We start from the raw sequence: 144,179 nt of genomic DNA on the forward strand, positions 1-144,179 counted from the left end.
GTGACAAGTAGGCTTACGTTAACACTGCAACAAAGTTACTATGAAAATTCCCTAGTCGCCACACTCCGGTGCCTGGAGGGAGAATTTAGCATGGCCAATGCATCTACCAGCATGTCTTTCGGACTGTGGGAGGAAACCCATGCAGACACGGGGAGAACTGCAGATTCCGCAGCGACCCAAGCCAGTAACTGAACCCGGGTCCCTGGTGCTGTGAGGCAGCAGTGCTAATCACTGTGCCACTGTGATTTATTACATCACAACACACAAGTACAACATTAGTTTCTAAACTAGGGAAAAGCTCTTCATTATCTACTCTTCATGAAGAAGACTGCAGCAATACAGTTCAGAATTTTGTCAAAAACTGTTACTTAAATGCATCTATTATAGAATACCGAATGAAAATAAATTCAGTAATGAGAGCGTAGAGTAATTTGCAGTACAGAAGGCTATTTGGTCTTTCATATCCACGCAGGCTCTCTGCATAGCAATCTAGTCAGTCTCACTACCCCACTCGATCCCCAGAGTCCTGCAGGGTCACTTCTGACAACAGCCCTGAGATCACTGATTGTTTCTGCTTCCCACCACCTCCATGGACAGCACATTACTGGTTGCTACCACTTGCTCCAAGTAGTTCTTCCTCAAATTCCCTCTGCATCCCTTACCCAAAACCATAAACCCGTGTCCCCGATCAGCTTTACCCGTTTACCTGATTCAATATGATTTATTCTGTACACTTCCATCAAATCTTCCCTCAGTCTCCGTTGCCCCAAGGAGAATAACACCAGCTTTTCCAACCTAACCTTGTGACTAAATTTCTCAATCCAGGGAACCATTCCAGTGAATCTCTTCTGAACCCTCTGAAGGGCTCTCACATCCTTGCTAAGCATGATGATTAGAACTGGATGCAATACTCTAGTTGTGGCCTGACCAGAACTCAGCAGGCAGCGTGAGACATGCGATGACAGATATTGATGATATGCATGATATCTCAGCACTTCATTCACATTCCAATGTATTTCTTCTTACCCTGAAGAACTAGTAGCAGTAGGGCCTCCACTGCCAAGTAAGCCAGCAAGTCCAGCTGGCCCTGCGAGAGCACCCAGACTTCCTGGAAAGAAAAATTATATCAAGAGGTTGTAGCACTATAGCTATTAGCATTTAGATTCATTAAAAGGGGCAGTGTGCATGCCAAAATGCATACAAAGGAAATTTTGTGAAATTCCCCCCAAGTTTCCTTGGTACACACAACTTTCATAACTTACCAAATAAAACAACATTTGATTGAATGTCAGCTAAAGATCAATAATCTGCAATGTACCCAACTCAGAAGAACTTAATTTGGGAGCAAGGGTGTAATTTTTTTCATAAATAAAGCAAAAGCAAGACTATTCTCTGATAATTGTACGCTGGATTTTGTGACGCAAACTGGGCCTTGCCCAATGGTCTGTGAGCCAGCCAGGTATCCCCCACTCAGTTCTGTGGGGAGGCCTGACGTAAATGGCCCCACAGTCAGGCCTCCAGTGTGATTCAGGTTCCGCCAACTGAGCTGCCAGACAATCAGAGGCCAGCAACTACTCATCGATGCCAGCAAGAGTGGTGGCAGCTGATAGCTGCACCCCCAGAGACCCAGGAATCTTATGGGGCTCCAAACCAAAGGTGAACAAGGACAAGATGGATCGGGTGTGGAGGGGAGGGGGTGTGCACGTGTATTGGACAAGAGCAGGGAATGGCTTTCCATGTCCCCTCCCTGCAGATGGTATAGGAGAGACACAAGGCTCCCATTAAATCCCTGAGACAGGACATGCTACTACCGAAAGCCGTGAATCCCGTGTGTCAACCCCTTACATCCTGCAAACTGATCAGGGAGGATCGCCTCCCACCGGGAGCCTCTCCTGCAATTAAGTAGGGCCATCCACAATAGTTCTCATTGCCACAGGCTACACTAAATCCATAGACATCACTGAACATTATATTGTACTGGGAAAAACAATATTTTTACTGGACCATGTGTAAAATTAAGAAATTATAAAAGAACAGCACCTCTCCCTTATATTGCGTACAAGGTAGATGGGGTCTAAACATTTGCGCATACAGCATTTAAAAAATTCTCGTGTTACTGAAAATATTGGCACCACCAAAACTCTTAAGAGCATATTTCTTTTTTTTTTCTGCGCTCATTTGTAAATACTTATCAAGGCAAAAATTACCTGGAGATCTCAAATTGACTGTGGAGCAAAAGTTGCTTGTGCAAAGTTAGAAATAAAACCCAGCAACCAGGTGGCTAAACAAATTAAGAAAAAAAAATCTGAAAAATAGATTTGCACCCTTAAGATGTTTCCTGCTTTAAGTTCCCATGTCCCCTTTTCTTGTTTTCCATGTGCAGTAGAGCTCAGGCTCCAATATCCACTCCTTGTGCCTTCTCCATTTGTGTGGAATTCGACCAGCCCCTATGAAAATACATTTTTTTCCATCCAGAAAGGATAGAAGAAATTTTTATAGGTTGCTATTTGCTACAACTTAATTAATTTATAAAATGTGGTTAATATTTACCAAGTCCACCTAAACCGGTTGCTCCCATCAGCTGCATAAGCTGGTTATGACTCATGTTACCCAAAAGACTTTGCAATCCACTTTCTCCTGGAATAAAGAGATGAATGACAATCAGAGGAGTCTGTGTTCAGCTCCTCTTATTTACTTTACATATGACCTACATATTATGATCTAGAAAATATCAAAATTTGCTGATGACACTAAACTGTTATGAAGAATGCAAGAGATTACAGAAGACAGAGCTAGGCTAGAAGGGTGGGCAGATGGATGACAAACACAGTTCAAATAAATGTAAAGTAATACATTTGGGATGTTTTTTCATGCAGCACAGAAGCAGGAGAGTCCTAATGTGTCAATACATTGTTAATCAAAAAGGTGGCAGGGCAACTACGTAGCCATGAAAAAAAGCAAACAAACTACTTAGTTTTGGGTTTAGAAGCACATCACACAAAAGCAGAGGTAATAGTGATCGAGGCCTTAGTTAAGCATAAAGCCTGAACTCAGATTTCAAACTTGACAAATTCCTTCAGTTTTGAAGGGGTTAGGACTTTCTTCAGCAGAACTGAAAATGTTACCAGGGACCTTTAGAGAGAGATCGTCAAGGTTTATAAAGTAAATAATGATAGATTATTTCCACTGGTCTGTAAGAATACAACAAGGTGGCTCATAATTTTAAATGACCCCAAACAATTAAGGTGGAGGTTGGAAGATAAATTAGCCTAAAAGATGTGACAAATGTAGAATGCTCTATCGCAAACTAACGCTGAATTAATTGTTTTTGTTTGGAAATGAAAAAAAAGTGTGGAGAATGAAACTAACAAGGTGCCACATGGGGAGAAAAATGGGCCAAAAAAAATGTTAAAGCACGGAAATAGATTAATGATTAGAGAAAACAAACTACCCGTTTCTGTGCAAGCACAGGCATACTTGCAGTTTTCTACACATTTTAAATGTTGCCCAAAGGTTCATGAGATCTTTTAACAGTCCCAAAGTTTGAAGAACCCATCCAAAAAAATTCTAAATATGAAAGCTACATCAACTCAATTTATAACCTGATACAAGCAGCACAACTGTTCTTTTAATTAATAAAATCAATAAAACAAAAAAAGAAATGCATATGGATGCAAGTAAACTACAGGAACTGACTATGACTCCCAACTTTTCTGAATATTGCTTTTCATATGCAAACAATTCACATTACACAAAAATAGATGACTAATGGCATGAAAAGAAAAACATTAGTGTATGAAATATCATGTTCTGAAAAATATAAGAAAACATTCATTTTGGGTTCCTTATTGACTCAAGATTATGGAGCAGCTAATTGAGGCAGATAGCCAAGAAGTTCTGTGGTGATCTCAGCAACAGCGTTGGAATAGATAATAAAATTCACCGCAGTCGGTGCCCATGGGTAAGAGAAGGGAAAATTTAGTTAGGTTCCCCAATCTGACTGCAATACGCAACTCATGCTAGACATATGCTGGCCAAAGAAGCAAGTGGATCAGCAGGAAAGCCTACCCAACTGAACTGTGAAATAACTTGCTAATGTTTACTGCCAAGGCACAACTTAAATCTCTGCTACTCTGGCATGATACTGAAGGTAATGTGTAGAACAAATCCCAGGGAAAAGTCAAGACCTTCAAACGAGATGACAAATGGGGAAGAAAAACTGGCAAGGAAGGAAAACCAATTTCTTCCACATAGCAGTGATCAAGAATAAAAATACGTTTGTTAGAAGTTATCTTCATACGTTAATGCAATGTTGTAATGGTTACACTGCATTCAAATTCTAATGAACTAATAGGATACCTCCAAGTGCAGCTAGCTCATGACCCCCACTGCTGCCACTACCACCCAAAGCACCAGGCATTGGTGGGTTGTTCAGATATTCATTCACTTTACGGCAGAACTCTTCATCTTTATCAGATTTGGGCTCCTGAAGATTTAAACACAGCAGTTAATGATCACAAATGAGTCTCAAATAATCACCCACAGTGCATGCTGTCTTAGGAGGCCTGCAAGAGGAAAAGATAAAGATTTACAAAAAAAATGAATTTCAATTAATATTTTCCATCAAAACTGTGCTAATGTATGGGAAAGCACTAGTTCAAAATTTCAATTGATGGTATTTTAGTCTTAAAACTACACATTAAAATGATCAAATCATTTACTTTTCTAATGTAGATGCACTTCAAATAATATCTAGGTTTGTTCAACTACAATCAATGTCTTACCAAATATTTTAATTCTATTATTAAAGGGGAAAGATTGAATAATTAACACTTTGGTACCCAATGTCAGCACTGACCTTATATAGGACTAGCAGGAATCAAATTGCAGTTAACAGGTCACATGCAGTCCAAACCTCTAATCTAACCCCACAACACCTGACTCCTCAATCCTAATTTCATTCAACAGTTCGCCCTATTTGAATTTTGAATGCAGACACTTAGAAAGGACTGTTATTAAGCATCATTCCTTTGTTGGTGGATAAATCCTACATCAGATTAGCAGTGCAAAAGAATATGCACATTGGTCAAATTAAAAATGGGAAAAGTTGGAACTGATATTATCTGACATGGAATATTTCCCATTCTTATTTCTGATTTCTAGCAATATTTTGCTTTTACAAATCAATTGTACATGGATTTAAACTTCACAAGTGGCCTGAAGTTTTATGTACCTATGTGACTCATGAAGACGAACATAACAGACACCTCGAAGATGAAAGGACTGCTCTAACCATGCTCCCCAGAACATGGCTTCCTCCAATAACACAAGAGTTGCACATTTCTCATACTAGTAGCATTTCTGAATAATACTGACAATTTATGGACAACAAACATGCACATGCCAGGAACTAGGCTGAAACTGAAGACCCTTACAATAAGCAGAGAAAATTTTGATCCCACTGCTCTGGGATGGATTTAAACATTTACACAAGATGAAGAACAGTCGAGTGCTTGTTTTTTTCATAACAAAATACTATCTGTGCTGGACAGACCCTTTTTACTTTGTTCAATGATTTGGGTAAACTAAAACAGAAGCAATTTCAAACTACCCAGTTGATCTTCCATGCAGGGGTGATTGTGATGTTTAGATACCAAGACAGAATGTATTTAACTTGGCCGTACCTCTAGGGCCACTGAAAACTGGGATTAGTAAACTGATTTATACAATCCAATAGTCTAAACAATCAGACCACGTGCTGCTTAGGCATGTTTCAAACCAGTGATGGGCAACCTAGGCTAGTGAGTGGGCTGCACGAGTGGCCTTTCTTCATCTTAGCGGGCCGCAAGACTTGACATCAGGCTTGCTCCCTAACCATAACCCCATGAATAAGATTAAATACATTGAATACACGCCATATATTTTGTAATCAGCAAAAGAAAATGTTTATATCATTTATATATTAATAGAACTATCAACTTCAAATGGTAAAAGCAAAATGAATATTTAGCTTTGGATACAGAGGGCCGCTCGGCTCTCACAGTCAATGTTGCGGGCAATTGGCACACACCTCAATTCACTTGCCCTTGCTTTATGTGGGTAGCACTTCAGTCATACCAGTATGAAAAAAAAAACTACACGGATGAAAATCAGCGGAATGTTGCGACCCTGCGGGTGAACAACAGTCAACAAATTGTCTTGTGGGTCACACTCAGAACCCCGATGGGTCGCCCGGGCCCACCACTGTTCTAAACATTGGCTTTAAAATCTCCAACCATGTATTTGGGAAAAATAAAATAGCTGAGGTGAGAAGAATCAACATGAAATGACTAGTCTTCTTTCTTCATTTACAGTTGTAGCTGCATAATTACATTCATAATAAGCATTTACAAGAATTAAGAGCACAGTGAAGTGAAATTTTTAAATTTTACCTGCATCCAAAAGAAAAGGCGTTTTGATCCTGCCTTGAATTTCAGCACAAACACTCTTCCAGTAGTACATTGGGCCACTCGCTTAAACTCACAATCATCAGGAAAAATTATCAGGTCCTGTAGAAATAGCACACCAAGTCCATCATAAAGTCAAAGAAAATCTTCAGTTCCTTTATTTTTACATCCTAGACCATGTCTTTGCTTTTTCCTAAGTATTTTTTCACGAGATTCATTCCAGTAAATTTAGAACCACTTTAAACTCAGAATAACCAGAGCACCACAGACTTTAATCAAGTCTACAAAATCTTTTAACCTTGTATTCACAAACGACTTACATTCATATAATGCCTCTACCTACACCAGCTCACCTATCACAAAAAAGGACTTTAAGACAAGGGAGTTATTAGAATGGATTGTCAAGAGGGCTTTGAAGGGGCACAAGAAGTTGGATGGAGGGATTTATGAAATGGACAGTCCAGACAATTCAAATGTAAAGTTATAATTTCTTCATCACCCAAATTTCAGACATGTAAATCATACAGCGGGTGGGAGTATCAGGGTAGGAGGTTCCATCCCGAGATCCGGATGTCAATCCAAAGTGGGTATTGGAGATGGTTTTTCCCTTTAACTCGGAATGCTGAAGCTATTGTAGTAACTCACTTAACTCAGCTAATAACAGTTCAAAAAGCAGATGCTGGGAATCTAAAACAAAGCAGAAAGTGCTGGAAATGCGCAGCTGCTCAGGCAGCAGTCAATGTTTCAGCTCTTTCAACACAATATCATTGACCTGAAACATACTCTCTCCCCCACAGACACTACCTGACATGCTGAGAATTTCAAACAACTAATTCAACCCAGATCCCAAGGCTTTCTGGCCTCCATGTCTGCATTACATGGTGTATTTAAACTCCAACCCACTGATCAACTAAGTTTTTCAGTGAATTTATCGGCTACAGAACAAGTATCAAAATTAACACTCAGAGCGGACACCCTGTACCAAGATTATTTTTTTTGTACTTGGCAAATAGACAACCTTCCCCTAGTAGCAAAAACAAGGACAATAACCATAAAGCAATGCAATTTTCCCATTTTTAATTGTTACAACCAATGCACCCATTAATTTATTTGGTAGCATACATGCACTTTTAATGTTCCACGTGAGGCAATTTAAGGAGATCGATCTGTACATGGGCACTTTCATACTGCTGCATGGATCCATAGCTTAAAGGGAACTTTGGTCCCAAACCCACCTGATACAATCACAAACCTCCATTCCCATCCCATGAAATCCCCATGCCCACCCTATAATCCCTCTTTCAACTACCCTATACAACCATCATCCCCTTCAGCCCCTACGCTCTGCTACTCCTTTTACACGTGTCAACATCACAGATTACAATTCTACAAACATTCACATGGATAGAGCCAGCTAAAACCTGCAGAATTGAGTGTGCTGATGATGGAAACTGTTAAATGGGAATAATCTAAAAATGGGCCTTGAAGATTCCAATGATGGGGCTCTGACTATTTCCACTGGCAGCTCGTTGCTCAATTGTGGGACTGTTCGGAAAGGAAGACAGACTTGACCTGGAAACAAATAATCTTTGAAATTTATGTGGTTGCCTACCTCATGTTTTGTCATTGCCACAGGGCAATGGCACTTCTTTCAGTCACTTCCTGCCAATATAACATATATATTGCATCTACTCCAGTCAATTCCCAACAGTCCATTCCATATTCTATTTTTTCTTGGGTGTCATTGGCAAGCCCAGTTTTTTTATCCCGTCCTTCATTGCACTTGGAGTGAGTGGATTGCTTGGCCATTTCAGAGGGCGGTTAAGAGCCAAGCCACATTATTGTGGGTCTGGACTCACGTGTAGGCCAGACCAGGTAAGGATGGCATATTTTTTTCCCCAAAAGCAACTGGCCACCTCACAGGTTTTACATTGACACAAGGTCAAAAGTACAACCAGATGTGTTTTTCATGACATGATAGTTTTGTGGCCACCATTACAGATTGTTGAACCAAATCTAAATTCCACCGGCTGCCATGGTGGGATTCAAACCTATGTGTCCCAGAGCATTAGCCTGGGCCTCTGGTTGACTAGCCTGGTGACATTACCACCAGGCTATCATTTCCCCTTATTAAAAACTGTGTATAAAACATGGTCAGCCCACACAAAGCCTATTGCCAGCCCCACTCCCAAACCTACACCCCATAACTCCAGGTATTGTCCCTGGACTAGTAACCCAGCATAATGCCCTGGGGACCCAGGTTCAAATCCCACCATGGTGGGATGGTAAAATTTGAATTCAATAAAAATCTGGAATTAAAACTCCAATGAGGACCATTGTCGATTATGGTAAAACCTCATCTGGTTCACTAATGCCCTTGAGGGAAGGAAATCTGCCACCCTTACCTGGGTCCGGCCTACATATGACTCAGCAACACAGTTGACTCTTTAAATCCCCCCTCCCCCCACATTTCATGTCTCACCCTCTCCTTCTCCCCTACGTACTCTATGAACAGTATGCTTCATCTGTATAGTGCACAAGGAACAATACTTTTCACTGTATCCCAACACCTGGTGCAGCAGAATGGTTAGCAGTTTCCCCAGGCCCCGGGGACCAGGCCAGTTTCCCCAGGCCCCGGGGACCAGGCCAGTTTCCCCAGGCCCCGGGGACCAGGCCAGTTTCCCCAGGCCCCGGGGACCAGGCCAGTTTCCCCAGGCCCCGGGGATCAGGCCAGTTTCCCCAGGCCCCGGGGACCAGGCCAGTTTCCCCGGGCCCCGGGGACCAGGCCAGTTTCCCCGGGCCCCGGGGACCAGGCCAGTTTCCCTAGGCCCCAGGGACCAGGCCAGTTTCCCCAGGCCCCGGGGACCAGGCCAGTTTCCCCAGGCCCCGGGGACCAGGCCAGTTTCCCCAGGCCCCGGGGACCAGGCCAGTTTCCCCAGGCCCCGGGGACCAGGCCAGTTTCCCCAGGCCCCGGGGATCAGGCCAGTTTCCCCAGGCCCCGGGGACCAGGCCAGTTTCCCCAGGCCCCGGGGACCAGGCCAGTTTCCCCAGGCCCCGGGGACCAGGCCAGTTTCCCCAGGCCCCGGGGACCAGGCCAGTTTCCCCAGGCCCCGGGGACCAGGCCAGTTTCCCCAGGCCCCGGGGACCAGGCCAGTTTCCCCAGGCCCCGGGGACCAGGCCAGTTTCCCCAGGCCCCGGGGACCAGGCCAGTTTCCCCAGGCCCCGGGGACCAGGCCAGTTTCCCCAGGCCCCGGGGCCAGGCCAGTTTCCCCAGGCCCCGGGGATCAGGCCAGTTTCCCCAGGCCCCGGGGACCAGGCCAGTTTCCCCAGGCCCCGGGGACCAGGCCAGTTTCCCCAGGCCCCGGGGACCAGGCCAGTTTCCCCAGGCCCCGGGGACCAGGCCAGTTTCCCCAGGCCCCGGGGACCAGGCCAGTTTCCCCAGGCCCCGGGGATCAGGCCAGTTTCCCCAGGCCCCGGGGATCAGGCCAGTTTCCCCAGGCCCCGGGGACCAGGCCAGTTTCCCCAGGCCCCGGGTATCAGGCCAGTTTCCCCAGGCCCCGGGGACCAGGCCAGTTTCCCCAGGCCCCGGGGATCAGGCCAGTTTCCCCAGGCCCCGGGGACCAGGCCAGTTTCCCCAGGCCAGCTCCTTACATCATCCACAGTGCCGGCGGTGCGGTCCTTCCAGCAGAAGTGAATGAGGGAGTCGTCAGTCTGCTGGATGTAGACCTGCCCCTTGCGCTTGTCCGGAGTCACCGTCGAGCCTTTCAGGGACATCTTGCCGGCCCGGAACTCCACCAGGTATTTACTGGAGGAGCCTCGGCTACCGGCCACCAGGCTGGGGAACAGCGCTCCCGAGGCCGACATGATGCTCGATTAATCAGGCTGCTTTCTCAAAGAGGTCGAGGCCGTCCAACTGCCACCGCCGCTTGTCCTCGCAACCTAACTTGATGTCTGATTTCCTCTCCCTCCCCGCACCCATACGTCATCACGTCTGGCGCATTCCGCTTCCTGAATGGCTCAGGCGGCTGTCAATCATCACGCCTCAGCACTTCCATTGTCAGGTTTGGTTGAGCGGCAGGCTGAGCGGAAGTGCTGTGTCATTGGCCGCCCGGCAGTCTGCTGCCTCCCCTGGCAGCAATGCGGTACTGCACCTGTCTACATGTCAACAAAGCGCTGAAGGAGATAACTCTTGTGCTCTTCTTCCATTGTTTATTGCACCTCTCTACATGTCAACAAGCCCCCCCCTCTACCCCAGCTGAAATAAATGCTCTTCTTCCATTGCTTAGCATATGATTTGAAATTATTTTTCCTCAGTGACACTGTCACAGTGGTTAGTACTGCTGCTTCACAGTGCCCTCCCGGACCCTGGTTCAATTTCAGATTTGGGCGACTGTGCGGAGTTTGCACATTCTCCCTGTGTCTACATGGTTCTCTGGTTTCCTCCCGCAGTCCGAAAGATGTGCTGGTTAGGTGCATTGGTCATGCTAAATTCTCCCTCAGTGTACCCAAACAGGGGCCAAAGTGTGGCGACTCGGGGATTTTCGTGGTAATTTCATTGCAGTGTTAATATAAGTCTACTTCTGACTTTAATAAATAGATAGCTTTTTTAAAGCCAGATATTTGTTACAAGCAGGCTGTTCCAATGTCAAGCACTTTCGAACCTTGCGCGTGGTCACAAAACGTGTTTTGATTTGATCTGATTTGGTGTACAGCAGGAAGTATTGTTTCTTTGCTGTACATAGGGGAGTAGGAAAGGAGAGGGTGCAGAATATAGTGTGAAGTGTCATTTGTCAAATCAAAACATTTGATGGGGCAGTACAGTGACTATCACTGCTCCCTCACAGCACCAGGGACCCAGGTTTGATTCCTGGCTTGGGTGACTGCCTGTGTCGAGTTTGCAAGTTCTCCCCATGTCTTCACAGGTTTCCTCCGGGTGCTCTAGTTTCCTCCCACAGTCCGAAAGACGTGCTGGTTAGGTGCATTGGTTATGCTAAATTCTCCCTCGGTGTACCAAACAGGGGCCAAAGTGTGGCGACTCGGGGATTTTCGTGGTAATTTCATTGCAGTGTTAATATAAGTCTACTTCTGACTTTAATAAATAGATAGCTTTTTTAAAGCCAGATATTTGTTACAAGCAGGCTGTTCCAATGTCAAGCACTTTCGAACCTTGCGCGTGGTCACAAAACGTGTTTTGATTTGATCTGATTTGGTATACAGTAGGAATTATTTTGCTGTACTTAGGGGAGTAGGAAAGGAGAGGGTGCAGAATATAGTGTGAAGTGTCATTTGCCAAATTGAAACATTTGATGGGGCAGTACGGTGACTGTCACTGCTGCCTCACAGCACCAGGACCCAGGTTTGATTCCTGGCTTGGGTGACTGCCTGTGTCGAGTTTGCAAGTTCTCCCCATGTCTTCACAGGTTTCCTCCGGGTGCTCTAGTTTCCTCCCACAGTCCAAAGATGTGCAGGTTAGGTGGATTGGCTATGCTAAATTGTCCCTTAGTCTCCCAAGATATGTAGGTTAGATGGGTTAGCCATGGTAAATGTGTGGAGTTGTGGGATAGTTTAGTTTTAGTTTATTTATTCGTGTCACAGTAGGCTTACATTAACACTCAATGAAGTTATTGTGAAAATCCCCCAGTCGCCACACTCCAGCGCCTGTTCGGGTACACTGAGGGAGAATTTAGCATGGCCAATGCACCTAATCAGCACATCTTTCAGACTGTGGGAGGAAACCGGAGCACCCGGCGGAATCCCACGCAGACACGGGGAGAACGTGCAAACGCCACACAGTGACCCAAAGCCGGAATTGAACGCTGTGAAGCAGCAGCTAACCACTGTGCCACTGGATAGGACAGGGAAAGGGCCTGGGTAAGATACTCTGTCAGAGAGTCGGTGCAGACTCGATGGGCCAAATGGCCTCCTTCTGCACTGTAGGGATTCTGAGGTATTGGACCAGTTGCTTCAGTTTCACCAACAGCAAAATATAGAGTTACAATCTTACAACCCAAAACAGACACATCAGAAAAAAACAAGTTAATGCCAATTTCTATAGGCACAACAGTGCCTGGTTACGGTCTGAATTGCACTGCCTGAGTGTGTGGTAGTAGTAGATTCAATTGAGACATTCAAAAGAGAATTGGCTAATTAATTGAAGCAAAAAAAAAATTGCAGGGCTACAAGGAAAAGGCAGGAGTGTGTGATTAGGAGTTTCTCTCCCGAGTGCCAGCATAGGCACGACGACCAAATGGCCTATGCCTGGGCTGTAACCATTCTATGGTTCAATTGCAGCGACCTCTTCCCACCCTGCTTGTCTCAAAATGCTATTATTTCCACTATTCTTAGTCACATACCAATCTCTCACTGAAATGCATCAATGCCCATGAACCATTCCGTGTAGCAGTGTGTTTCATTTTCACACCATGCTTTGTGTAAAATAATTCATCTCAACACCTCACGTGATCTATGAATAAAGGTAATTATAAAGGTATGAAGACAGAGCTAGCTAAAGTGAACTAGGAAACCAGGTTAAAGATTAAACATTAGATTTTTAAGAAATATTTAAGAACTCTCAGCAAAGATTTATCCCAGTGAGAAAGAAAGACTCTTTGAGAAGGATGAATCTCCATGGCTGAATAAGGAAGTGAAGGATAGTATCAAATTGACAAAAACACTGCATAATTTTGCAAAGATTAGTGGTAGGTCGTAACATTGGTCTGGTTTTAAGAAGCAGCATAAAATGACTAATAAAGAAGAGGAAGTAAATTATGAAAGAAAGCTAGCTAGTAATATAAAAGCAGATAGTAAGAGTTTCTCCAGATATTTAAATAGAAAATGAGTAATTAAAGCTAATATTGGTTCTCTAGAGAGTCTGGGGAACAAGAAAATGGCAAGAGACATTGAACATACGGACATACAAATTAGGAGCAGAAGTAGACCACTCAGCCCCTCGAGCCTGCTCCACCATTGAATAAGATCATGGCTGATCTGATTGTAACTTCAATACCACATTCCCACCTGCCCCTGATAACCCTAATTAAAACCCTATCCAGCTCTGCCTTAAAAATATTCAAAGATTCTTCTTCCACCACCTTTTGAGGAAGAGAGTTCCAGAGACTCATGATCTTCAGAGAAAAAAAATCTTCTAACCTCTGACTTAAATGAGTGAAACTCATTTTTTTTTAAATTACCGCTAGCTCTAGATTCTTCGACAAGAGGAAACATCCTCTCCACATCCACCGTGTTAATATGCCTCAGGGTCTTCAATGTTTAGATCAAGTCGCCTCTTACTCTTATAAACTCTCGTGGATACAACCATAACTTCTACAATTTTTCCTCATAAGACAACCTGCCCATTCTGGTTTTAGTGTAGCAAACCTTCTCTGAACTGTTTCTAATGCATTTACATCTTTCCTTAACTAAGAAGACCAATACTCCAGATGTGGTCTTACCAATGCTCTGTACAATTGAAATATAATCTCCCTACCTTTGTAAACAATTTCACTTACAATAAATAACAATAGATAACATTCCACTAGCTTTCCTAATTTCTTGCTGTAACTATATACCAGCCTTTTGTGATTACTGCACTAGAACACCCAGATCCATCTGCACCTCTGAGCTCTTCAATCACTCACCTTTTAGATAATAAGCCTTATTCTTCCTGCTAAAATGGACAGTTTCACATTTGCCCACATTGTATTCCATTTGCCAGATTTCTGCCCACTCACTTAACCTATGTCATTTTGTAGCCTCCTTATTCCATTGTATCTGTCTTCACTGTGGAAGACTTAGACTTAGAAAACTTCCCAAAGATCCTTGAAAATCAAGAGGTGAACTGGGGAGAAGGAACTTAAAACAATCATCATCATTAGAGAAAAGATACTGGAAGAACTATTAGACCTAAAGGCTGACAAATCCCTAGGACAAGATGGCCTGCATAATAGAGTCTTAAAAGAAGTGGCTGCTGGGAAAATAGATGCATTGGCTAAAATCTTCCAAAATTTCTTAGATTCTGGAAGAGTCTCAGTGGATTGGAAAATGACAAAAGTAACATCTTTATTCAAGAAAGGAGGGAGACAGAAAACATGGAACTACAGCCCAGTTAGCCTAACATCTAACATAGAAAAATTGCTACGATCAATTATTAAAGAGGTAGAAGCAGGTTCGATTGAGGCATTAACATGTGGGATATTAGCAGTAAAGATGAAATAATTCACCATTATTATTAGAAGCATCAGGAATAAGCTATGCTTTCCAGTAAAATATTTTATTTGTATAAATAACTTGAAACAATCCATCATAATGACAAGTTAGATGAAAGCTTGAAGGAGGAAGTATTAAAGCTTACAGGAAAAGAGTTCAAGATAGATTTGCAGTGGACAGCCTGAATTTGTAACTACTCCCAACACATGTACAATCGACTGAATGTCTTCCTGCATGTTTTTTTAAATTCGTTCTTTGGGTGTGACATTGCTGTTTGTGCCCATCCCTGTTTTCCTTTCAGTAGGTGTTGGTGAGTGGCTTGCTAGACCATTTCAGAGGGGCAGTTAAGAGTCAACCAAATTAATGTGCATCTGGAATCACATGTAAGCCAGACTGGGTAAGAACAGCAGATTTCATCCCCTGAAGGGCAACAGTGAAACAGCTGAGTCTTTACAATGATCTAGTAGCATCGTGATCATTACTAATGAGACTAGTATTTTATTTCAAATTTATTGGTTAACTGAATTTAAAGCCCCCCAGTTGCCACGGTGGGATTTGAATGCATGTTTTCAAAGCATTAGTCTAAGCCTCTGGCTTACTAGTCCAATAACATTACCAATATGCTACCATCCCTTCATAAGGTCAATTTTACAAGAACATACATTGAAGTTAATGTCTGTAAAATTAATGTGCAAAAGTATAGAATTGGCACAGCTTAGCCTCTCCCAAAAACTTAGTACTTCTCAATTGCCTACTCTGTTGAAACAGGAGGCACTGAATTTTAGAATATCTTGCAAGACATTTTGGGGCCCAAAAGTCTTCTCTCTTTAGGCCTAACATTTGAGGTTCACTTCAATTTCAGTGCAAGAAATTTCACATAGTACTTAAGTTCTGGCTCTCTTTGACAACTTTGTATTAGAAGGATAAAGGTATCATTAGAGTTATGTTTTTCACCTGTCTCCTCTGGGAAAATACCCAGAGTATAATCAGGTGAATTATTTGTTATGAGGCAAAATGGCAGTGGGAGTTCCTCAATTTCACCTCCTTAACCATTACCCAAAATTCAAGTGTTTGGGAAGAGGGTCGTTTAGGGTCACTGGCTTGCAGTGAAGGTAGAGAGAGAATCCAGAATCATTGAGGTTAAGCTTGGCCATCATGGCTAGAAGCAATCAAATCTCAAACATGGTGGGTAACTGGCAGAACTAATAGAAACCTAAGTGGGAAAAGTTTTGATGCAGAACTGTGAATCAAATGTCTAAATTAAAAGGGAAAACATTTTATATCATTACATGATAGAATCGTAGAATCCTACAGTGCAGAAGGAGGCCATTCAGCCCATTGAGTCTGCACTGACCACAATGCCATCCAGGTCCTAACCCCATAACCCCATGCATTTATCCTAGCTTGTCCCCCTGACACTAAGGAGCAATTTAGCACGGCCAATCCGCCTAACTCTCACATCTTTGTGACTATGGGAAGAAACCGGAGCTTCTGGAGGAAACCCATGCAGACACGGGGAGACTGTGCAAACTCCACACAGAGTGACCCAAGCCAGGAATCGAACCTGAGTCCCTGGTGCTGTGAGGCAGCAGTGCTAACCACTGTGCCACCCCAACAGATAAAAAGATTTTAAACTAAAGTGAGAGCCGTGCTGTAAAAGATAAAATGCAAATCATTGTAAATAAAATCCTGAGAAACCATGGGGTATAAATACACCTCAGGTGATACAAAATGGGTTGTACTGGATCACACAACCATTCAACACCATAGCCAACATTTAGTTATATTACTGCATTAAGTGGCAATGAATTCACGACTGCCTATTTTGTGCCATTGCCTGAGAGAAATTTTTACCTCTCCCCCCCACTCTTCCCACCAATTTTCCTCATCGGTAACTTGTAATTTTTTTTAACCTTAATTGTGACACATTTATTGCCTTGTGGCATTTATTGTATTACTACGATCGGAGGAGAACTGCTGTCATGTTCAAATTGAAGCAGGGTTCTGGTCAGTATCTGAAACTGTATTTTACAGTTAAAGTCATCCATCAGCAGTTCCATGAAAATTCTACTAGATTAAAGAAGCGGAATTGCTCTCACGTGCCCAATGGATGAATCCTGTTAGGAAAAATAACTGAAATTATTAACTTATTCCTCACATTGTAGGTGAGAGAAATAGTGTGAATTAACTGTGAAGATGTTGCACTTATTCACTAAATATGCTAGAAAAAGCTACAGCCTGTCCAAGTGTGCGTGATAGCATGACATTGTCCGCATTAGTGCCAAACAATCTCTGTGACACCAAAAGAAACCTTTACAAAATGTGTTCATAGACTCCATAGATGTGGATTCTCATTACGTCAGATTTTAATCATCATTGAGATTTAAGAATTATTTTAAAACTTTTTCTGCCTTTTATCTCTTGCTCCATCCCGTTTTCCTTGATTTTACGTTAAGTATTCTTAACGTAAGCTCCTGGTTTAGACTTTGCATGCTTCAGTAAGGATTTGTCAGTCGGACTGGTTAAGAAGCACACTATCGATTGTCCTGCCACACGGTTTTCTTCTTAAATTCTAGGCTGCACCCTCTCCAGATCCATTTTAATTTTGCCTTTAAACTGGGCACATCCTCCTGTCATCATTTTCAAACAAGGGCACTTACTTCTAGACCCAGCCTCGCCACTTGTTCCACACCAAGTCTATCTATACTTTTAGAATGTTTACAGCACAGAATGATGCCATTTGGTCCATTGAGTCTATGCCAGCAAGACCAACTCAACTTGTCCCACTCTCATCTTTTTCCCATAGTCCTGCAAATACATTTCTTCATTGTTCACTTTCACTGGGATTTTTTTTGCTCCAGGAAAAATCTTGGCCCTTGTTCCCAAGAGCCAAATGTACCATCCAAGTTCCAACTATGCCATGAACCTGGTCTGCTTTACATCTTAATTCTCCTGACAGCCCTCGAGATAAAACAATTTTCTGTTTTGCCATCTCATTTCTCCTCCAAATATTTAATGAAGATATATGTAGATATATCTTCAGCACATCTGCCACATAATTCATTTGATGTCACCCACTAACAAGTTCACTGTTGCAGCTTTTCATCTCCATTGTAAGAGAATTTTTCGAAGTCTAACTTTTCCTAGATTGTTATTTTTGTTACATTGTTACATTGTCACCATCTTACTCCTTCACACTATTCACTTCTTTTGAATCCTTCTTTGTAGCAACAATGGTAATAAAATGGTTTAAGTTTGTTGCCCACATTTATCATCGCAAAAAAAACTTTATATCAATGTATGCGTATAATCAGTGATCAAAGAACTGTCATATAATATCCCTTCAACATGGTGGCGTATTGCGACACTATGGACTTCTTACAGAAACTCAGCACACGTGGAGCAGTTGAACCAGGAACACTTCTCGTCACAATGGATGGCTCGGCACTCTACACCAGCTTCCCCCACAACGACAGCATTGCTGCAACTGCCTCAGTGCTCAATGCCGACAACTGCCAATCTCCAGATGCAATTCTTCAACTCATCCACTTCATTCTGGACCACAATGTCTTCACCTTCAACAACCAGTTCTTCATCCAGACACAAGGAACCCCAGCCATGGGGACCAAATTCGCACCTCAATGTGCCAACATCTTCATGCACCAGTTCGAACAAGACTTCTTCACCACACAGGACCTTCAACCGATGCTATACACTAGATACATCGATGATATTTTCTTCCTTTGGACTCACGGCGAAGAATCACTGAGATAACTACATGATAACATCAATAAGTTCCATCCCACCATCAGACTCACCATGGACTACTCTCCAGAATCAGTTGTATTCTTGGGCACACGCATCTCCATCAAGGATGGTCACCTTAGCACTTCACTGTACCGCAAGCCCACGGATAACCTCATGATGCTCCACTTCTCCAGCTTCCACCCTAAACACGTTAAAGAAGCCATCCCTTACGGACAAGCCCTCCGTATACACAGGATCTGCTCGGATGAGGAGGAACGTAACAGGCACCTACAGACGCTGAAAGACGCCCTTGTAAGAACAGGATATGGCACTCGACTCATCGATCGGCAGTTCTGACTCGCCACAGCGAAAAACCACACTGACCTCCTCAGAAGGCAAATACGGGACACAGCCAACAGAGTACCCTTCGTTGTCCAGCGGAGAAGCTATGAAATCTTCTTCGGAGCCTTCAACATGTCATCGATGAAGTCGAACATCTCACCAAGGCCATCCACACACACCCACTACTTGCCTTCAAACAACCACGCAACCTCAAGCAGACCATTGTTCGCAGCAAACCACCCAGCCTTCAGGAGAACAGTGACCCCGACACCACACAACCCTGCCACAGCAACCTCTGCAAGACCTGCCGGATCATCGACATGGATGCCATCATCTCACGTGATAACACCATCCACCAGGTACACAGTACATACTCATGTGACTTGGCCAACGTTGTCTACCTGATACGTTGCAGGAAAGGATGTCCGGAGGCACGGTACATCGGCGAGACTGTGCAGATGCTACGACAACGGATGAATGGACACCACTCGACAATCGCCAGGTAGGAGTGTTCCCTTCCTGTCGGGGAACAATTCAGCAGTCGAGGGCATTCAGCCTCTGATCTTCGGGTAAACATTCTCCAAGGCGGCCTTCAAGACACACACCGCAGAATCGCCGAGCAGAAACTGATAACCAAGTTCCACACACGAGGACGGCCTCAACCGGGATCTTGGGTTCATGTCACACTACCTGTGACCCCCACAACTTGCCTGGATTTGCAAAATCTTACTGTCCTGGCTTCAGACCATTCACACCTCTTTAACCTGAGCTTAACCCTCTCTCCACTCGCATTGTCTGTACTTGTAAAAACTTGATTACCTGTTAAGACTCGCATTCCATTATCTTTCAATTGAATCTGTGTCTATATATGCCCAACCCACCACTCACCTGATGAAGGAGCAACGCTCCGAAAGCTCGTGCTACCAAATTAACCTGTGTTCTTGACAGTTGTGTGTAATGGTAAAGGGGATAAGTAATTATGCAACAAATTGATCAAGTATTTTTGAAGTCCATGTTCCCACTGTATTCCAGCATGTCTACCTAAGACTCTGCAGAGTATGAATGCACCGACCTCTACCAGACACTCCCAGATGCTATCTTGTGCTTTCAGAAGAGTCCTCACTGCATTGCATCATCCTCGTGAAATATTGCAGCTAATAGGGCCTCATGAGCACACCTCCCTTGTTTGGCCAGCGCAATGGCCTCATCACCTGCAGCCGGAGCTTTCCTGATGTCATAACCCTCCTCCCCATCTACTCCCCCCCCCCTTACCAGAGCAGATGTGCAGCTCCTCCATCTCCTCATCATCCAGGATCTCCCCCCTCTGCAGTGTCAGGTTGTGCAGCGTGCAACAAGCCATGATGATGTATGAGACTCTTGGTTAAATGCCCAGCTCCAGCTGCATCTCAAGGTCCTTCACGCATGCCTGAGAGTCCTAGGCACCACCACGACAAACATTTAGTTTCCTTGATGGCTAAAAGCCCACCCACCTCCACTCCACACCACGTGGCCAAGTGGCAACAGCTTCAGCCATTCAACTGCATCCTGGCAGGTGCAGGTACCATTCTAAAATGCACTCCTAAGTGGCACGGTTTGATAAGACCCATAAGGGTTGCTGCACATCAATGGAGTGCCATCGTTCGCAAGCACCTTACTAGACCTTAATATCTACAATCGAAGGGGTTCTGAGCTCCTCACCCCGTGACTGTTGTCCAATTGTTTCACAGCTCCATAAAAGTCAACTTAATTTCCAGTCTGTGCCCGAGGGGTTGAGTTCAAGAACAATTGGTGGCATTGTCAGAAATTTGTGTTGCTCGAGTTGGGTAGCTCTTCAGAAACCAAACTCCAAGTATGTCAGTGGAGCAGATGCTGAACAGTCGGAGCTGCAGAAGAATGTGCAAACTCCAAATGTGTGGTCAATTTCTTCACACCACAACTCCCATCCCCCCCCCACCCTTCATGTGCTTACGCACTTCCTTCAGTCTGTGCTGCCTTCCCCCCCCCTCCCCCTCTGCAGCCCTTGCTCCCAAGGCTCCCCATGGTGTTGCCTCCCCTCCCAGCCAGGGGATTTAAATTTGAGGTGGGATTCCAGCGTGTGGCCACAATAAAAAGATGCTAATTTATTAAGTCCCTCACATTCAACGGCAGGTTACATGGCCCACCATTGTCAGGGGAGGGGACAATCACACCTATTTACGCCATCAGGAAAGATAACTCGGGCCTTCCACTGAGGTTCTTCAATTGCGCCGCCAAACATGCTAGTCACCATCAGAGGGAGACAATCCTAGCCCTTTTCTTGACTTTCCCGTCACTTTGTCCACAAAGTCTTTAGTAATAAACTAAATTTCTTACATCTGTGCACTGCTTGCCTACAAAGTCTAACTTCTTGTTCTTATGTTTTTGTCAATTTTCCATATCAAAGTTTCTAGGCCCATGTTTACAATAGAAATTGCTTATAACAACTTTTGACACTGTGACAATCCTATATTGTAGTGGCACTCTAGTACCTCAGATCTGTCTCTTAATGCTTAAACTTGTACTGTTAAGAAACCCCTCTGTTCCAACCAACTCTACTTCTTTACTTTCCAAACTGTCCTAAGTTTTTCTATTTACTTCCGCATAATAGCCAAAGAATGAAATTAAAGTATGGCAAGAATTAACAACTTTAAAATGGGAACTGAATTACATCTGCATACTCTGGTCTAATTATCTCTGATCCTCTTAACCCTACTTCACCTGAACACCAAGTATGCACTCACTGGGCTAAATTTACATCTTCTCAACTTCAGAAAGTCAGTCCACTTAGCTGAAAGTTTGGTCTCCCAAGAATCAGGTATAGGCACTGTATTCCAACACAGGTCCAAGATGGGCACTGGGACATTAGCCCAGTTATCCACACGATTGGGAGCCCTGCTAGCCCTTGTATTGGGAGGAGCCATTTTAAATGGCAATTCCAATGTTATTTTTGATTGCAAGTCACAACTTGCCACTTTTTCAACTCCGGGGAAAACTTGGCAAGTTTAAAATCCCAAGGCTGCGATGTGCTACACTGCTGCGTGTCTTTCTTTATCTCATCACCACAAAAGATCTATTAGTCAACACACAAATACACACTTCAAAAAAAGTTTTATTTTTAAGTAAATATTTATACATTTTGACTTAACATACATTAATTTAGAATTATGCGGACTCTTCTGAAAAAAATATTACAACTGATTTGAAGCTTCATTAATGGGCCTTGACATTTAAATATTATAAAAATAAGTCAATTTTACATAAGTGTTTGTGTTTTATGAACTGAACTCTTCATGCAACATGTAGTAAGGCAAAGAAACAACTCTTAACAATTCAACCGAGAAGCAGCTATCCAGGAAGGCAAAAATCAGTTGACTTTTCGTAGCTCAATATTGAATATAAATCATAGTGTATGAGATTATTTGGTTGTAAACTAGATGGCAAAAAAGAATTTCATTTTTTTGTCACAGTTCAAATTATCCCTAGTCAAATGAGTTAAAATGACATTATTTTGTTTCAAGTTATACTATAGAGACTACAATAATTTATATTTATAAATTTGGAAGTATATCAATTTTATGGAGCACAGGACATGGATCAGATTGTTTAACTTGAAATAGTGCTTTATTAAACATCATTGCTCCATACAAAAAAAAATTGTCATGAACATAATTCAGGTTGTGACAGTTCTGGAGTAAGTCACAGCAAATTGGATAAAAAGTAAAAACTGGACAAGTTTACAAGTTTAATTTGAAAAGAGACAGTATCTTAAGAAACATTTGTACTTAGACTGTAGTTAATAACTACCAAAAATCAAATTTCCTCTACCACCTTATATCTTTTAAGCCTTTAGTACATCTAATCAGGTTAATATATATTTTTTTACATCTGTACCATAAATACAGAAGACCACTTTCTGTAATATTTAAAAATGCTTAGCCAAAATTATTAGAAGTATTTAAGGGAACATAAAACATTGTCGATATTATACATTTGGTAGTTTTAAACTTCAGCCCGTATAATAGCAAAAATAAATATGGTCTCTTTAAATATATCACTGTTGTCTTTCCAATTTAACAGACAGCCATCTCTGTATTCTCATTTCTCACTTGCTTACTGTCATATAATGACACATTTCACTTCACCACCGAAATTCTAATGTCTCTGTGTTTCATGCATTACAAATTAGCACTGGAGGAAAAAGAATACAAGTTAAGAAAATCATGGGGACACAAAGTGATGTGTTAATAATATGTACTGCTGTGATTTGTTCTGGAAGCAGTATGCATCTGACATTTGCATAGTTTTTGATAATGGTGCTGTGAAAGTAAAAACTGCAATGCTAGCTATTAAAAATATTACCAGTTAAACATGTAGAATGTAAATTTAGTTGTTATCCAGCACAATACAAGTGAATACAGAAGACTGCTGAAAATTCACCAGCAGCTGGACCAATTTACTTGAGTACACCTCAATCCCAGAAAACAGAACAATAGAGTACAACAGCAAATTAATTGGCTAGAAATTTCCTATACAATTTGGAGAACACAAATAGCATCAAGAACAGATTAGGTAATACCCATGATATCTTAGGTTGATGCATATATCTATCTGCGCATGTTTCTATATGTACAGTATCCCCAGACACTTGTTTCCACAAAGTTGCACTTTACCATGTCTCGAATCCCTGCAACTGCTTCAGTATTCCTTTTGGGAAGTTGAAACATTAGCACTTCCCAGTTCTCAAAATATTTTATAAATGTTCTGATCATACTTGACAACATGTAATGCTTCAGATTCTCCACCCACCAAAAATGTCAATTTTTTTTTAAAAAGGGGCTGAACAAGAGAAAGTTGAAAAGTGATCTATACAACTCAAAAAAATGGCAATTCAGTGTTATTTATAGGGACAGACAACAGTTTCCTCTCATCTATGGGGGTTGGTACTGCTGTTCTTTAGTTTCCAGCTTGTTTATTGATCCACAACCATCAATAGTAAATACAAGTCACTAATTTATTAGCAAAAGTTCCCATAATTTCAAGCCCAGTGAAAGTATATTTTATCTTTGTACAATCTGATTCTCTATTCCACAAAATTGTATCTCTGAATTCAAGTTGAAATAACATTTTACCATCATGGCTTCAGGACATCTACACACAAGCACACAAATAAAATAAAGATCACTTTGGCAATAAAATATACAGTTACATTTTTTTTTGTTTTTTGATTTGTAAATCTTCACGTAAACAATGATGCAAGCAGCTCCTGGCATTGTTACATTTTCTTAACAGCACATATCTAGGGACATTCAAAACATGCATTAGAGTGTATTATTGCAAAACAACTATCGGTAAAACAAATGGTCACTCTCACAGAGAGGGAGGATATTGTCGGGGAGTGAAATAAAAGGGAATGGATCAAGATTCTGGGCTACTGACATTTGTACTCTTATAACTCAAATGTTTTAAGACTTGTAAAAAAAAACACCTTTCCCCCACTGATGTGCTGATAGATTACTAAAGATATCTATTACCATTAACAGAAGTCCATTACATAAAGTTCTGTTCTAGGCAGCCAAGAAAAAAAGCATTAATCCCGAGAGCAATACTTCAGGTAAGGGACACATGGAAGATTAAAATCTAAATTCCAAAGAAGCAACACCAAATCTGAAGTGAGAAAATTTATTCATTTTCACAGCAATAATGAAATCAACAAAATACCTCTTTCATGAAAAAGTTTTTTGACATTAAGGTGTGCAACACCACTGAATTATTTAGATTGTAGGGCTGTTTAACAGCTGTATGTATTTCAATTACCTTCACCGATTTATAGGTTCATTGAAAAGCATCTAGCAAGCTTCAGTACAATAGATTGGTTATTGGGGACCCATTTATGGAGCTCAAACTATTTGGAGTCAATTACTTTCCCCACTCCCAACACATTTATTAAAATCTTTATTAAATTGCAACCGTTTCATGTACAGATCAACACTTCTGCACTGATGTGAAATTCCATTTCTTGGGAAACAAAAAAGGGAAAAGCAATGCAAAGTTTATCTTTGTACACCATTCTAGTGGAATTGCAACCTTTATTCAGACCTAAGTATATTAGTTTTATTTTGATTAACCATTGAAAACACAAGTACCTAGTTTTCAAGTCATAACCACCAGTAAAGCCATCTTCTTAAAAAAAAAACTATTTCTCCTTTATCTTGACGAGTTTCCTCCATTTCTCTCTCGAAGACAGCCTTCTATGTAATTCCACGCATACCAGGTGGTTTCTGGTACTTCATCCAAGTCACCTTTATTTGCTGTGAGCTTTTGTAATGACTGTCTGCAGGATATTTCACCATAAGCGGCTTCACATTTGCATCCAATTTCGTCCTCATCCATCGTTTGCACATGCACATCTCAACGAATCAGGGCCACTGGATAATATCAGGGGTGTGATCCCCTCAGCCACACTATCCGTACCACCTCTTGGCAGCTTATCCCTACTTAACTCAGGGATGAAACAACCCTTTAAAGTGTCCACACCCTGGCTGAAATTAGCTAGCTCAGGGATCAAATCTGGACTCCGCCCCCCCCCCCCCCCCCCGCCCCCCCCGCCCGATCTGCATGGCTCAGTTACACACCGATCAATTGGGTTAGCCATCTGGGAAGTGGGAGGCATGGTGGGGGGGGAAAATGAGACTCCACTAAACATTTCTACTGTAATCCTTGAATCTCAGAAGTAGCACCCAATTATGTCAGATTAGAAATGCTAGCAAAACAATTCAAGCATTGTATTATTTATATATGAACAGCCAGGAGAAACTTTCCAAAATCTCTTTTCAGTTATTGCACATAAACATTATAGTTAGAGATTCTGGGATTGACATCAGTGTAAGTTAAACAAAAGTAAAACAGACAAAACCAGGGTAGAAGATTTAGAAGTTGTAGAAATGTTAAAGTCACTTGATCGACATTCAACGATACTGTTGAGAATAAAAATCCTCAGTAAATATCAGGGCAATCTTCGTAATTTCTTTCCCAGTACTTCCCTGTATAAATCCAGTCTGTTGTTCGTGTGTGCTGATTGACATCCTGTCGGAACCACCTGTAGAAATAAAATTAATCAGAACTTTGTTATTAACAAACATTTTAGAAAACATTTCTAAGCAAATCAAATCAATGTTTTGGTGCATTTCTATTCTTTTTGACTCATTATGATGCAAGTCCTGCAGTAAATTCAATTTACCCATGTATTAGTCACTGTTTCATCCCAATCAAGTCAGAGTTCAGGAAATAGAGCTTTACGGTAAGACATAGGAGTAGAATTAGACCTCTCAGCCCATCGAGTTTGCTCTGCCATTCAATCATGGCTGATATTTTTCTCATCCCCATTCTCCTGCCTTTTCCCCATAACCCCTGATCCCCTTATTAATCAAGAACCTATCTATCTCTGTCTTAAAGACACTCAATGACCTGGCCTCCACAGTCTTCTGCAACAAAGAGTTCCACAGATTCACCACTCTCTGGCTGCAGAAATTCCTCCTCATCTCTGTTTTAAAGAATCATCCGTTTCGAGGTTGTGCTCTCTAGTTCTAGTTTTTCCTACTAGTGGAAACATCCTCTCTACGTCCACTCTATCCAGGCCTCGCAGTATCCTGTAAGTTTCAGTAAGATCCCCCCTCATCCTTCTAAACTCCAACGAGTACAGACCCAGAGTCCTCAACCATTCCTCATACGGCAAGCTCTTCATTCCAGGGATCATTCTTGTGAACCTCCTCTGGACCCTTTCCAAGGCCTGCACATCCTTCCTTAGATACGGGGCCCAGAACTGCTCACAATACTCCAATGGGGTCTGATCAGAGCCTTTTACAGCCTCAGAAGTACATCCCTGCTCTTGAATTCTAGCCCTCTCGACACGAATGCTAATATTGCATTTACCTTCCTAACTGCTGACTGAACCTGCACATTAACCTTCAGAGAATCTTGAACAAGGACTCCCAAGTCCCTTCGAGCTTCTGATTTCCTAAGCATTTTCCCATTTAGAAAATAGTCTATGTTTCCATAGTGCATAACATCACACTTTTCCACATGTATTCCATCTGCCACTTCTTTGCCCACTCTCCTAGCCTGTCCAAGTCCATCTGCAGCCCCCCTGCTTCCTCAATACTACCTGTCCCTCTACATATCTTTGTATCATCTGCAAACTTAGCAACAGTGCCTTCAGTTCCTTCTTCCAAATAGTTAATGTACATTGTGAAGAGTTGTGGTCCCAGCACCGACCCCTGAGGCACACCACTAGTCACCGGCTGCCATTCTGAAAAAGACCCAATTAGATCTACAGCTGGTATTTAGAATATTTACTACTTATCCTTTATTTTGGTTACAAGTGCAACCTTGATGTACTTAAAGCCTCTTTCCATGTTGACCAATATATTTCAAATTATATTTATTTCTTGTTAAATAATAAATGTACATGAGGATATACTTTAATTATTTTAATACATAAAAGTATAAAGAACAGACTTCATAATGCAAGGCTTTAACATTCATTCATTGCAAAGAACTGAAACACTCATTTCAATGTCTGCAGGTTTAAGCTATTTTTAGGCTTATCTGCAAATTTTCAAGATTGTGTTGATTCGACAGAAGGGTTCAAATGCTTTACAGCACAAAAATCAGAAAGTTAGGAACAAAAAAGGAAGTTGCACAGAAATTCTAATACTGAAGGCGATTGATTTGTAGAAACAATCAGTACAGGCTGCTGGAAAAGGCTGAAAAAATGGATTCAGGAGAAACGTGGCAGTCTGGCGAGAGTCAGTATTGAAAGTTTTAATAAAAAGACAGGCAAAATGGTTAGGAACACAAGAATGTGTTCGATCTTGTGATTCCTAGGATATATCTCAGATCCTACATTAAGACTTATTGAGCAAAAGAAAAAGCTATTAAGCCCAAAGATTCTTAAGCGCACGCTTCTTCTGGGGCCAGTAAATTGGGAACGTATTAACCTGGCTTTCCATTCCTCTTCATTTTTGGATCTGTCTTTACGAGCAGCTCGTTGTTTCTCCTCTAACCTTTCTTTCTCTGCACCTGCAAAATCTGTCAAATACATAATTACACATTTAGTTTAAAAAAAAAAGACTGGCGTGAAGCTGTAGTAATTTGCTCTTGTTCGAGATTTATCTTTTCATTAGCATGTTGGCATTAGCATCAAAAGCATTAATTAAATTTACAACTCAAAGCAGGATTACCACACACACTTACCCCTGAAGTTTTTGCTGGGTCTAATTACAAAATGTGTTTGATTATGATCAAGGTGCTTGATCTTTTTTAATCTTAGATCATGCAGTAAAATGGATAATCTAAACTAGTTTAATACTTTCTATAATATTTAGATTATTTGATCTGATTTACTATACATTAAAACAGTTTGTCTAAACAAATTAGCATGAATCCGCAAAACAAGGTAGTTGAACAAAATAAATTCTATCCCTGGTAGGCACCAATTTATGCACATACCCATGTTGCCATTTTCCATAGCTCGGATATCTGGTCGAAAACGACAATCAGTTGGAGCTAAAGCACTCTCCATTTCTTCATCCAGTTCATTCAGCATCATTGCAAAGTTAGTGAAATTATACATCTAGAAATAGGAACATTTTGTCTGCTATTACGTATTGCACAACAGTGAACACAACTTAAAACAGTTTGCTGGATTTGACATATGCATTTCCTAGGGTAGCTTTCAAACTAAAAATGCACAATTATAAACTTCTCAGAGGCATCTTCAAGTTCGCAGACTCCCTTCCAGGTTTTCATGTGGAAAACTGCATCAACATATTGACCTGCTTACAAAAAAGAGATAACCACATCCAATAGTCCAAGTTTGGACTTTGGTTAGCTTTCAAAAAACAGCTTTTAAAGGCTTTTTTCAGCTAGTGCAATCCAAGTTTTTCTGCTTGCACTCAATTATCATCTCCAGGAGAGCACAGACTTAATTTTGTCCCCTCTTTTTTACAAATATATATCACCATTATAAATTTCTATGTCTGCATTTATAATAGAAATATGTCACACTATAGTTACATGCTCTTGTCGGTGGTTGTATTTCATCACTTTTAGTGGCACAAAGGTGCAATTACAGCATGATAATTTTACTTGGGAAGTTTCCATATTAATGTGGATATATAAATTTAAGAAAAAACTGATCAAGAGTTTTACAATATGAAATTGATCACTAGAGTTGATTAAAATATTAAGCAGCATTTTCAAACTGCTAATTAATCAGTTACTGACCCTATTCTCAAAGCCCTACCTCCGTTACATTGATGTATTCCATAACCCACTTTCTGAACACAGTGCTGCCACTAGCATGATTGTCGAACGGTTAAGAAACACTGACTGGCACTTTAAACAATGCATCAGTGAAGTATACAACTGTGAGATCTTCGATTTAACAATTCAATGCATCATCTATTCTTCAGGACATTGTTTCCCATTGGCTGTGCCAATTTTAGCTTTTCAAACATAATTTATCATCATGGGGTTTTATGCATTTATCAATCTGGTGCTTAATTGCTGAATTTTTTTTTGTTTGTTTATATATCCAATTCAGAGTTTCAGCAAGTGAGACATTCCAGATCCAAGCTGACAGGACAGAGCTCTCACTTTCTGTCTTGGGCTGGATCTATATGACCCAAGCTGATTGGAGCAGGCAGTGCACCTTCTCCAAGGCTCGATCTCATTTGCATCTTAGTCAAAAGGCCGAGATGCCGCTTTAAAAAATTGCTTCAAATGAAGCCTTAGTGTAACCTCATGACTTCAAACAAGTGCAGCATATCGATACTACACTTGATCTTAATGTTTTTCCAATTGTTTAGTAGCGCAACAATGTTGTGTTCAGTGTCAGAAGCAGCACATACAGGCGATGTCTACATGCGCACATTTTGCTTAGTGTTATTTAAGGTTATATCAGACTTTTGTTCTTACCTGAGAAGAGTATGAAGGTCTTGCTGCTATCCTCCAGAGCAGTTTGCTTCCAGGAACAACTTGTACAGTTTCCTGAATTTCAGGCATCTCATCAGCTTCATCATTTTCGGCTCGTACATCATCTTCTGGCTGAAACACATCAACAATCTGCTTTATAAAGCTATTTGAGAGAGAGAGCACATTAACAATCCACACACTCAGAGCAGAAACTCTTGTCTCTAATTGAAAAAAAACTTCCACTACATAATCAAAACAAAGCTGCTGTAGAGCACTAGAGCTTGTAATCAATGGATTATAGGCAGTATGCCTATCAACAAAGCTTCATACCACGCATCGTGCTAGTTCTTCAGGTCATTAATCATAAATGAACTAAATTCATCGGCAGAATTTTATGTTACCAAGTTCTGAGGTGCTGTTGTTGGGGAACATAAAATTGAATAGATGGGATTCCCCCAGGAACTCGCGTGCCCAAACCCAGATGCAATTTCATGCTTGGGCAGGCAGGGCAATTGGCAGGAAACCCACCCATTAAGGCCCTTAAGTGGCTACTTAAGGGCCTTAACCCGCCCAGCCTCAATTTTTGGGCTGGGTAGGAAAGCAACATTTACACATTTCCCTATCTCAGGTGGGGCGGGTTGGGATGAGGAGGGGAATAGGGAAGGGGAGCCACATTTCCGAAGGCTATTCCCCACTCCTGGACTTGTTTGAGGAGTGCCAATTGTTTAACATCTTTAAAATTCTACCCCATGTAATGTGTAGAGGAAAAGAAAAGACAAACAGGGACAAATTTCCTTGGCACCTATCCTATTCTTCTGCTATAACTTTGACGGATCTTCAGCAGAAATGGCAGTTACATGTATAAAGTAAGGGACCAAATCAGAAACTTCAAGGTGCATTATGAAGCTAGACGAGACCAACTATTTTGATTTTGGCATTAGTGTGAGAATAAATTGTTTCACTCCAGGTGAGATTCTATTGACCCACTAGGAAGCTTTTATTAAAACAAACTGTAATAATACAGTTTAACTATAACAAAAATTAGTGGAACTTTTACCAACTGAAGTACTTAAATATGACAATCTATTAGTTCAAATTAAAGTAATATTCCTCATAGATGTTAATTCCTCTTCAAGGTCAGTTTGCAAACAACAGGCTTGTGTGCTAGTGTGGGCACTGCTGGTCCTCAAGCTTCCAGAACACCTCTGGAGAGAAATACTCAATTTCTAGCAGGTTCCAAACTGCAGTCTCCAGAGAGAGAGAGAGGAAGACCTGCTGCTCCTTGCAGACCTAAGCTGAAAACTACCTGCTTGTCTCTGTAAGCTCAACTCCACTCATTAGCACATGACTTGGCCTCTATCAATCAAACCCCACTCTGAAACCCCAGGGAACAACCCAAAAAAAAATGAACAAAACTACAATGGCTCAGATTAAAAACAAACACCCAATATCTAGGATAAATTATCTTTCTATATTCTCAGCACGTGGGCCGCCTGGAACAAACAGATCAGCACCAATTAAATAGAGCAGGCTCTTAAAACATAACTTTCATAAGAACCATGATATAAATACATTTCTTAGAATCACCGTATCACCACAATAAGTTGTTTTCAAAGTTAGAGTAGAGTGAGAAGCTGCAACAGGTGACATCTGCTTTAACATAATTTATGTACTTGCTAGTTTTATTCAAGGTGTACAATAACCTAGTGCACAACTTCCAATGTACACACCAGCAGCAAAAAGAGTACCTCTTTAAATTTCTTTTGGTCTCCACCCTTCTTATCATTTTTCTTGTAGGTCTCATATGTGTTAGCGTCCACACACCACAGACATTCAGTCCATTTGCCATATATCACACACACCTTCCTTTTACTGCGAAGGAAGAAAATGCACACAATATGGTTTTAGTTTAACGAAGGCATACAACATTAGGAAAATGCATTTAAACCATTTACAGTAGGTAATTTTTTGCCTCCAGTTATTGAAAAGAGAGAAAAAGTGAAAGAAAAAGAACATACATTTATATAATATCTTTCACCACGTCCTAAGGAATTTACAGCCAAATGAATGTTTTTCACCCCAAAAAACAGGGACTTGCTACTAATTATAACTATTAAAACATAAAACATATCAGTGTATGTACTTCAAACAAACCTTTTGTCCTGAATGTATCCTTCAACTCTGTGCAGTTCCTTTCCAAAAAGCCCACATGGTTTAAAATGCAGCAAACATTTTTCACCAGTACTGCAAAGGGAAGAAATATGTGTCATATTACAGAACAGTGCAAAGACTCAAAAATGCGTACTTTGTCTGAAAGGAACTTTTGTAATATTTGGTTTGAGGTCAGATTTGTAGTAGAGGTATGGAATTAATACCCGGTCATTCTATATCATTTGAATGTAATATTGTTCACAGTATGAGCATGGGATTAGTTGGAAGAATTATCCTAATACCAAAAATCATTTGTGGATTAGAAATTCAAATATAGAATTCGAGCAAATTCACTTTAATCTCTTCTCTAATGAATGCACAACAAGCAAGAAGAATCAAGATCGGGTTTTGAGTCTTCCCAGTGTATGTTAGAGTTTAATTTTGAATGTAGATTTACATCTCTAAATTTCATGGAGGAAACTAGAAAAAAATTCTCTTGTAAATATAAGTGACACTATAAATTAGAAGATCAGTTAGGTTAAGCGTAAAGACCTCATCAAGCTCTCTTGATGCTCAAGAACTGAATTCAGGCATAAAAAGAGAATCAAAAGAGGTAGAAAATTGGATGGTAAACAGAAGCACTAAGTTTCCAACTCAAATATGTCACACTGGGAATTCTAACTGGTGAAGATAACACTTGTTCCATCCAACTCATGGCTAGGTGTCAGGAAGGGTAGTGCCACAGGGATGATATTCCCCTAAGAGTGCACAAGCAAATATAGTCAGAATAGGGGAAAATGGTTTAAAACTAACAGGAGTGTGAAGATGGTTCAGGTGATGAGAGATTTAGAAATCCAAAAACTTGAGGTAATAAGAAATATACCGGTGGTGGTAAAGACAAGCTGAGTGAGACACGAGGGCCAAAGTGCTTAACAGCAATAGTGCATCAGAGAATAAAGTCCATGAAGGGAATAGTAGTAAAAAAAATAAAATTGAAGTCACTTTACCGAAATACATGGAACATTGGCAATAAAGATAAATGAACTAGTGGCACAAACAGATAAACGATTCCGATCTAATCGCAATTAGAGATACAAGGTTATATGGTGACTAAGATTGGGAAATAAACATTCCAAGACACACAACATTTCGAAAAGACAGGCAGAATGTTAAAGAAGATGGAGCAGCTTTGATAATAAAGGATGATGTAAGGACATTAATGAGAAAGGATTGTGGCTCAGAAAATCAGCAAGGATTAATGCTGGGGCCTCAGCTTTTTACAATTTATATTAACAACTTAGATGAAGCAACAGAGTTATGTAAGTAAGTTTGTTGACATAACAAAGCGAGGTGGTGGGAATGCAAGATGTGAGGAGGATACAAAAAGGCTGAGAAGAGATATGGACAGGTAAGTGGGCAACAAGATGGTGGACAGAGTATAATGTGGGGAAGTATGAGGTTATTCATTTTGTTCGTAAGAATAGAAAAGCAGAATTTTTTAAGGCATGCAAATGTTGATGTTCAGAGAGACTTGGCTATACTTGTACAACGAATGCAAAAAGTTATTTTTTTTTATTCATTCGTGGGACAGGGGAGTCACTGGCTGGCCAGCATTTATTGCCCAATCCTAGTTGCCTGACTGAGTGGCTTGCCAGGCCATTTCAGAGGGCAGTTGAGAGTCAACCACATTGCTGAGGTTCTGGAATCACGTGTAGATCAGACCAGGCAAGGACGGTAGATTTCCTTCCCTAAAGGAGATGCAGGTAGAGCAAGCAATTAAGAAAGTAAATGGCATGTGGGCCTTTACTATAAAGGGAGAAAGAAGTCCTGCTGCAATGTACAAGACTTTGATGAGACCACACCTGGAATACTGTATGCAATTATGGTCTCAATTTTTAAAGAAATATATTGAATGCAGTATTCTAAATGTTCACTGGATTGGACCTGGGGTAAGAGGATGACCTATGATGAGGGGCTGAATAAATTGGGTCTGCATTCTCTGGAGTTTACAAATATGAGAGGTGATCTCACAGTAAGATTTAAGATTATGAAGGGGTTTGACAGGTTAGACACAGATCTTGTTTTCTCTGACTGGGGAATCTAGAATATGGAGCACAGTTTTAGGATAGGGGGCTGATCATTTAGGACTGAAATGGGGATAAATGTCTTCACTGAAAGGGTTGCGAATCTTTGGAATCGCCTATCCCAGAGGGTTGTGGATACACTATTGAATATGCACACAATATATTGAATATATTTAAGGCTGAGCTAACTGATTTTTGGTCTCTCAAGGAATCAAGGGATATAGGTAGCAAGCAGGAAAGGGGAAAACATAGAAAATAGGAGTAGGCCCTTCGAGCCTGCTCCACCATTCAACATGATTATGGCTGATCCTCTATCTTAACAACATATTCCAGTGCTCTCCCCATACACCTTGACACCCTTAGGGTCTAGAAATCTATGTTTTATTTTCCTAAATATATTCAGTTCTTTGACCTTCTCAACCTTCTGTGCTGGAGAATTCCACAGGTTCACCACCTTCAGTGAAGAAGTTTCTCCTCATCTCAGTCCTAAATGGCCCATCCCCTATCCTGAGACTGTGACCCCCTTGTTCTAGACCCTCTAGCCAGTGGAAAAAACATCCCTGTATCCAATCTGTCCAGTCTTGTCAGCTTGTGTGTTTCAATTAGATCTCCTCGTGTTCTTCTCCATTCCACTGGCAGGTGAAACTAGAACTAGGGGGCATGGCTTCAAAATAAGGGGGAGCAGATTTAGGACTGAGCTGAGGAAGAACTTCTTCACACAAAGGGTTGTGAATCTGTGGAATTCCCTGCCCAGTGAAGCAGTTGAGACTACCTCATTGAATGTTTTTAAGGCAAGGGTAGATAAATTTTTGAACAGTAAAGGAATTAAGGGCTATGGTGAGCGGGCAGGTAAGTGGAGCTGAATGCATGAAAAGATCAGCCATGATCTTATTGAATGGCAGAGCAAGCTCGAGGGGCCAGATAGCCTACTTCTGCTCCTAGTTCTTATGTTCTTAAAGGCACAGTCGACCCACTCTCTCCTTTTATAACAATCCTGCCCTCCCAGGAATCAGTCTGGTGAACCTTTGCTGCATTCCCTCTCTGGCAAGTATATCCTTTCTAAAATAAGGAGACCAAAACTGCACACAATACTCCAGGTGTGGTCTCACTAAGGCCCTGTAAAGCTGCAGTAAGACATCCTTGCTCCTGTACTCAAATCCTCTTATAATAAAGGCCAATATGCCATTTGACTGTTTGCTGTACCTGAATGCTTGCTCTGTCACTGGTGTACTAGGACACCCAGGTCCCTTTTTACAGCAACATTTCCCAATCTATCACCATTTAAATACTGAAAAATCTGAACTACATGTGCTTATGCAGGTTTTGAACAGCAAAAGAAAATCAACAGCAGATTTGTTCACAAAGAAAAGAGAATACCTTGTTGAGCTCAATTTAGCCAAGATTGGAGTGAGACAAGAGGAGCAGTGTTAGGTCAAAACCATTTCTTCAAATTAGCATTTGCAAGAACAGCACTCATTTGCTTTCAAATTTCCAGAAAAGTTGACCTATCTACAATTTCACTATTACTAGGCATTCTTTATATTTAACACAACAGTCAAATCAAAATTATCTGTTCAAGTCAACCGTTTTATGACAGTACATGAATAAGTTACAATTGTAAAAAGACTAAAAAGTTATCATCAGGCAAATGCAGAAAGAACACTTCCGAAGGAATAAAAAAAATAACAAATGCCAGGAATACTAATAGGTCAGGCAGCATTTGAGGAACAACAGAGTTAACATTTCTGAACTTCTGCTGCTCACTCCACTGTTTTACTTACCTGTGATTCACGATTTCTACTGTTCCATATTGTTCTATCCATAGTTTGCCAATGATTACATTATGTACACAACATGAAGGATTTGTCCAACTATAGGCCTCATTGTGCCTGAAAAAAAAACGCAACCAATTTCAATAACGTATTGTTCAGTGCAGTAACTGCAGAACATGCATCGTGTGCTATTTACTCCTGAAAATGACCAGTATATGAGCAAAATGCATATTAGAAGTTCCTCCACCTATACTCATTCAACACGCCCCAGTCATACCACTCTAATTATACAGGATTAAGATAACTTTAACCTTCATTTGTCACTTCAAAAAAATTAAATAGAATAAAGTACAATCAACCTTTTTACACATCCATGCTTGTTCTCTTTAATTAACTCAAGCCTCTTGAAGTGCCTGGTGAATTCCTCCCCCCACCACCCATTTTTGTTTCTAAAACCTTATTCATCACTGACATTAAACAGACCAGCCAATAATTACTAGAAATGTCTCTGCAGCCCTTCTTGAATAGGGGTATCACATTTGCCGCTCTCCAATCCTCTTGCACCTCCCTGTATCCAGAGAAGATTGGAAGATTATGGCAAGCCCTTCAACTATCTCCAGCTCCACTTTCTTTAGCAACCTAGGATGCAAGCCATCTGCACCAGGTTACTTATCCACTCTTAAGCATAACCAAACCCTTTCAGTACATCTTGCTCATCAATTTTCACCATATCCATTTGGTCAATCATCTCCATTTCTACCAACATTTTGTCAGCATTTGCTTCCTTAATAAGCACCCACTACTCTAGCCTTGCCATGAATCTCCAAACATATATCATCCTCCTTGTCCCAATAGTAACCTTCATACCTTTTACTACCCACTTACTATTTACATGCTGGTACATATTTACAGGCCGAGAATATTTTTGGGTTCCCTTTCATGTTAACTCTATTCTATTCTCATATTATCTTTTTGCTATTTTTATTTTCCTCTTCATTTCCACTCTCACCTTGTGTTTGACCTGTTCTGGCTTGAAGAATTTACCTAACATGCATCATACACCCGGTTTTTTGTTTCTTCATATTCTCAATTTCCTCGACACCCAAGGAACCCTGGCATTGATTTCCTTAACATTTTGCTCTTGCGGAATGTATCTAGCCAGTACCCAAAACCTTAAAGATTCCATTACAGATTTTCCTGCCCTTTTTTTTGTTCCATTTCACTATGGTTAGATACTTCCTCGTCCCATTGAAGTTACCCTTCTTCCAATTTAGAATTTCTACTTTAGATTGTTTCTTGTTCTTCCCCATTATTAATCACTCTTACCCATGTGTTCGCCTCACACTTTTAGACAAACTGTCCCACCTCATTCCCAGCAATGCCATCTTCCGAGGAAAGATTGAACAGGCTGGCACTCTATTTTCTAGAAAAGGGAAGGCAGGAGTGGCCGCAAAGAGGCTTTTAAAATTATGAAAGTGTTTGATTATGGTAGATATAAAAAGCTTCCATCAGCTGGCCAACCACAAACAGGTGCCATAAATACTCACTAATAAATTCAAGATAACTTTTTTCTTTTAACTCAGTGGTTAGATTGTACAATAGCAAAAATGCATTTAAGGGGAAGCTAGATAAACATAAAAAGGAAGAAAGAAAATTAAGAATATGTTGATGGTATTAAAAGAGCGAAAGGAGGCAACGTGGAGCATGACCACCAATGCTGAATGACCCGTTTCTAAGCAGTAACATACAAACAAATGAATTAGGGGCAGGAGTAGGCCACTCAGCCTAAATAGTATCAAATACATGAAAAACAGAAAAATTGAAAGGTTTACTAGACTGATTTGTAAGCTAAGAGCACTCAGTCCAGGACTGGATGAATTTCTGTTGAAAAAACAAATAAATCAACCATCCTAGTAAGGAATCTGATGGGAGGTTTTGAAGATAGTCTAGATGGGCCTGTGGTCTTTTCGAAACTATATGTAAGTATGATATAAAATAGCCTCTCAAAATTTCAGAAAGGTAATTTTTCCAAATGCAAGTTACAATTTTAACCTCTTCACAGTAAATGACTTAATAGGGTGATTTTAGCAAAAGTGTCTATAGCAGTATGCTCATTTAGAATTCTCAGCAGGCAGTAAAGAAGGCAAATGGTATGTTGGCCTTCATAGCGAGAGGATTTGGGTATAGGAATAGGGATGTTTTACTGCAATTTGTATAGGGCGTTGGTGAGGCCACACCTGGAGTACTGATTCCAGGGATGGGAGGACTGTCCTGAGAGAGATTAAGTCGGTTAGGCTTATATTCATTAGAGTTTAGAAGATTGAGAGACGGTATCTCATAGAAACTATAAAATTCTAACAGGGTTAGACAGAGTAGATTCAGAAAGAATGTTCCAAATGATGGAGGAGTCCAGAACTATGGGCCATAGTTTGAGGACAAGGATTAAACCTTTTAGGACTGATGGGAGGAGAAATTTCTTCACCCAGAGAGACTAGCCCTGCACTCAACCCTGGAACACCTAGATAACAAAGACACCTATGTCAGACTTCTTTTTATTGACTACAGCTCAGCCTTCAACACCATTAACCCTACAAAACTCATCTCCAAACTCCATGGTCTGGGCCTTGGCCCCTCCCTCTGTGACTGGATCCTGAACATCCTAACCCACAGACCACAATCAGTAAGGTTAGACAACAACACCTCCTCCACAATCATCCTCAACACCGGTGCCCCACAAGGCTGTGTTCTCAGCCCCCTACTATACTGCTTGCACACCTATGACTGTGTGGTGAAATTCCCCTCCAACTCGATTTTAAGTTTGCTGACGACATCACTGTAGTGGGTCAGATCTCAACCAACGACAAGACAGTACAGGAATGAGATAGAGAATCTGGTGAACTAGTGCTGCAATAATCCCTCCCTCAATGTCAACAGAACGAAGGAGATTGTCATCGACTTCAGGAAGCGCAGAGGAGAACATGCCCGTCTACATCAATGGGGACGAAGTAGAAAGGGTCGAGAGCTTCACGTTTTTAGGTGTCCAGATCGCCAACAACCTGTCCTGGTCCCCCCCATGCCGACACTATAGTTAAGAAAGCCCACCAACACCTCTACTTTCTCAGAAGACTAAGGAAATTTGGCATGTCAGCTACGATTCTCACCAACGTTTACAGATGCACCATCGAAAGCATTCTTTCTGGTTGTATCACAGCTTGGTATGGCTCCTGCTCTGCCCAAGACAAAGAAACTACAAAAGGTCATGAATGTAGTCCAAACCATCACACAAACTAGCCTCCCATCCATTGACTCTGTCTACACTTTCCGCTGCCTCAGCAAAGCAGCCAGTATAATTAAGGACCTCACGCACCCTGGACATTCTCTCTTCCACCTTCTTCCGTCGGGAAAAAGATACAAAAGTCTGAGATCACGTACCAACCTACTCAAAAACAGCTTCTTCCTTGCTGCCATCAGACTGTGTTGGATTTGCCTAAAAACTGGAGTAAATCCCGCTGGTTTTTTTCAGGGGGAGTTTCAAAATGAATATCCCACACCTTGTGCACTGCAGAGTGCACTAACATGAATCACTCCAGAAACCAGAGAGCGGGGACTATTCCCACTGAAGAGGCCGGCAACATAGCGCTGAGCGGGCCACTGCGCATGCACTGATCTGTCAGCACCAAGATTGGCGCACAGTGGCCCCTGTCTGCCGGCCTCCTGATCGCTGGCCAGCCCTGTGACACCCGCATTGCAGGCCGTGCTAGCCCCCACACCTGCCCGATCGCTGGACCCCCGAACATGTCCGGGCATACTCGACCACCTTGCCTGGGTTGTGCCAAGGTGCATTGCCATTCTGCCCCTTGGGCAGTGCCAGGGGGCCCAGGCCTCTGAGGGGCCTCGATTGGCCCCCCTTTCACTCCAGCAAGGTTGGGCCGCCAGCTCCCCGCAAGTGGGGAGCTATACTAAACCCTGGAGTGAACCACTCCTGGCGGCGGGGAGGGGGTGGGGTGGTAAGGCTAGTGGGCTCACAGATTTCAAATTACAATGGCATTCAAATTAGAGTCTGCATATGTTATGAGTTGACAGCGCCAGAAATCTGGTACTGGGAGATACAGGGAGGCTGTAGCGCCCAGCGGGGAGCCCGCAAAACAGCCTATGCTAGAGTCCCCAGCCCGCTGGGCTACAAAAGCAGCGCAGCGGACTGGGAGAATCACCCCCATTTTATTCAATTATTCAAAATTAGGATTGGGGTGAAGAGTAAACAAAGCTTTCCATTCTCAAAAATGTAAACATACTTACTTATTAAGTTCTAGTGTGATCGTTCCTCGTGGTTCTGCTTCTACACTCTTTCCCCAAAATTTAAGCTTGGGATAGATAGAACCATGGAAAACAAAATCCTTATTAATGCCTTCTGAATAAAATGCACTGATTGGTGGGTGATGGCTAACCTGTTCAGATATAAGCCTAAATCCCAGATCATCCCTGTCAAAAGAAAATAAAACCGTTAAGCCTAAAACATTGTGTTTTCACTAGAAAAAAAAAGTCAAATTCTGGAAGTTTTCCAAATGGTTTAAATTGAGCATAACCATAATAGCAAAGAGGACCTAAGTCACCAGATTTTTTGTAGATTGTTCAAGTTAGTTGTTTCTATTTGTGGCTATGTAGTTAAACTAAAACTGCATGAACTGACTTAAGACATCCAAAAATCCCTTCAACTTGAATCAGTTACTTGTCAGGTGCTGTCACTCTTGCAGCAAATTGCTAGTTTAGAGTAATTCAAAAATAAAAATGATTGGATCAGCACTCAGATAAAATTCCAATCTCATCAAAGTTTAAATCTTTTCTACAAAACCAGAAATTTCCAGCAGGAGTCAGGCAATACCTACATACTTCCTCATTCCCGAATCAACTGCAGCATTGCCACAATGTGCTCTTCCAAGCAAGATCAAATGAGTTGGGGAGAAAGAAAGTTACAGTAAAACATGCTCAGGAGTATATTCCATTAATATTAAATCTCAAAAATTACAAATGAGATCAGTGAGTTCAGCAAATGTCAATCCTGATGGTAGAAACCAATAATGTTAAGCCCCACCCATCCCTGAATATATTTACTCATGGCATTTCTGACATTATTTCAAAAGGGTACTGAATGAGTCAACTCTTATTAAAACAGTTTCTTCTAATTGCGTCCTGGAGCTATAAATTTACTACATTGGTAGCAGTTCCATAACTGTACCAATTATACATCTCTCAAAGAAACCAATTTAACCAGTGCTAGCAGAGGTTATTCATGTGAAATCTTGCAACTTGTATCTCACCTTCTAAGTTCATAGGTTTCACCAAGTAGTGGGTTGAACGGCTTTCCAGTCCTTTCCCACTGTGACGCTACAGCCGAAACTGCAAACGCAGCGACAGTCTGTGGCAGGAACAAAGAGAGATAAAGACAGGAAGGCTTTGAAATTTAAAGTAGCGCTTACGAAAATTCCAAACAACTCATTTAATGAATTGAAGAGTTAAGATTGTAAGTTTTCCAAATGCAACCAATCTTTGGTTGCTATGGGGGTCTGTTAAATCAGCAAGAACAATTTCCCTGCATTTTATATCTATTTAATAGATATATTTAATCGATATTGATTTGGACTCTCACCAATTTATACAGGTGCACCATAAAAAGCATCCTTTCCGGATGTATCACAGCTTTGTCTAGCTCTTGCTCTGACCAAGACCGCAAGAAACTACAAAGGGTTGTGAACAGAGCCCAGTCCATCACACAAACCAGCCTCCCATCCATAGACTAAGTCTACACTTCCTGCTGCCTTGGAAAAGTATAATCAAGGACCCCATGCACCCCGAACATGCTCTCTTCCACTTCTTCCTCGGGAAAAAGGTACAAAAGTCTATGGTCATGTACCAACTGAATCAAGAACAGCTTCTTCCCTGCTGCCCATCAGATTTTTGAATGGGCCTACCATATATTAATTTGATTTTTCTCTACGCCTTAGCTATGACTGTAACACTATATTCTGCACTCTCGCCTTTCCTTTTCCCCCCCATGTACTGTATAAATGGTATGTTTTGTCTGTGTGGCGTTCAAGAAACAATACTTTTCACTCTATCCCAATACATGGGACAATAATAATCGAATCAAGTCATTGCCTTCATCACCGAATTACACACTTAATACATCATTATTTCTATCTTCAACCATGACCACTACAAAAGGCAAAGCTCAATAAACCTGAAGCTTGGAAGATATTTTCAGCTGGACCTATCTCAAGCATTCTCACCTGCAATCTCTCTATCGAATCAGAAAGCATAGAAGCCTTGTGAATGAGGTACGTGTGTTCCATGTATTCTGTAATTCGTTGCAGAAAGCTCAAAGGTTCATTGAATAAAATGGGCATAGTAATTTTTGACAACTCCTAAAAGACAAAACATGAAGGCATTGTTAATTGACAATTTTAAAATTAGACACAATGCGTCAAATTTTCCCACCCTTGCAGCCAGAGTGCTTGGAGTGGAAAGGACTGAGAAAGTAGCAGGGAGTAGTATTGGGATAGCTCTCTGACACATTCCAGCTGCCAGGGAACATTCCCAGGGTCAGCCAGGTAGTCAATTTACATAATTAAGGCCTCATTAAAGGGTGAATTTGCTGCTTGGGTAACTGACCCCACCATGTGCCAAGGCCACCAGCTTAATGGAGGTGCCCTCCCTGCGGCAGTCTAGGGCCAAGAGGGTGGTGACATTCAAAACTGGAGATTCCTTCTTCCTAAAAGGGGTTAGTGGGCAGGATAGGCGACTCCGTCAAGCTAACCTGCGGGATTTCCACTCCAAATCAAGCAGCAGATTGGCTACCCTCGCTCAGATTAATATGCTTAATTTTAACCTCTGAGGTGCCGCCAAGTCTCCTACCTGCCTCAGCAGCATACACCTCTCCTGGCGGGGATGCCAAACCTCTACAGCTGTCAACTCTGATAGAGCCAGCAGCATTGGGGACTCAGTCCACCATCTTTAATAGGATCACAAGCTCGGGGACAACAGATTAGGATGCCACCTCAGGAATAACGCTGTACCAGTCTTGCTAGTTCAATTAGGACATTGTGCTCCCAAAGTCTGCGGGAAAGTCCTTCTATCCTTATTTCTAAATGGCAACAATTTGAAGTTATATTGCATTTTTAATGTAGGAAAACATCCCAAGACATTGCACTGGAATGCAAACAAACAAAATTGACACTGAACTAAAGTAGCAGCAAAACATTGGTCAAAGGGGTTGGCTTTAAGAATGGTCTTAAAACAGGACACAGAAGTGGAGAGATTTAGGGACAGAGTTTGAGTTTAGCAAGTACACAGCTATTGTGACCATGAGGTTAAGGGAGTGAAGGGCATGCCCAGGAGCAGAGTTTTCAGGAGGCTGTAAGGCTGAGACAGGTTGCAAATACAAGAGGTGAACACGAAGCTAAGTTAAGTTGTAAGCTTGAAAGCAGATGTAGGTAATTGAGCACTACGGTGCTGGTCAAGCGGACCAACAGCTCAGAATGTGGGCAACAAGATGAGCTGACTTTATTAGGGGGTGAAAGATGGAAGGCCAGTCAGAAGTGTTGGAATAGTCAAGGACTGGAATAGACAAAACATATTAGAAACATTAGTCAGTGTGAGCCTCAGAAGTGTTAGAGAGGTGTGAAGTTTGTCATGGTGGATATGTCTCTGGTTCTTCCAATGTTTAATAGAAGGAAAGCATGGCATGTACTGGATGCTTGACAAATGGTGATATGTAGGCATTGGAAGATTTGAAAGAGATGGAAGATTGTTGTACACTGGCATTACCCACTTCCATGTGAAATCTGACCCATGTCTTTGGATGAAGGCACCAAGGGGTTGCGAGTAGATGAGGAAGAGAAGAGCAGCCAATGACAAATTCAAGGAGGTTTCATGAGGTAATGGTATGAAATTATAGAGAAGCCATTGTTGAAGATGGTTCAGCAGAACCAAGCAAAGATAGTCCCACTCAACAAGACAGTGAAGGTATTGGAGATGGACGGTGTGACCAAACATTGACGGATTGTTAAAATGTATAATTGGTTCCTTCAACTGCAACACCCATACTTACATCAATAGCAATCAAGAATAATTTTAAAGTTAGGAAGATCACTGACATTACAACATTCATCAAGTCTCTAAAGTCAATTTAAATCAGTTAAGAAATATGCACTCACCAATCCAATGCACTTTTTTAAAATGCTCCACAGACTTAATTGATTTCTACTAAACATTGGAGCTGGTAAAGCAGTTCTGTAAGAAAAAAAGTAAATGTGGACTGATGCAAAATTTCAGGACTCAAAAGGGTCCAAACATCTTACACTCAGGATAACAGACAGCAATATCTTTTTCTTCATTACAGAATTCACAAATAAAAGCAGTTGATAAAGTTTGGCCAGAAGGAAATACTATACTACAGGAATAAGAAAAAAAGCTATTCAGCCAAACTATCCTGCTCCTACATCATTTCACATTCTGAAAGTGCAGTATTCACCTAGGCCCTACACTATACAAAACTTGACATACCATCAACCAAACTCACCTATGTTTTTTGATTCCATTTTCTTGGGTCGGTTCCCGGTTGTGAACATTCTGTTTGGATGTACTGCTTCCATTTTTACTGGAAAAACTCAATGAATCACCCGACACCATTGGACCCATTCTAGTTTCAGAATCATCCGATTCAAACCCTATATTAAGTAATAACATAGATAATTAATGTTGTGTTTTACTTTATAAGCTAGATGTCATCAAATGAATACAAAAACACAACTGACAGTTCTTCATCCTTTACCTACATCAGGATAGAAGAAAAAATGAATTTTTGCCCTTTTTTTCTACAAATTTTGCATCAGTAAGGATTGCAAACTAGTTTCTTTTTGACAGAGGAAGTTGTTCATACAGCAAAAAAAACTTTGCAAAAAGATTTCATGACTGTAAAATCCAAAAACAAGTGTGCGCTAGAAGAAAATTATTAAATGTGTACATACAAACATATGAAATAGGAGCAGAAGTAGGCCATTCAGCCCCTCAAACCTCTCTTCCATTTGATAAGATCTATGTGCTTCAAGTTCTCCATTCCCAACTACTCCCGATAACCTTTAATTCCCTTGCCTAATCAGAATCAATCTACCTCCACCTTAAAAACATTCATGACCTCTGTCTCCACCACCTTGAGACAGAGTTCGGAAGTCGCACGACCCTCAGAAAATATTTCTCATCTTTGTTCTAAAAAGGTAACCCCTGATTTTAAATAGTGCATCCAAGTTCTGCATTCACCCAAAAGAGCAAACACTGTTTCACCATGTTCACCCTATCAAGACCCTTCAGGATCTGGTATACTTCAATTAAGTATACAATCACTTAGAGATTCTTAGAGATAGAATCTATACACATTTGGAACGGAATGGTCTTGTTAGGGACGGACAGCATAGTTTTGTATGAGGGAGGTCATGTCTCACTAATTTAATTGAGTTTTTTGAGGAAGTGACAAAAATGATTGACGAGGGAAGGGCTGTGGATGTTGTCTACATGGACTTTAGTAAGGTGTTTGACAAGGTCCCTCACGGCAGGCTGGTGCAAAGATTAACTCTAACGGGATCAGGGGTGAACTAGCTAGATGGATTCAGAACTGGCATGGCCATAGAAGACAGAGGGTAGTGGTGGAAGGGTGTTTTTTCTGAATGGAAGTCTATAATTAGTGGTATTTCACAGGAATCAGTGCTGGGTCCTCTGCTGTTCGTAATATATATAAATGACTTTGGAGAAAACATAGCTGGTCTGATTAGCAAGTTTGCGGATGATACTAAGATTGGCAGAGTTGCAGATAATGATGAAGATTGTCACAAAATACAGCAGGATATAGGTAGACTGGAAATTTTGGCAGAGAAATAGCAGATGGAATTTAATCTGGGCAAATGTGAGGCGATGCATTTTGGTGGATCCATTTCAGGTGGGAGCTAAAAAATAAATGGCAGAACCATCAGGAGCATAAGACACACAGAGATCTGGGAGTACAGGTCCACAGATCTTCAAGAGTGGCAACACAGGTGGAAAAGGTGGTGAAGAAAGCCTATGGCATACTTGCCTTCATCAGATGGGGCATCGAGTACAAAAGTTGGCAAATTATGTTAGTTATATAAAACGTTGGTTAGGCCACATTTGGAATACGGTGTCCAATTCTGGTCACACTACCAGAAGGACATGGAGGCTCTGGAGAGAGTACAAAAAACGTTTACCAGGATGTTGCCTGGTATGGAGAGTATTAGCTACAAGGAGAGATTGAATAAACTGGGACTGTCCTCCCTGGAAAGACAAAGGCTGAGGGGCAACCTGATAGAAGTTTATAAAATTATGAGGGGTTTGGATAGGGTGAACAGTTGGAAGCTTATTTCCAGGGCAGAAATGACAAATACAAGGGGGCACAAGTTTTACACAGAGGGTGGTGGGAGCCTGGAATGCACTGCCAAGTGAGGTGGCTGAGGTAGATAGGTTAGCGACATTTAAGACTTATCTGGATAGACACATGAACAGACAGGGAAGAGAGATACAAGTGGTTGGTTTAGATAGGACAATGCGATCAGTGCAGGCTTGGAGGGCTGAAGGGCCTGTGCCTGTACTGTACTGTTCTTTGTTATCACTCTTCTAAACTACAGTGGAATCAAGCCCAGTCTATCCAACTTTTCCTTAGAAGACAACTTGTTCAGTCCAGGTATCAATCTGGTAAACCTCCTCATAACAGCCTCCAATATATTTACATCCTTCTTTAAATAATGAGACCAAAACTGCACATAGTATTCAAGATGTGGTCTCGCCAATGCCCACTCACCCCGAACATACTGTTTTCCACCTTTTTCCATCAGGAAAAAGATACAAAAGTCTGAGGACACGTACCAACCGACTCAAGAACAGCTTCTTCCCTGCTGCCGTCAGACTTTTGAATGGACCTACCTCGTATTAAGTTGATCTTTTTCTACACCCTAACTATGACTGTAACACTACATTCTGCACTCTCTCGTTTCCTTCTCCATGTATGGTATGCTTTGTCTGTACATTGCACAAGAAAGAATACTTTTCACTGTATACACGTGACAATAATAAATCAAATAACTTAAGCAACACATCCTCACTTTCATGTTCGATTCCTCTCATACTAAAGGTTAGTATTCCATTAGCCTTCTTAATTACTTGCTGTAGACAGTCTAACTTTTTGTGACTCGTGCACAAGAACACCTAGATCCCTCTGCACCTTGGAATTCTGCAGCCATTTTCCATTTAAGTAAAATTCTGCTTTTTTATTCTTCCTGCCAAAGTAAACAACTTCACATTTTCCCACAGCTTATTCCATCTGCCAGATTTGTGCTCAATCACAACCTATCCATCTACAACCTCCTTTTGTCCTCTTCACAACATACTTTCCTATCTTAGTGTCATCTACAAATTTAGCTAGCATGCCTCCACTCTCTTCATCTAAGTCATTGATATAAATTGTAAGATGTTGAGGCCCAAGCACAGGCCCCCGTGGACTCCATTCATTATTCCATCCTGCCAATCAAATAAAGATCTAATTACACATACTCTGTAATCTGCCACCAAGCCGTCATCCATCCATGCTAATTTGTTACCCTCTACACCAGGAGCTTTTATTTTACACAATAATCTTTAATGTGGCACTTTATCAGATGCCTTCTGGAAATCAAAGTATCGTATGTCTACAGGATCCCTTTAAACACAGTACATATTACCCCTTCAAAGGGCTCCAATAAATTGTCTAAACACGATTCCCCTTTCACAAAACCATGCTTACTCTTCCCAATTACCTTGAATTTATCTCACTATAATCTCCACCTGTAATCTCCTTACTGATGGTTCCTAATACCTTCCCCACAGGAGATGTCAAGCCAACTGGCCTAGTTTCCTGCATAAAAATGAGGGATCTGTTTATAAATAGAGGGATTTTATATTTGTTACATTCCAGTCCATTAGATCTTTCCAGAATATAGCAAGTCTCGGAAAATTAACACCAACGCCTCATTCGCCAGCTCTTGTATGGACAATGTCCGTCAGGACCTGGAGACCAATCAGCCCATAGCTCCATCAGTTTGCTCAGCAGCACTTCCCTAGTGATTATAATCACTGTTCCTCTCTCCCTTCCACCTCCTGATTTATAGCTATTTCTGGAATATTTTTCTATCTTCTACAATGAAAACAGAAGCAAAAGACTTATTCATTTCACCTGCCATTTCCTTATTATTTACTATTAACTACCTGCAGAAACTCTTGCTATCCGATTTTATGTTCCCAGTTGGATTCTAATATATCTCTAATTCATTTCTCCTCATTAACCTTTCAGTCATCCTTTGCAGTTCTTTATAATCTGACCTGTCACTTACTTTTACATAGTTGTATGCCTTTTCCTCAAGTTTAATGCTTTCCTTAACTTCTTGAGTTAACCATGTATGGTGGGTCCTCCCCTTAGAATTTTTCTTTATAGTAAGAATGTGCTTATCGAGTATTCTGAAATATCTCCATAAAATGTCTGCCACTGCTTCTCTATTGATGTGTGCCCTAGCCTAGTGTCCCAGTTCACTTCCACTAGCTCAGCTTTCATGTCCAAACTGTTGCCCTTAATTCAAGTTTAAAATATTAGTATTAGACTCACTCTTTTCCTTTTGAAACTGGATGTAAAATTCAACCACATTGAGGTTGCTGTTACCTAGGGCTGCCTTCACTCTGAGATCATTAATTAATCCTGTAGGATAAATCATAACGAACTAAAGGAAATCCATGCAAAAAAGCCAGGTAATTGTCTAAGCTATTTGCTTTTCTTCCATATAAATTATGTCACTATGACGGATCATAGAAATACATTTTCCTCACATTAATCTTGACCTTCAAGGAAACTTGTTAAAATTAACCTACTGCTTTGAAAATAAATCTGAACATTTTTAGTGAAGACACAGGGATTCTTCAACATGATTGAATTACTGAAAGTTTGAGATCTTGATATTGGCCCATGAAGTATCCGCAGTTCAGGGTGGAATGGGCATAGATTTATTTCTCAGCTGTTGTGAACCAGCTGATCAGGAACATATATTTGACTAGGTGCAAGCTGATATCTTCTGAAGTTGTTCTTAAATTTGTCCACAAAGTGGTGCTAACATCTCCAAAAAGGAATGGCATGTGATTGTCAAATCACCAGAAACAAAAAAGGTAAAAACAGCTTTTGGCAGCTTTGACTTTTCATTCACTGCATTAGAAATAAATACCAACATAATACAGATATAACTGTCAAACGCCAGTCAGACACTTGCCTGTAACAGCATCATAAAACTCTTCCTCACTATTCATTCTCCCTTCGAAAATAAATTAAAACACTTTTTTTCCTCCCAATGAAGGCACTTTAGTACATTGTTCTCCTTGGACAGTAATGTATTTGGTTTCTTGATCCTTTTTTTCTATGGTTTTCTAGACGTTCACAAAATACCTAAAACAAAAAACAAAATCAATATATTACCAAATTGAAATCAAGACTTACCACTGCTAGTCAACCAGTCAATTAAAAAGGTTACGCAATTTGAATATCGTTAAATTTACGATTTCTTTTCTCACTGCAATACTGAGAGGAAACTAGAATTTAATTTCTTATGAAGTTAATTGATGACAAGTCAGAGTGCAATTACATACTGAGCCTAGCAAACATTTATCAAAAGGTAAATTAGAAGCTGCACCTTTCCAACTCCATCATCATTTTACTCTGTTTCTTGAGCTGGAGAAAGGCTAATGAGAAGGAGCTACAATTCAGCCAATGTTTGGTAACTGAGCTTCACTACTCACAAGGTGACTCACAGCTGTAATCTGTCGTCAAAGCCGTCATCCAAACACAGATCTGATACCCATGTCACAATGTAGCGCTCAAGAGCAGCAACAAGTTTATCAAGTAAAACAAACGCAGTATTTAATTGTACAACTTTTTTTTATATACAGAAAAATACTTGTACCATTTTACAGGGGGCCCGTGGATTTTTATAACCCAGTGGGTCTTCCCTGAGAAAAATTAGAATCAATGGGAATCGGGGGAAAACTCTCCACTGGTTGGAGTCATACCTGGCACAAAGGAAGAGGCTTGTGGTGGTTGGAAGTCAATCATTTCAGCCCCAGGACATCACTGCGAGAGTTCCTCAGGGTAGTGTCCTAGGCCCAACCATCTTCAGCTGCTTTATCAATGACCCTTCTTCCATCATAAAATCAGAAGTGGGGATGTTCACAGATGACTGCATAATGTTCAGCACCATTCACAAACTGCTTCAGCGTCTGAGAAGCCACGTCAAAATGCAATTAGACCTGGAGAATATCCAGGCTTGGGCTGACAAGTGGAAGTAACATTCACGCCACAGAAGTGCCAGGCAATGACCATTTCCAACGAGAGAGGATCTAACCATCGCCTCTTGACATCCAACGGCATTACCATTGCCGAACTCTATTATCAACAAGTTTTTAGGTGTCCAGATCGCCAACAACCTGTCCTGGTCCCCCCCATGCCGACACTATAGTTATGAAAGCCCACCAACACCTCTACTTTTTCAGAAGACTAAGGAAATTTGGCATGTCAGCTACGATTCTCACCAACTTTTACAAATGCACCATAGAAAGCATTCTTTCTGGTTGTATCACAGCTTGTTATGGCTCCTGCTCTGCCCAAGACCGCAAGGAACTATAAAAGGTCGTGAATGTAGCCCAATCCATCACGCAAACCAGTCTCTGTCTACACTTCCTGCTGCCTCGGCAAAGCAGCCAGCATAATTAAGGACTCTACATACCCTGGAAATTCTCTCTTCCACCTTCTTCCTTCGGGAAAAAGCTACAAAAGTCTGAGGTCACATACCAACCGACTCAAGAACAGCTTCTTCCCTGCTGCTGTCAGACTTTTGAATGGGCCTACCTCACACTAAATTGATCTTTCTCTACACCCTAGCTATGACTGTAACACTACATTCTGCACTCTCTCGTTTCCTTCTATGAACGGTATGCTTTGTCTGCATAGCGTGCAAGAAACAATACTTTTCACTGTACATTAATACATGTAACAATAATAAATCAAATCAACATCCTGGGGGGTTACCATTAACCAGAAACTTAACTGAACTAGCCATATAAATACAGTGGCTACAAGAGCTGGTCAAAAGCTAGGAATTCTGTGGTGACTAACTAATCTCCTGACCCCCAAATCCTGTCCATTATCACAAGGCACAAGTCAGGAGTGTAATGAAATACTCTCCATTTGCCTGGATGGGTGCAGCTCCAACAACACAAGAAGCTCAACACCATCCAGGACAAAACAGCCCACTTAATTGCTATCCCTTCTACAAATATCCAATCATTCCACCACCAACAAAACAGTAGCAGCCATGTGTACTATATACAGAACGTACTGCAAAAACTCACCAAGATTTCTTAAGCAGCACCGTCCAAACTCATGATCACTACCATCTAGAAGGATAGGTGCTGCAGATGCCCAAGAACATCACTGTCTGGAGGTTCCCCTCCGAGTCACTCACCATTCTGACTTGGAAATATAAGGCTGTTCCTTCACTGTCACTGGGTCAAAATACTGGAATTCTCTCCCTAACAGCATTGTAGATGTACCTACACATCCGGGACTGCAGCAGTTCAAGACAGCAGCTCACCACACCTTATGAAGGACAACTAGGGATGGGCAACAAACGATGGCCTAGCCAGCGAAGCCCACATCCCATAGAACAAATTAGAAAAAGGTACCCTGAAGTAAAATGGTCGAAAGCCCAAGCTCTAGAATACACCATCACATAGATACATACTTTTGAAAGTTTTATACAAGCTTTTGGTCACCAGCCCCAATATCTCCAGTAACTCAGTGTCAAACTTTGTCTGTTAGCATTCCCTTGTTTTCCCATGTTAATGGCGCTATACAAATTTAAGTAGTTGTTTTAATAATATATGCAGGTAGATATTCTCAATGTTTCTTTGTAATCACAACTTCATAATAAATAATAGAAAATAAATGTCACCATTAGTAAACCTGATTTTATGTTGATTCACGTCAACCTACTGTAAACCACACCTTTGCTTCTTTTGCCTTTTAATGAAAGGTTATAGGTGCATCGAAAGCTTCACAACTTCTGGCTTGAGCCCATAACTACATTCCAACCACACCATGTCCAAACACTCAAAATTGCTTCACTTACTTCACATAATTTAAACCGATATAAAACTACCCTCCATCTCCCTGCCTCAAAAAAACACATTCCTAAGCAACTGAAAACAAATAATTTAGATCAGAGGTTCCCAAACTGGTTTCCGTGGCCCTGTAGGTGTTTTCCTATCACCTCACCCCCCCGTGAGAAGAGCACGACCAGGTAGACCCAAGGAGACAATGAGTAGGCGAAAGCGAAAGCGGGTGTCTGAGGGCGAGGTTGAATGAAGGTGAGCGTGGGTGTGTGTGGGAGTGAGAGAGATTGGATGCTGCCACGAAAGATAACAAAATTAAGACTCAGAAACTTGTTTGTTTTGGCATATTTGTACCTATTTTTTCTGGTTTAATTCTTCAATATAATAAAGATATTTCTCAGGCGTCTTTCAGTACTCGGAGGTCAAAAGAGCTCCGTGGCTGGAAAAGTTTGGGGAACCCTGATTTAGATAGTTGGTTGTGACGTTTTTTAAAATTATTATAAAAATTAATTACATTAGGCAAGACTTCTCTTTCAAGCCTCATGTATGAATAATGGTTACCACAATTAGGTACACGAGGATGATGAGAGTCTATAATAACTCAGCAAGGAACCAGAATGTTCAACAGGAGGGAAGATAACAAGTAATATTTTTTGTACTTTTCTTGACAATTCTAATATTACTAAATTAAAGCATTCATTGGGCAACTGATTAGGGAATGAAGGCATAATGGTATGTTACTGGACTAGTAATCTAGCGACCTGGACTAAATCTTCAAAGTTGCGAGTTCAAATGTACCTGGGGGGTTTAAATTCAGTTAATTAAATAAACCTGGAATAAAGCACTAGCATCAGTAATGGTGACCATGTTACTATCTGACTGTTATAAAACCCGCTTGGTTCACTAATGTTCTTTAGGGAAGGTAATCCATTGCCCTAACCTGATTTGGCCCACACTGCGGATCTGGAGTTGCATAATGCGGTTGATTCTTAACTGCACTCTGAAACGGTCACTCAAGTTGTAACGGTGACTCACCACCATCTTTGCAGGGACAATTTGGATGGGCAACAAATCTTAGCCTTGCTAACAACTACCACAATTAAAACAATGATGAACAAAACAACCATTTGACAAATTTGATAATAGTATCTGAAAAGATTAAACCGAAATACAAAATTTCTTCACTGAACTTCATTGGCTTGGTTAAAAAATAGAATCCACCATGGACAAGTAGATATTTGATAAATTTTGAAATATTTTTACTGAACTTGAATAGTGTTCCAACTCAACTGAAGACGATCACATCTTATTGCTGGTAGTTCCCCTATAAGACAAGAACGTGGCAGCATGCTGAATTCATCAACAACAATGATGTTGTGTGGGGATTTTATGACCTTTAAACTAGCATTTCTTAAATTTTAAAAGCACAATTTTTAGGTTTATTTTTTGTTAAAGGTATTTCTAAACACACTGGAAAATAGTGAACTGGATATTGACCAAGAAATGCAAACTAACAAACTAGCATAATTCAACCTTCAAATGTCAACCTTCAGAATATTACGCTTTTCTCAATTTTTCAGTAGTGTTTTATCAATCATTGATGATTATTTAAAATTGACAAACTGTAGCTTTAGGAAATCTGGGAATTAAGAGATGAGAAGTAAATTCAATGGTGCTATTATTCAGAACATTAAACGACTATAAAAAAATCTTAAAAGTCTTTTCTATGATATGTCTTCTTAACAATATCCAAAACACAAATCAAATATTGTGGGTGCTGGAAATTTTTGAATGCATTTCAGCACATGGTCATGAAAAATAAAAAGATTTAAACCACCATAAACTCCCTTACACAGAAGCATTCATAATCAGAAGTTACCCAATGTAAAAGCAGTTAATTTGGTTAAATATCGGGACTAATAATCTTGTGTAATTCTACTATTCCTGGAAGTTCAATGAGTTCTAACAATTTACAATATCAACAAATTCTGCAGCCTTCAGCAGACACGCCAAAAACTGAACTTAGGAATTTCACATAATATATTCACTAAATTTGATTCTGAGTAAAAACTTTGAAGGTGTTTAAGCTTTTTGGAGTACACTACTGCTCTGGTAAAATCTATCATATGCCCAGAACATTCTGCAACAAGTCCAAAGCTAACAAAAATGAAACATATTCCAATTTTGTTTAATTTACAAACAGTTGTAAAATCTGGTCATGTTTATTTATTCTATCCAGCAACCCCCACTCTCTGCATGTGTGTCACAGTAATAAATAATGCTACTGCAGATGAAAATAAATCTACCAAATGTACTGACAGTTTCGCAAACATTTTGTTTTTGCAAAATTCACAACAGAATCTTATTTTAGTAACTATATAATAAATATAGTTACTAAAATAAGATATACATTATATATATATCCTTGTTTACAACATTTTTCTTCCATCTGTAGAATTTGCATTTGAATCTTGGCCAGGCAAATGACACGAATGTCTCCTTTCTGGCTGCTATATGAGACAAAGTGTAATGATTCTGGGCACAATACAAAATTGGCTGCAATTCAACATCAAATTAGTAGTTTTAAGGAGACAACAAGAATGCTTATTATGGAAAGTTAAAACAATAGGTTTGTGTAGCTGGAAACAACTGACGGAAATTGCGATTAGGGTGCACTCCAAGGGCAGAATACAAGAACATTTCAACATGATAACTATATATTAAAATAACTTTGGCGTGGGGGGGGGGGGGGGAGAGAGAGAGAGAGAGAGAGAGAGAGAGAGAGAGAGAGAGAGAGAAAACTGGGGACAGTGTGGAAGTGCTGACACCTGTACCTGGTACAGAAATGGAACACTACATCCTCAACACAAAATTTCAAGTTTTCCCCGCAAGGGAATGGACAACATTCATTGTTTCTAGAAAAGTTAATAATTCATCAAAATCTGGGCATTTCACAAGCTTCTTCATTGTATTTCTTTAAAAGAACAATGTCAACCTGGTCCAGATTCTGAAGAGGGCACTTTACTGACTTATAAGCAAAATGTTAAGTAACAATGATGGCAAAGCATGGAAAACAAACTAGCCTTTAATCAATTTATATAAATAATTTAAACCTTCAACACAGTCACAGATAGTTTGTACAAATGTTTAAATAACACTGCTTCCAGCAAAGACATTTTGCCAAGTGTTCTTCAACATAAAACTACTAAATGCCAACAGTTCAAAAGCAATCCCAATAACCATAGAAAAGTTACAGCACAGTATAGGCCACTCAGCCCATCGCGTCTATGCCAGTCAACAAAGAAAAAACAGCTACCCATTCTAACCCCACCTTCCAGTACCCGGTCCATAACCTTGCATGTTACAGAACTTCAGGTGCAGATCCTGCACCTTTTAAATGAGTTGAGGGTTTTTGCATCCACCACTAAACCAGACAGCAAGTTCCAAACACGCACCACCTTCTGATTGAAGACGTTTTTCCTAATGTCCCTTCTAATCCTTCTACCAATCACCTTAAATCCATGCCCCCTGTAACTGACTTCTCCGCTAGAGAAACAGGGCATCCATATCTACTCAATCTAGGCTCATAATTTTGTAGACCTCAGTTAAGCCACCCCTCAACCTCCTCAGTTCCAACGAAAACAACCCAGCCTATCCAATCTTTCCTTAGAACTGCTGTTGGCAACATTCCTGTAAATCTCCTCTGTACTTTCTCCAAGTTATTATGTCCTTCCTGCAATGTGGTGACCAGAACTGTACACAAATTCCAGCTGTGACCTAATCAGCATTTTATATAGTTCCATTACATCTCTGCTTTTGCATTCTACACATCATCCAACAATTCCATGTGGTTTATTTACCATCTTATTCACCTGTCCTACCACCTTCAGGGACTTGTGGACATTCTACCCCTCCCAATATCCTCCCATTTATTCTGTGTTCCCTAGCTTTGTTTACCCTCCCCAGATACATACCTGACACTTTTCTGTATTGAATTCTATCTGCCAACCCACTTTTTAATGAATAAAGATTACAGAATCTTTGGGGAAGGGGGTCCAATTGCCCTAAATGAAACTCCATTCATGAAATACAGTATATAACTTCAGCAGACCAATTGGACACAAGAATTCCAAAAGTTCCAGATCCTGTGATTTTTACTGCTTGAATGTACTTTGTTCTTGATATTGCATCATTTTATAATATTGGAACTTTAAGCATGCAAATTCTGCTATTTAATGAAACTAATTTTCTGTTCTCAAAAAACATGGAATGTAAAACAAACTGTCAATTCATTATTGTCCATTTTATAATATTGCACAAAGTTAAAATTCCCTCAAACTAATTTAATAGGTGGTATTCAACCTTTAAAACCTACACTACATTTACGAGATTATTATAAACATGCCGGGCTGAATCATACACCTTTGGCATTAGCTGAATTCAAGTCTGTTTACATACAGATCATTAAGCTAATCTGGAAATCATTCCTCATTTTAAAATCACAAACAAAAGCATCCATAATACAATTAAACCTGCTTACTCATGTTCCAAAATACATAGGGAAATTGAAACTTCTTGTCCGTTATACATCAGAATTTAAGAAAGTTTGGTTAGACGCCTAAACAATGGCTTGGCTGGCAGCATGGTTCTTTGCTACACAACGCACTCTCACTAATATTACACCATCAAATTCATAACCCAGTTAAATACAATTTTTCTAGTTTGTTGACATTATAATCCTAATCAAGCATGATATTTTAGAATATTAATTTCATGGCTTATTACTCACATCATAAAGGTTGTCCTAGTAGCACTCCTTTCACACTAGCCCTTGATGAGCTCAACCAAGGAAGTTTAAAGCACTTAGCTGCAAAACAAGTTGCATATTAAGTAATAAGAGTAGGATTGGATCATTTATAGCTTAACAAAAAAAGAGTTCAGATAGATGGCTTTTATAAATCACTCAAAACTTTACTCGAATTACAACATTCTTCGAATCCGAAGGCTATGTTACAACCTTTGAACACATTCTGAGCAGGCTATTATTCCCTCTCTATTTGCCATTCAACAGCGTAACACCTACATACTGCATGTTAACTAGCAGAATCAACTTGATGTCATAATGGTGTGCAAGGTCATATTGGATTTAACCATAATATAGCAAATGAAAGACCTGGAACTGAAATGATTGAATAGCAAAAATGTACTTTCTGTGCATCAAAGTACACATTTGAAAAGAAGAATGGGTAGAGGTAATACAGACTAAATAGTACAATTTTACAAAGGGTGTAAGAAAAGGGGCGCCACGGGGTTCACATACAGAAACCTTTGAAGGCAACAGGCCAAGTTGGTAAGAATGTTTAAAAAATATTATTTGGGGTCCTGGCTGATCTGTTTGAGTTCCACATTCTCCATCTACCCTCGATAACTGGATAAATGCTTGGAGAAAATTTGCCTGGCAATGAGGAAAAAGCAGAGGAGTGGGTCTAATTGGATATCTCTTTCAAAGAGCTGACAGACGTGGTTGGCCAAATTAACTCTTCCACTATGTATCTCTTTGAAAAGAAATTGGTCAGATGAATGATTCTGAAGAAAAGAGCTAGTCTTTCAATCTTAATGAAACATCCATAAATGTATTTTCAATTGCTCACATTGTCTTTCAAGATAATGAACAGAGCAAGACTTACTTCTGTATAGACGATAGTTTTGTCAAGGCCAGTTTACAATAATGGAATTTTATAAAATTTTACATTTACATTGATCAAGCCGTTTAGACATTAAATTTGAAGAGATGAACTCCTTTATCATTTAGGATCCTGGCTTTAGGAATAATTTTCACTAGTGAAAATCAGTAAGACTATGGTGCAGATTTTGCAGCGGCAAGGCCAACAAAATTTTCAGTGTTCACCATCATTACCTCTAAGGCCAAGAGGAACTTCTGGAGTACGCACTGTGCAATTAAACACTAAAATCCAAAAAATGCTGTCAATGATGCTACTCTTCCCCACTGAATGCACTACTACCCGAGAAGACAATCAAGCAGAAATTACTGAACTGGCAAGGACTTGCCCTTGTACGTAATTAGTCCTGCTTTAAAGCCCATTGAAGCTGTCACAGCTTGCTGAATGAGATGTAACTGGGTTTTAACTATGGACTAAATTTGTAATTACTATCGAACAGCCTCTTGGCCCTAACAACTAAATTTTACATTTGATGAATGTCAAAATTTCTCCTTTATGATCCAAAAAATCTCACATACTGTACTTAAATACTTAAGTCCATGATATTTCAGCTTGTACCTTACTATCTGTATAATTTAATTAAAAAGGATAATCAATTTTTTTTTTCTTCCTATTTTGCCATCTGCAGCTGGCAATGTGACTGACTACTTATACAATATGGTGAGGGGGAAGTGAAGAGGAAAAGGCGGCTGGCAAAGAGAGGAGAATGGAATGGCATTAACATAGAAGGAAACCCAAAAATCTTAAACCAGCATTCTATATAGTAAATGGGTAGTAAGAGGTAGCATGGATCCTGGTTGGGACAAAGAAAATGATATATGCTTAAATGTCACAGGCAAGGCCAGAATACCTTCAAGTACTTTATATTGGTGTTTGCCAAGGATAATGCCGCCAAACTATTGGTAGAAGCGAAGACGTTAGAGATAATGAATGCATGAAAATTGAGAGGCAGGATGTAATGGAAAGGCTTGACTAATCGTTGAATAATTGGATGTAGTAACAGAAGGTTGAAGGGGTGGTGCTATATGGATTTTAAGGAAATGTTTAACAAAGTACCACATAAAATGCTGGTTAGCAAAATTGATGCATGTGAAATAGGACGGTCAGTATTAACTTGGCTAGAAAAATTGGCTTAAGAACAAAAAACAGCAAGTTGTAGCAAATAGTTGTTTTCAGACTGGGGGATAGTAGACAGTGGTGGTCCCCAAGATTCAATGCTAAGACTAATGCTTTTTTTTTAAACTTCGTGATTATGCCTTGAATATTAAAACACAGAGAGAAGTCCAGAAATTGCTAGATAATTGTGGGAAGCTTTCCTTGAGGTCAGCAGTGAACGTCATCACTTCATCACTGATAGCAAAATCTGCAACAAAAAAAAAATCAGCTTTGATGACACTTAAAACAGATAATCAAAAAAGTTTTGGATGTCATCTCCTCCACCAGGTGCTAGTTCCTGTTCTGCCTCACCTTGTTTATCATGCTCTAGCTCTGAAGAAACACCTGCCAAGTGCTCGGCCTCCACAACAAAAATCTGTAACTGACACCAACACTTCTCTCCTCAGGTGAGGCAAGCAGGAAAGGAAGGACTGGAGTATCTGACATGTACTACTCAGCCAATTACTACTGCTGTTCTGGCAGTATCCCTGTCGACCAATCTGGCTCGTAGACTGTCCCAGATTGACAGGCTGCTCAGCCAATGACTGCTGTTGCACTGGTAGTCTCCAAATCAGTAGTGGCAATGACAGGATCAGAACAAAACCTGTGCAGTATTCCAAACATGCAAAGCAAAGCAAACAGTAACAAAAAGGGGGAAGTGGAATGCAGAAAAGCATTGGAAAAGGTTGGAATTACACCCAAAGTCAGAAAGGTATCATCCCCATCTACAGAAAATTCAATGACTTTTCAATGATTGTGGGCTTTATTGGGAAATTTCAGGACTTTTCTAGGTTTTCCATGGCTCAAGGGAACACTCCACAAAAACTACTGTATCGTTCTCCAGACTTTCTTTGCAAAGGAGAATTCAGGAATGAGACACAACTGCAGATGCAGCAAGATTCTGGGTGTGTACGAAGGATTTAATGGGTTTGAAAATTCTTGCAATAAGGTATTCTGCCAAATGATTTCAACAGTTTGCTCAAAAAACCATCTGACTCGATCTATCATCATCTTTTGCCGTGGAGCCTCAGGGATGTTATGTGTGGACTGCCTGATGGGTCTGTGGTAAAAGGTATTTTGCTACACAAACATGTCAGAGAGGTGGTACGGCACAGTCTGACTGCATAGCACATTCTGAAGCAATGTGGGCAAACGTATCCTTCGCACTATCGAGACACATTGAAACATCTCAGTACGTGGCAACATTTGGTGTTCGCATACTGAGGGCCCGTGCACAACTTGATATAGCCACACGCAAAGCAGAGTGATCATGCATTTTGATTTGAATTCACTTATCCATGATAAAGATTACCAGTTCACTGTAGTGAAAGAATTGTGACATAGGCACAAAGGAAATGAAAATTATCACATTTCCTTCCAAGTCTGAAGGGTAGAACAGATTTGGTTGGAAATATTTCTGTGAACAATCACTTACGTTTTCCAATTTTTATCATTTTTTTATTGACAACTGGCCACATTCCCTAAAGGACATGGCCAAAACTTATATGCAGCCCTGGTACATGTAATATTCTCTGAAAAATAAATCTTTGAGTGTGAGATCACAACACCTGTCACAAAAACAAGTTGGTAGAAAATAATTAGGTACCATTTGTTTTATTCACCCAATGTCAAATACCAAAATATGAACATAATTTCTTGCAGTATAAGTTTTAGCAAGTTTAAGCAGTGGAAACGTTAAATGAAGTGAGTTTCTTCACCAACATAAGAAATGAAATCAAAGTTGCTACTGCAATCACTGAGCAAAGGCTCTAAGTCACAGTGACAATTACTCTCCTCGCCCTCATGGCTGTTTTTTGCGGTTGGAGGTCAACCATCTCAATTCCAACACAACACTGCAGCAGTTGCTCAGGGTAGTGTCCAAGTCCAATCATCTTCAGCTACTTCATCAATGATGTTCCTTCCATTATAAGATCAGAAGTGGGGATGTTCACTGATGATTGCATAATGTTCAGCACCATTCATGACTCCTCAGATATGGAAGCAGTCCATGTCCAAATGCAGCAGAACTGGACAATATCCAGGCTTGGGCTGACAGATGCTAGGCAATACCATCTCCAAGAAGAATCTAGCCATTGGCCCATGACATTCAATGGCATTACCCACTAACAACAGCCTGGGGGCAGGCGGGGGGGGGGGGTAGTAGCCATATAAATACTGTGGTTACAAGAGCAGCTCAGGGGCTAGGAGCTCTGCAGCGAGTAACACCTCCTGACTCCCCAAAGCCTGTCCAATACCTACAAGGCACAAGTCAGGACAGGACAAGTCAAGACAAAACAGCCCATTTGATTGGCATCCCATCCACAAACATCCATTCCCTCTAAAAACAACACAAAGTAGCAGCAGTATGTACTATCATCAGGATGCACTGCCACTCACCAAGCCTCCGCAGACAGCACCTTCTAAACCCACAAATACTACCATCTAGAAGGGTACCACCACCTGGATAGACTGAGCGTGTCAGTGATGTCCACATCCCATGGAAGAATAAAATTCTACCCTCCTTAAACAGGAGATGATCTAAAACCGTGCTGCCTGTGCTATAACTCACACAAAGTCATAATCATACTCATCCATCACTCATGTGTTCATTGACTTGCATTGGATTCAGTTTTTAAATTCTCATCCTTTCCCCCCCCCCCCCCCAATTCCTTCTTTGGCCTTGCCTCTCCATACCTATGGGAACATTGGAGTAGGCCTTTTAGCGATAAGACGATGGGTTATGTTTCAAACTCTACCATCCTGTCTGCATACACCTAATCACCCTGAGCTCCTGTCTGCCCATGCAGATCAACCTCAACTCCCTTGTCTATCAAAAATCTATCTAACTCAGCCTTGAATAAATTCAATTACTTAGCTGCCAATGCTTTCTGGGGAAGGGGAGTCCACAGTGAAAGATTTCAACTCATTTCCATCTGATAAGGAGACCTGTTATTCTTAAACTATGCCCTCTGGTCCCTGTTTCCTGTTATCTCCTCCACCCGCACAGCCCCCCCAGAGGTATCTGCACTTATCTAATGCAGGCCTCTTAAGCACCCCCCTTTTAAAATTGCTTCACCAGTGGTGGTGGCGTTCAGCTGCAATTTCTGCATTTGCCCCAAACCTCTTCCCTCATTCTTTCTTTAAGACATTCTTTAAACCCATCTCTGATTTAAGGTTTTGGCCATTTGTCCTAATATGACACCAAGCTACATAAGGAGATATTTTGTTCTATAATTCTGCTGTGAAGTACCTTGGAATATTTTATGCTAAAAGAGCTAAATAAACACAAGTTGTTGTTATATAGATACAAGTCACTGATAGCCGTCTGCCTCAGTTCCAGATTTTTATTTTGTTATGTAAGTGCTATATAAATACAAGTCATTGCCACCATTGATTTCACTTTTTCAATGGATTTTACAAATTCATGGATATAAACTTTTGCTCATTCACTATTCTCCAATATTGTTTTGGATGATGCAGATACTGGAATGGCTGAAGCAAATAAGGCTGAAACACATTGTTCACTGCAGCTACATCCTTGCTCACATCAATCTCATATAACTTCCCTTTCCCATCCCCACCCTGTTGCCTCCAAAATTGGATGCAGCACATGCATCAAAGCCATGCAGCCACCAATCTTGAGGCTACCAATGCATGTGTTGCATCTGATGCATTGGACAGCATAAACAAACTGAGTGACATCACAGCAGAACAACAATTACCCAAATCTCTGACCAATTTCAGCACCCTGAAAAAAAAATGCACTCATGTTCCTTAACTATGCTTTTCTATGACCAGCGAGGAGACATTAGAATTGCATTTATTTTCATACACTTCAAGCATGTTTTTGCAAGCAGTCACAACTGCAAGTAAGTTCTTAAGCCACATTTCAACAAAAAATCCTCATTCATCCAAATATTTCTGTTTAAAGTTACAATGTACCAGAAGATGATCTTTGCCTGGTAATTCTTACACTTGAAAATCAATAGCTTCGGTTGTGTACCATTCAGACCAGATAACACAAATATAAAAAGTGAGTTTTTGCTCTAGTGGCAAGCATGGCCTTTCACAGTCTCTATTCTAAATCATAATGATATCAAAATATAAAATGTTACTCACTTACAGGACAATGACATGTTATTTTAAAATTATAACTGCTGTCAGTCAATAGCGTTAGAATACAAAAACTACTGCAGGCAAGATTTATGTCTTGCATAATAAATTAAAGACTAATGATTCTTCCATTATAAATACATTTGTTTTGCACAGTTGAGTAAGAGTGGATATAATTGAGTACCATTCGAAAATAATTGGTTAAGTCAAATGGACTTCAAAATACAAATATGGAATGTTTCACCAACACCTTGAATGTTGATACTTTTGGGATAGCCCATGAAAAAACAGGCATTTCTTTTGCACACATTTCTGCTTGATTGATAGCTATATTTGACAGGTACATTTGATTGGCAAGATGCATTTTGTTACTTCTGTTGCCTTCATCCTTTTGTTGTCTTTCAAAGGGTAGCAAGAGTTCATTTCTCAGGCAGTATGGGTGGAGTTCACCAGTTTTTCCTGAAGCCATCAAGATAGGAATTTGAGACTATGGATTACACTTTAATTTTAAAGTCTAATGCTGGCAGTGGGGGAGCTAGGTAGAGAGGAACCTGGAAGTTTCAGCAACATATCTGTCATTGGCTTTTTAAACGCAGTCACTGGCCCCGATTTTACCGGCACAGCCACCCCAAAATTGGGGCAGGCGATGCTCGCAGAACGGCATTCCCCGTTACCCTCAGACGCGATCTTACGAGCCTCAGGCGGCTGTGCTGGTAAAATTAGGGCCACTGTATTTGCATCTGACCTCTGGGTTTCCTGACCAATTAACATGAACAGATGTGACAACAACTTGAGTCAAGTTCAGCCACTGGGATGCAAGACTGTCCAGGTGTCCTAACAGAGCAATGAAGTGCAGCAATGGAATCTCAGCCTTGCAAGTCAGCACCATGCTTCACTGATGTTTCCCAGAGCTGATACTGAATATCATAAGGGCCTGTGGGGAGATTCTGTTCTATGTCAAAGAAGCTGGCCACAGTAAACACTAATGTGCAGCAAAATGCTGTCCAGTCCATTCCAGCAGCAAAATGCAGGTTGGCCATGAGAGGGGGGATAGAGAAAGGGGACAGAAGTGGGGACTCCGCTCAAAGAACTTCCACTTCTTACCTTTTGCCTCCCCTTACTCCAATCAGAAATCACAGAATTGTTACAGCTCAGGAGAACATTTGGCCCATCGTTTCTGCACCGGCTTTCCAAACAAACATCATAAATTGGTGCCATTCTTTGCCTTTTCACCATACCCCTGCACATGGTTTCTAGTCAAGTAATCATCTAAAGCCTTTCAGAATGCCTCAATTGAACCTGCCTCTATCACACTTCCAGGTGTTGTATTCCAGACCTGTTTGTAAGTTTTTTTTCTCATCACATTTGCTTCTTTTGCAAACCACTTTAAAATTTGTACCCTCTCATTCTTGATCCTTTTATGAATGGGAACAGTTTCTTCCCATGTCCCTCATGATTTTGAGTATCTCTGTCAAATCTCCTCTTAACCGCCGTTACTGTATACCAATGTATGTGACAATAATAAATCAAATCAAATCCTTCTGTCCAAGGAGAATAGTCCCATCATCTCCAATCTACGCTCCTGACTGAGATTTCTCATCACTGGAACCATTCTTGTAAACCACTTCGGCACTCTCTCCAATGCGATCATATCCTTCCTATAGTGTGGTACCAAGAACCGTGCACAAAATTCCAGCTGAGGTCTAACTAGTGCAGTGGTTCCCAAACTTTTTTCACTGGGCCACACTTTCGGAATAAACATTTGCTCGCACCACACCGAATTTTTTATTGATAAGAAATACATTCAAAAACAAAAAAAAACAACTCCTAGCAGTGCTTGATTCATAACATAGAACACAACTACTTTATAATATGATCATGGGACATCCAGAAAGTATAAAACAATGCTTGTTTAAACCATGTTTAAATGTTTCTTTGATTGTCCTTGAATCTTCCCGCCACACTTGCCATCCTCTCTCGCCGCACCCTTTGGGAACCACTGAACTAGTGTGTCGTATAAGTTCAACATAACCTTGCAAAAAAGCAAATGTGATGTGAGAAAAAAAAACTTGAAACAGATCTGGAATACAATGCCTGGAAGTGTGGTGGAGGCAGGTTCAATTGAGGCATTCTGAAAGGCTTTAGATGATTACTTGACTAGAAACCACGTGCAGGGGTATGGTGAAAAGGCAAGGAACGGCACCAATTTATGATGTTTGCTTGGAAAGCCGGTGAAGATATTCTATATCCCTATTAATAATGCCCAGGATACTGTATGCTTTATTAACTGTGCTCTCCACCCATCTTGCCATCTTCAATGATCTATGCACATATACACCCAGGTTCCTTTGCTCCTACACCCCTTTAAAAATTTTGCTCTTCCTCCCAAAATGCATCCCCTCACACTTCTGTATATTGAATTTCATCTGCCACCTATCTGCCTACTCCACCAATTTGTCTATGTCCCTTTAAAGTTCTACACTGCCCTCTTCATAGTTTGCAATCCTTCCAGGTTTTGTGTTATTCGCAAATTTTGAAGTTGCCTCCTGCACACCAAGAACTAGATCATTGAATAGATCAGGAAAAACATGAGTCCCAATACCACCCCCTGGGAAACACTACTGCAAACCTTCCTCCAGCCCAATATCTCTGCTTCCTATTATTCAGCCAGTTTTATATCCATGTTGCTACTGCCCCTTTTATTCCATGAGCTATAACTTTTCTCAAAAGTCTGCTGTGTCACACTGGATCTAATGCCTTCTGAAAATCCACATACACCCTTTTGAACAAGGACCGAATATTTGCAATTCTCCAGTCCTGTAGCACCTCCCGAGTCTGGAAAAGACTGGAAGATTATGGTTAGCACCCCTGCAATTTCCATTCTCACTTCCTTCAATATCTTTGGATGCATCTCATCTGGTCAGTGTCCCAAATTGTGCCTCCTGACCCAATGACAAAGTCTGCCCTTGCACAGGTGCAGGCTAGCAATCTTAGGCAAAGCTCTCACAGGATCTAAAACTCAGAATGTAGGCCGAAAGCAAATTAGCAGTCAGAAGGTGGGTGAAAGGAGCAACCTACATGGACAACAGCTGAATCCACAGGGGTTGCAACATTTTTACTTGACAGAATAACTGTAATTCTTGGCATCTGTTTTTTTGAAAACACATCATGTTGTGGCTATTTTGTTAAGCAAATGTGAATCTTTGTTCAGTGGTTCAACATTTTTCCAGCATTTTCTGTACATTAATTTGTTCAGGAATGTGAAAAGTTCTTAATATTTATTTTATTCTCCTAACCCAAAGTGTATGCATTTGTCAGAAGACAGGCAAGATGATTGGAACATCTTCATGGTAACCAGCAAGTTAATAGGAGGCAGCTCTTGGATTAGAAATACAATCATTCTGCCTGAACAGATTGGAATGCGGTTATGCAAGCTGCATCACTACATGAATACATGATGACCATCACAATAAAGGGTGTGCCATCCAATTAAGCAGGTCATATTTTCTACAGCATGGACACTCATTTTTTAGTTAAACTATTTTAGAAACTTAGCAACATTTACTACACCAAATGTTAATTATCTGCAAAAAAAACCCAGCAATGGCATTTTATGTCCCTCCTTAATTAAGCAGCAATGCTTTCTAAAGATCCATAAATCTGATTTTGTTTTTACTTAGTGTAAAAAGTAGGCTTACATTAATTAACACTGCAATGAAGTTACTGTGAAAATCCCCTAGTCGCCACACTCCAGCACCTGCTCGGGTACGCGGAAGGCGAGGGTGAATTTTAGCACGACCTATGCACCTAACCAGCACGTCTTTCGGATTGTGGGAGGAAACCGGAGCACCCGGAGGAAACCCACACAGACACTGGGGAAAACGTGCATACCCCGCGAAGACAGTGACCCAAGCCGGGAATCGAACATGGGTCTCTGGCGCTGTGAGGCAGCAGTGCTAACCACTGTGCAGCGATGCAAACTCCAAGATTTTAAAAAAAGGTAATCGTTCTGGAATTTATTTCCATACAAAGAAATAAAGAATTTATTAGCGTATTTGTTGCACTAATAAATGCCTTAGCTCAGTGCTAGCTGTCTCAAGAGTCAGATTGGTGCTAATGAGGGAAAAATCAAGGCCCACTCCAAGCTGTCACTGAAACAGTAAAGGGGGAGAGGCACTATTGATTTGTTGTAGGAAACACAAGTAGGCCAGTCAACCCATCGAGCTTGCTCCACCATTCAGTATGATCATGGCTAATCAGAACACTTCAATGCCCCCTTAGCCCATTATGTTATTGTTAATCAGAAATCTATCGATCTCTACTTTAAACATACTCAACTTCCACAGCCCTCCAAGTAAAGAATTTCAAAAATTCACAGCCCTCTGTGTAAAGAAATTTCTCCTCATCTCAGTCCTAAGTGGCATTCCACTTATTTTGAAATTGTGCCCCCTTAGCTATAGACTCACCAAGGAAAACATCTGACCTGCTTCTATCCTGTTTGTAGGCTTCAATGAGATTACCTCACATTCTTCAAAACTCTAGACAATACAAGCTGAGTTTGCCCAATCTCTCTGCATAAGCCAGTCCCGCCATCTCCGGAACAAGTCTGGTGAACTTTCATTGCTTCTATGGCAGTAATATCCTTTCTGAGGTAAAGGGAACCAAAACTGTGCACTGTACTCCAGTGCAGTCCAGCACATCCAAGTCATTGTGAACAGCTGGGGCCCAGGTACCCCACTAGCCACAGCCTGCAAAATGCGAGAATGACCCTTTAATTCCTACGTTGTTTCCTGCCGGTTGGCCAATCCTTAAGACCATAAGACCATAAGACATAGGAGCGGAAGTAAGGCCATTCGGCCCATCGAGTCCACTCCACCATTCAATCATGGTTGATTTCAACTCCATTTACCCGCTCTCTCCCCATAGCCCTTAATTCCTCGAGAAATCAAGAATTTATCAATTTCTGTCTTGAAGACGCTCAACGTCTCGGCCTCCACAGCCCTCTGTGGCAATGAATTCCACAGACCCACCACTCTCTGGCTGAAGAAATTTCTCCTCATCTCTGTTCTAAAGTGACTCCCTTTTATTCTAAGGCTGTGCCCCCGCGTCCTAGTCTCCCCTGTTAATGGAAACAACTTCCCTACGTCCATCCTATCTAAGCCGTTCATTATCTTGTAAGTTTCTATCAGATCTCCCCTCAACCTCCTAAACTCCAATGAATATAATCCCACGATCCTCAGACGTTCATCGTATGTCAGGCCTACCATTCCTGGGATCATCCGTGTGAATCTCCGCTGGACCCGCTCCAGTGCCAGTATGTCCTTCCTGAGGTGTGGGGCCCAAAATTGCTCACAGTACTCCAAATGGGGCCTAACCAGTGCTTTATAAAGCCTCAGAAGTACATCCCTGCTTTTGTATTCCAAGCCTCTTGATCCTTAATCCATGCTAGCATTTTGCCTCCTATCCCATGTTCTTTTATTTTGCTAATCAACCTCATGTGAGAGACTTTATCAAAAGCCTTCTGAAATTCCAAATATACCATATCCAATGACTCTCCTTTGTCAATTTTGATAGTGACATCCTCAAAAAACTCCAACAAGTCGTCAAACATAATTCCCATTCATAAATCCATGCTGGCTATGCCCAATCAGATCAAGATTGTTCAAGAGTCCATTTATCGTATCCTTTGTAATAGATTCCTGCATTTTCTCTACTAATGATAAATAGCTAACAAGTTCCCTGTTTTCTCTCTCCCTCCCTTAAGTAATAGGGTTACATTTGCTACCTTCTAATCTTCAGAAACTAATCAAAATCAATAGGATTTTGGAAGATGATCACCAGTGCATCCACTATCTTTATAGCAACCTATTTCAGCATTCTGCCATGTATAATATCAGGTCCCGGGGACTTATCAACTTTCAGTCCCATTCATTTCTCCAATACAACCTTCTTACTTATACTAATTTCCTGCAACACCGCATTTCCCCAAGTCCCCTGGATCTCTACATCCGAGAGATTTTCTGTATCTTCTAGAGTGAAAACAGACAGAAAGTAATGATTTAGTTTCTCTGCCATTTCTCTTTTCCCCATTATGAATTCTGCCTGTAATGGACCCACATTCAACTTCCTTTTTATATACCTTTAGAGCTTTTATGGTCCATTTTTATGGTTTTTAAATTGGATTGAATTTATATTCTGTTCTCCCTTTCTTTATCAGTTTCTTGGCCCTCCTTTGCTATATTCTAAAAAACCCCGAATGCTCAGATTTACTATTATTTCTGACAGCTTCATAAGCCTTTTCTTTTCATCTCATACAATCCTTAACTTCTTTTGCCAGCCACGGTTGACTGTCTCTTTTTGGGTTTTTGCACCTTAAACAAATTTATGGTTCTGTGAGCTACGTAATAAGTCTTCTTAAAGAACATCCGTTGCCTATGCCCAGTCATACCTTTTAATGTATTTTCCCAAGCCACCTCAGCCAAGAAAGAGGTTGCTGTTCCATTGAGACGAGCTCCACTTGAATCATGCTGGGACTGGTGTCCTGGCAATCGAATAACAAGGGCTGCAGAGAGGGCTTTAAGTGAAATAGTGTGGGGGCGGGGGTGGTAAGGATTCAGTTGCATGGAGCTTTAAAAAAGTCAAAAGGAGAAGATAGGAGTACAGGTTAGTGAACGTCATATTACACCAAGGAATCATACAAGAGTAGGGGAAATTAATAATAGGACAAACCTAAAGGTTTTGTATTTGAATGCACATAGCATTCGGGATAAAATTGAATTAACAGCACAAATAGAGACAACGGGGTATAATTTGCTGGCAATTACGGAGACATGGTTACTAGAGACTAGGTCTGGGAGTTAAATATTCAAAAGGCACTTGGTGTTTTGGAAGGATGGACAGAAGGGAAAAGGAAGTGGTGTAGCTTTGTTAGTAAAGGATGGGATGGAAACAATATTGGCACTGAAGATCAAGACATAGAATAATCTGAGCAGAAAAAAATAGCAATGGAAATAAGTCCCTGGCGGGAGCAACCTACAAGTCCCCTACTAGTTCCACAGTAGGACACCGTTTAAACCAAGAGATACTGGGGGTTTGTAAGAAAGGTACAATATAATCATGGGTGACTTTAATTATGCATTTGGACTGGGTTAATCAAATTGGCAAGGGTTGCCTCGAGGGAGAGTTCATAGAGCACATTAGATACCATTTCTTGGAACAATATGTTGTTGAATTAACCATGGAGCAGGATTTATAATGAGATAGGATTAATTAATTAATGATCTTGCAGTAAAGGATCCTAGAGGAAGAGTGATCATTGCATGCTTGAAGCTCAAATTCAGTTACATCTTCAAAGAACTCCAGTAAATTAATCAAACATGACTTGTGCTTCATAAAGCCATGCTGACTCTGATGGATTACGCTTTGACTTTCCAAATGTCCCGTTACTACTTCCTTAGTGAAACACAATTAAATTAGATGGTTTTCCAACTTACTTTTCCAACATGAAAATTAACCTAGATAAAATATTATAGGAGTACATAAGTAGACATTCCAGTTTACTTTAACATTTTGTTTGAAGTAACATGACTCTAATACTGCAAGGTATCAGCTGTTACAACAGCTAAACACGAGATTGCAACTACTGTAAGTTAGTTTGTAGTTCGCATTTTCAGAGGTGATGAACGAATAAGGAGTCTCAAAGAGATGGGTTAAAAGTTAGGTTATCATACTGCATATCACAAATTCCATGCTTAGGCAGTTGTACAAGCAAGAACATGGTTTAGACTCGAATTACAGAAGATAAAGCCTTAAAACAGACTCTGTGGAATCAACAATTGATCATTTTGAAAAGTTCACTAAATATGAATAATAAATATGCACATCTGCAGAAAGTGTAAGCATCTAGATGAATTGTTAAGGGGGGGGGGGGGAAGAGAGAGAGAGAGAGAGGAGAGAGAGAGAGAGAGAGAGAGAGAGAGAGAGAGAGAGAGAGAGAGAGAGAGAGAGAGAGAGAGAGAGAGAGAGAGAAATACCTAGACACTTTGTTCTAAAAGGCAGTCACACCTCTTAGAACACGGCAATGTGTTCCGGGCAGAGTGAGGGGCATTAGGATGCCATGGGGCAAATAAGATTAGAGAGATGAATGCATGCTCCAAAGACTGGTGTGGAAGAAGTGGATTATGGTTCATGGGTCATTGGAATCAGTACTAGGAAAAGTGGGGGCCGTACCGTTGGGACAATCTACACCTGTACAGTTTTGGGCGAGTGCTCTACCAAGCCACATGACTAAGGAAGTAGATAGGGCTTTAAACTAAGCAAGGTGAGTTGGGCGACGGTGTGTGGTGCATGAGAGGGATCAAGCTTAAAAAGATGTCACAAATCAAGGGTAAATTCAAGGCAGGAGCCCATAATAGTTATATGGGAAATGGGGGTAATAGAATAACAGGAAGGGGCAGAAATACTCAAGAATACGCTAACAAATCAAGACTAGATGTTACAAAGATAACAAAATGACAAAACCCTAATGCTCTGTATCTAATTTTTACATAGCATTCATTACAAAGTAAATTAATTGACAGTGCACATTAAAGTAAATAGTCATGGCTGCAGGATGACAAGGATTGCATCATGATTGTTGAGGGTTATGTGACATACAAGAAGAATAGGAAACTAGGTAAAGATGGAGTGGTAGCACTCTTAATCAAGGATGGCATTGTGCAATAGCTAGAGATGATCTTGGTTCAGGACATCAGGATGTAGAATGAGTGGAACAGAGGAATAGTCAGGGAAAAAAGTCATTAGTGGGAGTGGTCTACAGGCCCCCCCGCCATTGTAACCTTTGTGTAGGACAAAATGTGCAAGTAGTAATATTGGGTACATGTGATGGCAATAATCATAGGTGATTTTAATCCACACATAACCTGGACAAATTAGAATGGCAGTAGTAGCCTGGATGAGGGAGTTCATAGACTGTTTCAGATAGTTTCTTAGAGCAGAACATTCTGGAACCAACCAGGGAGCAGGATATTGTGACGTGTGTAAAGTACACAATTAATGACTGATCTCTAAGTAAAGGCACTCCTTGGTAGCAGCAATCACAATATGATTGAATTTTATATCCAGTTTGAAAGGGACCGTGAGTGGGTCTCAGACTAATATTTTGAACTTAAATAAGAGCAACTATGTGAGCATGAAAACGGAGCTAGCTGAAGTGAACTGGGATATGAAGCTAGAAAACAGATCAAAAGAGAAGCAATGACAAACTTTAAAATTGAATATTTCAGAACACTCAGAATAAGTACACGTGTACAAAAAAAGAAAAATTCTAAGCAGCAACCCACCATCCATGGTTAACTAAAGAAGTTAAGGAAAATATCAAACTTAAGGAAAAAGCATATAACTGTGCAAAGACAATGGCAAGTCAGAATATAAAGAACAGCAGAAAATGACTAAAAGATTCATTGGCAGAAAGAAATTAGAGTACGAGAGGAAGAAGGCTGAAAATGTAAAAATGGATAGCAAGAGTTTCTACAGTTATTTAAAATGGAAGAGAGCAAATAAAGTGAGTGTTGGTCCTTTAGAAAGTGAGTGACAATGGGGCATTAACAGTAGATAATAAAAAAAGGCAGATGAAATTCGCAAATATTTTGCTTATTTTCACCTAGAAGCTACAAAAAACATTTCAATAATAACTGTAAAGTAGGTGGTGGAAGGGAGAGGGGAATTTGGCGAAATTACATTTGATTTATTGTCACATGTATGAATATACAGTGAAAAGTATTGTTTCTTGCATGCTTTCCAGATAAAGCATACCGTTCATAGAGAAGGAAAGGAGAGAGTGCAGAATGCAGTGCTACAGTCATAGCTAGGGTGTAGAGAAAGATCAACTTAATATAAGATAGGTTCATTCAAAAGTCTGATGGCAGCAGGGAAAAAGCTGTTCTCGAGTTGGTTGGTACGTGTCCTCAGACTTTTGTATCTTTTTCTCGATTGAAGACGGCGGAAGAGAGTATGTCCGGGGTGCATGGGGTCCTTAATAATGCTGGCTGCTTTTCCAAGACAGCGGGAAGTGTAGTCAGTGTCAATGGGTGGGAGGTTGGTTTGAGTGATGGACTAGGCTTCATTCATGATCCTTTGTAGTTTCTTGCGGCCTTGGACAGAACAGGAGCCGTACCAAGCTGTGATACAATCACTAGGGAAGCGGCACTAGGCAAACTGATGTAGCTGCGAATTGGCAAGTCTCTGGGCTGATGAACTTCATCCCAAGATCTTAAAAGAGGTGGCTAATGAGGTTGATATTAATTTTCCAAAATTCACTAGATTCTGTAAAGGTTCCATCAGACTAAAAAGTAGCAAATGTGAATTCTCTATCTAAAATGGGAGGGCAGCAGAAAACAGGAAACTAAGCAGAGTCAGCTTGGTTTTGTAGAAGGCAAATTATGCTTAACCAATTTATTGGAGTTCTCTGATGGAATAACATACACTATGGATAAGGGGAGCCTGTAAACGCACTGGGCTTGGACTTTCAGAAGGCATTTCTAAAGATGTGAAGGTTAGGTTGATTGGTCATGCTAAAATTGCCCCTTAGTGTCCTGAGATGCGTAGGTTAGAGGGATTAGCAGGTAAATGTGTAGGGGTAGGGCCTGGGTGGGATTGTGGTCAGTGCAGACTCGATGGGCCAGATGGCCTCTTTCTGCACTGTAGGGTTTCTATAATTTCATAAGGTGCCACATCAAAAGTTACTGTGGAAAATAAAAGCTCGTGGAGGCAGAGTGACATATTAGCAGAAAGCAGAGAGCATGCATAAATGGGTACAGTGGAGCCCCGATTTTACGCGCCCCGATTTAGCGTGAAATCAGATATTACGCGATTGCGCGACGGACCCTTTTTTACTATTTCCAGTTTAGTGAATTAGCGCGACCCCGATAACATTCGCGATCACATTTTATGGACCCCAACCATCGCGTTAAAACGGGGCTCCACTGTAGTTGATTGACAGGATGTAACAAGTTGAGTTCCACAGGGATTTGTGCCGGTGCCTCAAATCTTTGCAATTTATATCAATGACTAAGATGAGGGGAGCGAAGGCATGGTAGCTAAATTTGCAGATGACACTAAGATAGGTGGGAAAGTATATTGTGAAAAGATGCAAGGACGTTGCAGATGGGCATAGATAAGTTGAGTGAGTGGCCAAAAATCTGGCAGATAGCGATAGTATAGTAGTGAGAATATATGAAGTTGCTCACTTTGGTAGGAAGAATAAAAAGGCAAAACATTACTTGAACGGAGAACGTCTGCAGAATTCCGAGGTGCAGAGGGATCCAAGTGTTCTGGTGCTCAAGTCACAATAAGTTTGTGTGGAGGTACAGTAGGTAATTAAGAATGCTAATGGAATGCTGTCCTTTATTATGAGAGGAATCTAACATAAAAGTAAGGATATGTTGCTTCAGTTATACTGGGCATTGGTGAGATCAAATCTTGAATACTGCGTGCAGTTTTTGCCTCCTTATTCAAGAAGGGATGTAAATGTATTGGAGAGGGTTCAGAGGTCTACTCAGTTGACCCCTGAAATGAACAGGCCTTTTATGAAGAAAAGGTTGGGCAGATTGGGCTAGTTTCCACTGAAGTTTAGAAGGGGTAACTTGATTTAAGGATCTTGTATACTGCAAGGTAAGAAAGTTTCCTCTTGTCGGCGAGTCCAGAACTAAGGGGCACCATTTTAAAATTACAAGTTGCTCTTTTAAAACAGAGATGAGGAGAATTTGTTTTCTGAGAGAGAGTTGAGACACTTTGGAACTCTTCTTCAGTAGTCAGTGGAAGCGGGGTCATTGAATACTTTTAAGGTGGAGGTAGGTAGATTCTTGTTAGGAAAGGGAATCAAATGTTATGGGGGAGCTGGATGGGAATGTGGAATCTGAAACACAAACAGATCAGCCATGATCTTACTGATTGGTGACACATGCTTGAGACACAAAATGGCCTACTTCTGCTCCTATTTCATGTTTGTATCTAAAAACACAATTAGGGCTTCATTAACATGACAAACTATGAAATCAAAACTCTCAAATATTTAAATCTCTCCTGCCTTTCAACATAACAAAGGAGCTAGGAGTAGGAATAGGCAATTCAGCCCCTCAAGCTTGCTTCACCACTCACTACAATCATGGTTGATCTCATCTAGGCCTCAATTCCACTTTTCTGCACATTCTCCATAACCCTTCAACCCATTGCTAATTAAAATCTGTCTATCACCTCAAATTTACTTAACATCTCAGCATCAATCTCACTCTGGGGTACTGAATTCCACTGATTCATGATCCTTTAAGAGAAGTTTCTTCTCATCTCTGTTTTAAATCTTCTACCCCTTATCCTAAAACTATAACCTCTCATTCTAGATTGACTCAAGAGGAAACATCTTCTCTACATCTACTTTGTCAATCACCTTTATTATCTTACATACCTCAATCAGATCTCCTCTCATTCTTCTAAACTCCTGGACAATATAGGCCTAACCTGCTCAAGCTTTCTTCACAAGACATACTCCTCATCTCTGGAATCAATCTAATGAACCTCTTCTGAACTCCAATGTAACTACATTGTAACTACATCCCTTCTCAAGTAAGGGAACAACAAATGTACACAATACTCCAGGTGCAGTCTCCTTTATGCTTTGTACAATTGCAGCAACACTTCTCTACTTTTCATACTCTATTCCTTTAGCAACAAATGGCAAAATCCGATTTGCCTTTTTTATTACTTGCTGTACCTGCATACTAGTTTTCTGTGATTCATGCACAAGGACACCCAGATTTCTCTGCACCTCTGAAGTTTCTCTCCATTTAAATAAGTTGCCTTTTATTTTTCCAATCAAATGGATAACCTCACACTTAACCACATTAAATTCCATCGCCAATTTTTGGCTCATTTACTTAACCTATCCATATCCATTTGTAAACTTCATATTTATCACAGCTTACTATCCCACCTAGTTTAGAGTGGTCTGCAAATTTGGCTACAACACCTTCCATCCAAGTCATTAATATAGATTGTAAATAGTTGGGACTCTGAGGACCAAACCTTGTGGCAGCTCACTCGTTATATCTTGCCAACCAGGAAAAGACCCATTTATTCCGACTCTCCACTTTGTCGGATAGCCAGTCCTCCATCAAAGCTAAATTACCCCTAACCCCATGTGATCTTGCCTTGCGAGTGTTATCCTTTTGCACAGCACCTTATCAAATGCTTTCTGGAAGTCCTGATATACTAGAACTACAGGATCCCCATTATCCACTTTACTTGTACCATCTTCAAAGAACTCCAGCAAATTAGCCAAACATGATTTACACTTCACAAAGTCAAGCTCACTCTGATGGATTACATTTTGACTTTCCAAATGTCCTGTCATTACATCCTTAATAATGGATTCTAACAACCGGCATAGTAGCTAGCACTGTTGTCTCAGCATCAGGACCCAAGTTCAATACCAGCCTCTGAGTGTGTGGAGTTTGCACGTTCTGTCCATGTCTGTGTGGGCTTCCTCTGGGTGCTCCGGTTTCCTCCCACAGCCCAAAGATTTGATTTGATTTATTATTGTCACATGTATTAACATAGTGAAAAGTATTGTTTCTTGCTCGCTATACAGACAAAACATATCGTTCTTGGAGAAAGATCAACTTAACGCAAGGTAAGTCCATTCAAAAGTCTGACAGCAGCAGGGAAGAAACTGTTCTCGAGTTGGTTGGTACGTGACCTCAGACTTTTGTATCTTATTTCCCGATTGGGCTACATTCACGACCTTTGGTAGTTCCTTGCGGTCTTGGGCACAGCAGGAACCATACCAAGCTATGATACAACCAGAAAGAATGCTTTCTATGGTGCATCTGTAAAAGTTGGAGAGTCGTAGCTGACATGCCAAATTTCCTTAGTCTTCTGAGAAAGTAGAGGCATTAGTGGGCTTTCTTAACTATAGTGTCAGCATGGGGGGACCAAGACAGGTTGATGATCTGGACACCTAAAAACTTGAAGCTCTCAACCCTTTCTACTTTGTCCCCGTTGATGTAGACAGGGGCATGTTCTCCTTTAAGTTCCTGAAGTCGATGACAATCTCCTTCGTTTTGTTGACATTGAGGGAGAGATTACTGTTGCCACACCAGTTTCTCTATCTCATTCCTGTACTCTGCCTCGTCATTGTTTGAGATCCGACCTACTACAGTGGTGTCGTCAGCAAACTTGAAAATCGAGTTGGAGGGGAATTTGGCCACACAGTCATAGGTGCATGAGTATAGTAGGTGGCTGAGAACACCTTGTGGGGCACCGGTGTTGAGGATGATCGTGGAGGTGTTGTTGTTGCCTATCCTTACTGATTGTGGTCTGTGAGTTAGGAAGTTCAGGATCCAGTCGCAGAGGGAGGTGCCAAGGCCCAGTTCACGGAGTTTGGAGATGGGTTTCATGGGAATAATGGTGTTGAAGGCTGAGCTGTAGTCAATAAATAGGAGGAGTCTGACATAGGTGTCCTTGTTATCTAGGTATTCCAGGGTTGAGTACAGGGCCAGGGAGATGGTGCCTGCTGTGGACCTGTTGCGGCAATAGGCAAACTGTAGTGGATCCAGGTAGTCCGGGAGGATGGAATTGATTCGTGCCATGACTAGCCTTTCAAAGCACTTCATAATGATGGATGGCAGAGCCACTGGCCGATAGTCATTAAGGCACGGTGCTTGGTTTTTCTTAGGTACCGGGATGATGGTCGTCTTCTTGAAGCAGATAAGGACCTCGGATTGTTATAAAGAGAGGTTGAAGATGTTTGCGAATACTTCCACCAGCCGATCCACACAGGATCTGAGTGCTCGTCCAGGTACCCCATCTGGGTCAGTCGCTTTCTGTGGGTTGACCTTCGAGAAAGCTGCTCTGACATCTGCAATGGTGACCCCAGCTGTAGTTTCATCCAGGGCTTCCAGGGTAGAGGGCATGCTCTCGCTGACCTCTTGCTCAAAACAGGCATAGAATGCATCGAGCTCATCAGGGAGGGGGTGCATTGGAGCCGGTGATTTTACATGCCTTCATCTTGTAGCCTGTTATGTCTTACATACCTTGAAATAGTTGGCAGGGGTCGGTGTGGCTAGCCTGGGAGTCTAGCTTGGTCTAGTACTGTCTTCTGGATTCTTTGATGGATCTCCTCAGATTGTATCTGGCTTTCTTGTATAGGTCAGTGTCGCCCGACTTGAACACCTCAGACCTGAATGCCTCAGACCTGGACTTCAGCAAGCAGTGGATATCCCTGTTCATCCATGGTTTCGGGTTGGAACACACGGATTTGCTTCTTTGGCACACAGTCTTCTACACACTTACTAATGAAGTCAGTTACTGTAGTGGCGTACTCATTCAGGCTGGTCGCAGAGTTTTTAAAATAGTGACCAGTTCACTGACTCCAAACAGCCCGAATTGCAGGGTAGGTGGATTAGCCATGCTAAATTGCCCCTTTGTGTCCGGGGGATGTATAGGTTAGGTGGATTAGCTATAGTAAATGTGCGGGTTTAATGGGGATAGGGCAGGTGGGAGGGTCTAGGTGGGATGCTTTTTCAGAGAGTCGATGTAGATTCATCGATTCCCTACAGTGTAGAAGTTGGCCATGTGGTCCATCGAGTCTGCACCGACCACAATCCCACCCAGGCCCCATCCTCACACATTTACGATGCTAGTCCACCTGACACGAAGGATCAATTTAGCATGGCCAATCAACCTAACCCACACATTTTCGGACTGTGGGAGGAAACCGGAGCACCTGGAGGGAACCCACACAGACACAGGGAGATCGTGCAAACTACACACAGACCAGTCGCCCAAGGCCAGAATTGAACCCAGGTCCCTGACACAGAGGCAGCAATGCTAACCACTGTGCCACCCCATTGGGTGATGGGCCAAATGGCCTCTTTCTGCATTGTAGGGGTTCCATGGCACTAATTTCCCAACAACTGGTTATGTTGGTTGGTCTCTCATATCACAACACCTTCCTTAAATGTTAAACTAACTGGTTTATAGTTTCCTACTTTCTGCCTCTCACCTGTTTTGAACAAGGGCTTTTTTCCAATCCACGTGAACCTTTCGCATCCAGGAAATTTTGGAATATTGTAACTAATGGAGCCACTAATTCCACTGCCACTTCATTTCAGTCCCTAGGATGTAGGCTATCAGGCCCTGGGGATTTGTCTGTCGTCATTCCCAATAGTTTGCTTTAACATCCTGGTAAATCTTTTCTGTACCTTCTCCAAAGCCTCCACATCCTTCTGGTTGTGTGGCGATCAGAATTGAACACTATATTCCAAAGAACTAAGGTTCTATAAAGCTGCAACATGACTTGCCAATTTTTAAACTGAATGCCCCGGCCGATGAAGGCAAGCTTGCCGTATGCCTTCTTGACTACCTTCTCCACCTGCATTGCCACTTTTCAGTGACCTGTGTACCTGTACACACAGATCCCTTTGCCTATCAATACTCTTAAGGGTTCTGCCATTTACTGTATATTTCCTATCTTTATTAGACTATCCAAAATGCATTACCTCACATTTGTCCAGATTAAACTCCATCTGCCATCTCTCCGCCCAAGTCTCCAACCAATCTATATCCTGCTGTATCCTCCGATGGTCCTCATCACTATCCGCAAAATCCACCAACCTGTGTGTCATCCACAGACTTACTAATCAAACCAGTTACATTTCCTCCAAGTCATTTATATATATATATGTAACAAACAGCAAAGGTCCCAGCACTGATCCCCGAGGAATGCCACTTGTCACAGCCCTCCATTCAGAAACGCACCCTTCCACTGCTACCCTCTGTCTTCTATGACCAAGCCAGTTCTGTATCCATCTTGCCAGCTCACTTCTGATCCCATGCGACTTCACCTTCTGTACCAGTCTGCCATGAGGAACCTTGTCAAAGGCCTTACTGAAGTCCATGTGGACAACATCCACTGCCCTGCCCTCAATCATCTTCATCACTTCCTCAAAAAACTCTATTAAGTTAGTGAGACACAACCTCCCCTTCACAAAACCATGTTGCCTCTTGCTAATACGTCCACTTATGTCCAAGTGGGAGTAAATCCTGTCTTGAAGAATCTTCTCCAATAATTTCCCTACCACTAATGTAAGGCTCACTGGCCTGTAATTACCTGGATTGTCCTTGCTACCCTTCTTAAACAAAAGAACAATACTGGCTATTCTCCAATCCTCTGGGCCCTCCCCTGTAACCAGAGTTGCAGAGTCCCTAATGCAATAAAAGTTTGTTTGGCAAGTCCCAAAATATTAAGAAATTTGCAGTTTAGAAAACTTTATGATCTTGGTAATGTTAGTTGGCCTCTCATATCACAACACCTTCCTATAAAAATTAAGTAATTTAGCCAGAACTTTCACCTCAGTCATTTAGAAAATTCTGGATTAACACTGAAAAATAAAGCCAGGTATAATCAATTTAAATATTTCAAAGTTAGGCTAATCAAAATAAAGCCAGTTGATATTTAATAGAACTTCAATAAATTGTTGATATATTGTAATAATTCAGTCTTAAAACTTATGCTTGTAATTTTCACATAGTACAAATGCCAAAAATATTTGCTCAAACACAACTGGCACTCACTACTGAAAGAGTTGCAATGTTAAATGATGTAAAGGACTGTGGATGCTTGATCTACTTGACTACAAGTAATTTTCCAGTAAAATAAATCAAATTATTCATAAAAGGAGGACTGTGGATTGTACAAGAGTATGCTGCAGTTACTAGCTTAGAATTAATTAATAGTGGCACTTTTTGTCTGCCAGATGTCTGACTTGTGGAAATTCATTAGCATGTTTTTAAAAAATCTCCAAGTCAAACTATTGACAAAATGTGAACCCATGAGGATTTGTTTGTTTAACATGGAGTACGCACACATCTCGCAGAGACCAACATTTAATTTACTCAACTCTAAAACCAAGTTGGCTGTGTGAATACAGGGGAAGCTTATCTAGCTAAAACAATGGGGGTTACCCACACAGTTTGTTCAGCTAGATTATCTTACCTCTACTAGTTAGGGTATTGGCTTTCCAGGGCTTCTGGAGCAGACTGAAAAGACTGCTAGCCTCCAGTTACAGGTATAATAATCCTCCAGTGGCTTCTAGAGCAGACTGGGAAGACTGCTAGCCTCCACAATTACAGGTATAACCCTCCTGGATTTTTCAGTGGGCAAGTCCCTACCCTGTTGTAGGCTGCAAAGAGACATAGATAGGATGCAAAGCTGGGCTGAAAAATGGCAAATGGAGTTTAACCCTGATAAATGTGAGGTGATTCATTTTGGTAGGACTAATTTAAATGTGGATTACAGGGTCAAAGGTAGGGTTCTGAAGACTGTGGAGGAACAGAGAGATTTTGGGGTCCATATCCACAGATCTCTAAAGGTTGCCACTCAAGTGGATAGAGCTGTGAAGAAGGCCTACAGTGTGTTAGCTTTTATTAACAGGGGGTTGGAGTTTAAGAGCCGTGGGGTTATGCTGCAACTGTACAGGACCTTGGTGAGACCACATTTGGAATATTGTGTGCAGTTCTGGTCACCTCACTATAAGAAGGATGTGGAAGCGCTGGAAAGAGTGCAGAGGAGATTTACCAGGATGCTGCCTGGTTTGGAGGGTAGGTCTTATGAGGAAAGGTTGAGGGAGCTAGGGCTGTTCTCTCTGGAGCGGAGGAGGCTGAGGGGAGACTTAATAGAGGTTTATAAAATGATGAAGGGGATAGATAGAGTGAACGTTCAAAGACTATTTCCTCAGGTGGATGGAGCTATTACAAGGGGGCATAACTATAGGGTCCATGGTGGAGATATAGGAAGGATATCAGAGGTAGGTTCTTTACACAGAGTGGTTGGGGTGTGGAATGGGCTGCCTGCAGTGATAGTGGAGTCAGACACTTTAGGAACATTTAAGCGGTTATTGGATAGGCACATGGAGCACACCAGGATGATAGGGAGTGGGATAGCTTGATCTTGGTTTCAGATAAAGCTCAGCACAACATCGTGGGCCGAAGGGCCTGTTCTGTGCTGTACTGTTCTATGTTCTAATCAATTAATCAACAGCACTCTAGAGTACTACAGACCTGCCTAGCTCAAACATTGCAAGACAGCCATAGTGGTTTCCATTTATTGAATGCCCCCACTATGACATGTAGATACACAACTGAAACCAGCAAGCCAAAAGAAGGCTATCTATTTGACCCTGTGACATGCTATGGATGTGCCTAGATAGCTCAACAACCAAAAACACTCTGGGGTACAGGTAATTCGACATGGCACATAGTTGAGAAGTCAAAAATATGTAAATCAAGAGTAAAGAAACACCGAAGCTTTTTATGGTCTTCGAGCAAACATAATTCCAACTTGAAGTTTCCTAATCAGCTACAGAAAATAGATGATTGTCCCATCTTTAAAAGCAACAACCATAATGAACTGTAGTGATCTGCAAGTCTGCAGTGCATTGTACACATATGACTTAGAACTGTGTATATTTCCCATTATAAATGGTGTCCACATGCATGATGGAAACCCTCTATGCTGATTATGGTGTAAATTACCTTCAATGGAGGTAATGTAATTCTACCACTAATGGCAGAAATTTACATGGTCAGTTTCCAGTATATAGGTGTAACATCTATAAATAGAAGATATAAAAATATAACTGAATGTATAATTTTTGAGATGGGAAATGAATTATTTTTACGTGCCCTAGTCTAATTATCTTCCACGCTCTAATACTGTTTCACTTGAAGACTATACTTAGCCTTGACATCTCTTGCACAGACACAGGAGGCTGATTAGTGACCTACCTTCTATTTAACCCAAATACTTTCTACAATCTTCCTGTATGTCCTGGATTATTTGTACATTTCAAAAATTGAAATGTAATGTTTGTACACACAACTAGTCAACTTTTTTTCATTATAATTTATGATGGGAATTGTCTATGCCAGCCTGTCATGCTTTAATTACACCATCGTTGCAGCGGTAGAGTTTTAGAATCTTAGTTTACAGTGCAGTGCTCCTCAACCTATGCTGCCAAGTAATTCCTGTGTTCCAACCAGCTCTACAACTCTGTTCCCAATTTATCATACAGTTTGTTCAACTATCTAAGAAGTACATGACTTCAAAATGGGATCGAATTATACCTGATCCAATCATTTTCCCCAATCTCACCATCAAAGTACTGCATCTAGTCTTAAATCCCATGTGCAAAGCCACAAGAACTTGATCTTAGCCAATTAAAGATTGAGATTTTACATGACAGTGGAACAAAGTAAGATACATACATCTGTAAAATGCAATATATTCTGAAGTTAGATTATAAAACAACATGCATCTTTATAATAAACAAATTTTTGATGTTACAAAATTTACTACATTCCCTCTTCCAACCAATACCAAAATGACTGATGTCAAATTTAACATTTATACCAGAAATAGCACTAGTAAGCTGGATCAGTAGATAAGAAAGTGAAGTTCACTTCAAAGTGAATTAGTGATGTTCTTCCTTGATATATGTATATATAGATATATTGCCCCAAACTTGCAGACAGGTGTTTCTCTCACTATATAACCAATTGTCTCTCTCTCTTTAATGGAGAGAGATACCTATGGTCCTTTGTGCTCAATGGTTAATTGCCGATTTCCATTCCCACATGGTTACTAAATCCACAAATCATATCTGTTCACCAAAAATACTGATTTAAATTTTGAAAAATTTAATTGTTACTCTTAACCCTGTGTATGTATCCAAAACATTGGCACTATCTTGTAATCTAATATGGCAATGTAGTATGACAGAATTCTGTTCGTAAACATCTATTCATTTATTGGTGTATCACAGCAGTGGTCAAATTAGTTCCCAATTTACTTGTTTTAATATTAGCAGCATAGATGATTTCTGACTAATTAACCTATCAATCAGTGGATTGAAAATTAACATTTAACCTCTCTACTCGAACGTAACTTTTAAAGTTCAAAGTCCAAAATCCACATTTCCATGAAAACACTGCCAGTGTCTAAAGATTATGATGATATCCTAGGAAAGTAGGCACACTTATTGCTGGGTGTGCAAAATATTTTAAAGGTCCAAGGCAACCCCAATACTGGTGACCACCTTTTGATGAAGTGGGTGGTGGGGATGACAGCAGCCCTTTTTTCTTTTAGCTGCTACAAGGAGCAACTCCTTGTTTCTCCTGGTTTCACACAACTTACTTTGTTGGTTGACTGTTTTGCCTAAATGCATCTCACAATGGGGGCCTCAAATACATAGAACATAGAAAACCTACAGTGCAGAAGGAGGCCATTCGGCCCATCGAGTCTGCACCGACCACAATCCCACCCAGGCCCTACCCCCACATATTTTACCCGCTAATCCCTCTAACCTACTCATCTCAGGACTCGAAGGGGCAATTTTTAACCTGGCCAATCAACCTAACCCGCACATCTTTGGACTGTGGGAGGAAACCGGAGCACCCGGAGGAAACCCACGCAAACACGAGGAGAATGTGCAAACTCCACACAGACAGTGACCCGAGCCGGGAATCGAACCCGGGACCCTGGAGCTGTGAAGCAGCAGTGCTAACCACTGTGCTACCGTGCCGCCCACTGGGCCCTTGATTATAGTAAGAAGTTTAACAACACCAGGTTAAAGTCCAACAGGTTTATTTGGTAGCAAAAGCCACACAAGCTTTCGGAGCTCCAAGCCCCTTCTTCAGGTGAGTGGGAATTCTGTTCACAAACAGGACATATAAAGACACACTCAATTTACATGAGTAATGGTTGGAATGCGAATACTTACAGCTAATCAAGTCTTTAAGAAACAAAACGTGAGTGGAGAGAGCATCAAGACAGGCTAAAAAGATGTGTATTGTCTCCAGACAAGACAACCAGTGAAACTCTGCAGGTCCAGGCAACTGTGGGGGTTACAGATAGTGTGACATGAACCCAATATCCCGGTTGAGGCCGTCCTCGTGTGTGCGGAACTTGGCTATCAGTTTCTGCTCAGCGACTCTGCGCCGTTGTGTGTCGCGAAGGCTGCCTTGGAGAACGCTTACCCGAATATCAGAGGCCGAATGCACGTGACCGCTGAAGTGCTCCCCAACAGGAAGAGAACAGTCTTGCCTGGTGATTGTCGAGCGGTGTTCATTCATCCATTGTCGCAGCGTCTGCATAGTTTCCCCAATGTACCATGCCTCGGGACATCCTTTCCTGCAGCGTATCAGGTAGACAACGTTGGCCGAGTTGCAACAGTATGTACCGTGTACCTGGTGGATGATGTTCACAGTTGCCTGGACCTGCAGAGTTTCACTGGCTGTCTTGTCTGGAGACAATACACATCTTTTTAGCCTGTCTTGATGCTCTCTCCACTCACGTTGTTTTGTTTCTTAAAGACTTGATTAGTTGTAAGTATTTGCATTCCAACCATTATTCATGTAAATTGAGTCGGTGTCTTTATATGCCCTGTTTGTGAACAGAATTCCCACTCACCTGAAGAAGGGGCTTGGAGCTCCAAAAGCTTGTGTGGCTTTTGCTACCAATTAAACCTGTTGGACTTTAACCTGGTGTTGTTAAACTTCTTACTGTGTTTACCCCAGTCCAACGCCAGCATCTCCACACCCTTGATTATAAACAAATATGAGGCCAATGCCCATTTCAAGCATAGATGCTGCTCAACGCTCATCTAATTACAAGTTTAGGAGTCTGTTTAGTTTCTCAAGTTCTGGGCCAAATGACCCTTCATGCATCCTGTAGCACAGATAAAACCATTGTTTTATCCACCCACTCACTGAAGAGCAGCAGAGTTCTCCCTAGTATTCCGGTAAATGTTTTTCTTTCAATTATTCATCTTAAAATCATGAGCAAGGATCACTCTTCTGCTCTTCTAAGCAAGTGAGTTAGCACATTTCTATCCAGAAGCCTCCAATCTCCCTAGCAGTTGGTATGCAAGGGATCTGGTCACCTAAATGTACAGGATAATGAAATAGTTGCAGCATTCCCTATGAAAAAGTGTCAGTCTTAAAAATGTATGGAGAAGCGCAGTTGTATTTCATGTAGCTGCAACAACAGTGTTAATGGTAGATTTTGTTACTCAACAATGAGTGTGCCTACTTTCCTATCATCATAACCTTTAGAACTGGCATTGTTTTCATGGCAATGTGGATTTTGGACTTTCAAAGTTACGTTCAAGTACAGAGGTCAAATGATAATATTCAATCCACTGATAGGATAATTAGTCAGAAATCATCTAGGCTGCTATTAAAACATAATCTAGCCTGGCTCAAGAGGTGCCACCTTTTGGTTGAGACTTTAATCTAAGGTTCCCTCATATGGATGCTAAGAGCTCATGACACGATCTAAAGAAGAGCAGATAGTTTTTCAATTAACAACAATTATAGCCATTTATCTTTGTCATTTTTGGAATCTGCTGTGCATGAATTGGGTGGCATATTTTCATACATTATAATAGTGACTTCTTCCATGGATCTCCATGTTAATCTTGCTCTGGAGGCATGGACCACCTTCGTTGGTTCACTTGTGCAGTTTGCAAGGCTCTTTAGCAGGATAATTCTTTATCTATCTTAATCCCTTTTACTATCATTCTCCACCATCAGCATCAGACTTTCTAAATCATGTTTTCTTATTACATGCCCAAAAAATTCCAATTATCTCTTGCTGATCTTGGTCAAGAGTTTCAGATTTTACTAGCACCTCTTCCCTGGTAGTGTAACTTATCCAAGATATCCTAATTATTTACCTCAAAAAAACCATCCCACCAGCCTTAATTCTTTTCTGCATTGCTCTATGGATTATCCAACACTCAATTCTATATGTCAAAATTGGTGCGGGATAGTTTTGTTTTCATAGCTAATTTTAATATTTTTTCATTTTGAAATGCAAAGCAATACAATTATGAAGCCCTCTGGGGGCTTTTGGTTTATAGCCCAAGTCCAAAGGGATTGGGTGTAGTCAATATTTTTCAGTAAACCAAAATAATGCAAAGGTTGTTATACGTTAAATCTATGGATCAAACTATATTGCCTATATAATGATACCTTAAGAGTAAAATGCCTGGAAAGTTCTCTCACTTGAGTGAAATATCTGGTGTTTAAATTCAAAGGTGAGAGAGGCGCATTAGCAACATTTAAGAGGCATCTGGATGGGTACATGAATAGGAAGGGAATAGGGGGATACGGACCGAGTAAGGGTTGTTTTTTAAGATAGGGCAACATGATCGGCACAGGCTTGGTGGGCCGGAGGGCCTGTTCCTGTGCTGTACTTTTCTTTATTCTTTGACAGGGAAGTGCTCCATTGACAGATTAAGTAGTTAAAAGCATTTTCAGATCTACAGTCAAAATGTAACACCTGATGACCGTAATCCTCAAAGTCTAAAACTTGAAAAACTAGAAAGTAGTCAATGAGTGATTTTTCAAATATCTATAATATCTTTATGCCACCAATTGCCTTCTCCTTCATTCCTAGAGACACTAGTTAATTAATTCTGGGAAGAGTGAAGCAGCAAAATAATACGTACATAGAAATATAAAGCACAGAAAGAGACCATTCAGCCCAACCAATCAACGCTTATGCTAATGCTCCACTCAAAACCTCTTCCATCATTCCTCATCTAAAATAAGTATAATCCTCTCTTCCCTCCTGCTCATATGATTAGCTAGCCTCCCCTTAAATGTATATATATTCACCTCAGGAGTTGCACATTTGCACTGCTCTCTTCGGAATTCCGTATTGGATTTCTTGGTGACTATCTTATAATAGAAGGTCGCTTGTGCTTTTCCTCAAGTTGGAATAGTCCTATCAAAAACGTTGAAAATTTTAAATACTTCTATGAAGTTACATTTCAGTCTTCTCTCTTTTTAAGAGAAGAAACACCCAGGCTGTTCACGCTTTCTCAAAAGGCATACCCAGCAGTTTTGGTATCATCCTTGTAAATTTTTTTTGCATCTTGTACAGTGCCCCTAATCCTTTTTTATAATACTGTATACAGTATTCCTTACTTACCAAAATGTAACAACTGATTGTCATGCTCTTCCCTCCTGTTCATGTACTTAGTGCTAAACTTTGTCTTTAATAATCCATGGTGCCTCATTAGCATGTAGCTCGCTCTTGTTTTTAGTGGACTATGCATAGGAACAGGAGTAGGCCATTGAACCCTTTGAGCCCGCTTTGCCATTCAATAAGATCATGGCTGATCTATGGCCTATATCCCTTGATACCCCTGCTCAATACAAATTTGTCCATCTCAGACTTAAACCCAACAATTGAACCAGCATCTACTGCCGTTTGAGGAAGAGAGTTCCAAACCTCCCCCATGTAGAACTGTTTACTAACATCTCTCCAGAATGGCTTGGCCCTAATTTTTAGATTATGGCCCCTGGTTCTAGAGCCTTCATCTAGTGGAAACAGTTTATCTTTATATGTAAATATTTTGTAGACTTCTATCAGATCACCCCTCAACCTTTGAGTTTGAGAAAATAAAGGCCTAATTTGTCTATTCAGACATTCTTTTGAGGAGGTGTCACTGAGTAATTATTAATACTAGTTGATTTTTCCCTCCCCTACTCCGAAACTATGACATTTCTATTTGTCCATAGCTGCTATCAGTACTAGTTTACTGATTATATGTCATATCTAAGATCTTGTGGTCTGCAAGACAGCTTCACACCTCAAAAAAAAATTTACCAATGGAGATGCCGATGAAATTTAACACGCACATTATGACTAGTTTTTAAGCAGAGAATCGTAACTCAATAGTAAACAGTTTAAACCTATCAGATTTAAATTCCAAGTATAACTTAAAATGCCACTTAGGTATCAGTCAAAACTGATAGACTTTTAAAACTCAATCACTTTCCTGTTAAATGCCCAGTTGCATCAATTCACATTCCTGGAGATTGTATCAAAAATCTAACCCGATAAATGAGCATCTAATCACTTTCTGCGAGCCTGGGCTGAAATCATAGCCATTTGATAAATTTGGTGAATTAAATTGTTTGGAACTGTATTTATGAAAACTTATAGAAGTTACAACATGAAAAAACACAGGCCAACTGGCCACTAGTCCAGATCAACATTTATCCTTCATGCGAGGTATTATTTTAATAGCATCTACCCACTATGTTCCCATTTCCTTTCAACTCCTTGTCCCCATGTACCAATCTAACCTAATCTTGAATATTGACTCAACAATTAATCCTCGAAATCTTAACACTTCAAGTTGAATATCTATAGTGAGAGCAATAATTTGTGGTCCAAATTTTGGATTCATTTTAAAAAGCGTCTCCTATCAATAACTTTTCTACTGCTGAAAATGTAGGCGCAAACATTCACTAGTTTATGCTCAAGATGCATTTTACATCTTGTCATTTCAATCAATGGGAACATTCTCCAGTATTTTGAAGTAGAGCATTGAAACTGCTGACCATGCTTAATATTGGCTTAGGTTTGTCTTGGTGAATGAGGGGACAAAATGATGGAAATTAGTTATGAGGCTATGGAATTAGTCAGAGGTGTGCAGCACAGAAAAATACCTTTCAGCCTCTTAAGTCAACATTAAGCATGGTCAGCAGCTTCAATGCTCTACTTCAGAATACTGGAGAATGTTCCTGTTGATTAAAATGAAAGATGAAAAATGCATCTTGCACATAAACAAGTGAATGCTTATGTCTGCATTTTCAGCAATAGAAAAAAGTTATTGATGAGACTTTTTTAAAACAATTTGGACCACAAACTATTGCTCTCACCATAAATATTCACTTTGAAGTGTTAAGATATTAAATGCATTGTTCTGGAGTTTTGGAAGCGCATTCTAGTCAGGTGATCTACCATTCATATAAACAAAGTACACACCCCGCAAAATTCATATGTTTTGAGTAAATTATTTTTACAGCTAGAGACCGTACTATAGCAATTTTGTCTGGACCATCAGTACTACACATTATAGCCTAAAAATTTTGATCTGATCTAATTGTATTCTAGAGCACGCTTTATTTTCAGCCTTATGATAAACTGATAGCTAAGTGCTTTCATGCTTCTTTCCAAAACAAGACCTTCAATCTTCTTGCCAGTATCTTCAATTCTCATTGAACTGAGTGGAAATTCTCCCTGTGCAATAAATTGTAAAATACTTTAGAAATGAGCAAACAACCTTGTTACATGTAGCAGATACATTTATAAAGGCTTGCCTAAGGTTTTCAGAACTTTCAACTCAGATGTATATTCTTGTCAATAACAATTTGCAAGAAGTTTCTTCCAGCCTACATCTATTCTACCAGATCAAAATTATTTATAATCAAAAACCAAAATATGACAAAATAATTAGTACATACTATTCTATAGTACATCACCCTCCCTGTACAAATGTTAAAACAAAGGTTTTCACTTACAGTTCCCTGAATTTCTCCAGGGCATCTTGCATCTGATGGAACACACCTGATATATTCATCTTCTATTGCAACCTGCTACAATTAAATAATAAATATGCTAGGGCAAGACCCACTTTCTAAACAAATCAGATTTTTATTAGCTTCGCCTCATCTCAACAAAAGAAGACAGAATCCCAAGAAATGTTATCTAAAGATTTGACAAATCAACTGGTGAACCTTCAAATGGAATCAAAATTTCCTACCATTACTTTGAGCTAATTTGTCAAGTCATCAGCAAAGTCCTGTCATAGAGAAACCAGCGCTTTTTCAAGGAAAACTCTTTCACTAGTGCACTGGACTAGTAATCCAGAGGCTCAGGCTAATGCTCAGGCCACATGGGTTTAAACCCCACCACGTTGGCTGAACTCAAATTCAATTAATAAAAAAAACTGGAACGTGACAGCTATCATAAATTGTAAAAACCCATCTGGTTCATCCACTAATGTTGGGCGGAGAGGTGGCAGATGGAATTTAATCCGGATAAATGCGAAGTGATGCATTTTGGAAGAAATAATGTCGGGAGGAGTTATACAATAAATGGCAGAGACATCAGGAGTATAGAAACACAGAGGGACCTAGGTGTGCAAGTCCACAAATCCTTGAAGGTGGCAACACAGGTGGAGAAGGTGGTGAAGAAGGCATATGGTATGCTTGCCTTTATAGGACGGGGTATAGAGTATAAAAGCTGGAGTCTGATGATGCAGCTGTATAGAACGCTGGTTAGGCCACATTTGGAGTACTGCGTCCAGTTCTGGTCGCCGCACTACCAGAAGGACGTGGAGGCATTGGAGAGAGTGCAGAGAAGGTTTACCAGGATGTTGCCTGGTATGGAGGGTCTTAGCTATGAGGAGAGATTGGGTAGACTGGGGTTGTTCTCCTTGGAAAGACGGAGAATGAGGGGAGATCTAATAGAGGTATACAAGATTATGAAGGGTATTGATAGGGTGAACAGTGGGAAGCTTTTTCCCAGGTCGGAGGTGACGATCACGAGGGGTCACGGGCTCAAGCTGAGAGGGGCGAAGTATAACTCAGACATCAGAGGGACGTTTTTTACACAGAGGGTGGTGGGGGCCTGGAATGCGCTGCCAAGTAGGGTGGTGGAGGCAGGCACGCTGACATCGTTTAAGACTTACCTGGATAGTCACATGAGCAGCCTGGGAATGGAGGGATACAAACGATTGGTCTAGTTGGACCAAGGAGCGGCACAGGCTTGGAGGGCCGAAGGGCCTGTTTCCTGTGCTGTACTGTTCTTTGTTCTTTCAGGAAGGCAATCTGCCATCCTTAATCAATCTGGGCTACATGTAACTCCATACCCACAGCAATGTGGTCGACTCTTAACTGACCTCTGCAATGGCCAAGCTAGCCACTCAGTTCGAGGTCAAATAGGAATGAGCAACAAATGCTGGCCTTGCCAGCAATGCCCACATCCCATGAAAGAATTTTTTTTTTTAAACCCCGTAAAGGACAGATGTATAAAAAAGAAAAAGACAGCTCAACACCTCCTTCGCAAGGATAACTGGGGATTAACAATAATTGCTGATCTAAGCAGCCCCATGCCCACATCCCACGGATGAATGAAAAAAAGGAGGAATGCAATTGCTTAGGGTGAGAGGATACACTTAGCACAGTTGACTTAAGCAAAATGAATGCATCAAAAAAAAAACTTTTGTCAAAACCAATGGTCTGGAAGGTTTTTGTAATTTTGGTAATGAAACAAATCTAACTAAATAATTCAAGAAAACCTTGTAATGTCAAAATTTAATTTTAACAATTAGGGCTATGTCTGGAAATGTGACAGAGTATCTTTATCATAGCAGGCCATTTCTTCTTAAGGTGATACGCTTGCAGTAAAAGGGTCAAGGTAGGGAATTGAGCCAAATGACTTGAATGCTATGAAACCTCTACCACCTTTTTTAAAAAGAGGAAATGTTTGCTTGCGGAATTTCTAAAAAAAAATTTATATTATTTGTAAAATGTCTAATTAACTTGAAAAGAAAGCAGTGTAAATATGTATTTTAGCTTACTGATGTAAAAATACAGAAATATATGTTATACTATTTACTTACCACTTGACAAAAACTTGCTTCAAATGGGTAATTGTTTTTCCCTCCACAATTGTTTCTATCTTATAAACCCAAATAACTGGCATTTTTTTTTGTCCTACAGAACAATGTGGTAAATTTACAGTATTTGCAGAAGCTGCAGAAACTAGAAACAGCTTATTTGTTATTTTCTTGACTCCTTGCATCCCACAGCACATTTGTAGTTTCTGCTGAAGCTGTGCTGGATTGCAGCATCTTGCAGAGAGTGCATTTTCTTCATAGCTATTTGTACATTTTTGCACTATTGTAAATTTTCTATTTGGTTTTAGAAAAATCTGGATAATACAATTCCAAAGAAGCAGGAATAACTACATCCACATAGTTTAAAGCAGCTAGGGCTCATTATTTTCCATCTCCTTAACATGGTCATTGTGTAATATAGTTCCACAGGACAAGTGAATCATCAACCACCATGATGACTTCTCTCAAAGACTTTTCTTTAAGAGCCAGAAATCTTTATAAGTCAGTCAAATTTGCAACTCAAGCATCATTCCACAGAGGATCTAATCTATCCAAGACTGAGTTCTGGAAGAGCTATCCAATTAGTTCCATTTCAATACTGTTTCCCTCTAAACTTTATAATTCCTTTTGAAAAAGTTATTAGTCAGAGGTGTACAACATCAAAAAAAGGCCCATTGCATCTGCGCTGGTCAAAGACAAACCACCCAACCATTCTAATTCCATTTTCCAACACCTGGCCCATGGCCTTGGCATCGCAAGTGCACATCTAAATCCTTTGCCTCCACCATGCTTCCAGGTAGTGAATTCCAGGCTCCCACCATCCTCTGGGTGAAAAACATTTTGCTCACATCTCCTCTAAACCTCCTGCCCCTTATCTTAAATCTATGCCCCCTACTCATTCCTCGTCACCAAGGGGAAAAGTTTCTTCCTGTGACTCCATCTATGCCCCTCATAATTTATACATCTCAATCATGACCCCTTCAGTCTCTTCTGCTCCAAGGAAAACAACCCCAGTCTATCCAATCTCTCTTCATAACTAAAACTCTCCCACCCAGGAAACATCCTGGTAAATATCTTCTGCATCCTTTCCAATGCGATCACATCTCTCCTACAATTTGATTTGTCACATGTATTAGTATAGTGAAAAGTATTGTTTCTTGCATGCTGGACAGACAAAGCATACTGTTCATAGAGAAGGAAAGGAGAGAGAGTGCAGAATGTGGTGTTACAGTCATAGCTAGGGTGTAGAGAAAGATCAATTTAGTGTGAGGTAGGCCCATTCAAAAGTCTGACAGCAGCAGGGAAGAAGCTGTTCTTGAGTCGGTTGGTACGTGACCTCAGACTTTTGTATCTTTTTCCCAACAGAAGAAGGTGGAAGAGACCATGTCCGTTTTCCGAGGCAGCAAGAAGTGTAGACAGAGTCAATGGATGGAAGGCTGGTTTGCCTGATGGATTGGACTACATTCACAATCTTTTTTAGTTTCTTACGGTCTTGGGCAGAGCAGGAGCCATACCAAGTTGTGATACAACCAGCAAGAATGTTTTCTACGGTGCATCTGTAAAAACAATTTCCTTTGTTTTGTTGCCATTGAAGGAGAGATTGTCGTCGCACCAGTTCACCAGATTCTCTATCTCATTCCTGTACTCAGTCTCGTCATTATTTGAGATCCAACTGACCACGGTGGTGTCATCAGAAACTTGAAAATTGAGTTGATGGGGAATTTGGCCACACCATCATAGGTATATAACGAGTATAGTAGGGGCCTGAGGACACAAACTTGTGGAGCACCGGTGTTGAGGATGATCGTGGAGTTGCTGCTGTTGTCTATCCTTACTGATTATGAATGTGGATTCCAGACCTGCACACAATGCTCTAGCTGTGGCCTAACCAACATCTTATACAGTTCCAGCATACCCTCCCTGCTCTTAAACTGTATGCCTCAGCTAATAAAGACAAGCCTCCAAAGCTCATCCTCCAAGGAGCCAAGCTTTCTTTACTCTTCCTTTTTCACATACCACTAGATAAATACTTGTTATTTAAGTCAAAATGTTCTTCACCTACAGGCGAGCACCATTTTGGATGTATGACATTTGTGACAGTGATGCAATAAATGCTTGCTGGAGTCAGGAGGCTTGAGCACAATAGGTGACAACTCAGTGATGTACCGAGAGTGCACTGCATTGTTGGAGATGCTGTCTTTCATATCACAGGTTAAACCGAAGCCCCATTTGCCCTCTCAGGCGAGATCCCATGGCACTTTTCTGAAAAAAAGCATGCAAGTTATCTCCAGTGTCCTGGGTGATATTTATCCCTCAAGCAACATCACGAAAACAGATTATCTGGTCATTATCACACTGATGTTTGAGGGAGCTTACTGTGCACAATTTGGCTGCCACAGTAACTACAATTAAAACTTCCTTCATTTGGTGTAAAGCACTTTGGGATGCCCTGGTCGAAGTATTATTGTTTTTTTATTTGGAAGTCAGGAAAACTCCTGAGTGTTCATTTGAACTCAAAATCACCCAAAAGTAAAGTGACAAACATTGTCCTTCCAACAGGTTACGTCTGAAAAATAAAAACATTCTGAGCCAGGTAACACCAAGTCTTGGCTGAATTATCGACATGTTCCACCACTGTCAATTTACTAGAAGTATAACTTGCATAATTGCCTGCTTGGTAACAAGATAAATTAAGTTAATATTGTAACACAAGGAGGTATTAATCACATGAGAAGGTAAGTTGCAAAGATTCAAGTTACAGAGTCGGTATAGCAGTGCTTTCAAGTGTAAAATCTCAAGTTTACACTGATGTAACTATATATTATTGCTCGCGAGTCTCAAATACATTATCGGAAAGGCTGCAGCAGGTAATAAGAGAAGGGGGGGGGGGCGGGGAGGAGAGAAATCAATCAACTGCAATAATGCGTCCCGACTGAGAATAGATTTGATTTCAGGTGACCTCGTAGCAAGCCTTCAGCCAGAAAAGGGAATTTACACAGTCGACTATGCATTTCAACTGGAGGAAGTTCTTCGCTCTGGAATATTGATCATTCACGCGTATTAAACATGGCTCTTGGAGGAGAAGAGGAGACGGCTACCGGCGGCTGTGAACTTTTGGGTGACAAGATTAAATGTGTACACTCACTGAGCGGCAAGTCTCTCGGTACTTGGGGACACGTACGGCCGAGCTGGGGGGATGGGTGAGGCAAAAAAACAACTATAGTGAACTGATGTGTGTGTGGGGTGGGTGTGTATAATCCCACATTTGGGCACGTCAAAGGAGGCCCTGTCCAAGCAGGGCTACCCAAGGACAAACGCCACCGTCCTTTTCATGGACAAACACACGCACACATCCAGCCAGCCAGCCGGCCGGGCCGGGCAGTGACCACCCTCCCGGCCAACCCCACATCCCCTCACAAGATGACACTTTGCGCGGAACAAACGCTATCTTGTCACGTCCAACTTCATTTTATTTTTGGCTTTCATTCCACATTCCTCTGAAGGAGAAGGTGGAGCAACCGCCGAACAAACATTGTTAAGATATATTTATACGAAATAAAACACAGAGGGGGGGGAAAACATGAGCTACCTGCCACCTCGGCCGCTTCTGATCGCGAGATTATCCACCTCAAAGTTGTCAAGTGCTCAGAAAGCAGCAGCAGCAGCACCGCGGCGGCGGAAACGCAACCGCCCCGACTGATTGACAGCGACATCGCCCTATCGGCGCGCCCCATCCACGCACTGACGGGAGCCCGGTGACCAATAAGGAAGGGGCTTGGAGGGAGGGGGCGGGATCTGGGGGCGCGCACGGAAGCTGGCGATCTCGCTCGAGCTCCGTTAACCGCCCCGACTTGATTGACAGCAGCATCCTCCCATCGGCGTGCGCGATTCAAGCACTTGACGGGGAGACGGTGACCAATAAGGAAGGGGCTTGGAGGGAGGGGGCGGGATATGGGGGGGAAGGGATGAAAAGGGGGAGGATTCAAGTGCGCGCACTGGAAGCTCGAGCTCCGTCAACCGCTCCGACTTGATTGACAGCGGAATTATCCTATCAGCGTGCGCGGTTCCAGTTCTAAATAGGAGCCCGTGACGTTTTCAGACCAATCGGAAAGGGGTTTGGGTAAGGGAAGGGGCGGGACTAGAGAGGGGGAGGGGCGCTGGGCGTTTGCTCGAGCTTCGTCAACCCCGCCGCTTCGGGCTTCAAATGGACGCCGTGATTTTTCTTTCCCTTCTTCCCCCACCCCACGTTTTAAAAAAGAAAGTAGAGTTTGTGACAGATAATTTGAGTTCACAAGCCAAAGAATTACTGACGGTGTCGGGGTTTATTTACTCACCGGCAAGCGGGGGGGATGGGCCTGTTTTCCAGCCGACACCGCACCACAAAACAAACGGCCCCGTGTTGACGGCGCCTGCCTGCCTTCGCCTCTCGCGAGAGTTGCTTCAAATCGCGGACCCCGCCTGCAGCAGCATCCAGAATTTCCTGGGTTGCAATCAGCTGGAGCCACGAGCTCGCCAGTGCAACATTCCCTAAGCTTATCGTGCTATTGCTTCTCGGATTTTTATCTACGATCAGGCTTCAGATCATTGTGGCACAGCGGTTAGCACTGCTGCCTGGGACCCTGGGTTTGATTCCTGGCTTGAGTCACAGTGTGGGATTTGCACGTTCTCCCCGTGTCTGTGTGGGTTTCCTCCGACTGCTCATGGTTTCCTCCCAAAGTCCAAAAGATGTGCTGGCTAGGTGCATTGGCTACGCTAAATTCTCCCTCAGCGTATCCAAACAGGTGTTGGAATGTGGTGACTAGATGGTTTTCGCAGTAACTTCATTACAGTGCTAATGTAAGCCTACTTGTGACTCAAATAAAGTTAAACCTAAAAAGACCGGTTGGGCTGAATGGCCTGTTTCCCCTGCTGTATTGCTCAATGACTCAACCCATGATGGGGGTACAGCTTGGATCTTCTCTCCCTTGTGGGGACCATGAATTGGATTCAATTGGATTTTGAATTTGGTTTTTGGAGAAAGCAAGGAATGGATTTGGTGTTGCCTGGTCCACTGAGTATTGGCTCTGTAACTTTTTAAGAAAGGAGTTTAAAAAAATGTAAATAACAAGCCTTCAATCGGTTGATGAGAATCACGAGACTAGTAAACCAAGAGAGCCAGGGTGATGCTTCTGAGGACCCAGTTTCCAATTGGAAGGGATTTGGGGTAAGGGGCAGGACCTGGGGAATCGGAGGGGGGAGGAGTGTACGGAAGCTGGGGTTTGTTCGAGCTTCGTGAACCGCCATCGCTTCAGGCTTCACATGGACGCCGTGGTTTTTCTTTCCCCCTCCTACTCTTTTAAAAAAGAAAGTAGAACTTGTGGCAGATAATGAGAGTTAACAAGCCAGTGGCACCCTGAATGACTGATGGTGTCGGGGTTTATTTACTCACCGGCTGGAAAACAGGCCCAGCTCTCCCGCCCCCCCCCCCCCCCCCCCCCCACCGCTCTGCTTGCTGGTGAGTAAATAAATTGAGAATACATAGGAGAGAAGGGAAGGAGAGGGTGCAGAATATAGTTAGAGTAAAATATGGAATTAGAGGGTTTGCTGGGGACAGGTCACAAGAAGTTGCCTGTCTCTGGCACCATTTTGAATTTTATATAATGTGACTCCTGCACCACAGCAATGCAGTTGACTCTTAACGGTGGCACAGTGGTTAGCACTGCTGCCTCACAGAGCCAGGGACTTTGGTTCAATTCTGGCTTAGGGTGACTCTGTATGGAGTTTGCACCTTTTCCTTGTGTCTTCATGGGTTTCGTCCCATACTCTGGTTTCCTCCTACTGTCTAAAGATGTGCAGGTTAGGTTGATTGGCTGTGGTAAATTGACCCTTAGTGTCCCAAGATGTATAAGTTAGGGGAATTGATAGGGCATGGGTAAGATGCCCTGTCGGAGAGTCGATGCAGACTCAATGGATCAAATGGCCTCCTTCTGCACTGTAGGGATTCTATGTTAGCTATCCTCTGAAATGGCCACTTGGTTTGAGGGCAATAAATGCTGGCCCAGCCAGCCACACCCATGTCCCATGAAGCCACACAATGTTTCCTAGGCCGTGGATTTAAAACTAGTTGCAGCCACCAGCTCCAATATTTCCTGAGCTGCAGCCTCAAAACAAGTGGCTGCCAACAATTCGTCAATGTTTAGAGTCAGGCTGCATCCTTGAGTCTGTTCCAGCCTACAGCAGATCAATATTTACTTGACTTGCAGCCTTCAAAACAATTGCAGCCAAAAGCTTACCAATATTTTCATCTTAAAATGTTTACATGTGATTATAAAAGGGAAAAGTAGCATTTTAAAATTGAAACGCGCTTTGATCTGTCATTCTTAAAAATAAAACTATATTTATATGTTTGTAATGTTTGTCACTGTAAACATCATTCCTATGGCCTTCAAGCTTTTGTTTCAGTAACTAAACATCACAACTTTTATAACCAGACTGAGTGAACAATGTTTCTGTGTTGTAACATTTTATGACTCATGTTTTAAGCAAGTTCTGTGAAGCCACAAATGATTATAAATATACTGGAATTCTGGATTTTAAGTGAGTAATACATTAATATTTTTATTTGTTTATGCAGCTAGGCCTACCATATGCTATGTATAAATTCTTAAGTGTAAACATATCGTGAATTTATTTAACACAAGTATAGTTACTGTTTCTTATCTTTCATTGTTTCCACTATGAAAGCATGTTTTGCAATGTGTGTATAGCTGGCACTTTCCATAACTTATTGCCATTTTCATGTGAACCTCGACAATAGGGTTAACCATACCCATGCCTAGCATTCATACATGCATTCTTCTAACAATTGGTGCATAGTTGTAAGGCAGTGGTTCCAAAACTTTTTTCACTGGGCCGCACTTTCGGAATAAAAATTTGGTCGTGCCACACCAAATTTTTTATTGATGAGAAATACATTCAAAAACAAATAAAAACAACTCCTAGCAGTGCTTAATTCATAACATAGAACACAACTACTTTATAATATGATCATGGGACATCCAGAAAGTATAAAACAATGCTTGTTTAAACTATGTTTAAATGTTTCTTTGTCCTTGAATCTTCCCGCCACACTTGCCATCCTCTCTCGCCGCGCCTGTGTTGCGCGCCGCACCCTTTGGGAACCACTGTTGTAAGGGGTAGGAAGCTTAGCAATTTTTTTTCTTTACTCTAACCTGTGAATAGTTATGGATTTGGGTGAACTGACTCGATGCACACCAAGGCTCAAATTTGGGGACTCTCACCTGCTCACCATTCAGTTCATTTCGGCACAGATTAAAGAGGAGGGCCACAGATGTTCAGATAAGCTATTCTATGTTAACCAGCGATACCATGAATCAACCATCCTTCCTGTGCTGGTATAGTATACCTCAGCTTTGACAAATATTTGGCTTGAAGTGAAGTTCAACACCAAAACTGGAAAGGTAAAAGAATCCCGGATATCATGATTTTTCTTTCTCTGCCCCTCCATTTCCCCATGATTCTATACCTCTCCCCTACAGAGGGATAATCAAGTTGAGAAAAGACTGCAATTTTGAAGACTTGTATAATATGTCTGGACTGCTTACTTGAATATTAACAGCATGGAATAAATTACAAATTTAAGGAAGGTAATTAGACAGTGGGGTAGAGTTTCCATTTTGGGTGCAAATTGCCAATTAAATTCCAAAGTCAAGTACTGGCTCAAGTCTTGACGCAAACCAATTTGCATAATCACAAATATAAAATCTTCCATGAACCAGCGTAATGTGACACAAGAATACAAGGAATAGAAGCAGGAATAGATCATATGGCCTGGTGTGCATGCTCCACTATTCAATCCAATCTTAGCAGAACTTGGACTTCAACTCCACTTTTCCACCTGCTTCCCATATCCCTTAACTCCCTGTAAGACTGAAATATGGTTATCTCAGCCTTCAATGTTTTCAGTGACAAAGCATCCATTACTCTGGGTAGACAATTCCAATGATTCACAACCCTTCGAGTGAAGTAATCTCCCTTTATCCCAGCCCTGAAATATTGGCCCGTTAGCCTGAGATGGCTCCCGTGTTTTAGACTCCACAACCAGAGGAAACAATCAACATCTACTCTCTCAAATCCCCTCAGAATTTTGTAGGTTTTAATGAAATTGCCTCTCATTCTTCCAAACTCCAGAGAATATAAACCCATTTTACTTGCATTATAGGACAAATGCCTCATCACAGGGACCAACCTAGTGAACCTTCACTGTGCCATCTTCAATGAAAGGATTTCCCTTCTTAAATGTAAAGATCAAAACTGCAAACAGTACTCCAGACGTCATCTCACCAAAACCCTGTACCACTGTAGCAAGACTTCTATACTGTTGCATTCCCATGCAATAAACACCAATCCCCTTGCAATTAAGCAGATTGAACCAACATATTGAACATAACTGCATTTTATGCACTAAAAATGTCCTTTGATGTATTTGAGTGGTAATCTGGTGCAGCTTAAAATGGCTTTATCACAAAAAATAAGCGGGTAGAAACTCACCTTGGCAGTGAAGAAAAACAGATGATGCCCAATCAATTAATAGCTTCAGTTGAACTGAATATCAGATGGCCAAACTGATGCCGCTATTTAACATGACCAACAGCAATGAATTTCTATCTCAAGAATTTTTTCTAAGTGCCTCGACCCGTATTTATTGCCCAACTCCATTATTGTGTACAGTTTTGGTCACCTAGTTACAGGAAGGATGTAAATAAGGTTGAAAGAGAGCAGAGAAGGTTCACAAGGATGTTGCCGGGATTTGAGAAGCTGAGTTACAGAGAGAGATTGAATAGGTTGGGACTTTATTCCCTGGAGCGTAGAAGAATGAGGGGAGATTTGATAGAGGTGTATAAGATTTTGATGGGTATAGATAGAGTGAATGCAAGCAGACTTTTTCCACTGAGGCTAGGAGAGGAAAAACCAGAGGGCATAGGTTAAGGGTGAAAGGAGAAAAGTTTTTAAAGGGAATATTAGGGGAGGCTTCTTCACACAGAGAGTGGTGGGAGTGTGGAATGAGCTGCCGGATAAAGTGGTAAATGCTTTTAACATTTAAGAAAAACTTGGATGGGTTCATGGATGAGAGAGGTGTGGAGGGATATAGTCCAAGTGCAGGTCAGTGGGACTAGGCAAAAAATGGTTCGGCACAGCCAAGAAGGGCCAAAAGGCCTGTTTCTGAGCTGTAATTTTCTATGATTCTAACTCTAATTTCCCTTAAGGGTGTGGTGAGCTGCCTTCTTGAACTCCTGCTGTCCATGTGTTGCAGAAACGCCCACTGTGTTGTTAGGAAGGGTTTTACAGGATTTGGACCCAACGACAGTGAAGAAACGACGATATAGTTCCAAGTTAGGATGGCATAGCACTTGGAGGGGAACTTGAAAGTGGTGGTGTTTCCTTGTCCTGTTAGGTGGTAGAGGTTGCAGGTTCAGAAGATGTCGAAGGAGCCTTGGTGAGTTAGGGCAGTGCATCTTGTAGATGCTGCACTCTGCTGCCACCATGCATTGGTGGTGGAGGGACTGAATGTTTAAGGTTCAATGGGGTGTTAATCAAGTAGGTTGCTTTGTCCTGGATGGAGTCAAGCTTCTTGAGTGCTATTGGAGCCACATTCATCCAGGCAAATAGTGTATTCCATCATACTCCTGGCTTGTGCCTTGTAGATAGTGGACAAGCCTTGGGGAGTAATGAGCTGAGTTACTCACTGCAGGATTCCCAGACTTCGACCTGATCCTGGAGCCCCAATATTTATGTAGCTAGTCCAGTTCAGTTTCTCATTAGTGGCAATCCCCCCAGAACGTTGATAATATGGGATTCAGCAATGGTAATATCATTGGATGCCAAGGGTCAATGGTTAGATCCTCTCGGAGATTCATTAACCACTTGTGTGGTGTGAATGTTTCTTGCCACTTATCATCCCAAGCCTGAATATTGTTCAGGTCTTGCTGCATATGGACAGAGACTGCTTCCATACCTGAGAAGTCGCAAATGGTGCCAAATATTGTGCCATCATCAACAAACATCCTCGCTTCTGACCTGATGATGGAGGGAAGGTCATTAATGAAGCAGGTGAAGATGGTTGAACCTCGGACACTAGCCCGAGGAATTCTTGCAGTGATGCCCCAGGACTGAGATGATTGACTTCCAATAACCACAACTATCTTGCTTTGTGCTAGTTTTGACTCCAACCAGCAGAGACCTTCCTCCCTGATTCCCATTGACTTCAGTTTTGCTAGAGCTCCTTGGTGTCACATTCCATCAAATGCTGCTTTGATGTCAAGGACAGACACTCCCATCTCTTGAGTTAATCTCTTTTGTCCATGTTTGAACCAAGGCTGCAATGAGTGACCCTGGCGGAACCCAAACTGATCATTAGTGAGCAACTTGTCGCATTTGATAGCACTATCAGTGACACCTTCCATCATTTTGCTGATGATCGAGAATAGACTGATGGGAGGTAATGTGATTTGTCCTGCTTTTTGTGGACAAGAAATAACTGGGCAATTTTCCATATTATCGGGTAGATGCCAATGTAGCTGTACAGGATTAGCTTGTCTAGGAGTGCAGCTAGTTCTGGAGCACAAGTCTTCAGTACTGTTGACTTAACATTGTCAGAGCCCATAGCCTTTGCAGTATCCAGTGCCTTCAGCTGTTGATATCACATGGAGTGAATTGAATTGCAAGAAGCAATATTTTTAATTCCACAATAATAGGCCATGGAGGTGATTCATGGCTGTTAGCCAAGCTGTTCCAATATAGCAAAAACACTGGCATCTACCTGGCAATGTGGAAATGTGACCTGGTATATCCTGTCCACGAAAAGGAGGACAAATCCAACCCAGCCAATTACCACCCCATCAGTCTTCTCTCATCAGTAAGGAATAGAAGAGGTAATCTAAAGTATCATCAAGCAGCACTTGCTTACCAGTAACCTGCTCACCTACGCTTGACATCAAGGCCACAGTGTGACATCAAGAAGCTCTAGTAAAACTGGAGTCAATGGGAATCAAAGGGAACACTATTGGTTGGAGTCATACCTAGCAGAAAGGAAGATGGCTGTGGTTCTTTAGAAGACAATCATCTCAGTTCCAAGTTATGACTCCAGGAGTTCCTCAGGATAGTGTCCTAAACCCCAAGTTCATCAACGATCTTCCTTCCATCATAAGGTGAGAAGTGGGAATGTTTGCTGATGATTGCACAATGCTATAGAATCATAGGGCAGAATTATCTGGTCTTGTCCATGGCGGGACCATTTGCGAGTGAGAATGGAAAATTTGGCATTCCAGTTAAAACTCTTTGGAAAATCCCAGCCACAAACGAAGATGGGCAATTTCGGCCATAGGGTTTAACAGTACTAAAGGAACCCCTTCAGCCCATTGTGTCTGCACCAGCCATCAACCAGCTTTCCTAATCTCATTTTCCAGCATTTGGTCCATAGTCTTGTATGCTATGGCATTTCAAGTACTCATCTAAATGCTTCTTAAATGTTTTGAGAGTTTCCACCTCCACCACTCTTTCATACAGTGAGTACCAGACTTTCACCACCCTCTGGGTGAAAAATGTTTTACTCAAATCCCCTCTAAATCTCCTATCCCTTACCTTAAATATACGCCCTCTGATTATTGACTCCTCTAATAACTATCTACATCCCTCATAATTTTGTAGACCTCAAACAGGTCCCCCTCAGCCTTCTCTGATCTAAGGAAAATAGCACCATTTGTGACTCCTCAGATACTGAAATAGTCCATCCCCAAATGCAACAAGACCTGGACAATATCCAAGCTTGGATTAACAAGTGACAAGTAACATTTGCACCGCACAAGTGCCAAACAATGACCAACTCCAACAAGAGCGAATCTAACCATCGTCCCCTGACACCCAATGCCATTACCATCGCTGAATCCCCTACTATCAACATCTTGGAGTTTACCATTGACCAGAAATGGAACTCGACTGACAATATCCAAGAGCAGGTCAGAGACTAGGAATCATACAGCAAATAACTGACCTCCTGACTCCCCACAGCCTCTCCACCACCCACAAGGCACAAGTCAGGAATGTGATGGAATACTCTCTACTTGCCTGGATGAGCACACCTCCAACAACACTCAAGAAGCTTGAAATCATCCAGGACAAAACAGCCCGCCTGATTGGCACCTGTTCCACAACCGTTCACTCCCTCCACCATTATGCACAGTGGCAGCAGTGTGTACCATCTACAATTGCAAGAATTCACCAAGGCTGCTGAAATAGTACCTTCCACTTCTGTCGAGTTCCATTTCTGGTCAATGGTAAACTCCAAGATGTTGATAGTAGGGGATTCAGCGATGGTAATGGCATTGGGTGTCAGGGGGCGATGGTTAGATTCGCTCTTGTTGGAGTTGGTCATTGTTTGGCACTTGTGCGGTGCAAATGTTACTTGTCACTTGTTAATGCCATCTAGAAGGACAATGGCAACAGACACATGGGAACAATCACTTGGAAGTTCCTATCCAAGCCACACATCATCCTGACTTGGGAATATATCACTGTAACCTTCACTATCGCTGGATCAAAATCCTGGAATTCCCTCCGTAACAGCACTATGTATGCACTTACACCACATGAGCTGCAGAGGTTCAAGAAGGCAGCTCACCACCACCTTTTCAAGGGATGGGCAATAAATAGTGGCCCAGCCAGCCATGCCCACATCCCCTTAATAAATAAAAAAAATGAGTTGTAACCATTTAAGTATCGCACTGTGAGAGGATTAGAGGTTGTGAGCGCTGAGAAATGTGATCAAAACAACAACTTGATTTTCATAGTGTCCTTCATTTCTCCCAAGAACTCTATCAGGGACAAAATTAGTACCAACATACGAACAAGGAGCACGAGTAGGCCATTCAGCTTCTTGAGCCCGCTCCACCATTTAATAAGATCATGGCTCCTTTTGTGCAGGTACACCCACACTAGTCATTAGGAAGGCTGCCTCTTAAGAAAATACTGTTTTTAACTTGTCAGATTGTTTAGTGGACATTCAGAACTAGATGAACAGATAATTCCCCCAATCGAAGGTTAGGAAGACTTATGCCATTGTCTTCTCCCGCTTCTACAAATTCTGATTCCTGGCCACCAATTCCACCAAGGTACCTGGATGGGGTTGAATCTGATTGTTCGCACCCTTGGTATCACATCTGTCACTGGGATGAGTTGTTCACCACATATCCATTTTCCACATCTGTAATTTCATCTGATTGAGCCCTTTCTCAGCTGAACTGCTTCTGAAATCCTCATCGATGCTTTTGTTTCCTCTAGACTTGACGATTCAAAAGTTTATTTAAAGTTTATTTATTAGTCACAAGTGGGTTTACATTAACACTGCAATGAAGTTACTGTGAAAATCCCCTAGTCGCCACACTCCGGCGCCTGTTCGGCTGCACTGAGAGAGGATTTAGCATGGCCAGTGCACCTAACCAGCACATCTTTCGGATTGTGGGAGGAAACTGGAGCACCCAGAGGAAACCCATGCAGACACGGGGAGAACGTGTAAACTCCACACAGACAGTGACCCAAGCCGAGAATTGAACCCGGGTCCCTGGCGCTGTGAAGTGCTAACCATTGTGCCACTGTGCCCCCAAAACACTCCTGGCTGGCCCTATGCGTTCCATCCTCTGTAAACCTTAGACTCTGTTGCTCCTGTCCTAACTCGCAAAAACTCCTGTTCGCCCATAAAATTGGTGCTCGCTGAATTATATTAGCACCTGGTTAAGCAACACATCAGTTTTTAAATTCTCATCTTTGTTTTCAAATACCTCCAATGAATCACCCCCTCCCCTAATCCGTTCATCTCCGCAACCCTTTGGAAAATTCCACTCCTACCATTCGAACATCTTGAGCACCCCAATTTTACTCATTCCCATAGGTCCCATCCTTAGGAATTCTCCCTAAACCCTCCCCATCAGCACCCACACCCAGCACCACCACAAACCTTTCCTTCTTTAAGATGCTCATTAAAACGTACCTCGTTTACCACATTTTTGGTCAGCTGCTCTAATATGGCACGGTGGCACAGTGGTTAGCACTGCTGCTTCACAGTGCCAGGGACCCAGGTTTGATTCCCTGCTTGGGTCACTGTCTGTGAGGAGTTTACACATACTCCCCGTGTCTGCGGTTTCCTCCGGGTGCTCCAGTTTTCTCCCACAGTCTGAAAGACGTGCTGGTTAGGTACATTGACCCAAACAGGCACTGGACTGGGCGACTAGGGGAATTTCACAGTAACTTCATTGCAGTGTTAATGTAAGCCTTACTTGTTTCTAATAAATAAACTTAAAAAACTTAATATCTCCTTATGTCGTTCAGTGCTAATTTTGCTTTCTAACACTCCTGTGAAGTGCCTTTTGATTTGATTTGATTTATTATTGTCACATGTATTAACATACAGTGAAAAGTATTGTTTCTTGCGTGCTATACAGACAAAGCATACCGTTCATAGAGAAGGAAATGAGAGAGTGCAGAATGTAGGGTTACAGTCATGGCTAGGGTGTAGAGAAAGATCAACCGAATGCAAGGTAAGTCCATTCAAAATTTTGATGGCAGCAGGGAAGAAGTTGTTCTTGAGTCGGTTGGTACGTGATCTCAGACTTTTGTATCTTTTTCCCGACGGAAGAAGGTGGAAGAGAGAATGTCCGGGGTGCGTGGGGTCCCTAATTATGCTGGCTGCTTTGCCGAGGCAGCGGGAAGTGTAGACAGAGTCAATGGATGGGAGGCTGATTTGCGTGATGGATTGGGCTACATTCACAACCTTTTGTAGTTCCTTGCGGTCTTGGGCAGAGTCTTTGGGTGTTTTATTGCATTAAAAGTGCTATGTAAATATAAAAGTGCTATGTAAATACAGAGAACCTTTGTTATGTCCAGTGCAATCAGCTACTTCTAATGCCAGATGGTTAAAGATTCTTGCAAACACTTCAACACTTATCTCTGGTACTCAAATATTGGGCTGAATATGAGAATCATCATGGAGCATCTTTCGCGTGTTGCCCACCAACACACTTGAATGTGGTAGGACTACAGAACTTTGCTCTGACCAGTTAGGGTAACTTTTACACCACATGCATACATCCCTATTTCCGTGATTGCTATTGCAAGTTAAAATCAGACTATGTATTGTCGGGCTGCTTAACTCCACCTCATTGCCTGCTGGCTTTGGTGTTTAGAATGCAAGCAATCCTGTTTTACAGCTTTAATAGTTTGGTCCTGCCTTCCAAGTTATGTCTGACGTGTACATATTAAAACAGAGTTGGCATCATAGCTCAAACAGAAAATGCTGTAAAATCTCAACAGGTCTGACAGCATCTGTGGAGAGCTAACATTTGAAGTCTGCAAGGGTCATCCCCTTAGTTAGCTCTATTCTCTCTCCACAGATGCTGTCGGACCTGCTGAGATTTTCCAGCATTTTCTGTTTTTGTTTCAGATTCCAGCATCCACAGTATTTTGCCCTTATCTTGGTATCATAGCTTGGCCATCAAGGAATGAGGAATCACCTATGATGCCAAGTGGCCAATGGCAACAGCAATGGCAACAGCAACAACTAGAATGGTTAAGAGCTACAATCAAGCAAGCTGTGAATTTTGATCAAGTTAAGTTAAACACTGATACAGATCAGAGAAGGCTAAAGCAAGTCCTAACCTGTCATGTGAGATGTGACCTTCCTGTGTTGACCAAATAAGGATGGTTGTTCAGATGGGTCGCAGACATACCATTGATTACTGCCTTATTCCACATATGATGAGGCTACAAGACTTACATGCAACTTGGTCTAAACATTTGGGAGTTGTTTATGAGTGGCTCCATTGGATATCACCGAACATTGTGACCAGTTTCCAGTGGTATCATTGGTTGTGTGCCAGAGAATTTTCTGGAAGGATGTGCAAAGTTTAAGATAAGAAGAGGAACTTTGAATATTTTCCTCAGTGGAAACTTGAGAATCACATTCTCAAAGACCAACTTCAGGGAAGAACAAGTAAGATCAGAAGAACAAAGAACCATGAGGAAGATCCATACCTGAGGGTGGACCTGGCCAGTTCGCTCAAGCGGGTAGTATTTGTTTTCAGTCAAAGTTAAAGTTAAAATTAGTTAAACATAAAGTTAAACTAGAGTTAGAGTTGAAGTTAAGTGAGTTAAAGTTGAAGTTAAATGAATTGAATTGGGTAAGTTAAAATAGGTGTTGCAACTCATGTATATTTATGTTGAGTACTGGTACCTGAAACATTAAATAAAGAGGGAGCTTTGTTTAAGTGAAATCTGAGTCAACTCTCCGTCTTTTTTTAGTTACACAACGGGAAAATATCTGGTGAAAAATGTTAAGTATTCCAGTCGGATAAATCTTGTCCACTCTCTGCTACCTCGTCAAAAATTCAATAAATTGGTCAAGGAAGATTTTCCCTTTTGAAACTCATACTGACTATTCATTATTATATTTCTTATGGATATTCTTCCATTCTCTCCAATGGTAAGATTTCCATTATTTTTCCTTTGCTAAACTAACTGTCTATAATTTCCTGGATATTTTCTGCACCCCCCGCCGACCCACAAATCTTAAATATAGGAATTAGGTTAGTCATCCTTCAATTTGCTGGCACTGCACCTTTATCCAAAAGCCAATTGACTGGAAACTCATGGTCACATTTACGGGCTGAGCTGAAGTGTTCTGCAAAACAGTCATCCAATCTGCGTTTGGCCTCCTTAAGAACAAAGAACAATACAGCACAGGAACAGGCCCTTCGGCCCTCCAAGCCCGCGCCGCTCCCCGGTCCAGGATTGAATCCTGAATCCAGGATCCCCGCCCAATTTTCCAGCCTATCTACATACCAATATCCTATCCACCGAGCTGTCCCTCACAGCTACGATGCTTTGTTCATTACAACCTATTAACTCACCCCCACCCCCCCATTCCAGACCATGTGATCTCCAGGGAGAGGCGAAAACCCAGAGTGAAAAACCCCAGAGCCAATATGGGGGAAAAAAATCTGGGAAATTCCTCTCCGACCCCCTGAGGCGATCGAAACGAGTCCAGGAGATCACAATGGCCCTGATCGGAAAATGCTTCCCAACCCTATTCATTTCCACTTCCACGAACACCATATGAATTCCCTGCCCCCGAGACAGGTTCCCAACTAACTGGAAATGACCACATCATGAGCAGTGTGAACTGTATACTAAATTGGAAGAAGTACGAGTAAATCGCTTTTTGGAGCCCTGTATGGTGGGAAGAGTGGAGGTAAAAAGGCAGGTGTTGCATCTATTGCACTTGCATGGGGAAGTGCTGTGGGAAGGGGAAAAGATATTGGGGGTGATTGAAGAGTGGACCTGTGAGTCACGGAGGGAATGGTTCCTTTGGGATGCTAAAAGGGGCGAGGAAGTTGGGGTTAGTGGTGCATTCACAGAGGTGGCAGGTATGATGGAAGATGATCAGTTGCAAGTGGAGGCTGGTAGGATGGAAGGATGAATGGAATATATTGTTGCTCTGGGAGGTAGGGGAAGGGGTGAGAACAGAGATACAGGCAATGGAATGGGCATGTTCGAGGGCCCCAATCATGATTGAGGGGGATCTTTGGCTGAGGAAAAAAGGAAGACATATCGAATGCACTTGAATGGAAGATTGCACTGTTGAACAAATGCAATAGAGATGGAGGAACTGGGAGAATAGAATAGAACATGAGATGGGTTAGGTAGTGAAGGAAGTGTAATCAAAGTAGCTGTGAGATTCAGTGGGCCTTTGGTGGATTTTGGGCTGTAGTCAAGCCCCAGAAATGGAGAAGGAGAAATCAAGGAAGGAAAGAGAAGAGGTGGGGGTGGACTATATGGAGGCAAGAGAATGGTGGAAATTGGAAGCAAAGTTGAATAAACTTTCCAAGTTGGGGACAATCAGGAAGAGGCACCAATACATGCAGTCATTGAAGTTTCAGATAAAGAACAGAGGATGGGACACAAATAAGACTGGAACAAAAGAATGTTCCACCTTTCCCATGAAAAAGCTGACATGTCATCATAGAAGAAGAATATGTCGATTCCCATAACAACCCTTTATTTGGAGGAAGTAGGTGGGGAAGTTCTCCAATGTGATAACAGCTTCAGCCAGGCAGAGCAGCATGGTGATTATTGATGTCAGGACTGGTTGGGCCTCCGTTCTGCTCTCAGACTATCCTGGTAGAGGTATAGAGATTGGATGTTCATTGATAAAAATGAGGCATGTAACACTAGGAAACTGTTACAGTGGTGGAGGGTGTCAATGGGGTTACAGCTATAGGTGGGAAGACACGGGGAGAAAAAGTAGATTCACAATATTAAGGAATCATCTCTTTGGGGCAAGAACAGGCTGAAATGGTGGGGTTGCCACCGCAGTCTTATTTATGGATTTTGGGAAGGAACTAGAAGTAAGCTCTGCAATATTTTGATTTGGAATAACATCAGTAACTTGCTCCATGAAGGAAGGAACCACAAATTTTATTTCTAGCAGAGGTTCCCTGTGTTGGCTTGGAATAATCTTGTTTCACAGAAACGTAATACTGGAGTGCTCTTCACGGTTACACGTGCTGTCTTAGCCCTTGTAAATGTCTGTCATTACCTCTTTAGTAAAGCAGCAGCATTGTGACATAGCCAGTTAGAAATTGTGTGGTGTGTAAACACAATTCCTTTGACACTGACAGCAGTGAATAAACTCCTCGAGATGTTGTGGGATTTGAAGATGTGCCCACCAAATTGATCCCATCCAATTCAGGCAGCGTCCTGGGAACGGCTAAAAGGATTCCCATCCGCACACTTTTGCAAGCATTGCTGCAGCAAGAATTCTTCAGGCTCTAGAAAACATTACTCTGAGCTAAACTTGGGCTAAGAGGAAAAAGGCAAAAATTGGAAGAAAAAATAAGGTATGCAGCATGTTCAATGGATAAGCAGAGAAATCTTCACTGCCGAACTTCACAACAGTTTAATTTAACAATGCGACTAACCTTGTTTTAAGAAGCAAAGCACACCAGTTGCCTCTTCTTGTCTTGAGCCAGTTAATCTCTGTAAAATTCAGCGTTGGAGCTGATTTAAATGAGAATCATGCACAACACGTTACTTGTTTCCCTCAAAAACAAATATTGGAATATGTAATAAGTCCTCGGAGGCAGAAGTCCCTTCACCAAGATCCCTTTATTTACACGTCTGACAACAGCATACAGAGTGCTTTCAGTTAGCGGTCTACACTAGGAGTCCCAGAGGAACTGACACGCCTGGTTAAGTACAAAGCAAGAGGCTCCCTGATTTGCCCATCAATTTGGCCCTTAATCAGGGAGCTCATGTTCTAACAGGCCAACGTAAATTGACTGATTGAAGTCGTTACAGAATATTAGGAGTGACATGAATTATGTGCATGAGGTAGGTGGTGTGGTAGGGTGGGAGTCAATAGTTCAACCTACACCTATAGTCAATGAATCTCATACCCAGCAGAGGCCCAGGGCGGGATTTTACAGCCTCACTCGAGGGAGACCAGAAATTCCCGTTTGAGGTCAACAGACATTTCCGTTATCCGCCCCTCGCCCGCTCTGATTCCGTGCCATGCAGGGAGGTAGAATTCTGGCGTCAGTATTCTATTTCAGAAAGCATTTGATAAAGGATAGAACTGAAGCCAATCTTTAGACAATACTATATTTATTTACAGATTTACATATTACAAGCATGCACCTTTGAACATACCAGCCATAGGTTTAGTCTTATCAGGGCTAAAATGAATGCCCAGTGTTATGACCATGGCTGATGTTATTGTTGAGCTAGTTAGACCCCCAAGCATAGTCCATCTCACTGATCGTAAATTTTTCTTCAAATTGTGAAAATGAGGAGGAAGAGCTACTGATCTCAAAAGCATAGGACTCCAGTAACACATTTAGAAGGTTAAAAAAATAACAATTGTTAAAAAGAAAAATTAAGCACACAAAATAAAAGTTACATAGCTAAAACAGTATAACAGAACAATACCCATTCCCAGAAAACATGCTTAGTCAAAAGTACAGAATTTTTAGCAACGACTCCTTATAGATCCCTAACGATAAAATTATTATACCCAAGATAGGAATTGTTGTCATGGGATTCTCAGTAGCACGCAATGATCGTGTCGTGGTTTAGTACACTGCATTGTGGCCGCAGCAACCTCGGTTCGAATCCGACCAAAAAAGAGTGGAATTGTTGCCACTTTAATAAAGGTACACCTCACAGCTTCTCAGACACTTCCACTCTGATGCAGAATTCCAAAAGGAGGTTCAAAACAACTTTCTTCCTAAAACAAAGATTCTGCTGCCTAAGCGCTGGGTGGATGCCTCCAATTCAAAACTTTCACTGCTTCTCAGCATCCTATATAGCAAAACTGGTCTTCAGGACTTTCCCCTGCAGCAACTCAACTCAACTAAACATTCAGTTCCTTAAATATCTTTCTCCCCTTTCATCTCAGATTCCATTGTGCTTAAACACCTCTTTGAACTTTCTTTTGGCAGAATGTCATAAGATCTGGAGAGAAAACTGACCGGTTTGTCTGGATAGAAACACATTGGTTTGGTCCCCGGAAACAGCACTCTGCTATCTTTTGGTAAGATTTCGCCCTATCTATGTTCCCACATAGAAAGAATGATGACTTAACAATTGATTTGCTTCTGGGTCGTCAGTAAGTATAATCAGATGAAACAAGCTGGCGGCCCACTTCCACACATGATAATGTGGAGTCAAAAACTTTCCGTATTTCAGAGGATATATTGTGGTGAGGGGAAAGTGCGGTGTGGGGGATGGCAAGGCACTTACAGATTATTTATCAGGCATGATTGTGGATTGTGGGGGAAATGGGATGTGAGAAGGAGGATTAGGTGTGAGTGTAGCGGCATCGTAATACTTTTAGTTCCCCAGCTGCCACAGTATTCATTATGGCTGCTTCCAAGGTGACTTCCGAATAGATAGGTGAGGACAGGCCACCATGCTTGCTGGTGTGTGCCACCTTTTCCTGCAAAGAAGAGGGGAATGTGACAGGGAGTGTGTCATAATATGTTCAGGCGATGTTCATGTCCTAGTTGGATAGTTGGCAGTGTGTGTAAACTGTGAGTTGTGAGCGTGAGGCTCACGGCAGTGCTCAGTGTGTGAGATATGAAGCTATGAATGCGAGTTATGAGTCACGGCTGATAGCGATTGTTGGTGAGCAAAGTGGGTGTGGTGAACTGAGCTCAGTGATTCTGTTGTAAGGATATGGCATTTTAAGAAATAGTTCTCTGGAGTTGACCTCTTGTGAGAAGTAATTAAGCTTCATCCTACACTGCATCCAGGTTCTCCTACAATGCTTACATTGCCAGCAATGACTATCTGGTCCCACCGCCTTCACAAGTATGGTCTGGAGGGTCTGCTGGGATCACTGTGGACAGAGGACCTCTCTCCTCCTGTCTCCCCTGTGCAGTTAACCTTTCCAGTGTTGCATCACTGAATCCTGGAGAATGCTCTCCCCTGCACCTTCATACTCACACTTCTTATAGGTCGGACACTCCTTCCAGCAAATTCCAGCACCTGCTGCAGCCAGGATGCAACTACCCCTTAAGAGGTGCTGGCTTTCGGTAACACAGGATAAGTGATGCTGGCTTCATACAAATGTGGGTCCTCTGCTGAGTTGTACAGCCACTCAACACTGATAGAATCTGGGCTGCTCCTAATCGCAGTAGCAGCTAAATTTTGAATGTAATGGCCACAGTGGTGGTCCATTGACCAATCAGAAAGCTGGGAGTAACCTCACGACTGCCATTTCTGGGAGCACTAACAGAATTAAATTTATTTATTAGTGTCATTAGCTTACATTAACACTGCAATGAAGTTACTGTGAAAATCCCACAGTTGCCACACTCCAGCGCCTGTTGGGGTACACAGAGAGAATTTAGCACCTAATCAGCACATCTTTCGGACTCTGAGAGGAAACCCATGCAGACACGGGGAGAACATGCAGACGCTGCACAGACAGTGACCCAAGCTGGAAATCGAACCTGCATCCCAGGTGCTGTGAGGCAGCAGTGCTAACCATTGTGCCACCAGGCAATTTGCTACCTGAAGTCAGGTTCCTGTGTCTTTAAGGGCGAGGAACTTGCCTCCAAGAGCTTCCAGCTGATCAGAGAGCTGTAAGGTCTACAGTCCCAGCAGCAATGGCGACCACTCTTGGAACCGCTGCTGGCCCAGGACCATGAATATCGTTGGAGGCCCTGGGAGGTGTTTGGCTGGGCTTGCCAGAAACTCCCATCTATGGTCCTGCAAGGGGGAGTGGGGATGGAGATGATCGCTGAAGGGCAATGAGTGGCCTTTGCGCCTAAAGGGAGACCCTCAGTGCATCGTAGGCTCCAATCAAGGGGGCCCCTCTCCCCCCACTACTGAGCCCAGAGGCAGTGCCTGAATGGGCTGTCCCACTGCTGGTACAATATCAGTGGCAGTGGGATTGGCCTAGGGACAGGAAAGCAGACATCAAACTTCACTGCACCTAACTGAATCGGGATAATCAGGAAGGCCTGAGCTTTCCACCCTGTGATTTCCCACCTGATTATCCCATCCCTCAGCTCATTCCTGGAGTGGGGATGCTGCATGCTGCTTGCATTAGAATGAATGGGCCATGTGTTAATGCCACATCACAATCCCCAAGCTTGTTTGTGAAGCCGATCGTGTTTCACCCCACCCCAGAGCTCCAAAATTGAAATAACTTTATGAAATAGAGAGGTAAACTGTTAACATGAAAGGTCAAATACAAAGCTGTGCTGAAACTGTACCAACCTGTAAAGCAGGTGCAGAATGCTTCAACAGCAAGTGCTTTGGTAATTTAAGGAAACCCAGCTTTGCCATGTGACATTCCTTGATTCTTTTTCTCTATTTGTTCATAACCATGGTTGGCAAGTTGCTCATCCGCGAACACTCTTGAGAAGGTGGCCATGAACCACCCCCTTGAACCTCTGCAGTTTATGCGGTGTAGGTACACCCACAGTGCTGTTAGAAAGGGAGTTCCAGGATTTTGACCCAAAAACAGTGAAGGAACGGTGATATATTTCCAGGTGTGTGACTTGGAAGGGAACTTGCAAGTGGTGATGCTCCCAGGTATCTGCTGCTCTTGTCCTACTAGGTAGTAGTGGCTGTAAGTTTGGGAAGTGCTGTCAAAGAAGCCTTGGTGAGTTCTTGCAGTGTATCTTGAGAGCGGCACGGTGGCACAGAGGTTAGCACTGCAGCCTCACAGCGTCAGGGACCCAGGTTCAATTCCGGCCTCGAGTCACTATCTATGTGATGTTTGCATGTTCTCCCCGTGTCTGCATGGGTTTCCTCCGGGTGCTCCAGTTTCCTCCCACAGTCCAAAGATGTGCAGGTTAGGTTGATTGGTCATGCTAAATTGACCCTAGTGTCAGGGGGATTAGCAGGGTAAATGTGTGGGGTTACGGGAATTGGCCTGGGTGGGATTGTGGTCAGTACAGACTCAATGGGCCGAATGGCCTCCTTCTGTACTGTAGGGATTCAATGATTCTATGACAGTACACTCTGCTGCCACTGTGAGGGGGAGGGAGTGAATGTTTAAAATGCTGAATGGTGATTTGGATGATGTTGAACTCCTTAAGTGTTGTTGGAGCTGCGCTCATCCAAACAACGGGGAGTATTCCATCATACATTGGGGAGTTGGGCAATGTGTTACTTGTCACAGAATTCCCAGCCTTTGATCTGCTCTTGTAATCATGTATTTATGTGGCTGCTTGAATTAAGTTTCTAGTTAATGGCGGCCCCTCCCATGATGTTTTTGCCAGAGGATTCGGTGATGGTAATCCTGCTAAATTGTTGCAGTGGTAGTATGGCACTTATTATCAGATCACACCTTGGCCAGACCATGTATTCCTCTGACCCTTTCTCCTCCTTTGACCCTCTCACTTTGTTCCACCCCTCTAGCCTCTGTTTCAACATTATTGTTCTCTACCATCCTCTAAGTACAATAACAATGTTGTCACTGAGATATCCTCACTGCTTTCCTCCCTCATCCACCGCATTGACTGACTTCTCATACATGATGATTTCAATTCATCATGTTCTTTCTCCTTTGAGTTCACTCCCCTCTTAACTCTCCTCCCATGTAATCTCCTCATGGCCAGCCCCTTGACCTTGCCATTATGTGTGGCCTTGCCAGTCCCATTGCCTTAGTTACCGATAAGGTGATCTCAGATTATCTCCTTGTATCAATCACCAGCCATAACCCTTTTCCAGGGCCCAATCCTTCCTCCTTCTGTATCCATCCCTGGAAAGCTATCCCCCAATTCACTCTCAACTGCAATTTCAAAATCCCAACTGGACCTCTGTTTGTCAGAATGTTTCAACAGATAATTTGCCCAACTGCACTCTCACCGCCACCTTCATTCCCTAGTCTCTGTATACCCTCTCTCACCCTGGCTATTCCCCCTCATGAAGGCACTCATCTCCTGTCCATTATATTCAGGGAACAGGGATTGGAAAGGATATGGCAGATATCTGGTTTACCTATTCAACATTGGATCTGACTGGGCCACATAAAACATTATTAGTTCCTGCTGTTCTCTACTAAAACGTTCACTATTCCAGGATCATCCCAGTTTGCAAAAATAATCCCTGACTCATTTCCTCTACTCCAAACCATCTTAAACTCCTCTCCCCTGTCTCCTTCACACTCATCTTAAACAAAAAGTGTGAGGAGGTTGTGCATTTCTTTGCCACTAAGATCGAGACAGGCCTGTGTCACGTCTCGGCTTTCCCCTATCTCATCTGGTCAAACATCCCCTAATGACCCGCTGCCCTTGCCCTGAGCTCACATCTTTCTCTAGTTTCTCTCCTATCTTCCTTCAAGCCCTCTGAACTCACCTTGTCCATGAGTCCCACCTACGGCATTCTTAAATCCACTATATTGCTGACCACCAAACTTCCCTCCTGGTCCCCCCGTTAGATGATATCTCCATCCTTAGGTGTCATCCATCTCTCCTTTAAATGTGCCACCATCAACCGTCTCCTCGAAAAAACAACCCTTTACCCCACTGTCTTCCAACCTTCCTCTCCTTCCCCAAGTCCTTAAACATATCGTCATTTCCCAAATCCATTCTGCGTCCAGTTTTTATATTCCTAAGGTCTGGTAAGCCAGATATGGAACTAACTCTGGCACACCCTAAGAAGGCATGGATTGTGTCCCTGCCCAGTATACTGAAAATGGGAGGGCAAAACACCAACATGAAAATATCCATGTGAATGGTTATTCAACTGCTCCCATACTCTGAAAAACTTTTAGCATGAGCTTGGCAGAAGCCTATGTACTGATTACCACCAGTTACAACATCGCAGGTCAGCAAAGCAATTAAAAATGCTAACAAAACATTGGGACTTATTTCCAGGAGTGTAGAAGTAGTGGAGTTAATGTTCAACATGCATAGGTCCCTGAATACTGGGCACTGTCTGGTCTCCATGCTAGAAAAAAGAGACAGAAGCACTGGAGAAAGTGTAAAAAGATTTACAAGGATTTTATCAAAACCACGAAATTACAGCTCTGGGGAAAGGTTGAACAGATTGGTACTTTCTTTTTTTTTATTCATTCGTGAGACATGGGCGTCGCTGGCTGGCCAGCATTTATTGCCCATCCCTAGTTGCCCGAGGGCAGTTGAGAGTCAACCACATTGCTGTGGCTCTGGAGTCACATGTAGATCAGACCAGGTAAGGATGGCAGATTTCCTTCCCTCAAGGACATTTAGAAAAGGGAAGACTTAGAAAAGGGGACCAGAGAGAAAACTTTAAAATTCCAAACAGATTCTTCAAAAGCAGATTTTTAAGAAAAGGCTTGCAATTGTTAGAGGATCCAAAACTAGGGCCCAAACATACAAAGTGCTTACTATTAAATCCGACAGGGGAATGAGGAGAATTTATTTTACTCAGGGAGTGGTTTGAATATGGAACTCACTACAGCAGTTAAGGAAAATAACTTAAATGCTTTCAAAAGGAAACTACAACTCCCATCTAGCATTGAGAGCCTGGGCAGGCTAATTCTGCCACTGTTTGGGCTCAGAATTTTATGGTATTCTGTCCAGATAATGGGTAGATTCCACATGCAAGACTCTTCAGGATGAAGATTCAGGGAGAAGCTTCTTCAGGGTGATTTTCTTAGCAAGGCTGAGAATCCCTATCTTGGCTTTAAGGGTTCGAATTCCAGTGTCACGATGGGAATTTCCTCTCTTGAACTCCAGTCCCATTGTGCAGCAGGCCAGGATTTTACATTGCGTGGGTGGGAGCACATGCGCCCAACCTGAAAGCTCGTGAAATCATGTAAGAAGATGTCAGGCGCGCATCCTGACACCTTGAGTGACTGGGTGGAGTCTGCACGTTCTCCCTGTGTCTGTGTGGGTTTCCTCTGGGTGCTCCAGTTTCCTCCCAAAGTCCAAAGAACAAACAAAGAACAAAGAACAGTACAGCACAGGAACAGGCCCTTTGGCCTTCCAAGCCTGCGCCGATCACGTTGTCCTATCTAGACCAACCACCTGGTTCCCATCTGTTCATGTGTCTTTCCAGATATTTCTTAAATGTTGCTAAAGTGCCTCAACTGTCTCACTTGGCAGTACATTCCAGGCCCCCACCACTCTCTGTGTAAAAAACTTCCCCTGCACATCGCCACTGAAACTTTCCCCCCTTATCTTGAATTTGTGCCTCCTTGTCATTGTTATTTCTGCCCTGGGAAAAAGCTTCCAATTGTTCACCTTATCCATGACCCTCATAATTTTATAAACTTCTATCAGGTCGCCCCTCAGTCTCCGTCTTTCCAGGGAGAACAATCCCAGTTTATTCAATCCCTTTTCATAGCCAATACCCTCCATACTAGGCAATAACCCGGGAGATCTTTTCTGTACTCTCTCCAAAGCCTCCACATTCTTCTGATGCAGGTTAGGTGGATTGGCCATGCTAAATTGCCCCTTAGTGTCCCAAGATGCGTAAGCTAGATGTGGTATTTAGTTATTAATTTCCGTGCTGTATTGTGCAATGACTCTGATTCTATGATTAGCGATGGTAACTGTGTGGGGTCACGGGGATAGGGTGGGAGAAAGGGCCTGGGTAAGATGCTCTGTCAGAGAGTCAGTGCAGACTTGATGGGCCAAATGGCCTACATCTGCACGGAAGGGATCCTATTCTATGATGGGATTCTATGATGTGGGAATGATAGTACAGAATGAGCTGCAGCAGCCTTTGAATATCTAGCGCTTTGAGCCTAAGCTGCTGGACAAAACTAAGATGTGGGATCTTTTATTGAGTCACACCATTATCTCAAATGGAAATCCTTATTTCAATGTCATTCTGGTGCAATGATCTTAGAATGTGTACAGGGCTTATACTAAATTTTATATACATGGCCTTTTCAATTTTCCCTTTCGTTTGGATTTCATGCCTACTTTATACCAACTTCTGTCCAAATAAAATGGCCAAAACATTAACATTCTTCTGACTTGACAAACTTACAGTGTTTTAAGGACAATTTCTGCTTTTTTTCGACAATAGGGCCCATTTACAATCATCTCATGTCAAACTTTGCTTTGAGGTCAAATTTTCTTGGAGTGCAAATGTATTTGCGATTAAGAACATAAGAACATAAGAAATAGGAGCAGGAGTAGGCCATCTAGCCCCTCGAGCCTGCCCCGCCATGCAATAAGATCATGGCTGATCTGAAGTGGATCAGTTCCACTTACCTGCCTGATCCCTATAACCCCTAATTCCCTTACCGATCAGGAATCCATCTATCCGTGATTTAAACATATTCAACGAGGTAGCCTCCACCACTTCAGTGGGCAGAGAATTCCAGAGATTCACCACCCTCTGAGAGAAGAAGTTCCTCCTCAACTCTGTCCTAAACTGACCCCCCTTTATTTTGAGGCTGTGCCCTCTAGTTCTAGTTTCCTTTCTAAGTGGAAAGAATCTCTCCATCTCTACCCTATCCAGCCCCTTCATTATCTTATAGGTCTCTATAAGATCCCCCCTCAGCCTTCTAAATTCCAAAGAGTACAAACCCAATCTGCTCAGTCTCTCCTCATAATCAACACCCCTCATCTCTGGTATCAACCTGGTGAACCTTCTCTGCACTCCCTCCAAGGCCAATATATCCTTCCGCAAATAAGGGGACCAATACTGGACACAGTATTCCAGCTGCGGCTTCACCAATGCCCTGTACAGATGCAGCAAGACATCTCTGCTTTTATATTCTATCCCCCTTGTGATATAGGCCAACATCCCATTTGCCTTCTTGATCACCTGTTGCACCTGCAGACTGGGTTTTTGCGTCTCATGCACAAGGACCCCCAGGTCCCTCTGCACAGCAGCATGTTGTAATTTATTTCCATTTAGATAATAATCCAATTTGCTATTATTAAGTTCAGCTACTTTTTCCTCTTTCCCATCCCATCATAATGATAAGTTCATGAAGCAGGACTTTATGATGATGAGTCAAGGTGTTAGTAAAATAATTTACTCAAAGTCAGAGTGCATTATTTGATTACTGGAAAATATTATTGCGGCTATTTTCTAATTATGTGAAATAGCGACATCTAGTGGCAGAAAAAGCATCCCTGCATGTCTAAAATTTTCATTTTGTCTGTTAGAATCAGATAGGACCTAAGGTTACCACAGCCAAATTGAGTGTTCCACTCTGGATGGATGAGATCAAATGTGCCTTTTCATTCATTCAAGGGATATTGCTCATCCTTAATTGCCCTTGAGAAGATGGCTATGATCTGCCTTCTTGAATCGCTGCAGTCCATGCGGTGTGGGTACACCCACAGAGCTGTTAGGAAAGGAGTCCCAGGATTTTGACCCAGTGACAGTGAAGGAGTTCCAGGATTTTGACCCAGTGACAGTGAAGAAATGACAATATATTTCCAAATCAGGATGGTCAGTGGCTCGGAAGGGATCTTGCAGGTCGTGGCGTTCCCACGTAGTTGCTGTCTTGTCCTTCTCGACTGTAGCGGTAATGGGTTTTGAAGATGCTATCTAAGGAGGCTTGGCAAGTTCCTGCAGTGCATCTTGTAGATGGTGCACACTGCTGCCACCGTGCATCAGTGGCAGAGGGAGTGAATGTTGGTGGATGCATACAATACATTACTAGAGGTTAGGGGTGGGATGGGGCAGGGAGGATATCTTGAAACATAATTTTCCTTGGAAACTGCAGAGACAAAGACACTGGTCCACTTAAATTCGGCATGAAAAATTGCGGTATTGCTTGCAATCTTTATCCAGGAAAGCAAGCAACAATGTGCAAAAGATCTCGATGACAGATTTGAAAACTAGATTTGTAAAAATTATTTCGAATTTTTGTGTCATTGTGGATCTCATAGCTGCTTCTATGGAGCCTTTGGACTACTAACAAAACTGGAATACATATTGCCATTAATATATATGTGTGCATAACACGTTCCTGAGGCTGAACAGTCCTGTGCTGTGGTTTATCACTATCATAATTGCCAGTGTCCAGTCAATCGAGTTCACTCCAACTAACATTAGTTACATAAATAATTACTCCAACAACAAAATCGTTGCAGTGCTGAAGGCTCACTTATAACAACCAGATAGCGTTTCAGCTAAGCTTTTCAAATATTTCCTATTGAACTGATATTTGCCAGACAATATGAGAGGTTTCAGAAGCATGTGCACCCAGAAGAAAACTAACGCAACCAGTAACTAAAACTAACTAAAACTAATGCAGCCAGTAACTGCTCAATCAGCAGCCCCCTCCCCGTCAACTTTGGCATCAATCATCAGCTAATCACCAATATGTAGGTCATCAATGTTCATTCTGGGTTATGAGAGAGCCATGGGGAGGCGATGGCCTAGTGGTATTATCGGCGGTTTTGTTTCTGCCACCTGCCTCTCTCAATGAAAATGCTATCTACCATTACTGATGCACTCAATAGGATCAGTGAGTGGGAGGTGATGTGCTAATGGTATTAATGCTAGGCTATTAATCCAGAAACTCAGCTAATGTTTTGAAGACCCGGGTTCGAATCCCTACACGGCAGATGGTGGAATTTGAATTCAGTTAAAAATATCTGGAATTAAGAATCTACTGATGACCATGAAACGATTGTTGAAAAACCCCATCTGGTTTCCTAATGTCCTTTAGGGAAGGAAACCTGCCATTCTTACCTGGTCAAGCCTACATGTGACTCCAGAGCCAAGGTGGTTGACTCTCAACCGTCCTCTGAACAAGGGCAACTAGGGATGGTCAATAAATACTGGCCAGCCAGTGACGCCCATGTCCCACCAATGAAAATAAAACTTAACTCCAGATCTCATCACATTCTTGATCCAGGTGTAAATACAAAAGCTGAATGCTGGTGCCTAGAGTAAAGTGCTGCGTAACAACTGTTCGGGCAGAATTTGATGGGGAGTCAAAATCTCTCTGGCCTTGATATTCAGGCTCACAGTGTGGTGAACCACTGTTACTACATGTATATGCCTGGACACACCCATGCTTCACCTGGCCCGAGACTCCTCCCTTTCCACCTAAGACTCCTCCCTTTCCACCCAGAGTGGGGTATAAAGGTGATGGTCCCTCCTCCTCGCCTCAGTCTAGAGCAGGTCAGTTACAAGGGTGTGCTCCTGTTCTCTGTGAATAAAAGCCTATTAGTTTCCCTCACTCACTGGAGTCTTCGAGTCGTAATTGATAGTGCATCACACAGCAATCACTAATCTGCCCCAAATTAAAAAATATGGCCATGAAGCGATTTGAAAATAAGGATGAAAAATTTAAAGTTGAGGAGTTGCAGGACAAGGAGCATATGAGTGATGGGTGAACAGGTTTGAATCAGGACAAAGGTGGTAGAGTTCATAGAATCCCTACAATATAGAAGGAGGCCATTTGGCCCATCGAGTCACTGACCACAATCCCACACAGGTCCTATTCCCATAACCCTCATTTACCCTGCTAATCCCCCTGACATTAGGGTCAATTTAGCATGGCCAATCAACCTAACCCACACATCTTTGGACTGTGGGAGGAACCGGAGCACCCAGAGGAAACCCATGCAGAAGAATGTGCAGACTCCATACAGACAGTGACAGTTATGGATGGTGAGATGATGTTTATAAGAGGTGGAGGTGAAACACCTTCAATAGTCAAAGCTAATGGTAACAAAGATATAGATAAGGGTTTCGCCCAGCTGATGAGTTAACACAAGGACAGAAGTTGGCCATGTAAGGGAGGTGGAAGTAGATTATCTTGGCAACAGAAACAATCTGAGGGCGGAACCTCATCTGGGTTAAATAGGGTGCCAATGGTTTAATTGAGCCTTAGACAGTGGCCAGGGAGATGGATAGAGTCAATGATTTACAAAGAGCCTTTAATGTAGCAAAATGCCCAAAGGCACTTCAGACAAATGGAATTGGATAAAAATTGACACCCAGCTAACGGAAGAGATAATAGTGCAAGTGACTAAATGCTTGATGAAAGAGGAATGTTTCAAACAATATCTTTAAGTAAGAGAGAAATGTTCAATGTGGTTGATCAAAAGGTAGAATTTTTGCAAATAATATTTAGATATCCAATAATATGCAATTGGATCTACTCATGTATCCAATGAAATTGAAAAGATGTATTTGAATAATATTTATTCAGTACAAGAAATTGCCATTTTCCACATATTCATGGAGTTTACAAATGATGCGAGGAAATACAGCTCTAAAATAATATAATGGGCTAATTCATTTTTGCCCTCTGGATATAATTGTTTAATGTTTTGTTCCTGAGGAGAAAGGTCCTATAGAACCAAACAACAGCTTCTACCTTGAAAGAGGAAAATCTGATTTGCGTTAACATTGCTTCATTTCGAGATCGATTTTTCTGGAATGCAACTACAACATTGAGTGAGGAATTACTGTAATTCTAGATTGTTGTAAATTCTCCATCTTGCCCGTAACCCCATGTATTTACCTTGTTAATCCCCCTGACACTAAGGGGCAATTTACCATGGCCAATCCACCTAACCTGCACATCTTTGGAGTGTGGGAGGAAACTGGAGCACCTGGAGGAAACCCACGCAGACACGGGGAGAACGTGCAAACTCCGCACAGACAATCACCCGAGGCTGAAATTGAACCTGGGTCCCTGGCACCCGTGCTAATCACTGTGCCACCATGTCACCCCTTACTTTATGAACGGTATGTTTTGCAGGTATAGCACGCAAGAAACAATACTTTTCACTGTATCCCAATACATGTGGCAATAATAAATCAAATCAAATCAAATAAAAAAAACCTCACATTAGCAGCCAGCACATCCCTCACTCCTTGATCACCACCAAGTCAGAAAATCAACACTATGGTCTTGAAACAGTGGTGGACAACCGTGCAACCAACAGGAGGAGGGTGCTGGAGGAACTCTTAATTGTAAGTGGTGGTCAGCATGTGAGTACAGGAACCAAGATTGAAGTGTTTGCAGTCATTGGAAGCTAAAGGTGATAAGTGAGCAATCCTTAGAAACACAAAGGCTGCAGTTCACAAGCTGGATAATCCTACTCTGCAGTACCACAGCAACGCACATTCAGTTCATTAGAAATGTCTTTTATGGTTCCACTACTTTACAGGCAAATACAATTGCCTTCATTTATAATAGTGTACAATTACATTGTAGTGATTCCGTTGAATGCGGCATGACAGAGTCAGACCAAGGGCGGGATTTTCCGGCTACATTCTCCTCAAGACCGGAAAATCCCGCCCGAGGTCAACGGACCTGTGCATGGTCTGCCCCCGCCCGCTGCGATTCCCATGGCAGGTGGGATGGAAAAATTCCGCCCCAAGAGTTAGATGTGTCCCATTGTGTCCAAATAAGATGTCAATTAAGTGCCACCAGGTAACTATTATCTGGAAATTTACCTTTGTCTCGAGAAAAGGCACACCTTTTATCCTTAATGATAAAGCAATGTCGATGCTGGAATCTGAAGCAAAAACAGAAAATGCTGGAAAATCTCAGCAGGTCTGATAGCATCTGTGATGGATTAGCTCTGATAAAGGGCCATCCAGACTCAAAACATTGGCTCTATTCTCTCTCCATAGATGCTACCAGACCTACTGAGATTTTCCAGCATTTTCTGTTTTTGTTCGATCCTTAATGGTTTGTTTTTGTCTGCTGGGTCAGCTGATAACACCTAGGATTCTCCCAAAAAAATTCTAAGTGCTAAATTGGCGGAAAAACTGGAGTAAGTCGCCCTGTTGTTTTCAGCAGGATTTTCAACATGAATCTCCCACATTCTGTGCACTGCAGAGTGCGCTAGCGTGAATCTCATTAAAAAGCTGTGGGTGGGCCCTATTCCCACTGGAGAGGCCGGCAGCATAGTGCTGAGCGGGCCACTGTGCATGTGCCAATCTGTCAGAGCGGAGAGTGACGCATGTGCAGTAGGCCTACACTGCTGGCCAGTACAGTAACCCCTCATCGCTGGCCAGCCAGCACAGCAACCCTTCATCGCTGGCCGTGCGATCTCCTCCCCCGCCCCGACCCGAACGCTGGCCTCCCAGGCGTGCCTGGGCCAGCCTCGATGCCCCCCTGCCAACCCCTGCCTGTCTCAATCTCCTCCCCCACTGGCAGTCCCAATGGCCCCTCCGCCCGCAGCTCCGACCGCCCCCCACCCCCCCACCCCGATTACAGGCTTGATCGCTGGCCTCCCTGCCTTTGTCACCAAGTCTGAATGCAGAGTGGCAGTGGGTCCCTCCCCCTCCCACCCCCATCGATCTCCCCTGAGAGGCTCTGGCCCCATTAGGCCCACCTCCTCTGGCCCCACCTCCTTGGAACTGTCCAATGTGCAGTGGACAGTGCCAAGATGCCCCCTGGGCATTGCCTGGGGCCAGGCTAGCATTACCAAGCTGGCAATGCCCAGGGGGCACTCCCCACAACCCTCAACCTCCTAGTGAGGCCTCCAGGGCCCCCCCCCTCACCCTTCACTCCACTGGGGTCGGGCCACCAGCTCCCCATTAGTGGAGTGAACCACTCCTTGCAGAGGGGAGGGGGAGACACTAGCGGGTTGGAGACTTCAGTCCCTGGCCCGCTAATGAGATTTAAATCTTCATTTGAATAATTTAAACAGCTCTGCACCGATTTCTGGCACGGAGCTGACGGTGCTGGAAATCCGGCTAGAGCAGCGCAGCAAGTTCGGCGAATCGCGCCCCCCCCCCACCCCCCCCCACCCCCCCCACCCCCCCCACCCCCCCCCCCCCCCCCCCCCCCCCCCCCCCCCACCCCCCCCCCCCCCCCCCCCCCCCCCGCCCAGGGTCTTCTCATTTTACTCATCCATTGTAACACTCAAACTACCTCAGAACTATCTCCAAAACTCCACATTTCTACTTTCAATGCATCGTATTGTTAACTTTTCTTGAGATACTTCGTCCTTCAGAATGGTACCTGTCCCATTGGTACCATTCTGAAGGATCAAGGGGCAGTTAGCAGCCCGCCATGATCTTACATTAACTATCCAAGTCACTCAGTGATAGTGGAGATCCAGTTTTACGACATTTACAGTCCCAACCCTTCACTGCTGGAAGCAGATATCAGAAACCTTTGGGCACAGTTCCCATGACTTTAAAATTTCAATGAGTAAACTGCTGAAAATGGCAGGGACTTGCTTGTGATTTGCCAACTTGCAATCCCATTGAAGGTTCATAATGATCAAAAAATGGCAAATATCAATTTTATTGCCATAATCTAGATACTATTCAGATCAGCACAGTATCACCGTACTGCCAAATAATTATTCACATTCTTTAACAAATTGCTGCAAAGTTCCAAAGGCGGTACAGTGGCACAGTGGTTAGCACTGCTGCCTCACAGCTCCAGGGATCCGTGTTCAATTCCGGCGTTGGCTGACTGTGTGGAGTTTGCACGTTCTCCCCGTGTCTGCGTGGGTTTCCTCTGGGTGTTCCAGTTTCCTCCCACAGTCCAAAGGTGGATTGGCCATGCTAAATCAGCAAGCTCCTCACACTTGTGTTTTTCATGAACTGACCAGCACATGTGGTCAGCCATCCCATGCCCCATTAGGATTCGCTCTCAATCCCACGCTTGCCACCAAAATAAATAATGCTAAATAACCAAGATGGCGCCGGAGCAAGGTGATTTCTTGCAAGCTGTGCCCAGCATACTCTCTAATTCTATCTTTTACTCTCATTCTATGCTTCTAAAATTTTATTCTAACTTTTTAAACTCTCTAACAATGCACTATTACAATCTCTTACAGATTTGGATGGCAGCTCAATGGCACAGTGGTTAGCACTGCTGCCTCACAGCGCCAGGGACCCAAGTTTGATTCCGGGCTTCAGTCACTGTCTTGTGCAGAGTCTGCACGTTCTCCTCGTGTCTGCATGGGTTTTGTCCGGATGCTCCGGTTTCCTCCCACAGTCCAAAGATGTGCTGGTTAGGTGCATTGATCATGCTAAATTCTCCCTCAGTGTACCTGAACAGGCGCCAGAGTGTCGTGACTAGGGGATTTTCACAGTAACTTCATTGCAGTGTTAATGTAAGCCTACTCGTTACTAATAAATAAACTTTATTTTAGACTGTAATATTACATTCTGCACTCTCTCCTTTCCTTCTCTAAGTACGGTATGCTTTGTCTGTACAGTGTGCAAGAAACAATACTTTTCACTATATATAAATACATGTGACAATAATAAATCAAACCAAATCAAAGCATTTAGACATCAGAGAGGAAGATTCCACCCTGATGATCCATTCTGCTTCCACCTTTCATCTGCTTATACAGTGCAAGGTGTCAAATATTTATGTTTCTTGAATATAGAGGCAGGAAATCAAAGGCATGTTATTGCTGTTACTCTCTGAATATGTTTTTTTTACTATTTTATCTTTTTTTCCGTAGACACACAGACAAAACACATTAAAAAAACCTTGCTATTAGTAATGAATATTTGTTAATTTAACAAACTGTATTATTTGCAGACTCATGGCACCAGTGACTAGATTTGCCAATGGAACACTGTTTAATGATACAAGGTTAAATGAGTTATATGCCAAGACCAAGATACATAAAAACCATTTGTTCCAGCATACTCATTAAGTCTGCTATTCTACTAAATTAAAGGCCCACGCTGCTTACCTAGACTTTCATTGTGTCAGGTGTATTTTTTTTCACTTTATCCCTGTTCAAATATACCTTTATTTTTCTGTGTTTTTGTTATTCTGCAGTACATAGTTACATGTATGTACAGTCACTCAATCCTCTGTCAATTTTCTCCTCCCTGTTCACTTTACCTGAACCTCTTATCAGTTAGCTAAAGGTCATGCTGTCTGAGTAATTATAATTGGCAGTTTCTTTGCTGTCTTATCATCATTTATATCCATCACTTTTGGAATTACTGCTGCCACCCAAAACCGATTTCTGTGCTACATTCCTTTCCCAAAACTTGTTTTAGGATATCCACAGTCAATCCAAGTATATTTCCTGCTTTTGCCCATTTTCTTCAGAACCGCATTTTAAAATCTACTCATGTTAAACAATAACCATTGAAGTTGCCCTCAAAGTCATTCATATATCATCCTGAGTAGGAAATTTATCGCTGTTTTTTTCATTGTCACGGGGTCAAAATCCTGGGCCAACCTACCTGACAGCACAGAGGGAGTATCTACACCACACAGCTCATGGTTCAAGAAAATAGTTCATCACCACCTTCTCAAGGGAACTTAAGGATAGGCAGTATCTGTTGGTCTGGCCGGGAACCCCATATCCTGTGAATGAATGAAAGAAAACATGTTTCCGAAATACTGCGATGAAGAAATAAGAGGGTGAATTTCCCTCTTAGGCATGGCAAACAGAAAGTTCTCAGGTGCAGCACAGATGAAATGGGGGCGGAGACCACTTGTGCCAGGTTCATGTTCTCACAACACAATCCTTGGGATTTCTGGGCATCTCCAGACTGATGTTATAAAAGACCAATGACTATAATATATGGAACAGCTGCAAGAAATTAATTAAAAAATTTATGTCCCCTAATGCCCCTTCAATCAATTGAAGCAATAGTTCTTATCGACTCTGTCTCATTATTCATCAGTTTTAAACACCCCAATCGAAACGCCTCTATTGAAATCATACCATGGTTTCCTCTGTTCTCAAGGAGGGATTCCCATTTTTCCAAGATGACCTCTGTATTTGCATTTCTTTATACCAGATAGAATCTTAGTGATTCTGCGCTCTACCTGTGGCCTCAGCATTCTATGTGGAGCCGAACTACAGTCTTACTAAAAGTTTATATAGATGGACTTTCATCATCTATGCCCTTGCCATAAAACCTAGTGTTCCATTAACTTTCTTTTTATGACCCTAAGTATCCCAGGTACTGTTTTTATTGTCTTGTAACCATATGGGTTTATGCACTGAGAACTGCATTGAAAACAAACAATAGAATTACTTTTCAGGGATATCGAAAAAGAAATAAACTTTGGAATCGGAGAAGCATTTCCTTGTTTGACATGAAGTACCTCATGTGGCATTGTGTTTTGATCCAGCTTTTTTACGTTCTTCCATTCTGCTTCCACTGAATTCCAGCTCTCAGTTACACTTTCAAAAGGTGACTACTGAAACCACAGCCTCACCTAATGAGGTACACTGCGTTAGTGTAATGAGTTGGAGGCGTGGCAGAACTTATGACATGACCCACAGAAAACAGTCTATTTACTATGTAGAATGGTTACCGCACAAATTATATTTACATAGATTTACATATAGACACAGCTCACAACATCAAACGGACTACAGAGTCTGCAGGGCGGCACAGTGGCACAATGGTTAGTACTGCTGCCTCATAGCGCCCTGGACCCGGGTTCGATTCCCGGCTTTGGTCAGAGTCTGAACCCTCTCCCTGTTTCTGTGTGGGTTCACTCCAGTTTCCTCCCACAGTCCGAAAGACATGCTAATTAGGTGCATTGGCCATGCTAAATTCTCCCTAAGTATACCCGAATAGGCGCTGGAGTGTGGCGACTAGAGGATTTTCACAGTAACTTCATTGCAGTGTTAATGTAAGCCTGCTTGTGACTAATAAATAAACTTTAAAACATAAAAGGTCCATTCTGCTTGGGACACAATGGGTTAATTCATCTGAACATATCTGACAATTCAACATTTGTACACAAAATTTTGTAATTCCCAATTCCTGCAGAAATATAAACACATCTTCAGCTGTTATCAGACAAGAGTTAGTTTGAAAGGGGGTGGAATAAAAGTTCTCAAATGGATGTCATTATATCACCATCCTTCTTTTCTTTTAATCTAACAAGAACATGCTCCAGGATTCATTTTTATTTAACAATCTCTCCTTTTGAACTTTTTCCTCAGTATCTGATGCGCGACAATCAAGCACAAGGTACAAGGCTTCAGCGATTGAAGGCTTTTATTGACAAACAATGGAACTATCTAAACACGAGTACACCATTCCAGACTGGAGGGGTCCCGCCTGAGCAGAGGGTCTTATACCTCTCCCAGGAGGCGGGGCCCGACCGGGATGTGCCATAACAGCATCCACCACAGGTATATTAATCCCACAGTGTAAACACCCTAGCCCAACAACAACATTATAACAACCCCACAGTGTCAACACCCTAACCCAACAGCAACATTGGAATAACCCCACAGTGGTAACCAACGATGGTTCACCACATTCACCCCTCCTTTGAAAACAAAGGCCGGCGGGGTGCGAAAACAGATTACATATATACAAAACAAATCTACAAGTCCAGACGATCTGGAGGACCGCACCGTCGCTGTGATCTCCTCAACATCGGTTGTGACACCGGAGCAGGTGCTTGCGGTGGCGTTCTCTCCAAAACAGCGTCCGGCTGTCCCCTCGAGGACTCATGGGCCGGTTGACCCTGGTGAAGCGGTGGTGCAGGGGATCCCGGTACCTTCTGTGGTGGCGCTGATCTCCGAGTCTCAGGCAAGCTGTACATGGGAGTATAACTGTTATGCACTAGTCCCGGTGCTGACCGCGCCACGTCCGGGGAATAAATAAGTGATAGGGGATTCGTGACAGGGGGTATGGGAGCGACAGGAGTTGGTACGTCCCCTGCGGGCGCCAGGTCTCGAATCGAGACTGTGTCCTCTCGCCCGTCAGGATATGCCACATAGGCATACTGAGGGTTGGCGTGGAGGAGTTGGACCGGTTCGACCAAGGGGTCGGACTTGCGGGCCCTTACATGTCGCCGCAGAAGGACGGGTCCTGGGTACGTCAACCAGGCTGGTTAAGATATCCCCGAGGACGACTTCCGAGGGAATGAGAACATCCTCTCGTGGGGAGTAGCATTGGTTGCCGTACACAGGAGGGAGCGAATGGAATGAAGCGCATTTGGAAGGACCTCCTGCCAACGGGAGACTGGAAGGCCCCTGGACTTCAGCGCCAATAGGACAGCCTTCCAGACTGTAGCATTCTCTCTCTCCACCTGTCCGTTGCCCCTAGGGTTGTAACTCGTGGTTCTACTAGAGGCAATCCCGTATGAGAGCAGGAATTGCCTCAAGTCGTTACTCATGAACGACGAGCCCCTGTCGCTATGTATGTAGCAGGGGTACCCGAACAGGGTAAAAAGATCACGGAATGCCTTGATCACCGTGGCAGTCGACGTGTCCGCACAGGGGACAACAAACGGGAACCGGGAGTATTCATCTATGATATTGAGAAAGTACACATTCCGGTCCGTTGAGGGAAGGGGGCCCTTAAAATCCACACTCAGCCTCTCGAAGGGGCGAGTGGCCTTGACCAATTGTGCCCGGTCAGGTCGGTAAAAGCGCGGTTTGCATTCCGCGCAAATCCGACAGCTTCTCGTTACTGACCTGACATCCTCCACCGAGTAGGGCAGGTTGCGGGCTTTTATGAAGTGGTAGAGCCGAGTGACCCCAGGATGGCACAGGTCATTATGGAGGGCGTTCAAGCGGTCCTCCTGCATGGTAGCGCATGTTCCGCGCGAGAGGGCATCCGAGGGCTCATTGAGTTTCCCTGGACGATACATAATATCGTAATTATAGGTGGAGAGCTCAATTCTCCACCGCAAGATCTTGTCATTCTTGATCTTGCCCCTCTGCGTATTACTGAACATAAACGCCACGGATCGCTGATCCGTGATCAGGGTGAACCGCTTCCCCGCCAGGTAATGGCGCCAGTGTCTGATGGCCTCCACAATAGCCTGGGCCTCCTTCTCCACCGCTGAATGCCGAATTTCGGGACCTTGAAGGGTGCGGGAAAAAAACGCGACGGGCCTGCCTGCCTGGTTTAGTGTGGCGGCCAGGGCGAAATCCGATGCATCACTTTCCACCTGAAAAGGGATGGATTCATCCACCGCGTGCATCGTGGCTTTCGCAATGTCGCTTTTCAAAGCCTTGAAGGCCAATTGGGCCTCCGGCGTGAGTGGGAAAGTCGTGGACTTGATGAGCGGACGGGCTTTGTCCGCGTAGTTGGGGACCCACTGCGCATAATAAGAGAAGAAGCCGAGGCATCTCCTCAGTGCTTTTGCGCTAGCGGGCAAGGGAAGTTCAGTAAGGGGGCGCATACGGTCTGGATCAGGGCCGATGACCCCGTTTTCCACCACGTATCCCAGGATAGCTAACCTGCGCGTACGGAATACACACTTCTCCCTGTTATAGGTCAGATTCAGGCGAGACGCAATGCGCAAAAAGTTCTGGAAGTTTGTGTCATGGTCCTGCTGGTCATGGCCGCAGATGGTGACATTATCCAGGTACGGGAAGGTAGCCCGCAACCCGTTCTGGTCCACCATTTGGTCCATAGCACGCTGGAAGACCGAGACCTCATTGGTGACACCAAATGGAACCCTAAGAAACTGATACAGACGACCATCCGCCTCAAAAGCCGTGTATTGTCGGTCCTCTGGGCGGATGGGGAGTTGGTGGTAGGCGGACTTAAGGTCTATGGTGGAGAACACCCGGTACTGCGCAATCTGATTGACCATATCAGATATGCGCGGGAGAGGATACGCATCCAGCTGCGTATAACGATTAATGGTCTGACTGTAGTCGATGACCATCCGGGGTTTGTTCCCGCTTTTAACCACCACGACCTGTGCTCTCCACGGACTAGCGCTGGGCTGTATGATCCCTTCTTTGAGGAGCCGCTGAGCCTCAGATCTGATGAAGATCCGGTCTTCAGCGCTGTAACGCCTACTTTTAGTAGCGATGGGCTTGCAGCCTGGTACCAGATTCTTAAATAAAGAGGGTGTGGTGATCTTTAGTGTGGAAAGATTGCATGCAGGGCGCTTTGGACGATTTGGAGGCTGCGGCTGATTCCCTACTGCCAGCGAAGGGAGTGGCCCACCGTACTGTAGGATCACACTCTTCATGTGGACCATAAAGTTTAGTCCGAGGAGAATTGGCGCGCAAAGATGCGGCAACACAAGGAGCCTGTATCGCTCGTAAATTGTGCCCTGCACCTCCAGAGTTACCACACAACGTCCTTGGATCGGTACAGACCGGGACCGTGATGCCATAGAAATTGTCTGTTTGGCAGGTAGAACCCGGAGTCCACACCTCTTTGCAGTGTCAGGGTGAATAAAACTCTCGGTGCTCCCACTGTCAAACAGACAATACACAGTACGACCATTTACCTTGATGTTCATCATTGAACAGTCAAGCCTGTGATGCTTTGCCTGGTCCAGGGTGATCGACGCCACCGTTGGCCCTTGGACGTCACTGCAGGCAGCCGAGGTTGATGCTGAGGACCCCTGCTGGTCGCTCCTGGTCGTCGTCGACCAAGATGGCCGCCCCCATGAATCGCACGTGGGTGAGGGCGCCAAGCGTAGCGACTCCTGGTGGTCCTCCTCCTCCTCCGCCAGCCACAATGGCGTCGTCCTGGGCTCGCACGTGGTCGGACCTCATGGGTACTGCGACGCCGATGGAGATTGTCTCCGTTCTGGAGGGTCACAGGCTGCACTGCCGTTCTTGGGCTTCGATCTGCAAACTTTCGCGTAGTGCCCCTTTTTACCGCACTGACTGCAGATCACCGTTTTAGCTGGACACTGTTGCCGTGGATGCTTGGCTCCTCCGCAAAAATAGCACCGCGGGCCGCCTGGGGCTGCCGCCGTCGTCGGGTCGATATGGGAGCACGAGCCCGTGGGGCGAGGAGGGATTTGTGCCTGCTCCTGCCACGTTGTCTCCACGTGGTCTTCTGGATACAGAGCCAAGCTTTTCGACGCCGCCTCCAGCATCTCAGCCATCTCCATCGCTTGGGTCAGGTTGAGATTCCCTTTCTCCAACAGCTTGAGCCGGATGTACGAAGACCCTACCCCTGCCACAAACGCATCTCGGGCGAGGTCGTACATGTACTGCTCAGCCGACACAGCTTTGCAGTCGCAGCCCCTGGCAAGCTGCAAGAGCTCATTGGCGTAGTCCTCCATGGTTTCGCCCGACTGCCGACGTCGTGTAGCGAGGAGGTAACGAGCGTGGATCTCGTTGGGTGGTCTCGTGTATCGCTTTTTCAAGAGCTCGATGGCCCTCGGGTAAGTGGTGGCCGCACGAATCGCGAGGTAGACCGTGTCGCTTACCCTCGCATGGAGGACCTGGAGTCTGTCGTTGTCCGTAGTAACTGCTGCAGAGGCTGCCAGGTAGCCCTCGAAACACTTCAGCCAGTGGTCGAAGGTGTTAGAGGCGCCGACCGCACGTGGGTCCAGCGTCAGACGCTCTGGTTTCAGCATTTGCTCCATACTCTCTTTACTGTCGAGAGTTTCGTGTTTGTCAATAAAATTGATGCGCGACAATCAAGCACGAGGTACAAGGCTTCAGCGATTGAAGGCTTTTATTCACAAACAATGGAACTATCTAAACACGAGTACACCATTCCAGACTGGAGGGATCCCGCCTGAGCAGAGGGTCTTATACCTCTCCCAGGAGGGGGGGCCCGACCGGGATGTGCCATAACAGCATCCACCACAGGTATATTAATCCCACAGTGTAAACACCCTAGCCCAACAACAACATTATAACAACCCCACAGTGTCAACACCCTAACCCAACAGCAACATTGGAATAACCCCACAGTGGTAACCAACGATGGTTCACCACAGTATCCAATCTCAAAATTTTCCTTTTCATTGTGCCAGTTGTGACAGGGATAACTGTTTGAACCTGACAAGAAGTTTTTAACTGACGATCAATCCAACACAGGACTGGCTGGAATAATTTCAAACATCCCAAATTTTAATTAACCCTATCAAATTTAAACATATCTCATTCTCACAAGTGTGAATTTGTATCTGGTTTAAAATTCCCACACGTTTATTAAAATATCCTGGAATCATGATTCTGGCCAGTAAACATGACCCCAGGTTCATAACTTGGGGTGGCACGGCGGCACAGTGGTTAACTCTGTTGCCTCACAGTGCCAGGGACCTAGGTTCAATTCCTGGCTTGGGTCACTGCCTGTGCGGAGTCTGCACCTTCTTCCCGTGTCTGCATGGGTTTCCTCTGGGTGCTCCGGTTTCCTCCCACGGTCCGAAAACATACTGGTTAGGTGCATTGGCCATGATAAAATTTATCCTCAGTGTACCCAAAAAGGTGCCGGAGTGTGGCGACTGGGGGATTTTCACAGTAACTTAATTGCAGTGTTAATGTAAGCCTACTTGTGATACTAATAAATAAACTTAAACTTTAAACTTAACTTTGAAAACAAATACTTTATTAATTATACTTCCCCTTTTATTAACTGTTTGACTTAAATCACAATATCAGACGGAAGGCATTAAAATTTGAAGCATACAACACACAAATATCATCCATACACAAGCAAGGAAACATAGCAAGTGCTCTAAAACAATGATAACCTGATAACCAAAATGAATTATATCAGCTTCTTGTGGTTCTGCTTAAACTCTTGAAATGATTGTAATTAAGAACTTAAGATAACATTAATTCCCCCAAAAGATAAATTTTAACAAATGTAGCCCAAACAATGATAATCTACGAACGTTCACATAAAACAAACGAAATACACTGACTCTCACTGCTTGTAAATTTCAAACAGTTAATTCGCAGCATTCTCTCGCAGTTATAACTTCTTAAAGAGAAAAGGCACCACAAGCTCACAATGCCTTGATTAAAATAAGCATTCTCCTTCATTACCGCTTAACCTGTTTTATATTCCATTTAAGCCAATTTCCTGAGGCCTGATTTTTAAAGGCATCAACCTATTCTTTGTTGAATCAAATTCCCAAATATCTGGGGGTGATGTAACAACACAATAAAATTCTCACACTTATTCCAAATGTCTCCAGACCATGCTTAAAGTTTCCACATTTAACTCGTCATTGAGTTCCTATCAATTCACAATTCAACTTGATATAAATCAACTTGGAGACACAGGCTTCCAGGTGATTTAAAACAAATTAACTGTCTGTTGAAATTGTTAACATTCCTACAGAACCTAAAGGAGTGGGGAGTAGGCGGAGAGGCGATGGTTCAGTGGTATTATCGCTGACTATTAATCCAGAAACTCAGCTAATGTTCTAGGGTGCAATTCTAATGATAAACTGGAGAGATTTTTATGAAAAAAAACTTTATTTAACAATGCAGTTTAACCATAACAAATGAATTAGCTTAATCTTTAACAGTTGAACAATACTTAAACATGGGCAGCACGGTGGCACAGTGGTTAGCACTGCTGCCTCATAGTGCCAGGCTCCTGAGTTCAAATCCCGGTTTGGGTCACTGTCTGTGTGGAGTTTGCACGTTCTCCCCGTGTCTGTGTCGGGTGCTCCGGTTTCCTCCCACAGTCTGAAAGACTTGCTGGTTAGGTACATTGACCCGAACAGGCACCGGAATGTGGTGACTAGGGGATTTTCACGGTTACTTCATTGCAGTGTTAATGTAAGCCTTACTTGTGATTAATAAAATAAAAACTTATAATAAGCCTTAACTGCCAACTTATCTCTATGAATTCCAATTCAAGCAATATACTTCTTGTAGACTTAAATGCCTCTTCAAAATCAGTTAGTAAAAACCCAGGCTTACTACTTGTTAACAGTCCAGAGCTTTCTGAACACCTCTGCAGAGAGAGAGACAGAAAGACACCTCTCGCTCCTTTCAGAACCAGGCAGAAACTGACTGTTTTTAACACACTGTCTATCCTGCGAGCTTAACTCCACCCATTATCACATGACTGTCTCTTATCAATCAACCTAATAAAAACTCTGAAACCCCAGGGGAAGCCTAAGTAACCACAAATGCATTAACTGTTTAGACAAATACACCATTAGCTAAAATCAGTCATTATCTTGCATTCTCAATATTTGAACTGCCTGTTGCCCAGACAAATCAGCACCTTGTAAAACAAAGCTAACTTGCAAACATACGCCTTACAAGAAACATGATAAAAATACATTTCTTAAAGGCACAGTATCATCACACTTGTCACATGTTTGAGCTTCCCACTAGTTTTTACTGTGCAGTGTGGAGGGTCAGTAGGACCCCATCCTTGTTTTAGTATTTTCTCAATTAGGTTGTGATATTTTCAGGCTAGGTGGACGGACTAGTCCCTTCACTTCCCCATTCTGTAAAGAACCCTGCCGGAATTTTACTGCCTTGCCTGCCCGAGACTCATAAGATCCCGACCAAGGCCAACAGAGAATGTCTTTTCGCAAGCCTCGCCTGCTCCGATTTTGGGGCGGGCGTGCCGGTAGAATTCCGGCCCTCAACGTCTGCCTTTCGGCATTTGATGCCATGGCTTGCCGGCACAAGGCAATCTTCACAACTAAGGCAATCCTTTCTCCTTTACTCCCGCCCGCGGTATTCTGAACGCTATTGGCTCGCCTCACAGTTCATCGACCACTTTCGGCTTGAGGGGAATTTCACGATCCCCACCCCACTTCTCCCTTTTTCTGATTTATGCTCGGCATGGAACCACTCTAATCTACAACAGTCCCCAGTCAGGGGTATAATCAAAGAAAATACTCACCAAACCATAGTCCTGCTGCCACAACTGGCCTGAGCAGATCCCATCCTCGCCGCCAAAACTGATGGGGAATTTCGCCGCTATCCAGCGAAATGCACACTTCGCACCCTCGATAGACCAACGTTTTTGGAGTTTTAAATCAGCCTTTATTCACGCTATAGCAAGAAAGTCTGGTCTTTCATCAGGTGGAGTACAGACTTCCTGAGTGATACATGGCGTAGGTGAATATATTTTTGCTTATCTTACAAATGATTTGCATATACTAATCACAAATGTACATTTACACTGTTAGTCCCCCTGACACTAAGGGCCCGATTTTACCAACAATTTGCGCCCGTTTTCAGGCGCGCAATCGCGGTAAATTCGGGCGTCGGGCCTTTAACGCGATCTGCACCCGAATCCGAGCAAATCGCGACTTTACCGACACCCAATTCGGGCGATGATCCGGTCCACGCCCGAATTGGGCGTCCTGACGATTTAAATGCATTAGCATGCATTTAAATCGATTTAATGAACCGCGCGCCCAACTTTACCACCAAATCCCACTTTACCACCGCGCGGCCCGATCCGGATCTGCGCTTTTAGTGACCTGCTAAATAAAAATCCGAAGTGGATTTCTATTCTGCAGGGAAACCTCCAAAGCTCTCTCTGCCCTTGTGGAGTCAGTCTGCGGCCACCATCCTTCTTGACCATCCTTCTCAGAGTGCCCCGATATCCATCCCACGCCCCCAAGCAGTGGCAATCCCTCCACCCCCCTCACCCTGACAGCTAACCATCCCGGCAGACCAACCCCCCTCCCCTGGAGGCAGATCCCCCCGACGGGAGGCAGACCCCCCCGGCAGAGCACCCCACCCCCTGCTGACCACCCCCCGCCCACCCCCCCCAAGATCAGACCCCCCTGGGAGGCAGGTCCCCCTCGGCAGACCACACCCCTAACCTGCCTCGATCGCTGGTCTCCCTCCACCATCCTTCTCGACCATCTGCAGTCCTCCGAGAGCCTGCAGCACCTTCCTGGCCACAGACTTGGAGCCACGGCTAAAGTGACCGGGCTTCACACCGTTCCGCTGGCATCCACCGGAGGAGGGGGCGGGCTCAGATGGATCTCTGGTTGGGGAGGGGGAGGGGGGAGAAGGGGCTCAGATGGATCTCTGGTTGGGGGGGTCTGCCGAGGGGGCCCGCCTCCCAGGGGGGTCTGTATTATTAAACTGGCCAAAAGGTAGGTGTCCTGGGTCATGTGACCTTGCTTCTCCACAAAAACTTCAGAAGGGATGTTTATCTAATGTCTGGAATAGGGGGCATAACTCAAAAGACTGAACGCACATATACCACAGTGTGAAAAGCCAGCATTCTTTTGATGAAATATACAGTCACCATAGACTTTTCTTCAACTGCAGTAATGACGGAAATGGCCAACATAGGACAAGTTGGAAGAGAGCTGACAGCCTCCAGTGTAAAGTGCAGCAAGACATTTCAGATTCTGGTGAATGGTGAGATTTTTATCTCAGCATCAAAGGCAAAAAATATGATTTATTGACCAAATTCAGTTGTTCCAGATGAGACTCGACGATTTCCAGGCAGCTGGACAGAGATATTGGTACAGGATGGATCAGTGGGAGCACTGACTGACAGACTAGTCCATGGAAATCTTTCAGCACCCACTCATTATCTGTGTTTAACAACACAGATTTGCGGCATCATGGAAATATTAAAAGTTACTTCTGATCAGCAAGAATGATGCAAATTGCAAATGTAGTTACATACATGCAGCTGTGAATATTGCTTCTGAGTGGCTTGCACAGGAACAGGTTATATTTTTAAACTGACAAATAATTGTCATTCTGAGTGAGAAATTTACTCGCAGGTATGATTTTAAGTCAAGGTATCGGGCCCGATTTTACCAAAACTTCGCACCTGTTTTCGGGCGCGAAATCGCGGTAAAGTTGGGCGTCGGGCCTATACCGCGATCTGCACCCGATTCCGAGCAGATCGCGGCTTTACCAACACCCGATTCGGGCGCAGGTCCAGCCCCTGCCCGAATCGGGCGGCCCAACGATTTAAATGCATTAGCATGCATTTAAATCGACTTAATGAACCGCGCGCCCAACCCTACCGCCAAATCCCACTTTACCGTCTTCTGGCCCGTTTCAGATCCGCGCTTTTAGCGACCCGCAGAATAAAAGTCCGAAGCGGATTTCTATTCTGCAGGGGAACCTCCGAAGCCCTTTCTGCCCTTGTGAAGTCACCATCCTCCCCGACCATCCTTCGCGGACCCCCCCCCCGCTATCAGTACTGTAACACCAGGAATGGCTGCCGACACCAAGGATATGATTTTTAGCATAAGCAAGGTTTACATGCAGAACCCTAATGCCATTATCCTTTGTATCCAAGATGGTTCAGTAGATGCTGAACTCAGTATTGTAACTGACTTGGTGAGCCAGATGGACCCGTCACACCCCCTCTCCTCCTCTCCCCCCCCCCCCCCCCCCCCCCCCCCCACCCCACCCCCCCACCCCCGCCCCAGAGAGTGATCTGGGTCCCGCCCCCTTTGCTCCTCCCACCCCCCTCCCAGAGGGTGATCTGGGTCCCGCCTCCTCTCCTCCTCCGTATGGGCGCGCTGGAAAGAGGATTCCAGGCTCGGATCTATTTGACGCCCAGATTCGGCACTTAGACTCAAAATGGTAAAATCGGGCCCTAAGGGTCAAGTTAGCATGGCCAATCCACCAAACCTGCACATCTTTGGAGTGTGGGAGGAAACTCGGAGCACCTAGAGGAAACCCACGCAGACACGGGGAGAACATGCAAACTCCACACAGTCACCCGAAGCCGGAATTGAATCCGGGTCCCTGGCGCTGTGAGGCAGCAGTGCTAACCACTGTTGCATCGTGCCGCCCCTTTTAGAATTCCTATTTGTTTTAAACTCGCTGATATCCAATTGCAACTGATAGTTCTGATTACTTCATTTATGCCAGGTGAATATAGTTAATCAGCTAGAGTCTCGATATGATTGTCTAATCATAATTATTAATTACTAATGAGGTGCGTCTACATGGTTATACCATCCAAACAGCCACACCTGCTGTTATGGCTTGTGGTTATCAGAGTTCTCACCCTCTGTCCCTTGGTCAGCTTGTTAGAGCTGCCCATCCGCAGGTGTGGGAAATGCACTGAAACATCTTCACAGCAGCTTCCTGGGGAGATGAGCTACACTTAATTCACAGGGAATTCTACCGCATTCAATGATTTTAACCCCTTCTGAGTAGAATGTGGGATAAGAGCCAGGAGTGTGTTGGAATAGGTGAACCTAGGGGAACCCCAAAGGCATGAGTGAGGGTCACAGCAGCTGATGAACTGAGACAGCATGATATTATGGAGGCAGAAACAGACGGTCTTATTGATGGCATGAATAAGAGATCGGAAGCTCATCTTGGAATCAATCTTTATGCCAATTTTGTGAACAGACTGGGTTAACCTCAGATTGTTGTCAGAGAGAGGGACGGAGTCAGTAGCTAAGGAACAGTTTCGAGCAGGGACCAAAAGCAATGGCTTCACTTTTCCCAATATTTAAGTGGAGGAAATTTAAAGAGTCGAGAGTTTCAAATTTTTAGGTGTCCAGATCACCAACAACCTGCCCTTGTCCCCCCATGCCGACACTATAGATAAGAAAACCCACCAATGCCTCTACTTTCTCAGAAGACGAAGGAAATTTGACATGTCAGCTACGATTCTCACCAACTTTTACAGATGCACCATAGAAAGCATTCTTTCTGGTTGTATCACAGCTTGGTATGGCTCCTGCTCTGCCCAAGACCGCAAGAAACTACAAAAGGTCATGAATGTAGCCCAATCCATCACACAAACCAGCCTCCCATCCATTGACTCTGTCTACACTTCCCGCTGCTTCGGCAAAGCAGCCAGCATAATTAAGGACCCCACACCCCGGATATTCTCTCTTCCACCTTCTTCCGTTGAGAAAAAGATACAAAAGTCTGAGGTCACATACCAACCAACTCAAGAACAGCTTCTTCCCTGCTGCTGCCAGACTTTTGAATGGACCTACTTTGCATTAAGTTGATCTTTCTCTACACCCTAGCTATGACTGTAACACTACATTCTGCACTCTCTCGTTTCCTTCTCTATGAACGGTATGCTTTGTCTGTATAGTGCGCAAGAAACAATACTTTTCACTGTATGTTAATACATGTGACAATAATAAATCAAATCAAATCAAATGCCGATTAAGCAGTCTGATAATTTAGCAAGAGTGGAGGACTGAGAAAGGTGGCAGTGATATAGAGCTTGGCCTCATCTCTATCCACATGCAAACTAACACAATACTTTTGGATGATGTTGCCTAGATATAGATGAGAATTGAGAAAAACCAATTGCAAACCCAAAATGAATTATTTCACAATTTCCTGTGTTAAATTTCATCTGCCAAATCCCCAAATTACATATTGGACCTTTAAATAAGACATATGTTTTTAAAAAATGGACATAAAAAGACAGCTGAGATGTCAATTCTCAGCATGTAAAATTGATCGATTGTCTGAAATGTTCCTGTGTGGGTGATACTAATAGCAAGACAATGGAATGTCACGTCCTTTCTGAGACCGACATTTCAAAGGAAGAAGCCATGTAGAAATGAACTGTCATCTCCTGTGGAGATAATGAAAGCTGATTATCATCTCAGCAGGAATTATATCCTGTAAATCATGCCCCAGGCCAGTTTTGTGGGGTTTCCCCTTCCAGGAATATACAAGGGCCTGGGATAAAAAGCCAGCTGCAGAACTTGGCATGTGGACTAGTGACGGGTGTGTCAGAATGTGCAACACAGAAGCAAGTAAAGACAGTATCAGTCATCTCTGTTCTGGCAGGTAAAATAAAAGTCTTGCTCTCTCTTTCTCCCTCTCTCTATCTCTGATTGCTGAAAGCAAGCCAAATCAACAAAACCACAGCTGACATGGAAGCAGGACCACTCATCTTGGCTAAACTGTAGAAAACTGGAATCATTAAACCTACTATGCAACTGCTGAACTCAGCACTACTGGAATCGTGAATCTCAAATGGCTACAATGTTTCACCATTCTACTCCTTATGGACAAATGAAAGGCTGATTTTGGACACACTTCTCATTTCTAATCTGTGTGAAGTACGTGCATGTGTTTTATTATTTTCCTTGTGTTTAGTAACTAATAAACCTACTCTGAGTTTAACTCAAGAAAGCCTGGCTAAATTGGCTCCTTTTGAAATGTAAATCCTCTGGGAAAAGGTATCTGCAAGGGAAGGGATATATTTTTGCAGTGACCTTGTTGCAACCAATCAAGGGGGTTGAAGGGGGTCCCTCTTCACCCTGGGAACAACAATTTGGGGGTATCCTGTCGGCACTGTAACAAATTGGGGCTCACGCCGAGACAGTTCATACAGAGGGAACAACGGGTAAATTTGGGGACCTCACCCGGGGCCAGTTGTAACGCATGTCTCTGCCCATCTCACCAATCTGTCTATGTCATTTTGAAGCATGTTACTATCACAGAATCATGGAATCCCTACAGTGCAGAAGAGGCCATTCGGCCCATCGTGTCTACATCGACTCTCTGACAGAGTATCTTATCCAGGCCCTCTTCCTCGCCCAGACCTGTAACCCCAC

The 144,179-nt window shown here is 42.4% G+C and overlaps 2 protein-coding genes across 14 annotated transcripts in view; both read right to left on the reverse strand.

Moving 5' to 3' along the window:
• The window catches only part of adrm1 (ADRM1 26S proteasome ubiquitin receptor), an 18,405-nt gene extending 7,966 nt beyond the window's left edge, over positions 1–10,439 (reverse strand). For 2 of the 5 annotated variants that reach the window (XM_078236721.1, XM_078236719.1), the window contains exons 1-4: positions 10,098–10,406; positions 6,432–6,548; positions 4,360–4,486; positions 1,027–1,108 (exon numbers count right to left, since the gene is read on the reverse strand). In XM_078236721.1, the coding sequence (XP_078092847.1) occupies positions 1,027–1,108; positions 4,360–4,486; positions 6,432–6,548; positions 10,098–10,310 (539 nt within the window). In that variant the 5' untranslated portion in view covers positions 10,311–10,406. Of the gene's footprint in view, positions 1–1,026; positions 1,109–2,550; positions 2,638–4,359; positions 4,487–6,431; positions 6,549–10,097 lie in introns of all 5 variants that reach the window. The other 3 variants (XM_078236717.1, XM_078236720.1, XM_078236718.1) reach the window with 3 other exon arrangements.
• Positions 10,440–22,826: 12,387 nt separating this feature from the next.
• On the reverse strand, positions 22,827–96,952 carry osbpl2b (oxysterol binding protein-like 2b). 9 transcript variants are annotated; one of them, XM_078236729.1, is made up of 16 exons: positions 96,859–96,952; positions 56,768–56,845; positions 49,879–50,085; positions 49,086–49,258; positions 44,315–44,462; positions 43,950–44,025; positions 42,024–42,158; positions 41,055–41,152; positions 40,036–40,218; positions 35,749–35,856; positions 31,887–31,976; positions 31,481–31,604; positions 29,736–29,864; positions 28,266–28,389; positions 27,755–27,845; positions 22,827–25,854 (listed from the first exon to the last, which is right to left on the reverse strand). In XM_078236729.1, exons 4-16 carry the CDS (start codon positions 49,120–49,122, stop codon positions 25,752–25,754), a joined length of 1,446 nt encoding a protein of 481 aa, XP_078092855.1. In that variant the 5' UTR covers positions 49,123–49,258; positions 49,879–50,085; positions 56,768–56,845; positions 96,859–96,952; the 3' UTR covers positions 22,827–25,751. The 9 variants fall into 9 exon arrangements, with proteins under 9 accessions (XP_078092855.1, XP_078092851.1, XP_078092850.1 ...); XM_078236725.1 differs by lacking the exon at positions 96,859–96,952 and adding an exon at positions 96,114–96,223; XM_078236724.1 differs by lacking the exon at positions 49,879–50,085.
• Positions 96,953–144,179: the final 47,227 nt, after the last annotated feature.

Source organism: Mustelus asterias, chromosome 20 (assembly GCF_964213995.1).
Source record: "Mustelus asterias chromosome 20, sMusAst1.hap1.1, whole genome shotgun sequence".
In the NCBI taxonomy this organism is placed as follows: domain Eukaryota; kingdom Metazoa; phylum Chordata; class Chondrichthyes; order Carcharhiniformes; family Triakidae; genus Mustelus; species Mustelus asterias.

Coding starts and splice junctions, on each gene's coding strand:
- osbpl2b (XM_078236730.1), bottom strand. CDS start 49,122: ATGAATAGTGAGGAAGAGTTTTATGATGCTGTTACAG. Junction 40,219..41,054: donor GAAACCTATGAACTTAGAAG/GTGAGATACAAG, acceptor TTCTTTTGACAG/GGATGATCTGGGATTTAGGC. Junction 35,857..40,035: donor ATCACACTAGAACTTAATAA/GTAAGTATGTTT, acceptor TTTTTTTTTCAG/GCACAATGAGGCCTATAGTT.